Here is a 144,179-nt window from a genome sequence, read left to right on the forward strand (position 1 = left end):
TTTGGATGGACCCAATGTATTTATATATATATATATAAATATATGTATATATGTTATATTTTATATAATATATATAATATAATATGTATTATATATATAATATAATATATATATTATATGCATATATGTTGGTGGGCCACATCTACGTGGGACCCACCACAGCAATGTGTTTATGCATGCCGTCCAGCGTCTGGACGTTAGCAAACAGTTAAGTGTAAACTGGCATGGGCTGCACTAACGAGCTAGCCTAGAGGAGGGAGTGGTGGGCCACTCATGCAGGCCCCACCTTGATGTATATATGAAATCCAAGCCATCCATTTTGTTCCCCATCTCATTTTAGGCGTTGAGCCGAAAAATAAAGTTGATCCCCTTCCTTGGCGGGCCATACCATAGGAAACAAGTTTCCTACCTTTGATTTACTCCCTGATACTCCTGTATATTTGAAACAGCCCAATATTGGACTCTATGGGTTTGTATCGAGCCACAGGGGCTCATGGCTGGTGTGGATCTTACTGAAGCGGGCCCCACCTGGGAAAAATCGCAGAAAAACAATTTTCAAAAAAAAAAAACAACAAACATCAGCAGCAGCAACTGCTGCCACTGACAATAGGCGCAGGCAGCGCCTGCGCTGGGCGCTAGACGTCCTGACGGACGGGCGGGCTGGCTGGGCTCACAGGCCCAGTTGTGGGCCCACCTTGATGCGTTTCTCCCATCCACACCGTGCATTTGATGGGTCCCCACGGACCATCCATCCATACCAAAAATCAAACTTATACGGAACTCATGTGAGCCATACCATTTAAAATCATGTGAAGACATGCCAAAACATATAAAATCACTTGGTAGGGCCTACCTGAGTTTTGGATGTCGCTGAAACTCGGTATGGACCGTTAGTTAGGTAGGACTCACATAATGAGTGGGCTGGATTTGTGTACCATATTTCGGTGGGCCCCACATCCACCCCAAGGTCCAATGACCATATAAATAGGTTGGATGCCAAATAACGTCATGGTGGGCTCGTGCCCACGTGACCAGCCAACTGGTTGGCAGCAAATAAATATTTCAGTGGGCCCTACTCCCTGGCCCACATGACCTTATGTACAGGTTGGATGTAAACAAATATTACACGTGGGCCCAGGAGGGTGGAAATTAAATATTACAGCGGGTCCTACCCTGGGCCACATGACCTCATGAACAGTTGGTTGGAAAATAAACATTATGTTGGGCCCTAAGTTGGGCGGTAAATAAACATTATATTGGGCCTTAGGCTGGGTGGAAAATAAGCATTATGGTGGGCCCCACTTATGTAAGTATTGTAAACCACACCCTCCCTTAGTGTGGGCTCCATCATGATGCATATGTTTCATCCAACTGTCCAACTATTTTAGAGATGATTTAAGGCCCATTTCTGAGGCCCACCTTAATTTGTATAGGGCCCATATTATGAGGCCCATTGTGAAGCATATAAGAATCATGTGTTTAGGCCCAGCTTGATGTATTTGTGGCCTGCCCACTAAGGCCCACTTGAGATATTTGAGCCCATGGTTTGAGGCCCATTTGGTGTATTTGGGCCCTTGGGTCGAGGCTCCATAAGATTTATATAAAGTCCATTACAATGTGATTCTATCATGGTTCGTGCCTTGGGAACAATGTTGGTTTGACGTCCACATTGTAAGTACAATGTTGGTTAAATGTCCGCATTGTCGCTCTCCCTAAGGCCCATTAATAGGTCCATACCTGTAGTATATAGGCCGTCTAGGCCCATCTACATTTTGATCAAAGTCCGTCACCACATAATATGCAGATCCATGATTCATGATCATACGGATCATATGTATGCCTGATGTGAGGAGTGACCGATCATAGCATATGCCTTCGGGCGGACTGTTTATGGGATCCCTGATAGGCGAAGTTGCCCCATATAAGTGCATGGTATACGCAGGACTGTTGCATGACTGATAGTGTGATTCATGCACTTGCATTTGTGTGATTGTAGTTACTGTATGCCCTAGCGACATCAGGGCCATAGCCTCCACAGACACATCGTGGATGGCAGGATTGGATACCGAAAATATTTGGTTCTAGCATACGGGCACCATAGATGTCCCTGGGTGAAAATCCCTAAACCCGATGGTACCAGAGGATGACTCCAACGTAGAGACCGAGTGGATATATGAGCACATGAGGGCCGAATACCAGGAGGCCACGTCTCCCACTGTGTCGTGGTCGGTTGGAAAGGAGTGTGGCCTTACTCGCCAGAGGGTAGGGGGCAATACTAGGCTGAGTTTGATCAGCTCGCGAATGGGTCCGCTATCGACGTGTCGGATAGGTATTGGCAGACTATTGGCCAGGCGGATAGTGAGGTTTCTTACGCTCACTTGGACTGTGCGGCTAGGAGAGCGACAGTGCCATTTGGAGTGTATTGAACCCCAGTGATTATCCAGAATGAGAACTGTACTGATACATGATGAGGATTGGCATGCTTGAGTTGCATTTCGCATCGCATGGCCGTGTTATGGCCGATGACATTCATATATTGCACTGCATAGCCTTGGTACGGCTGATTGCATCCATGTACTCATCACCATGATTCCGCATTACTCTGACCTTGCATTTTGAGCATGCTTACATTGCGCACACACTTAACACCACCCTCTAAGCTTTCTATAAGCTTATGCACGATTGATGCGTGCAGGTGACCCCAGTACGCAGTCGCAGCCTTAGTCTCGTCGTATTGGAGCGTGTAGCCGAGCTTCTGGAGTCTTATTTCTTTCGTTGCATTGTATTTTTCCTTCCTGTCGCATTGTACTAAAAAGGTTTTGATCATAGTGGATTTTGTGGTGTTCTTGTGGTTATTGTTTGTGGGTTATGCTTTTATTATGCTCATTATGAATCAGACTGATGATTATAAATCCTCCTTGTAGTATCCCAGGATCGGAACCTGGTGAATGGGTGCCAGGATCCGATAATGGGGTTCTACGGAGGCTGTCGGCGCCGGATTCGGCGATCGGGAATTTTGTGAGCCCGGTTTCCGAGTTCGGGGCCTGACAGAAGTTGGTATCAGAGCATAACTCGGGAATAACCAAGAACAACATTATATGTCTGCTATGAATGATTAAGTCCTAAACTCGGATAGCCTAGCGATCTTTTATTACAGATCCTTAACGTGCGTGCCTTCGCGAGCCTTTAAGTTGATAGGCACCTTCGCTCTTTCCTGTAGGACATGGCGCACAGGAGAGTGACTCGATCGACTCCCGCACCACCACCGGATACTTCAGCTCCACCACCTGCGGCTCCCGCATTACCACCTATGACCCCTGCTCCGCCACCAGAGATTCCTACTGCCCAGCCTGAGGATGTCGCTCCTCTACCAGAGATTCATACCGCCCATCCTGAGGATGCTGCACCTCCACCAGAGATCGGTGCGGATCCGACCGTATCCGTGAGTGCTTCCTAGTTACAGCAGATGCTGCAGGCTGTGACGGCCGCACTTCAGGGGCAGAGCAGACACCAGGTTGTTTCACCGGCCCAGGCAGAGCAGGAGCACGCGAGTGCCCTACTTCTAGAGTTCCGACAGTTTGATCCTCCACGTTTTCAGGGCGAGCCAGATCCGACAGCAGCTGAGAGGTGGCGCTCCGATGTGGAGAAGATTTTTGATACCATGTCACGCACGACCGAGCAGCGAGTTCGGTTGGCAGTGTTTCTTTTTCAGGGCGAGGCCGAGCGCTGGTGGACCTCGGTTACCCGCGTCGCAGGACCTGACTACGTCTGGACATGGGATGATTTTATAGACTGATTCGAGGAGCAGTACTTCCCTGACCATATTCGACGTCAGAGGGCACTAGAGTTCGAGACTCTGGTGCAGGGGGACATGACCGTGGCACAGTACGCGGCTCGTTTCGTGGCGCTATCGAGGTTTGCGCCATATATGGTTGATGATGAGGGGCGGAAGGCCCGCCGTTTTGAGAGCGGCTTACGTTACGGTCTTCGAGGCCTTGTGATTGGGCACGAGCTCCCTACCTTCCAGGCAGTAGTGCGGAGGGCTCAGATCTACGAGACAGAGTGGGCTGACGCGCAGGCCGACAGAGACCAGAGGAGGGGTCAGAAGAGGTAGACCCCCTCCAGTAGCTCCCAGCAGCAGCGACGACCACAGAGGTATAGGAGCCACCCACCTGCTAGAGCACCAGCAGCCCCAGCAGCACCTCCAGCGCCACCCCAGCAGCCATTTACAGGGACTTGTTTTGGATGTGGTGGGACAGGGCATCGCTTGTCTGAGTGCCCTCGCCCTCATCTGCAGCAGTCGAGAGGATCACAGCAGCCTCATCTACAGCCACCGAGAGCACCACAGCAGCCTCCAGCACAGCAGCGACCTCAGCAGCATCCTCCAGCACAGCAGCGACCCCACCAGCAGCGACCATAACCACCTCAGCCGCCGAGACCCCAGCAGTAGCAGAGGCAGCAGTATAGGCCGCCACAGAGGCAGCAGCAGCACCAGGGACCTCAGAGGGGACAGACACCTCCCTAGCCAGCTCAGGCTAGGTTCTACGCGGCTCAACAGGACCCGCAGTCATCCGGAGGAGTCATTGAGGGTATACTTCCCGTCTCTTTATGCATCGCTCGAGTATTATTTGATTCTGGCGCTTCTCACTCATTCATGTCCGAGGGATTCTGCCAATCGACTAGATTGCCGACGGAGTCTACTAGTGAGGGATTGACCGTATCGACGCCCTTGGGGAAGACCACAGTATTAGGCCGTTTCTGTCCATCTTGCCCGATTCTTGCGGTGATATCTTTTTGCTCGCTGACTTGTTTGTGCTGCCGATGACAGATTTTGACGTTATCTTGGGCATGGATTGGCTTGCTGAGTACCACGCTATCTTGGACTGTTCTGCGAGGACAGTCACATTCTGCATACCAGGCTTGCCGCAGTTCCAGTTCATCGCCAGCCCAGAGGAGAGCTGTTATCTTGCTTGATGTCCTGCGCAGTCGAGGAGCCTATTGCCTTGTGTATTGATCAATGGTCGGTTGTCTGCGACTTCCCCGACGTGTTCCAGGAGATTCCGAGATTGCCTCCGCGCCGTCATATTGAGTTTCAGATTGACCTTGTGCCCAGTACCGCGCCTATCTCAAAGGCCCCGTACCGTATGGCACCGATGGAGTTGCGAGAGCTGTAGCGTCAGTTGGACGAGTTGCGTGAGTTGAAATTTATTCGTCCAAGCAGTTCGCCTTGGGGAGCGCCGGTACTCTTCGTCAGGAAGAAGGATGGCTTGTTGAGGCTCTGCGTAGATTACCGCGAGCTCAACCGGGTCACAATTAAGAACAAGTACCCGCTCCCGAGGATAGACGATTTATTTGATCAGCTGCAGGGTGCACAGTTCTTTTCAAAGATTAACCTGCGTTCCGGTTATCATCAGATTCGTGTCCGAGAGGAGGATATCTAGAAGACAGCTTTCAGGACGCGTTATGGTCATTTTGAGTTTCAGGTCATGTCCTTTGGACTGACCAATGCACCCGCGGTCTTCATGCAATTGATGAACGAGGTCTTTCGTCCATATCTCGATCAGTTTGTTGTAGTCTTCATCGACGACATTCTGATATATTCAAGGACCCGTGAGGACCATATGCAGCATCTAGAGATCGCCTTGCAGACCCTTCGTGCCTACCAGTTATATGCGAAGCTAGAGAAGTGTGAGTTCTGACAGGAGGAGGTGAGATTCCTCGGTCACGTGGTGACGAGGGAGGGTGTCGCAGTAGACCCCTCGAAGGTTGAGGCAGTGCGTCAGTGGGGTCAGCCCACGACTACGTCCGAGATCCGCAGTTTCCTTGGTTTAGCGGGATACTATCGGCGTTTCATTGAGGGCTTCTCCCGTATTGCAGCCCCGTTGACCAGGTTGACTCGGAAGGGCGCAGAGTTTATTTGGAGTGACGCCTGTGAGCGAGCATTTATGGAGCTGAAAGACCGCCTGACGTCCGCTCCTGTCCTCACTCTTCCCTCTGGGAGTGATGGATTCGTGGTATTTACTGATGCTTCGCGTATTGGATTGGGTGCTGTCTTGATGCAGCACGGCAGACCTGTAGCAATTGCGTCTCGTCAGCTCAAGGTTCATGAGCTGAACTACCCTACGCATGACTTAGAGCTGGCAGCAGTCGTCTTCGCACTGAAGGTGTAGAGACACTATCTCTATGGGGTTAGGTTCGAGCTCTTCTCTGACCACAAGAGCTTGAAGTATCTATTTTCTCAGTCTGAACTGAACATGAGACAGAGACGCTGGATGGAGCTTCTGAAAGATTATGATTTTGACCTCCAGTATCACCCAGGCAAGGCAAATGTGGTGGCGGATGCCCTCAACCGTCAGCCACGAGGCCTGGTGGCACATATGATGATTCAGGAGTGGAGGATGCTCGAGGACATAGCAGAGTACGACTTTGATTTTGGTCTGCGGTCTTCTATCGTTCAGTTATCGAGCCTGTCGATTCAACCCTCTCTTGTCGCAAGAGTGATCGAGGCTCAGCAGACAGATGAGTCGTTACAGGATTAGCGAGCAGAGGCAGCATCTGAGAGTCAGACAGATTGGCAGATTGGTGCTGATGGTGGACTTCGCTTCAGAGGCCGATTGTGTGTCCCGGATATTCCTGAGTTGCATAGAGATCTTATGACCGAGGCACATCGATCGCGATTTTCTATCCACCCTAGCTCGACAAAGATGTACCGTGATATGAGGAGGCAGTATTTTTGGGCGGAGATGAAGCGCCAGATTGCCAGTTTTGTAGCCGAGTGTGACACATGCCAGCGTGTCAAGGCCGATCATTAGAGACCCCCTGGTCTATTGCAGCCGTTGAGCATCCCGATGTGGAAGTGGGAGCACGTATCCACAGATTTTATTATGGGTTTGCCGAGGACTCAGCGCGGTCATGACGCTATCTGGGTTGTCGTAGACCGTCTGACGAAGTCGACACATTTTCTTGCGATTCGTGCGACTTGGCCTTTGGACCGGCTTGCGAGGTTATTCCTTGAGGAGATTGTGAGGCTGCACGGCGTACCAGTCTCGATCGTTTCTGACCAAGATCCGAGATTCACGTCTCAGTTTTGGAGGAGCTTTCAGAGGGCTATGGGTACTGATTTGCAGCTCAGTACCGCGTATCATCCACAGACTGATGGCCAGACCGAGAGGGTCAACCAGATCCTTGAGGACATGCTTCGGGCCTGCGTGATTGACTTCAGTGGTAACTGGGATGAGCATCTGCGATTGGCTCAGTTCGCATACAACAGCAGCTATCAGGCGACCATTGGCATGGCTCCTTTTAAGGCATTATATGGCAGACCGTGCAGATCTCCGAGTTGTTGGACCGAAGTTGGAGAGCGGCGTCTCCTGGGTCCCGAGCTTGTGCAGGAGACATCAGAGGTTATTGATATCATCAGGCAGAGGATGCGCACAGCCCAGAGCTGGCAGAAGAGTTTTGCTGATCGCCGGCATCGTCCCTTGGAGTTTGATGTAGGGGACCATGTGTATCTCAAGGTCTCGCCCATGAAGGGCGTAGTTCGATTTGGAGCGAAGGGCAAGCTTGCCCTGAGATTCATAGGGCCTTTTGAGATCACTGAGCGCATTGGCGCTATGGCCTATCGGCTCGCCTTACCATCTCAGTTGTCTGGCGTCCACAACGTTTTTCACGTCCCTATGCTGAGGAAGTGTGGGTCAGACATAGTTCCTATTATCGATTGGCAGCCGTTGGAGGTTCGTGAGGACGCTTCTTACATCGAGCAGCCAGTTCGTATCCTTGATCGGAAGGAGCAGGTCCTCCGAACCAAGGTCATTCCCTTGGTGAAGGTTCAGTGGGGTCACCATTCTGTGGATGAGGCATCTTGGGAGCGCGAGACTGAGATTCAAGAGCGCTATCCTTATCTCTTTGATGATTGATTGTATGTTGTATGTTGTATGTTGTCTCTGATATTTATATGGCGATGTCTTGCTTCCTCTTCTATTATGATTTATGTTTTCTTGTGATGATTGTTTAAATTTCGAGGACGAAATTTTTATTTGGAGGGGAGAGCTGTAAGACCTGTGTCCTAGTCCGTACTGTTCGGTTGGCTTCCGCGGTTCTTCAGGTCAAATTTCAGCAACCTTCGCACCGTATCCGGTGTTTGTGCACGATCCTAAGCCAGGTCCTGCGCACCGATGTCGGCTCGATCCGAAACTTATGTCTTAGCGACCGCGTCGTCGCCGCTGTTCCAACGCCGTGACTTGCGCACCGAACTGATACCCAGGCAAGAAGATGCCGGTCTGCGTTTATTCCGAAGAAACACCGCGCATTGCGGATTTCGAGGGAATCTCTACTATAAGTCCCATTAATCAATCATAAATGCAAGCCTTACCTCAAGTACATCAACCCATTCCTTCCTTTTTCAAAAGTCCACCCTCTTTCCACCTCACCACTCCTCTTTTTCTCATTTTCAACAACAACCATACCCCTTTTCAAAAATTTCAACCCAACCCATCACCCATCACTCCATCACCTTACCTCACCCATCCATATCTTCTTTCTCTCCCTCATTTCTCAAAATCTCCAAGCAACCCCAAGCCTCAAACGTCCAAGCTTCCTCTCCCTCTCAAGTGTGGCCCACCTTCCATCTTCCATCTACACCCTCTCATCTCTCATCCCCACCGTCAATCTTCCATCAACCTCCATCAAAAAGCAAGGCAAGGAGCATTTGAGGCCAAGGGAGCAAGGAGGAGGTTTAAAGGTGGGTGATTTATCATTATTTTAAATTTTAGGGCCCACTTGTTGGTGGGACCCATTTGGATGTATGTGATTTAATCAAGAGGGCCCATAGTGGCGGGGTTCCTCTATCTCACTGTATATCTCTCTTTATCTCTTTCTTTCTCTCTTTCTTTGTAATGGTGTGGATCCCACCAATATGTGCTACATCTACCCCGTCCATCTACATCAGACGGTGTGGCCCACTCTATTGCAGGTGATGATCCACACCATCCATTGTTTGGATGGACCCAATGTATTTATATATATAAATATATGTATATATGTTATATTTTATATAATATATATAATATAATATGTATTATATATATAATATAATATATATATTATATGCATATATGTTGGTGGGCCACATCTACGTGGGACCCACCACAGCAATGTGTTTATGCATGCCGTCCAGCGTCTGGACGTTAGCAAACAGTTAAGTGTAAACTGGCATGGGCTGCACTAACGAGCTAGCCTAGAGGAGGGAGTGGTGGGCCACTCATGCAGGCCCCACCTTGATGTATATATGAAATCCAAGCCGTCCATTTTGTTCCCCATCTCATTTTAGGCGTTGAGCCGAAAAATAAAGTTGATCCCCTTCCTTGGCGGGCCATACCATAGGAAACAAGTTTCCTACCTTTGATTTACTCCCTGATACTCCTGTATATTTGAAACAGCCCAATATTGGACTCTATGGGTTTGTATCGAGCCACAGGGGCTCATGGCTGGTGTGGATCTTACTGAAGCGGGCCCCACCTGGGAAAAACCGCAGAAAAACAATTTTCAAAAAAAAAAAACAACAAACATCAGCAGCAGCAACTGCTGCCACTGACGATAGGCGCAGGCAGCGCCTGCGCTGGGCGCTAGACGTCCTGACGGACGGGCGGGCTGGCTGGGCTCACGGGCCCAGTTGTGCGCCCACCTTGATGCGTTTCTCCCATCCACACCGTGCATTTGATGGGTCCCCACGGACCATCCGTCCATACCAAAAATCAAACTTATACGGAACTCATGTGAGCCACACCATTTAAAATCATGTGAAGACATGCCAAAACATATAAAATCACTTGGTAGGGCCTACCTGAGTTTTGGATGTCGCTGAAACTCGGTATGGACCGTTAGTTAGGTAGGACTCACATAATGAGTGGGCTGGATTTGTGTACCATATTTCGGTGGGCCCCACATCCACCCCAAGGTCCAATGACCTTATAAACAGGTTGGATGCCAAATAACGTCATGGTGGGCTCGTGCCCACGTGACCAGTCAACTGGTTGGCAGCAAATAAATATTTCAGTGGGCCCTACTCCCTGGCCCACATGACCTTATGTACAGGTTGGATGTAAACAAATATTACACGTGGGCCCAGGAGGGTGGAAATTAAATATTACAGCGGGTCCTACCCTGGTCCACATGACCTCATGAATAGTTGGTTGGAAAATAAACATTATGTTGGGCCCTAAGTTGGGCGGAAAATAAACATTATATTGGGCCTTAGGCTGGGTGGAAAATAAGCATTATGGTGGGCCCCACTTATGTAAGTGTTGTAAACCACACCCTCCCTTAGTGTGGGCTCCATCATGATGCATATGTTTCATCCAACTGTCCAACTATTTTAGAGATGATTTAAGGCCCATTTCTGAGGCCCACCTTAATTTGTATAGGGCCCATATTATGAGGCCCATTGTGAAGCATATAAGAATCATGTGTTTAGGCCCAACTTGATGTATTTGTGGCCTGCCCACTAAGGCCCACTTGAGATATTTGAGCCCATGGTTTGAGGCCCATTTGGTGTATTTGGGCCCTTGGGTCGAGGCTCCATAAGATTTATATAAAGTCCATTACAATGTGATTCTATCATGGTTCGTGCCTTGGGAACAATGTTGGTTTGACGTCCATATTGCAAGTACAATGTTGGTTAAATGTCCGCATTGTCGCTCTCCCTAAGGCCCATTAATAGGTCCATACCTGTAGTATATAGGCCGTCTAGGCCCATCTTCATTTTGATCAGAGCCCGTCACCACATAATATGCAGATCCATGATTCATGATCATACGCATCATATGTATGCCTGATGTGAGGAGTGACCGATCATAGCATATGCCTTCGGGCGGACTGTTTATGGGCTCCCTGATAGGCGAAGTTGCCCCATATAAGTGCATGGTACACGCAGGACTGTTGCATGACTGATAGTGTGATTCATGCACTTGCATTTGTATGATTGTAGTTACTGTATGCCCTAGCGACATCAGGGCTATAGTCTCCACAGACACATCGTGGATGGCAGGATTGGATACCGGAAATATTTGGTTCTAGCATACGGGCACCATAGATGTCCCTGGGTGAAAATCCCTAAACCCGATGGTACCAGAGGATGACTCCAACGTCGAGACCGGGTGGATATATGAGCGCATGAGGGCCGAATACCAGGAGGCCACGTCTCCTACTGTGTCGTGGTCGGTTGGAAAGGAGTGTGGCCTTACTCGCCAGAGGGTAGGGGGCAATACTAGGCTGAGTTTGATCAGCTCGCGAATGGGTTCGCTATCGACGTGCCAGATAGGTATTGGCAGACTATTGGCCAGGTGGATAGTGAGGTTTCTTACGCTCACTTGGACTGTGCGGCTAGGAGAGCGACAGTGCCATTTGGAGTGTATTGAACCCCGGTGATTATCCAGAATGAGAACTGTACTGATACATGATGAGGATTGGCATGCTTGAGTTGCATCTCGCATCGCATGGCCGTGTTATGGCCGATGGCATTCATATATTGCACTGCATAGCCTTGGTACGGCTGATTGCATTCATGTACTCATCACCATGATTCCGCATTACTCTGACCTTGCATTTTGAGTACGCTTACATTGCACACACACTTACACCACCCTCTAAGCTTTCTATAAGCTTCTGCACGATTGATGCGTGTAGGTGACCCCAGGACGCAGTCGCAGCCTTAGTCTCGCCGTATTGGAGCGTGCAGCCAAGCTTCTGGAGTCTTATTTCTTTCGTTGCATTGTATTTTTCCTTCCTGTCGCATTGTACTAAAAAGTTTTTGATCATAGTGGATTTTATGGTGTTCTTGTGGTTATTGTTTGTGGGTTATGCTTTTGTTATGCTCATTATGAATCAGACTGATGATTATAAATCCTCCTTGTGGTATCCCAGGATCGGAACCTGGTGAATGGGTGCTGGGATCCGATAATGGGGTTCTACGGAGGCTGTCGGCGCCGGATTCGGCGATCGAAAATTTTGTGAGCCCGGTTTCTGAGTTCGGGGCGTGACACTGGTTAAGAAAGGAAACAACTTTAATGGGATATTGGACATGTTTAAGAAAGTCCAAATCAACATTCTGTTGCTTGATGCTATCAAGCAAGTCCCTGCTTACGCTAAGTTTCTTAAAGATTTATGCACTCAAAAGCGTAAGATGAATGTTCATAAGAAGGTCTTCCTTGCAGAGCAACTCAGCTCCATGATTCAAAACAACACTCCTCCTAAATTTAGGGATCCAGGAGCTCCTACCAATTCTTGTGTCATAGGAGAGCATAAGGTTCAGAAAGCGTTGCTTGATTTAGGGGCCAGTGTTAATTTGTTACCATATTCGGTCTATGAGCAGCTAGGACTTGGTGAGTTGAAACCAAGTAAAATAACACTCCAACTAGCTGATAGATCTGTCAAGGTGCCCCGTGGTGTTGTTGAGGATGTGCTAATCCAGGTTGACAAGTTTTATTTTCCAGTGGATTTTATCATTCTAGATACTCAGCCTGTCCAGAATCCTACAAGTGAAATCCCGGTTATCTTAGGACGTCCATTCTTGGCCACATCCAATGCAATCATAAATTGCAGGAATGGAGTTATGAAGTTGTCCTTTGGTAACATGAAGATCAAGCTCAACGTTTTCAATGCTGGACAACAAATGTCAAACTCGGATGATATATTTGAAGTGAACATGATTGAGAGTCTAGTGCATGACTCTTTCCTTGAATCTTCCGATGACGCTCTTGAGACTTGTTTAGCACATTTTGGCGTAGATTTTGACATAGAAAGTTCCATCCAAGAAGTCAATGCATTGCTTGACTTTAATCCAGAAATGAATACAACAAAATGGAAAGCTAGAGTGGAACCTCTTCCACCTTCTGAGTCTAAACTGGTCCCATCTATTGAGAAACCACCCAAAGTCGACCTTAAGCAATTACCTGAAACTCTCAAGTATGCATTTTTAGGACCTTCTGAAACCCTGCCTGTCATCATAGCTGCTAACCTTGATAAAGAACAGGAGGATAAGTTGCTTAATGTTCTTAGAGAACATAAGGCAGCTATTGGGTGGACAATAGCGGACATAAAGGGAATAAGCCCCATGGTGTGTATGCATCGTATTCATCTTGAAGAAAATGCAAAAACATCACGAGAAATGCAAAGGAGGCTTAACCCTAACATGAAAGAGGTCGTTCGGGTTGAGGTGCTAAAATTGTTAGATGTTGGTATCATTTACCCCATTTCAGACAGCACATGGGTCAGTCCAGTTCAAGTTGTTCCTAAAAAGTCTAGGATTACGGTGAAAAAGAATGAGGATAATGAGTTAGTACCAGCGCGCATGACTACGGGTTGGCGAGTTTGTATTGATTACCGTAAACTAAACCTGGTCACAAGGAAGGATCACTTTCCTCTTCCTTTCATAGATCAGATGCTTAAGAGATTGGCAGGGCACAGCTATTATTGTTTCCTGGATGGTTATTCCAGGTATAATCAGATTCCCATTGCTCCCGAGGATCAAGAGAAAACCACATTTACATGTCCTTTTGGCACATATGCCTATCGACATATGCCATTTGGATTGTGTAATGCGCCTGCGACCTTCCAACGATGCATGATGAGTATTTTTTTAGACATGGTTGAGCGTTTTCTTGAGATTTTCATGGATGATTTTTCAATTTTCGGCTCTTCATTTTATGAATGTTTATACCATCTATCTCTTGTCTTGGAAAGATGTGAAAAAACGAACCTGGTATTAAATTGGGAAATGTGTCATTTTATGGTTCAAAAAGGGATTGTACTCGGGCATGTTATTTCAAGTAAAGGCATTGAAGTTGATAGAGCCAAGATTGATTTAATTTCTAGTCTTCCTCCACCCAGAACGGTTAAGGAGATTAGATCATTCTTAGGACATGTGGGATTCTACAGGAGATTCATTAAGGATTTTAGCAAAATTTCTCGACCCTTATGCAATTTACTAGCTAAAGATGTTGCTTTTGTCCTTAATGATGAATGTCGGCAAGCTTTTGATAAGTTGAAGCATTTACTGACTTCTGCTCCAATCATACAACCACCTGATTGGAGTTTACCTTTTGAGCTTATGTGTGATGCTTCGGATTATGTTGTTGGAGCCGTCCTAGGACAAAGATTGAACAAAATGCCTCATGTCATTTATTATGCTAGTAGGACTCTAAATGATGCACAACTCAACTACTCTACCACTGAAAAAGAATTGTTGGCGGTGGTATTTGCTCTAAACAAATTCAGGTCGTATCTCATAGGATCAAAGGTTATAGTGTTCTCAGATCATGCAGCATTGAAATATTTTCTTTCTAAAAAAGACGCTAAACCTCGATTGATTCGGTGGATTCTCTTGCTACAAGAATTCGATATTGAAATTCGGGATAAAAAGGGTTCCGAAAATGTGGTAGCCGACCATTTGTCTAGACTTGTCTTAGAGTCCATAGTGGATCCTTTACCACTGAATGAGTCTTTCCCTGATGAACAACTTCTAACTATTTCTCAATTACCTTGGTATGCGGACATTGTAAACTATCTTGTTACAGGTCAACTTCCTTCTCATTGGACTAAACAAGATAAATCCAAATTTCTTACTAAGGTTAAACATTTCTTTTGGGATGACCCATACTTATTCAAAATTTGTCCTGATCAGATTATTAGGAGATGTGTGCCTGAGAGTGAGTTTCATAGTATAATCTCCTTTTGTCATGATCATGCATGTGGTGGTCATTTTGGTTCAAAGAAAACAGCTGCGAAAGTCTTACAAAGTGGATTTTATTGGCCTACACTGTTTCGAGACACCCATGCCTTTTGTTCAACATGTGATAAATGCCAACCTACGGGTAATATTTTCCACAGGAACATGATGCCACTTACCAATATTCTCATTGTTAAAATATTTGATGTTTGGGGTATTGACTTCATGGGCCCATTTCCCTCGTCATTTGGTTATGTGTATATCCTTGTAGCCGTCGACTATGTCTCAAAGTGGATTGAAGCAGTGCCATGTAAAACGAATGATCACAGAGTTGCGGTCCGTTTCTTAAAAGAAAATATCTTTTCTCATTTTGGCACTCCTCGAGCAATTATAAGTGATGGGGGTACTCATTTTTGCAACAAACCGTTTGAATCTTTAATGAAAAAATATTCCATCACTCATAAAGTTGCAACGCCATATCATCCACAAACAAGTGGTCAAGTTGAGGTGTCAAATCGGGAGATTAAATAAATTTTAGAGAAAACGGTTTGCCCCGATCGTAAGGATTGGTCGCAACGGTTGAATGATGCCCTTTGGGTATATCGTACGGCTTTTAAAACTCTGATTGGAATGTCTCCGTACAGGCATGTCTTTGGGAAAGCCTGTCACTTACCTGTGGAATTAGAACATCATGCTTATTGGGCCATCAAAACTTTTAATTTTGATTTAAACAAGGCTGGATCACACCATAAACTTCAACTCAATGAGTTAGAGGAAATTCGAAATGAGGCATATGAGAATGCAAAAATTTATAAAGAGCAGACAAAAATCTTCCATGATAAATCAATTCTTCGCAAGACATTTGAACCGAACCAGAAAGTATTATTGTACAATTCCAGGCTACGCCTCTTTCCTAGAAAACTACGTTCGTGATGGTATGGTCCTTATCGAGTAGTAAAAATATTCCCTCATGGAGCAGTTGAGATTCAAAATTTAACAGACGGGAATATCTTCAAAGTAAATGGTCAACGGCTGAAACCGTATTGAGATGATTTGGTGAACAAAGATGTTGAGGAAATTTATTTGGCGGACCCAGGTTATCAAGATTGCTTAGTTCATGGTCCATTCTTGTCTGGCTGAAGACGTTAAACTTAGCGCTCCTGGGAGGCAACCCATCTTTTCATTCCATTTTATTTTCCTAGTTAGTTCAATGTTTGTGGGTAACATTACTGCAAACCCTCACAAGACTACAACTCGTCCACTAGGGGCAACCTAGGGGTTTAAAGGCTTGTTGCATATGCTAAATGCAATCGAGAGCACTTGCGAAAGTGGTATAGGTAGGATCTTCTTTTTGTGATGTTATTTTTGTTATTTTATTTTTGTTGATTTCTCTCTTGTGCTGACCCGCTCTTACACTGATATCTTTCCATCACTCCTCTTTTATTTTCGTTGTCCCATGTGCATTGCATGTTTATTTCTTTTACATTGAGGACAATGTAGATTTTAGGTTGGGGGTGGGCGATTAGATTACCTCATCAGTATTTTCTTGGTCTTGAGCACAAATTGTGAAAAATTTTAAATTTTTCTGGAATTTCTTATGTATTTGAAGTGATTGTGAAGAATAAGGGTGATTTTAACATTGCAAGGTACAGAATGTCGGTAATTTATAACTCTTGGATTCAGCCATCCGTTAGATTTCATAGTTAAGTTTGAATTGTTAACCCATGATTAGAACTTTTAAACATTGATTGAGTCATGATCTCACATATCACATCTCGGTTGCATATTAAGGTTCCGTTTCAACATTGAATGATTAACTTGGTAATCACTAAGCATGAAAGGAACCAGCCTGAAATTTTTAGCTTCGGTCTATAACTAAGAATTGAGAGAAAGTGTAAGTCATATAATCTTCACCATAGGTTTGCTCCCTATAGGTGTAGATTCGATTCCCTATGGTTGTCATTTGAAAAAGTTAGGCGACAAGTTTTCGCCATAGGTTTGCTCCCTATAGGTGAGGACTTGATTCCCCTCCTTGGCGTTACTATTCATAAAGAAAAGCAAAGGCTAGTAGAATGAAAAGTTAACCTATCAGGTAAGTGTTGGTTTCAGTTGTCATGCATTCCATTGTTAATTACTAATGATATCATGAAATTGACAATTGGATCTCTTAATGATAATAAGCCGAGATTACGCTATACACTCATGGAACTCAATGTTTAGAATATTCTAATTAATGGATTAATATTTTAAAATTGATTATGAAGTTTACCGTGAGCTTGATTCTAGAAAGAAAAATTCTGTGCACCATTCATGAATCTTAGAATTCTCGCGCCTCAACGATCTGCTCACAACTCACTCGAGTTCACAGGAATTGTCAAGTATTTCTGAAATTATTTTTCGCATGTTTTGCTTAGGACTAGCAAAATACTGGTTGGGGGTTGTGATGAGGGTCGAATATTACATATCAGACCCTAATTATTACCTGATTTTATGTATATGATAATGCTTAACGGAGTATTTTAATTATATTTTTGTTGCAGGATGAAATCAGGAGCGTTGATGGAAAAAGACTACTACAAGCATGGATTTGACACTCCGAAGTCACCAGAGCAAGGGACGCACTCCAGAGAACCAAGACTGAAGAATTTACATGCCAGGGATCCGAGGAAATCAAGCCGTTCACGTTAAAAAGGCCCGAAAATGGTCCAGAATGCAAGATCACATGGTTTCCACCATCCAATTGACTCGAAACTTCATACATGGCCTGGAGGCCATAAATAAACCGTACATATTAAATTTCAACCATTGGATATCTCGAGAAGTGGGCCAATGGACAGATCAGCCTATTAATCTCCAATTTTAGGCCCACCTACGATCTGGATATACTTCAAAATTGACCCAGACGGTTTAAATAAGATGAGAAGCAGGATGGATGGATTGGATTTCTCTAAAGAATCACAGTGGACCCCATATGTATAGTGTGTGTACATAGTGCACATGTGCACTGCCCATGCACCGAACGAACCTAAGTCGGTCAGCGCTGCTGACCCGACTTCCTTTTTTAAAAACAGCAGTTGTCGTTTCTGGCGCGGTGTAACGGACGGAAAGTCCGTTTTTACGGATCGTTGTGGGCCCCATCGGTAGCACGTACGTCTGATCCAAGCCGTTCATCGTGTAGAAGGGTTCAAGAGCTACAAAACCATGTTTACAGTTTGTGCCCATACGTGCACACGTGTGAGATACAGAGGCCACAAGTGGACTGTCTTGTGACATTCAAAATTGATTTTATTGTATTTCTTCTATGAGTCGCGTCAATGGATGTTCAAAACCATCCATATCTGACCGAAATTTCGTCGTGCATCCAATGGACGGGGTGGATTTCTCCGAAAATGCTTATGTGGGGCTCACCGAGCATCACAGCGCTGGACGTGCGAAGGCTTACGCACGTCTGTGAAAAGCCGACTTCCGGGCGGTTGTGGCCCACCATCTTTGATCAGATGGAAGATCTGATCCGTCCATCATATAGACCAACCAAAAACGTCCCAGGAGACGTTGATTTTATGGATAAAGTGCAAAGAATGAGGGAGTTATGTAGGTACAGAAGTTTGCTGTGAAAAGGGCTTTCGCTGCGCATACGACAGCTTTCCAAACCCGATTTTCTCCATTCCAGCCACTCCAGCAGCTATAAGAAGAGATGCAAAACGTAGACAAGGGGGAGGAGAGCCAGGGAATAGATCCAGAGAAGAGAAAGAGAAGAGAAAGAGAAGAAAAGAGAAGAGAAAGTGAAGAAAAGAGTTTAGAAGGATGTTTTCATTTCATCATTGTTATTTTTCTTACTTTTTAACTGATCACATGGATAGCTAAATCCTTAGCTAGGGCTGAGATGAAGCCTCCAACTTGAATGATCCTTGTTTGTTGATTTAATCCTAACTTGATTGATTTGTTTCTTTCTCTAGTGTACTTGACTGGAATTTTCGTACTTCTCTATGCTAAGAGCTCAACCAAAGTCTAGTTATGGATGTTGCTTGGAATATTATTCTAGGTGCTTGTGTCTGACCATGAACAGGTTCCTATAGAGGAAGAAACAGGAATCTACATCTCTCCATGCCTGACCATGGATGTAAAGATGTAATTCATATGCTTTAAGGAATTATACATTCTGTGTGCCTGACCAAGGACATAGAGTGCGCTTTATTTATTTTGATATCAATCTGAATTAGGATGAATCAATAGGTAGAACAAGGTCTATGATAATTAGGGGTGGATTCGAAAGTCCTAGTCTTCTCCTTAATTGAATTTTTCTCATTATTCTCGGTTATTTTTCCGTTGATTTTTATTTAGTTTACTCAATTACTATCTCAAATATTTGTTGGATTAGTTAAGAAGAGTCTTTAATTTTGAATTGTGACAACCAGTTCTCGTGGGAACGATCTCGTAATACGTACCATATCTACATCTGATTCGTATACTTGCGAGTTTAAAATCATTTAAATCAAGTTGGTTTAAATAAAACATTAATACGTTTTAATAAAGAAGAAGAATGGTACTGAAATTTATTTGTTCATATGTTTTCCACTATTTACTTTAAAAGATGTAACGAGCTCCCATGAGAGGGCGTTTGAAGATTAGTCAGATGCTTTTTACTCTAATAATAAATATAGTTGATTTTACTATCATAAATGTTTACCTTTGTGAATGTAACTAGATGTGATATAAATGAAAAAAAAAAGGCACGATTTTGAAACATCTAATTTTTACATTATTAACACCCAGAATTCTCGATCATGAGTATATATTCGGGCCACGAAAATTTGGGATGTTACACTCCATGCCTGAGATTGACACCATCGACTACATCTTCGCCTTGGGAGCCACAACTTCTCAGGTTAGGGAGCATTTTTGGTAGCCACTTCAGCATCCAGGGGCATTCCCCCTCTTCAGCTGTTGGAAGGGCCACACCATGGTGGGCCACCCCTTCTTTGTCGAGATCTATGTTCCTCATGAGGGGCCTTCTCCCTGTATTCATATTCTGGGAACTTTGGAATGCAAGGAATGCCGCCTGGTTTGACGGATCCATGACCAGAAGCGCTAGAATCATATTAAACATCCTCCACTGGATCTCCCTGATTGCCCCTTCCCTCCGATTGCCCAACTCTCCTCATTTATCCACTACAATCACCCTCAACGCCTTGGGAATTGTTAATCATGCGCCTACCTTGGCCAGGTGCCAGGTGGTCAAGTCAATTAAGCTCCTTCATGGTTTGATCAAAATCAACGTCGATGGGTCAGCGTTAGGCAATCCGGGTCCATCAGGAGGAGTGGAATTGGAAGGAATTCTTCCGATGACTTCCTCTTTGCATTTTTTACTGCTCATAGGTTTGGGTCCAATATGAGGGCAGAGATTAAAGCTATGTTGGATGGCCTAAAGGAGTGCGTGAGGTGGGGATTCACTAAGGTGGAGGTAGCGAGCAACTTAAAAGTTGTGGTCGCTGCCATCATAAACCATGCTTTGTTCTCATGGTCCATATGGTACTGGAAGGCGAGGATATGCGCTATCATGAGAAATATGGACATTCGAATCATGCACACTCATAGGGAGGGCAACTCGGTTGCAGACGCCCTGGCCCGTTTGGGGAGCGAGGGTCAACTGGACAGACGCTTCCAATCTTTGGGAGATCTCCCCACTCACATTGTGATGTTCCTAGATAGAGTGGGCCTAGGCAACCTAAGGGCAGCCTAATTACAACGCCCTTTTTAGTTCTTTCCGTCTTACGGTAGGCAGGCCCACTCCATTTTGTCGTTGGGCTTGCTTGAAAAATCTTATGATGTAAAGTGTTCAATTTCATTTTAATGAAATTTACATGGTTTTTTTTTTTTTAAAAAATTGTAAAGAAGCGGGCCAGCTCAACCCCTAGGGTGTTTAGCGCATGGAATTAGATGGTATTGAGTGAGATGGAACTTTAAATCTCTTCGTTTGAAAAATCGTCACTATTTGGTTCATCATGGGTTTCCAACATTAGATCTTGTGCATAGAGTAGGGAGGGTTAGGAAGGGCTTTTCGCAATTCAACCAAGATTTGTGAAATTCATAGGATTTGCGAAATCCAAAAGATTTTCTCCTAAAAGCATGAGATAGGAAGTTCTTAGAAGGGAGGTGGGGCCCACCTTGATATTTATGAGGAATCCACCCCATCTGTTTTACAAGATCATTTTAGGGTAAGTAACCAAAAATGAGGTAGATTTAAAACTCAAGTGGGCCATGCAAGAGAAAACAATGGGGATTAAGCGACCACCATTGAAACATTCGTATGGCCACAAAAGTTTTGTATCACGATAAATTTTTCTATGGTGTCTGTTCATCCCGGCAGGAATGAACTTATAAATGGTTGCAATGACATATAAACATCAAGGTGGAGCTCAGGAAGGTTTCAACAGTAAGAAATTCTTTCCCCACTCTTTCCTCTTGTATGGCCCACTTGAGTTTTGGATCTGCTTGAATTTTGGTAGCATGTCCTAAAATGATCTCACAAAACGGATGGTTGGGGTGGATTACTCACAAACATCAAGGTGGCCCCCACCTTATGTCTCATTGTAGTTTTCAAACATGATTTTCGAGATCGGTAGTTGTTTTCCATGTACAATCAAACACTACATGAATCAAAACATGTATTTAAGCCCTACATCCTACATGATCCAAACACCAAAGTGAATAGCTCACTCCCATGATATTAAGAGACAATCCAATGACAGGTGCATTTACTACAAAAAAACAATTCCATCCCACTTATTACCATCTAATTCCAACAAACTAACAGCACAGCCACACATACAAAATAATAATAATAATAATAATAATAATAATAATAATAATAATAATAATAACACTTCACCAAATTCATCCAAAGTCGATCACCTTAGCTGAGAACCTACACTACCTGATTGAGGCTAAGCTGAATTGGGTGAAACACCCACAGCTCATTCAAAAAACTAACCATAGAATCATCTGGGATCCAGCACAGCTCACCTAACCTTTAGCACCCCAAACAAGATCAGCTACAGCAAAAGCAATCCACCACAGAACTTCTAGCCATCTCTAGCTAATGATACAGTGCCTCACCAAATCGCCCTCAGCATCAAGGAGTGGGAAACTGGCAAGATAATAATCAAGATATTGTAAAAGATGTATCATCTTGTTACATTTATTTGAGGAATTGACAATAAGTTCTTTAACTCTTTGATGCAGTTGAGGACGTGAGCTCGAGCACCGTCTTCCTCAAGAGGATAACTATTCTGAATCCACGGAACTTCCCTGGACTCACAGAGACTTCTCGAATCCACGAGGAAAGAAAGCAGAAAATAGAAATAAATTCTAATAAATTCGAAATTGATTAATGAATGAATAAAAATGAGTTCACAACCCTTTAAATACGGGAACTAAACAATGGGAAAGAAATCAGAATCAGACTGCAACTAAAACTCCTAGAATTCGCGACTTACTATAAATAGTAAACTTACTATTTATATACGGTCGTGATGTCTACTAGTGCGCAAGGTTTTCAGCCAAAAATAGTAAGTGTCCTATTTGGCTTCACCAAACCGTTCTCCTAATTATTCTAAGCTCTTTTCACGTTGGGTGCAACTCCTAAAGCCTGACGGATGAAGAGTTATAATCAAACTAAAACTTACTATTTATAGTAAAAACAAAATTAAAACACGGAAACGACCGTTGATCCAGGGGTTTTTTGTAATTTCGGGCTGCATAACCTGGCCTAGCGGGGTTGGTTGGCTGAAGTAGCTCGTTCTACCCCAAAATCATATATTTTATGTTAGATAACTCATTCCGAATTGCGAGATACGCCCGATCTGAGGTTCGATGGTCCGGATCACTTCTGTCGTCGACCGGGCCTTTTCTGATCCATACTGGCCATGAAACTGTCCACAACCCACTCTACATTAGTCCCCTCCACTTCAAAAGAACTCGTCCTCGAGTTCTCATCCTGCGCTGGTTCATGATACTCGGTCAGGTCCGCGACGTTGAAAGTCCGTGAGATCGCCATGTCATCTGGAAGATCAACAACATAAGCGTTGTTATTGATCTTTCGGATGATTGGTACCGGTCCAATCTTTTTATTCTTTAACTTGTTATATGTTCCGGTCGAAAATCGTTCTTTGTGTAGATGGACCATTACTTAGTCGCCCACTTTGAACACTTTTTATCACCGATGCTTGTTCGCTTGCTCCTTGTACTTTTTGTTCAAGGCATGTAGCTTAGTTTGTACCTCCGCATGAATGCCCATGATCTTGTTAGCCATATGTTCTGCTGCAATGCTCATGCCTAGGAACTTGAGCAGAGGGACCAAGTCTAGTGTATGGCGAGGTACTCGTCCATAAATAACTTGGAACGAGAATTTTCCTATCGAGTGGTTCACCATGTTGTTGAATACAAACTCCGCTTGAGACAAAGCCAAATCTCATTGCTTCGATTTTTCTCCTGAAATACATCGAAGGAGGTTTCCCAACGTGCGATTCACAACCTCAGTTTGACCGTCAGTCTGTGGGTGGTAGGTGCTGCTGAACTGAAGTCGTGTATCGAATTGAGTACACAAAGTCTACCAAAAGTGGCTTATGAACTTTGTGTCACGGTCAGAAGTAATAGTCTTGGGAACCCTGTGTAGCCGCATAATTTCTCTGAAGAATAGATTCGCCACGTGTGTTGCATCGAGAGTCTTTTTGCATGGAATAAAGCGCGTCATCTTGGAGAAACAATCTACTATCACGAACACCGAATCCATGTCGCGTTGTGTTCGTGGAAGACTAAGCACGAAGTCCATAGATAAATCCTCCCAAGGGCTGTCATGCACGGGTAATGGGGTGTAAAGGCCTGTATTATGAGATTGCCCCTTGGAGGTCTGACAAATATAACAACGTTGGACTGCCTTTCCCACATCACGTACCAATTGCGGCCAGTAATACCAGTCTTCCACAAGAGCTCGCGTCTTGTCTCGCCAAAGGTGTCCACTGAGGCCACCTCCATGTAGCTCTTGGATTATCTGTTCCCTTAGCGAACTATTCGGAATGCACAGTTAATTTTCCTTGAAAAGGAACCCGTCTTGCATATGTAAGTCATTGGGGTGACCTTCTTGGCATCTAACCCATGCGTCCTTGAAGTCATTGTCATCACATATATGTCTTTGAGGTGGTTGAACCCGACAACCTCATTGCTTATAGTGACTAACAAAGTTGCACGGTGACTCAGTGCATCAGCTACTTTGTTCTGTTGCCCTGACTTGTGTTTTAGTATGAACGTGAATTCCTGCAAAAATGAGATCCATCTAGCATGCACACGGTTAATGTTAACTTGACTATTAATGAATTTGAGAGCTTAATGGTCCGTGTAAAGTATGAATTCCCTCTGAATCAAATAATGCCACCAGTGTCGCTGTGCCTGGACCACTGCGTATAACTCGATCTCATATGTAGACCACTTCTTGCGTGCATCGCTAAGTTTCTCACTGTAGAAGGCTATCGGCTTACCTTCTTGAGACAAAACTCCCTTGATTCTGACATATGAGGCATCACATTCGACTTCAAACACTTTGTTGAAGTTGGGAAGTACAAGAATCGAGGTCGTGGATAATCTGCGCTTGATTTTGGCAAAGCTTCTGTCGGCTTCGTCAGTCCACTGAAACTGCCCTTTCTTCATGCAATCTGTGATTGGTGGCATAATGGTACTAAAAATTTTCACAAACCGATGATAGAATGTCGCCAGTCCATGAAAACTTCACACTTCATGAATATTTGTAGGAACCGACCATTCTCTGATTGCCTTCACCTTTTCCTCATCCACCTGAATGCCCGTGGATGTTACGACAAAACCCAGAAACAATAGGCTATCAGTTATGAAGCTGCACTTTTTTAAATTGAGATACAATTTATTTTTAGTGAGCACTTGAAGGACCTTCTTAAGGTGTTCCATATGGGTGGTTTCGTCTTAACTTTATATCAAAATCTCATCGAAATAAACCACAACGAACTGCCCAGTGAAAGGTTTCAGAACTTGGTTCATCAATCTCATAAATGTGTTAGGCGCATTCGAAAGACCGAAGGGTATGACCATCCATTTATATAATCCTTCCTTGGTCTTAAAGGCCGTTTTCCACTCATCACCCAGCCGTATTCGAATCTGATGGTAGCCACTCCTTAGGTCCAATTTAGAGAATATTTTTGCACGCTCTAGCATGTCCAGCATATCGTCCGACCGTGGTATATGAAACCTTTATTTTATGGTGATTTTATTGATGGCTCGGATGTCGACACACATACGCCAACTCCCATCTTTCTTTGAAGTTAATAGAGCTGGTACAGCACATGGACTCATGCTTTCTCGAATAACACCCTTACGGATCAACTCCTATACTTGTCCCTGCAGAATCTCGCACTCATTCGGACTCATTTGATAATGAGGACGATTAGGTAAACTGGACCCAGGGACAAAGCCGATATGGTGTTGGATATCCCGTATGGGGGGTAACCCATTGGGAAGGTCATCGGGCCAGATTTCTTTGAATTCATGTAGCATGGGCCTTAGTCTTTTAGGGATGATGGTAGGCTCGAGTTCTTCCCCTTTTACAATTAATACATAATTTTGTCTTGTTTCTTTGTATTCTTATACGAAGTCCCATATGGTTAAGAGAAAACAACCATCCACTTTAGAAGTTTCAGGTGATCCCTCTGGATCCATAGGGGCCAATATGATCTTTTGGCCGTCCTTGACGAAGATATATATGTTATCTCGCCCTTTATGAGTGGCGTCACGGTCAGATTGCCAGGGCCGACCGAGTAGCATGTGACATGCTTCCATGTCAATCACATCGCATACTACTTTATCCTTATAATGTTTGCCAATTGAAAAGGATATGGTGTACCGTTCAGTTACCTTTGTTTCGTTAACCTTCTTGAGCCAACCGATTGTATATGGAGAGGGATGACGCTCCGTTTTCAATTGTAATTTTTTCACCATGACCTTGGAGACGATGTTCTTGCTGCTCCCGCTGTCAATGATCACGTCACAAACCTTTCGATTCACCATACACCTAGTGCGGAAGATGTTATGCCGTTGTGGATGCACTTCTTTTCTTGGCGCATATAATAGTCGCCTCACGAAGAGCGACTTGCCATGATTTTGCTGGACCCAACTTGAATCATCTGCCTCATCCTCGGTGGTATGCTCTTGTTTTTCAATATCTGGATATTCATGGCGATGTTTGCCACTTTTTGCTGAGGACCAGTATTTGATAGGTGGCCCGGTTGGCCACAACGATAGCAGTTGTCGGGCCTTGGCCGAGTATAGGGGTTCAGGATTCTACTTAGACCAGCAGCAGTCAGTACACTCCTTTGGACTCTAGCTTGTCTGCTTCCCTGATCTCGGCTATCAGACGTAGGGGGTTGAGTGCGTGCTCCTACGGGTTCTTTCCCCTTGGGCTGTGGAGTTCCCTTGGGCGGACCTGCCACAGAGATCCTTACAGTAGGATAGGTCCGTGTGTTAGGACGTTCAAGTTGCGCTTCTGCCCGAGTAGCCAACTTGATCGCATCATTTATCGTCCAGACGGACTGCATCTGGACCCGATCCTGGATAGCCATACACAATCCACCGTCGAATCGGGCAACTTGCTGTGATTCAGACTCCACTAAATCGTTACGCGCTGCCAAGCGATAAAATTCTTCTGTGTATTCTCTCACCGATCGACTACCCTGCTGACAATTTTAGTATTGTTGAAATAATACCTGATCGTAATCGCTAGGGAGGAATCGGGCACGAGGTAGCTGCTTCATCCGTTGCCAGGTGTGGATTGGTGCTTTTATCTGCCTGGTTCGCGTGAGTTGCAGTTGTTCCCACCAAGCTGAAGCTCCTCCTTTCAACTTGTAGGCCACAAGCTTGACCTTCTTTGCTTCAGGGATGTCCATATGTTCAAAAAATCGCTCAACTTTAGAAAGTCAATCGAGGAAATCCTCAATGTGTAGTTGGCCATTGAAGCTAGGAATATCAACTCGCATATTGAATTCTTGATCTGTTCGATCTACTTAATCGCTGCCTTGTTTGGGGTGTTTAAAGATTATGTTGTCGATTTCCTCCTCACTGGATTCCCCTCCTCAGGAATGACCCTTGGATGCACTACCAGTACTATCCTATGATCAGGGCGATTACGAGTTTTAGCAATTGGCGGTGGAGGATTACCACCAGGAACACGGAGTTGCCTTAGGTTTTCTGCCAAGAGATCCGCTATGCGGTCGATGGAAGCCTGCAACCCTTGCATGGCTTGCCAATTCTCTCGTTGCGTTACTTCGAAAGCTGCTACTGTTAAAGGTAAATTCCCTAAAGCACCCTCTATGAGATTATTGCCCGACCTGTCGTTAGAAGCCATCAATCCGAGGAGAAACCTCGCTTTGATACCAAACTGACACAGGGGAGGACGTGAGGTCGAGCACCATCTTCCTCAAGAGGATAACTATTCTGAATCCATGGAACTTCCCTGGACTCCTCAGAGAGACTTCTCGAATCCACGAGGAAAGAAAGCAGAAAATAGAAATAAATTCTAATAAATTCGAAATTGAATAATGAATGAATAAAAATGAGTTCACAACCCTTTAAATAGGGGAACCAAACAATGGGAAAGAAATCAGAATCAAACTACAACTAAAACTCCTAGAATTCGTAACTTACTATAAAGAGTAAACTTATTATTTATAGACGGTCGTGATGTCTACTAGTGCACAAGGTTTTCAGCCAAAAATAGTAAGTGTCCTATTTGGCATCACCAAACCGTTCTCCTAATTATTCTAAGCTCTTTTCATGTTGGGCGCAACTTCTAAAGCCCGACGGATGAAGAGTTATAGTCAAACTAAAACTTACTATTTATAGTAAAAACGAAATTAAAACAGGGAAACGATCGTCGATCCAGGAGTTTTTTGCAATTCCGGGCTGCATAACCCGGCGTAGCGGGGTTGGTTGGCTAAAGTAGCTCATTCTACCCCAAAATCATATATTTTATGTCAAATAACTCATTCCGGATTGCGAGATATGCCTGATCTAAGGTTCGATGGTCCGAATCACTTCTGTCGTCGACCGGGGCTTTTCTGATCCATCTTGGCCATGAAACTGTCCACGACCCACTCTACATCACTCTTCCAAAAGGACTTACCCTTTACTCAACCTTACAGTAATTTCTTCATCTCCCACATCCTTTACAGCATATTTTTTTGTTATGTGCACTCACCATTGCATGGTTTCCCTCATACGGTCAAATCTGTATAAACACTCGTTTGTTGTCCATTATGTATTTTGAGCACCCCAAATCATTGACCAATCTATCTTAGCACTCGTGCTATTTGTGCAAAGATTTAACGCCATATTTGCTTGAAAAGGACGTTTCCTATCATTCGTGATGACACAAGAGGTTAACATAATAGCACCATTCAATTGCTCTTATGAGGTCTGGTCAACATAATCTAATAGCGCCATTTCTATTCCCTTTAGCAACGGCCAATGAGTCGTCCCTCTCTGAGTCGCTTCCTCCAATGAATCCTCTGTAGCAGCATTGTTTTTTGAAAGGACTAATTTCACTTCATAGTTCCTTGCAAAGTGTATGGTGTACCTCTTCTCGCCAACAATGACAACCCTTTTTCTATAGTTGTTTGGTTGGCCACTTATCAACGATTTATTATCATCCATTTTTTAAGATTTTCAAGATAGCTGCCTTTCCTTGCCTATTTCGTCACATCAATAGTTTGAATAGCCAAACATGACACATGACCCAAGACCCAACAACATATAAAATTGGGATTTTGACTGTCTTGGCTTCGTTGGTCAAATTCTCGAAAGAGGTTCTACCTTCCAAATATTTTGAGGGTGGCCTTCTGACAAGCTTTGAAATTTTTTTCGAACAAAATGCACTTGTGCTTGTTTCACCAGTTGCACTATTTTTTAGTGAGTAAAAAGTTACATCATATTTAATGCATGCTAAGAGAAGTGATATGCACAGAAGCTTTTTGGCCATTGTCAAGGACCAATTCATGAGGCCCAAATTGATGTATGTGTATAATCTATGCCCATCCTTTTTACCGTGTCATTTTAGGGCCAGGGCCCAATTATTAGCCTAATTTAGAGCTTAAGTGGGCCACATAATAGAAAATAATGATGACAATAGTACCCATTATTGAAACTTTCTAAGCTCACTATGGTGTTTGTTAGAAGTGGTTACTACCCAAGTCAGGACTTTTAGGCCCACGACGGGCCGGTTGATAAGGTGGGCAGAACGGATCACCCCATTGTGGGCCTCAACTCCTATTATTTAATAATAATCAAGTTATTAATTATATCAACCTAACAACCATAACCCTTACTACATTACAACAACGACCCTTACCACATTACAACGACGACCCTTACTATGTTATATGGGTACGGGTCATAGTTGTCATGTTATATGGGTTGTGGTTGTAAAGTGGTAAGGGTCGAGGTTGTTATGTTATATGGGTCGTAGTTGTCATGTTATATAGGTATCATGGGTCATGGTTGTCATGTTATATGGGTCGTGGTTGTAAAGTAGTAAGGGTCGAGGTTATTATGTTATATGGGTCGCATTTGTCATGTTATATGGATTGTAGTTGTCATGTTATATGGGTCGTGGTTGTAAAGTGATAAGGGTCGAGGTTGTTATGTTATATGAGTTGTGGTTGTCATGGGTCATGGTTGTCATGTTATTTGGGTCGTGGTTATAAAGTGGTAAGGGTTGAGGTTGTCATGTTGTATTGGTCGTGGTTGTCATGTTATATAGGTTGTGGTTGTCATGAGTCGTAGTTATCATGTTATATGGGTCGTGGTTGATATGGGTTGTGGTTGTCATGGGTCGTTGTCATGTTATATGAGTCGTGGTTGTCATGTTATATGGGTCGAGGTTGTTACGTGACCTGTGGAGTTCGTGTTGTAACATAATAAAGATTGAGTTTTCATGATATAAGGGTAGTGTGTCCTATTGTGATTTATGTGTCAAATCCAATTTGTACATTGGATTTAGAATTTAATTTAACGTCATGGGCCAAAAAATGAGTTGCATCCAAAAAATTTATACCCCCGAAAAAGGTTTTCAATGGTAGGTTTTCAATTTCACTGCTTTCTATGGTGTGGTCCACATGAGACCTTGATATGCCTAATTTGTTGTTTCATTCCTTAAAATAAACATCATGGTGGACCTTTGGAAGATTTCAATGATGGGTGTCACTCTCCCCACTGCTTTCTGTGCTGTGGTCCACTCCTGCCTTGGATCTGCATGATTTTTTGGTTCGTAACCTAAAATGATCTCTTCAAATGTATGAACAGTGTGGATACAAAACATATATTATGTTGGGGCTCAACAAAACTTGGTGATGTCACTTCAACGAGTCTCGCTACTCAACTTGTCAGTAGCTAATCCGCTTTCCTCAGCTAGTTGTTTGAAATTCGAACGGGCTTCATGGATCCCGGATCGAAATAGATCAGTGTATTAGGGACGGACGCGGATTGCGTCTTACCCCCGTCTGTCTCCAGCTGGGAGCAGCCATGAGCTTTGAGTGGCCACTGTGATGTATGGATCTTGTTATGGGAAGATTAGAGACACCTTAGCTCTGAGGCCCATGGTTATTCAGAGCCAACTCGAGGTGCAAGAATAAGCTTGGAGTTATATGAACAGGCAAAGGCATGACATCCAACCCGACATTCCTTATGCCTTCAACCCGAGGCCAGGGAGCCCAACTCGGAGCTTGGAGCAATCCAGGGCTGAGGCAGTTGGCTCGGAGTAGTCCGAGGCCAAGGCAATCGGTTCAGGGCTCAGATCGAAATCTACTAATGAGGGGGACCATGACGTGTCCCACTACTGCACGACTAGTGATAGTTGCACAACCACCCACATCTACCTGTCCGCCAAATAACCGCCCATGCCAACTCATCTGCAGTCTGCAGTTAGTGGCTAACGGCGCGCCGAGTATCACAGACACACCCATCCCAGGTGAATGGTATAAATAGTCTCCATATGTGAGGAAACAGGTACGCAATATCTTGCACTCTCCTTCTATAATTGAACCTAGACCCAGATTCCCTTGACCTAACTTAAGCATCGGAGGGTCCCCCATTTAAGCCATGGTCTCCTTTGCTCACCATTTTTATGCAGGCTAGGGGCTCATAGGAGGTTGGAGCTCCGAGTGAAGAGTAGTACAAATTTTGATAGCAACTTACTAATGCATCGTTAACAAAATGTTCGCTAAACAAATCGATAACATGATGGTAGTTTACGTTGATGATATGATGGTCAATAGCACTAAGATGACAGATCATGCGGTTGACCTGGAGGAGATGTTCAGGATTTTGTAGAAGTATCAAATGAAATTGAACCAAAATAAGTATGCCTTCAGCATTAGCTCAGAAAAATTCATTGGCTTCCTATCAATCGAAGAGGAATCGAAGCAAACGCTAATAAGATTCGAGCACTTCTGGATATGAAGTCCCTAAGTACCACAAAGGAGATACGGAGCCTCACAGGGAGGGTAATAGCCTTTAATAGATTTGTCTCCAGAACCACATATAGATGTTTGCCGATGGGTAAATGGAAGGAATTGGCAGTAGGGAACCAATATTTGAGAAAGCCCTTAAAGACAGTGGTATCATTACAGAAGTGATTAGACATCACCTTGATTGCGTTCAAAAGATCACTTTTAATCAAAATATCAGAATGCTTCTTGATTATGGCCCGGCCCAGGCACCATAATAATTGCGAGAGGATAAAAAGCCGTGAGTTCGAAATTCTTCAGTGGCCCATTAAGAATTTCTTGTACGAAAGTGTTGTTGGACTGTCTCAAAAAAGTGGGTGGGGTATAAAGTATGCATGTTGTAATATGGTAATAGAAATCTCATGACAGAGATTCTGCCAGTCCTTTGCTTCGAGCCTTTCTCTAACAGAAAACCTTTCAGAATTTGTTGCTCCTTCATGGCCCAATTTGCAGTATAAAGTATACTATTGCGTGTTATTTGGTCTGTAGGCTTACTATGAAGAATTAAGAGATGCCGGCGTAGGTTCATTGGAATGGTGATCATTTTATCTTGAAGGGCTTGTTGAATTTAATTAATCATCTCCTGATGCACCTTTACACACTCCTAAGTATTTTAGAGGCACCTTTTATTAAACTCTTTTATCTTCTCTCAGAGTTGTTGCTCTTTATTTGTCGATTGTTTCTTCTTTGAAAATGAGGGAGGTGAAGTTGATTCTCTAGCAGGCGGCCAGAAGCTGTCTGTCCGAATATTTGTAGTAACTTTTTGCCAGTCCTCTTAGTCTGACCCTTGCCCTTTTCAAGGAGGTTTCTCTATGTCCCCCCATTATGATGGCTCTGTGAATGAGACTGCCTAGACTGGATATTCTATCAAAATTTTTTATCGTTGGAAGGACCACGTTCCTTGAAAAAGAGGGGCGCTTGGTTGTAATCTTCATTCTCTTACAGAGGTGATCTTCAACTTGAAAAGGATGCGAGCTCTCGGGAGTAGGGTGTTGTAAAGGGGTTGAATGCTCTTGAGAAGCACTGGAGGCTCTCTTACTTCTGGCCATTATAGTTTGGGAATTTTAGTAGAGTTTGTGTACTTGATGAAGTTTTTTATCGAGACAGGCTGTTGCGCGACACTCAAAGGGTGTCCATTACATGATTGCACAATGAAGATCTGCTACGTAGTTACGGAATGGAAAAGCATAATCCAGAGGTAGTCAAGTGCGGAATGGTTCGAATATAGGGAAATCCAACTTTTATAAGTCAGTGGGGACCCTAGAGGTGTTGTGCGGGACCCAATCGCACAACATGGATTACACGATCGTGCAATGAACCAAAATTAGAATTTTCGAGCGAAATTAAGAGTCGATCCTTAATTGATTCTATGGAAAATCGAAGAAGGATCGATGGAGCATCTGTTGGAGCTAAAAAAATGTGAAAACCATATGAAGGCGATCTTGTTGCGTGACCGCATAATAGAGATGAGTTATACAGCCGCCCAATGAATAAAGATGCCAGAAAGCTAGCTTGCGAGACATATCATTCAAAATGGGCATGTAGCCTATTGCAGGACTGCGTAATAGAAATAGGGTGCGCGACTACACAACATTATCAGGTTGTACAGATTTGGTTCTTCACACGTGTGGAAGCTTATAAATATCCCCTCCTCCTCTCATTTAATTTGTTCACAATTAAGGAGTACAAAAGAGGTTAGAGAAATTCTAAAGATTCTTTGAGATATTCTTCAGGTATCTTGCAGTGCGACATGAAGATAAGCATAAAAGAAGAATAATAATAAGAAGAAGAAGCCTTCAATGCAGAGGAGAGACCTATTGTGCGATCGGGCAACAATCATGTCCATATGTGTATATCAAGCATTTTGGTGGTATTCTTCTATAAGAGCCAGAATCTCCTACAAGTCGGTCTTTTGCACCTGTATTCCAAGTGTATTAGTGGGGAATAAGGGGTCTTCGAACCCACGCAACTCTTCTGTCGCAATGGACGGATGCTTCGCAAGCTGAAATGCTTTCGAAATCAATATTGAATTGTTTTCCTCTCTTCCAGTATATTGATTAAAATGTACTTTTTTTAATCAAGGGAAATATGAATGACGTAATATGAATTCAGAATTAATAAAATGAATAATGATGTTTGTTCTTCAGTTTTTCATTGTTAACATTGAATATAGATATTCCAACCCACGATACTTTGTTTCTTGTTGAAACACATGGTCTGTACAAGACTAAATATTTCACATGCAATGGATATTGTTAGAAGATACATGTCTAATCCCAGTAAACAACAATAGGAGGCAGTGAAATGTCTACTTCGATATATTTTAGGTATGTAGGACTACTGTTAGTGCACTGATTTGCGCATCATGTTTGTCAATCACGTGAGTCTTTACGTCATATAGTTAGTTAAGCCTTTGGAAGCTAAATACTGAAGACACAAGAAGATAAAAACATCAAGGAGAAAAGAATATGTAAAAGAGGTGCGTTAGTAACCCTAACCCTTGAACTAAAACAACTCTTAAACCTTTATATGATATCGGCTTAATAGGTAAACATTATTAATGATTCTTTAGCTTTAGGGACCTAATTAGAATATAATAAGTAGGGCTAGAAGATGTGCGAAGCTGCTGTGAAATCATATGCCCAAAATAAAAGATTTTAAGTGGTGCTTGATTCCATCGAGTAGACCTTAAGAGGTCTTTGATGGCATCAAATCTCCTCTATGACATCGAATGGAAAAATCAGATATGTCTAGTAAGAATAGATCATTTTATTTGATTTTCTCGGTGACATCGAAGGTTCCCTTCGATAGTATCCAAAACCACTCGATGACATCGAATAGGTAAATCAAATATGTTCAATAAGAGTTAAACATAATATTTGATTTTCTTGATGGCATCGAGGTACCCTTCAATGTCATCGAAGGTTACCTCAATGGAATCAAAGACTATTCGATGGTATCGACAAAGCTGTTATCTACCTTTTTTAAAAAAAAAATATTAGAACTCGAACTTCTTAAAAATGGCATTCAGTTCTTGACCATTTATATAGATTTTTGGTGCAATAGAAGCTTAGGTAAATCGATGATCATATCCCTCATCCCAAGCCTCTAAACCAATGAATTTTAAGTCATATTCCTTGAGATTAACACTCTAATGAAGATTCCAACCTTTACCTTAAAAATGTGCTTGAACTCCTCCATTTTCTAAAGATTAGACTCAACTTCTATAGGCATACCATTGTCTAAATCATATAAGTGAATCTCCTAGAAAATGAAACTTTCCATTAGTTGTACGAAATTCAACCGACCTTCCATCGCCTTGGTTACCTCAAATGAGTATTATATGTAAGGTGTTTGATCTTAGAGCTGAAGCCTTGACAAAATATCGACATTATGATCAGGGGAGCAAAGGGAAGATGATTGAAGTGCGGGAGAGTATCGATCAAGTAACCTGAGATGCCTCTACAAAAGATGCTCAATCTGATAAATAAGTTGTCAAGTGTAAGAGTCTATATATTCTCTTTCCTTGTGTAGAATTGAGGGTAAGATTTTGTGAGCCAAACTCGACTAGTTTCTTATGTAGGGGCTTGACTGTTGTGTAGGGCCTAAATCTAGGTTCTTGTGTAGGACTTTGGCTCTTGTGTAGGGCCTAAATCAAGTCCTTGTGTAGGCTACCAGACACGAGTGTGTACGTGTTACTCTTCGTGGGAGCCTCTGATGGGAATAAATGTAGGTCATTGGATTAGGACCATGATTGTCAGTTAGTATAAGGAAAATCAACTAAAGTTTATTACGGGAACATCCAATGGGAGTGTACGTCAGTAGTTTCTTATGTGGGAGTAAGGTTTGTGGCGAGCTTATGAAAAACTATATAAAGTCTCTTATGAGAGCTATTCCTTTTGTAATATTCTAAATGTTAGAGGTTAAATTGATTTAAAACCTTCAATAGTGAAAACTAATACACTCATGGGTTGAGTACATTCACCAGAAGTGGAGTAGGGAAACTAAACCACTATATATGCTTGTATTGGGAGTGTCATTAATTTGCGCCCTTGTATAATTATGCTTATATGATTGAATTTTTAATTATATGTATGGATGATTATATGAATGTTAGGAAGTGATAGTTAGCGCATCCCACAAACACATGTATACTATCTGTTTATAAGACTAGTTGCTTATTTTACATATTATTAGTAGTATATGTGATTAGACCATCTATTAGCTTGAAAGCCTTAAAGCTAATTGGTTGCTTAACTTAATTTACAAATTAACTTAAGTAGGCAATCGAGTTTAAAAGACAAATTTTCAATTAGCCCTAATTATCCCCCTCTAGGGCATAGCGTTTATTCTTTAGCTCTGCTAAGCTGTGGTGGCTCTTTCCACAACCAAAGTTGAGTATATGATGGTGATAAAAGTGTTCAAGGAAAGTGTTTGGTTGATAGGAATGATAAATCAGCTTAGGCTTCCTTAGGAGGCCATGTCAGTCAATTGTGATAGCGAAAGTGTGATGAATTTGGCTAAAAATTATGTTTATCACTTACGTATTAAAAATAATGATGTGTCATCATTTTATCTGATAGGTGCTTGAGAAAGGAGTCGTGCCTCTAAAGACGATCCACACAAGCATGAATCCGACTGACATGCTTACGAAGATGGTACCCATGGAGAAGTTCAAGCTTTGTACAACTTATTTAGGCTTGGCGAAGGCTTAATGAAAGACAGTGTGCACAAAAAGTGATAATGAAGCTATGATGGAAGGCAAATTAGAGATGGTGAAGGCTTACGAGTTATATACAATGAAGATTAAAGACATGGTGGAGATTGTTGTTGATGTCTTAAATTTGTCAGTAATAAAGGCTATTGATGCCATTGACAGATGCTCGATCCCATCGAGAAAATCTAAAAAATCTATGTTTGTTGCTAGATTATTTTAGAGATGCTACTTGATGGCATCGAAGGAGGCTTCAATGCCATTGATAGGACTTCGAAGGATGACGATGCCATTGAAGGTCCCATCGAACTTGCACGTAGAATTGCGCAAGTGCACGATTTGTTTTCTCTTCCGATTGTAATAGCATATATATCAGGTGTAATCGGGATTAGGGTAAAATTAAGGTGCATTAGGGCTTTCTAAAATGTTCCTAAGGGTTCAAGGGTATAACTAGGTTTTAAAGGTGATTTTACGCATATTCGAATTGGTAAGATTATCTCTTTTATAATTCTGCTTTCATAGTGCATTACTCGTTGCTTTGTCCCATGTTATTTTTTCTGAAAGGATTTTTCCACATAAAAGTCATATCTCTTGTTTTGGCTTATTTGTACGCTTGTGTGTAGTTTGCTTGATTCCGTTCTGTATACTTCCACACTTCCCAATATAGTTTATAATTCAAACTCACGTAGGTTCTTGTGTACGACAGTATTGCTAATGACACGTGTGAGTACGTGTGCAAGTCCCTGTGTAGACTATCAACATGGGTGTGTACATGGTAAGTCCTTGTGTAGGCCATCGACATGGGTGTGTATGTGGAAAGTCTTTGTGTGGGCCTTGGCATGGGTGAGTATGTGGGTAAATCCACGTGTAGGCCTCCAGTGAGAGTGTACACTTGTAAAAGTTAGAAGTGAACCAAATTTAAAACATCTGATAGTGAATACCAGTTCATTTAGGGAGAGCGTATATGTCAAGAGTAGAACAGGGAAACCAAACTATTATACATGCTTGTGTTTGTAATTGTAAATTATGTACATTCTTATTCATACTTATGTGTTTGATTAGACAAATCATATGAATGCTTGAATTGAATTATATATTAGACACTTAACTTGTTACATACACACAAGCTCACTCTCAATTATAAGCTAGTTGCCTAATTGGGAAATCTTTAATAGTTTCTGTGATCGGACGCACTATTGGCTTACAAGCCTTAGTGTTACATTACTTTGCTTAGTTTAATTGTCATATTAGTTTAAGTAGGGAATTAGATTTCAAAGTCACATAAATTTTATTTGGTCCTAATCACCCCCCATAGGACGTAGCCTTCATTCTATAACTTCGCCAAGCTTCTGCACACATATAGTATGTGAGCTCTTCATGTATAATTTCAATTACATTTGACTTCTCTCTCGCATCACAATTCTCTTCCCATTGATAATTTGAAATTTAATAGAAAATTGAAAGAGGTATATCAGTGATAAAATCATGTGGGACAAACCCACCAGTGGTTGGCAACAACCGGGCCCCATGGGCTCATATAATAAATGACACAAATCACTGCAACGTAATTTTCAAAGATAACAGGAATAACTTAACTCATGATCAGTACCTTGGTTGAACCAAAACAAGGACAGATTGGCTGGCACGTCCGTTTACAATGGAGCCCTCGTATCAACGGTCTGCATCCATGATTCCATTTAAGGAAACTAAATCTCCATGATACATTAGCGTACACGCTGAGTTAATTAAATGATAAGTGTGGCCCAAACTTTGGACGGATACAAGGGTTTTCAATTTTTTTAAGTGGAACCACGGTTCCTTAATCCTGACCATTGGTATAAATTCCACCACCATATAGATAGGGCATTGAAAAAAGAAGAAGAAAAGAAGTCATGTTATAAGATCCATCGACCAATATGCTAAGGACCTTTCTTGTATTTTTCTAATTGAATGTACGCTGGTTAGACGTTGAAAGGTCATAATCAGTTTCGTTGAGGATACGCTGAGGCATATGCCATCTAAAGTTAGACGGTACGGCAATCATCCCGAATACCAAAGTCGCTGCAGTAGTATGGAGGCAAGCACGATGTAAATGTTAAATCCACTCCATCTATCAGATTTTGTCCTTCATCTTAGGCCCTAAGGCCTATACTCGGCTACATTCACAACTCATTTGGGCCACACCATATGGAACAATAGGCATGCGATGCCAAACATGGAGCATTCATGTGTGGGGCCACGGTGGTCTGTATCCTTCAACAAACGTATTAATCAACTCATCAGGTTGAAGAGATGATGCAAAAATCAGCCTGATACAAACCTTCAGCGGGCCACATCGTGTGAACTTAGCATTGAAAGCTTACATTGTTCTCATTGGCGTGGCCCATATAAGTTTTTAATCAGTCTAATCTTCTATGTATATAGTCTAAATTATGTTTCTCACCTGATGGACAGAGCAGATTGTATACATGTATAACGTGGTAGACGGCCCATAGACCTTGGGTATTTTACACGCCGTGTAAAACCGGTGTTGTAAAGGATTCCAATCCAACCAAGGAAGGGGAAATTGAGTCGAGATTCATAGACTATTTTATCAATTATTGCCAGCTACGGACGTGGAAATGAACGTTCTTTTGGACCTGAGTTGACTAGTCAACATTCGGCAGTCCTCTTCTCTTCCGTGACATTTCGGTCCTATAAATTTCCGTAAGCCAACGGACAGAATCGATAGAGTAGTCTGCAAGAAAATCGATAGAGTAGTCTGCAAGAAAAAAAATGGTTCTGCTATTCTTGTTCTTGGTATTATTAGTAGGCTCAGGTAAGTTGTTTTTTTATGAAATGTTAAGACAACGATTTTTTTATTTTCTTTTATGCTATTGTGTCACTTTTTTATGACATCAATATATACTGTGTGAAGGGTGGACCATCTTTGTAGACACCCTGCCAAAGATGAAAAAATATTTTACAGGAACTGAGTTGAAATTCAAAATAAAATACCAGAATTATTTAGAAAACTCTTGGAAACGTTTAATCAGCCAATCAAAGAACTCTCTCATAATTTCTTGGAACAAAGCTAGTGAAAAAAAAAAAAAGAAAGAAAGAAAGAAAGAAAGAAGAGGAGAAAAAGCTGTCAACCAAAATCGAATTCCCACCGGCCACCAACTACCAATCAAGGACTTACCTACGCATAGCACTTTGACCACTTATATCACAAAAATATCTTGAAAAGTGTTCTTTGATCGTTGGGGGAATCGAATTTCTGTGATGTTTAAAGTCAGCCACTGTCAGCACGATAACTCCTAGCAACTGAAAGCAGTCTTGGGTGTCATGATCAGCCATTTAGGTAGTCAGAAGGAATTTGATTGTCATCACCTCGCCTATTAAGCATATCAATCACCATTTGTATGGAAGCAAAAGAAAGTTGAGAGAGAGCCAAGGAGAGGGGTTAGGCTAAGGGGCTGGGAACGCCAAGGAATAAAAGAAGAAAATGAGAGACAATAAATGAAAACAAGAAAGATTATCTTAGAATCTATGAGTATTATATGAATTGAGGATATTCGATCATTTCTTTCAATGAAGAGTTTTTGATTCTCACTTTTTCTATCACATTTCATTATCAAGCTGCATTTACTTTCCGCTAATTTCTTATTTACCATTTCCGTATTGTAGTTTTGATTACCGTTGAGTGACTGGTCTCCGTAACCATATATAGTTACGGCCTTTTTTCTTGCTTCTTTCCTTTGATGTCAGATGTGTTAAGCTAACTTTGAGGGCATTGCCAGTCCTTACTCTGATAAATGTTTCAAAGCTTTGTAAATTAAAAAATAAAAATACAAAATCTACTAAAGTAGAGATCGCATGATGGTATGAGTAGAAAAATGGTGTCTAACCCCTTCATTTTCTATTACTAAGGTCATTACTCGAAATTTTTGACCTCAGACTAAATATAAAGGTCACTCAATTTGAAAAGAATTGCTATTCCTCATCTTACAAGTGATTCTATGATGCCAAGTGATTGTTGATTCAGGATTTCATTGGCTAGTAATGACTCGAAGTCAAACATATATATATATATATATATATATATATATATATATATATATATATATATATATACACACACACACACACGCGCGCACACACCCCACACACTCACACTAGTGGAATTTCACCACCTATGGGTATTCGAACCCTTGACCGGGAGTTGAAACTCCGGAGAGTTTATCACCCGAGCAAGAGTACTAGACTCATAGTCAAACATATCATTTTCTTTGAGTCCTTACCACACCCTTTGTAAATTTAAAAAGCAAAAGTGAAGATGTGAGCACGCTGACCATGGAGAGCATTCACAGCATAACGATCACCTACGATGAAAACTAGAATTATACATTAACGGATGAAATCAACACTATAACTGATGTCTTGACTTAGTGCAAGTGTGTGGCCCACTTGAGGGGTGGATTGTTCCCTGTTTTTCTCCTAGTGATCTTCATGGTATATATGGTCCACATCATGGCTTAGATGCTTTATAGTGTCGTTAGAGTTGTCCATATATACCTGAACTCGTAGGTACCTGATGTCCTAATCAAAATTTAAAGGGTCCGGGTCCAATGTTTCAACTTGTCAAGTAATCAGTGTTAGAGAATTTATTTCCATTCATGGACTTTTGGCCCACTGGGTCCATGACCCATTGAACCGACACTTTGTAGGCTCATTCGCCACCTCCGTATTTTCTTTATAGAGAGTGGGGAGAGTGCTTTCTCTAACCCTAAAATTATGTTAATTGGATCCGATATGGTTTCAGCTTTTAGGACAAGGTTAAATTCGATTGCAATTGATATCTGGTTGCATGCATTAACTAGGACCTGGTCAAAATTGCATCAGACCAAGTCCAATTAGTTTTGATGGTTATATTATATATTTAATATATTACATTTATTCTGGCAATTGAATAAGGTTTTGATAGTCATATGCATTTAAAGGATCTCATTTACACAAAGCGTGCATGTATCAAAGTAGCACATGCGTGTGGTATACAAAACCATCCATCAAGAGGGCTTGACCATATAAAAATGATTTTATTTGGCTTAAACGAATTAGAAACCTAGATTTAAAGACCTTATACGTACGCATGGAAGGTATTCAAATCTAGTTGAATTCAGGTACGCGTCCCTAGTGGGGGTGGCTAACAGTGACTTGTGAACTGACAGTGGGGTTTACAAACAAGCTAACAAAAAAAAAAAAAAAAAGTATGCGTCCTTAAGAACGCTTAGAAACCTGGCAGCTGGGTAAGGCCACTACCATATGACCTGATGCATGGACTGCCCTAAACATTGGATGTTATATTAGCACATATTTTGCAAGGGTGTATGTGATCTTCTCTGTTGTGTGTGTGTATATCAAATCAGTTCTCATATAAATTTCGCGAGAACTTTTGACACGTGGCGTGGGTACAAAATTCCAACAATGTAGTACATTGGATGAGTCACCTCATCAAACACCAAAGGCTAAGTTTTTGGCTTGATTCAAAATTTTGGTGGGCCATAACAAAGTGAGAAGCAAATCAAGGGCATGGATCCTTACTCTTGCTCCGGTGGTAGACTCTCAGATTTTCAACACCGGGTCAAGGGTTCGAGTATCCATAGGTGGTGAAATCCCACTATAGCGTGACTGTGTGTGCGTGTGTGTGCGTGTTTTAAAAAAATAATAATAACAAGGGCATGGAGGTTTTAACTTTGCCATGACCCATCAGATTTTTTAACCAGGCTAAAACGTCACACTTAAAGGCTTTATAAGGTGACTCATCGGCACACACATCACGGTGGTGCCCACGCAACTCGACCTCATGGAAAGCTCCCATGAGGTCGACCTCATAGTACCATTTCCACACACACATATATATATCGTTTTAGAGCTCACTTTGCCTTGTCGGAACCCAGGATCATTTCAGCATGAGGCTACGGGGCCCCAAATGCAGATTTGGTTTGATGATTTTGAGCCGTCCATCTTCTCTATTCTGCCATACATGAGCCATTGCTGCAGTGACACTTCCTTTGGTCTCTCCCATTCCAGAACATGAATGGCTACCATCATAAGACCATCTCAGTATGTGGGTCCCAACGGAACAACACAAGCTGGTCATCTTGATTTGCCACACAGGCGAAATGAACTCATTTTCTTTCGTTTGTCATTACTAACTTCTTCTGTGAAACAATAGAGATTTACTGCGTTGCTTCTTTGGGGATCGACTGCGGATCTGTAAACTACGTTGACAGCAACGGCATAAGATGGTATTCCGACAATCTTTTTATCTACCCCGGCAACAACAGCCAAGTCCTCATAAACACTACGATCGCAAGCCAACAGATGAGTACGCTCCGGTTCTTCCCTGATCGGAACAAGAACTGCTACATCCTGCCTGTGTTTGCCTATCGGAAATGGCTCCTTCGGGCCGGTTTTTACTATGGGAATTATGACGGTCAGTCGAGGCCACCTACCTTTGATCTACAGTTTGATGGAAACCTGTGGGCCACCGTCACTACTTCCCTTGACGAGCCCAGTTTCTTCGAAGTGATCATGATACCCACGAGGGAAAACGTCAGCATCTGTTTGGCCCGCACGGTCGATGGTGGGGTCCCCTTCATCTCTTCTTTGGAAATTCTGGAACTTGGCATGAACATGTACGGCTGGATGCAGGGTAACCAGGTCTTATTCAAGGAATACAGATTGAACTTTGGAGCAACAGAAATGGTCAGGTGAGTGGTAATATCTTCAAATTTTAAGAGTGAACCCTATTAGGGGACCGCAGAAACACACAAAAATAAATAAAGTGAAGTAATTCAATCGCACCAAGCAAGCACAACGCAAACACCAAATTTAACATGAAAAAACCAGGGCACAAAATGGCAAAATACACTATAAAAGCATAAATCACATGAGATAGAGAGAATACCCAATTCGAACAAGCCTTGAATCTCCCTTATAAGCCTTTTGAAACTCTAGGAACGAATTAGAAAGCTTTAGATACATCTCAATCCCAATTATACTCCTATATATATATATATATATAGCATCTAGGAGAATCCCAATCAAAATCGAAAACGAATCTCATAAATACACAACTTTGCATGAATCTCATAAATACACAACTTTGCATAAATCTATGCATACTTTCGATGGCACCCTCGATTAGACTTTGATGACATCGACTAAACCAATGATGGCATCGAACTAATACCAAAACATTCAAGCGATCAAACATGAAAATCTAAATTTTACCAATGATATCGACCAAGCCTTTGATGGCATCGAAAAATGACGCATAAAGTGTCGAACAACTAATTTGATTTATTCCGGATATCGCCAATGGCATCGAGCCGACTTCGATGGCATTGAAACTATCATTGATAGATTTTTGAATTTATAGATTTAAGACTATCAACAATGTCCACCATGTCTTCAATCATCATCCTTCATAGCTTCTTTTCCTCTTTCTCTAATCCTACCTTGCATCATCGATCCACAATTGCTTCTCGTACATCCTCCGTTTTACTTTATGCTTTTGCTAAGCCCAAAAAAATTGCACAAAACCTGAACTTCTTTGCGGTAACCACCTTAGTGAGTATGTCCGTCGGATTCACGCTCCTGTAAATCTTCACTAAAGTAACGCTTCCTTCCTTAAGTACTTGTTGGATAAAATAGTGACGAACATCAATGTGTTTAGTACGTGAGTGATAAATAAAATTTTTAGCCAAATTGATAGCGCTTTCGCTGTCGTAATTAACCGGCATAGCCTCCTGCTAAAGTCTTAATTGATTTATCATCCCTCTCAACTGAACACCTTCCTTAAATATTTCCGTCACTGTCATATGCTCAGAATCAATTATCAAAAGAGCCACCATAGACTGAATGTTCAACATCCAACTAATTGTTTCACCCGCTAGTACAAACGAGTAACCTGAAGTCAATTTTCTGAAATCTATACTGCCTACGTAATCTGAATCCACATATCCAACTAACTTGGCCCCTATCTTCTCAAAAGTTAAGATATAGTCTTTTATACATCGAATGTATCAAAGTAGCCACTGCACCACTTTCTAGTTTTGTTTTCCTATGTTAGACATATATCTACTCACAACACCAACTAGCCATAAAATATCCGATTTTATACAGACCATGATATACATTAAACTGTTAACCACATTCGAATAAGGCACATGAGACATATCATACTTTTCCTCATTTAATTTAGGACATTATTTTGAGGAAAGCTTGAAGTGAGCCATGTGGGGAATGCTGAACTAACTATGCCTTGTCCATCTCATACTTGATTGATACCTTCTGAAGGTATCTTCGAGCAATCGAATAGGGCTTCGATATCATTGAGAATTGCATCCAATTAATCTAGCAACCAAACTTGATTTTCTGTAATTCTTTGATATCATTGAACTGTCATTGATTCATCGAGGACTGGCTTCGATGACATCGAACAACCTTCAATGACATAAACAGCGTGGATTTTTGCACTTTGTAATTTTGACTTTTTTCCTTCTCTACTTGGTTTCCTTGGATCTTAGGGTCTTGAAATCTTTAATCTTGGTCTCTTAAGATCCATTCTTTGCCTTGGTGATTCTTAAGCATTAAATCCAAGCTTTTAACATTATTTTCAATCCAAGCTCTAAAACTCACCTCGCAATAAAAACATGTATAAAATATACCCATGAAGTGTTATCGTGTTCATAAAACCAATATATAAATGGGAGGAAATATGCAATATTTGAAACATAACAATAATACTGCCCAAATCTCCTTATTGGCCCAAGGCATTCCTTATCCATTTATTCATCAAATTTGCAATTAACCACTGAATCATCAACTAGTTGTGGATTCGGTTAGTACATTCCATACCCTCTATCATAATTTTGATGTCATGAGCTCTGCTTTTATGCTTCATCTCTTCCCTAATTGTCCCCAGTATCTATCTTTATTTTACCATTTGTTGAAAAATTACTATAGACTTTAGTCAATAGATCTCATAAGTTAATCATCACCTAATTCTCCCTTACTTCATTTAGAGTGGAGAAATCTATAGTCGAGTAGAAAAAAGTAACAATCGAAGGTATTAAAAGTCAACAATACCTCAGTCAGCAGTTTCTCTTGTTCAAAGGAAGACATGATCAAAGAAGACGACATTAAATGCATCAATCGGATCCTTTTTCTAACACCAATAAGGGCAGTCGAACCTTCTCCTTTTACATTAATAATATTGATGTTAAAATCTAGTCGATCCCATTCCGTTTCTTGAGAGCCCATTGAGTACCTACAAGTGATTGGAGACAAGCAGACACTAGGGGCACCAATTATGGCTAGGGGCCCTCCAATGCCTAAGTCAGGGTAGGCTCACGGTAGGCATAATAGAATTGGGTTATTGTGCATACTTTTCTATTCAGTTAGGCCTCTATTTATAATCCTTTAGGATCACTTATGTGTTACAGTGAATCTGCTAGATAGACCCGTATCATAAAATGAATTTATCCCTGCAAGGACCGTATCCTAGACCGTACCATTTCGTAGGCTTCCGCGGTCCTCTTGGTCGAATTCCGGCAACCCTCGACCTATATCCGACGTTTACACGCGATCCTAGGCCGAGTCCTGCATATTGGAGTCGAGTCAACTCAAAACTTATACCCCGGCAATCGCGCTGTCGCCGCGGTTCCAACGTCGCGACTCGCGCATCGATCCGATACCTGGGCCAGGAGATGTGGGCTTGCGTTCATTCTGAAGAAACGCTGCGCGTTGCAAATTCTGAGAGAATCTCTACGACCCGTCACATCAATTAATCAAGTACACATCAAGTACACCACCCATGCCCCATGCCACCCCACCCCTCACAAGTCAACTCTCTCTCTCCCCACCCATTCCTCTTTTACCCAAAATTCAACCCAACCCATCCCTCTTCTTACACACCCATCACTTACCCCATCACTCACCCCATCACTCTCTTTCTCTTTCAATCTCTCTCTCTCTCATTTTAAAATTCATTTTCAAGCAACCCCCATGAGAGGTGGACATCCAAGCTCCCCAAGAGAGAAGCCATGTGTGGCCCACCTTCCTATCACCCAATCTCACTCTCCAAAATCAATCTCAACCGTTGAATCTTGTTCCCTCGAAGCTCTAGATGTGTTGGTGGAAAAAGGAAGAAGAAGATCCTACAGTGGGTGAGTTATGATTTGATTTTGATGATTTTAGGGCCCACTTATCGCGGGACCCATCTTGATGTATGTTTTGTATTTTGGAGGGGCCCATAGTGGTGAGGTCCCTCCCATTTTCGCCGCTTCTCTCTCTCTTATTTTCTCCCTTGTATGATGGTGTCCACACGTATGGACCCACTTAATCTGCACCGTCCATCTGTTGAGCTACTGGGCAGTAGCCTAGCAGCATATAGCAGCTTCAATCGACATTAGTATGCTGTGGGCTGGCTGATGTATGTGTTTTATACACACCTCCATTTATGTTATGTGGAACCCACCACCAATCGTGTATTTAATGTATGGGGTGGCCACGTGTACGTGGACCCCACCGGAAGCATGCATCCATCCATGCTGTCGTGGAACCCACCTTATATATGTGTTTCATACACACACCGTCCACCGTCCAGTCTCTAGACGGTGGAACCATTTAGTTCAACAGTGTTGCATTCACACTATTCATACTTTTTGCTTGATGTAGGATCCCACCTAGACTTATATTACATCTCTGTCGTCCATCCCATTTCCCATCTCATTTTAGGTGTTGAGCCAAAAATTGGAACCAATCCAAATCTCTGGTAGGCCACAACATCAAAAATATTTTTTTAATAAATGATAAATTGTTAGGATCCGCTGTAATGTTTTTGTGCGTCAAAACATACCCAATATTGGGCTTGTTAGACCTATCCCAAGCCCAGGAACCCGGTAGGCGGACTGGATCGCCCTAATGTGAGCCCCACATACAAAAATCCGTAGTATAACCAAAATTCAAAAAAAACAAAAAAAACAGAGGTGACTCTGGATGCTGTTGCTGTGTCACGCCCCAGACTCGGTAACCGGACTCACAAGGAACCCGATGGCCGGTTCTGGCCGCAACAGCCTCCGTAGTACCCCATTCTCGGCTCCTGAGGTAGGTTCCGATCCTGGGATCCTACAAGGAGGATTTTCATAACAATATAATCACTTCCAATGCGAGCATACCCAAGATCACAGCAAGTACATCTGAGAATAACAAAGGCACACATCACAAAATCCACTAAATATTTAAACTTTTACAATCATCCAAAAGGTCCAAAAGGACATACATGAGAATAAAAAGGAAAAGAGAGAAAAATCAGCAACACTGGAGTCCTCACTGCTCAACTCTACTCCATGCTCTGCTGCTACGGCGCCTACCTAGAGTCTCCTGCACGTATCAATCGTGCATAAGCTTATAGACGCTTAGAGGGTGGTGTAAGTGTGTGACAATGGTGCACAGAAGAATAGTAGGAGGTATAAGGAGAGAAGCATAATCAATGAACATATCACTAGTCTTACCAAGGCTTACCATGAATGCGATACAATAAGTAATGAATGCCATACCAAGGTAATGTATGAAAGGGGGGCTTGTACAGCCAATGCTAATGCAATGTAAGTAATGTCAGTGCTCATATCCAAACCATAAGTCAAGTACATTTTCAATCATAAGGAAATCACCGGGGTCCATTACACTGCTGAATGACTGCCGCTCTGCAGACCCCGCACAGTCAAACGAGCATAAGAGACCTCACTACCCGCCTGTGGACAACCAATCACCAACAAGGCCTGAAGGTAGCGGACCCATTTACGAGCTGGTCAGACTCAGCCTAGCAATGCCTCCTCACACCAGGCAGGTAAGGCCACACCCCTATCCAACCGACTACACGACAGTGGGAGTCGCGGCCTAACGGTATAAGGCCCTCGTGCGCTCATGTATTCCACCCGGTCACGGCGTTGGAGCAGATCCTTGGTACCATGGAAGTTTTGGGAATCTCACCCATGGGCATCCTACGCACCCAGTATGCTCAAGTAATATTTCCGGTGTCCACATATGCGGCCATCCACAAATGTCCCTGTGAAGGCAAGGCCCTGATGAAGCAAGGGCGGTATCCTCATGAAATGCGATGCCAATGCATGAGTCGCACACACAAATCATGCACAAGTTTCAGACACTCAATGTGCAAAAAGGGAAGAAACTCCATCCCTGAATGACCACTATACAATGCAATCAATTCATACAGATGATGCATATGGGTTGCAACGATGTAAGTGTGCTACCTGAGGAATATGAAATCGTCTGTCCCAAGGAGGGTCAAGACCTAGGCACATCGTCAGGTAATATAAGAAGAAGAGAAGTCCTCTAGTGGGAGCCCGGTACTTTGGGATGACCCACAAACTAAGAGAGTCAAAATCCTAAGGAGGAAAGTCCTAGCCAGGCCCAAGGTGGGCCTTTAACCACCTATAAGGGCCTCTATGGGCCTACCTTAGGGCCACCAAGGAGGACATCCAACCTCAACTGGGTCCCAAAAGGTAGCCTACTATATATGCAAAGAAAGGTCCAAGGCACAATCAACCCATGGCCTAGTGGGCCATACACTAAGCCCAAAAATAAAGGCAACCTGGTGGGCCCTTAAGCAAGGTTAGGGCCCAACCATAAGGGTCATAGGTTCATTCATTGTGGTAGGCCTAATGGGCAGCCCATTATCCCAACATATGGAAAATTCTTAAATTTTTAACACATGTAAGTTGGGCCTCACATCTCGGCCCAAGTATGGATTTATTATAGTGGGCAAACAAGGGCCCAACTACTTGAGTATTTAGCCCATAAGGCCCATTACAATGACATGGTAAATATAGGACCCAAGGGTTCAATGGGCCTATCAAAAGTTCCAGCCCAACCAAGGCTATAAGGCCCTTACTTAACTAAGAGACTAGCCCAAGAAGAATCCTATTTGGGATGGGCCTTTAATCATACACTAATTAAGCCCAAAAAATAAAAATTAAGATGATAAGATACTGACATAAATCCTCCTCAAATCTAGTGGGCCATATTGCCCCAAAGAACATCTATAGGCAATAGTTATTGGGCTCAATGCCAAATTCCAGCCCACCCAAATTTCTGGGTTGGTTGGAGTTCAGCATTAGAAGTATTTTTTTTAGTATAATTAATTCTGGATGGCTCACACACATCACTGTGGGCCCCACCAGATGAGAGAGGATATACAATACATGTATGAAATGGGCCAGACTGTTAGAATGCAAGCCCAGCAGTAGCCTAAGGCAGGGATGTCCCATGTGTAGGCAATCCTATGGGCCTGGGGTATATGGCCCAAAAATCCACCTAATGTGTTCTAATTGAATAAAAAGGGGGCAAGTATGATCAATCCCCTAAGGACCCTACATGGATGGGTGGTGGGACATTCAACACATCGAGGTGGGCCCACGAAGCAGGCTACATGCCCCAGCCTGGGCGTCCTTGCCTAGCAGACCACTTCCAGCCATACCACGGGCAACTCAAATGTATTTTGGATCTGAAATTTTACAAAGTGATACTTCCATAGGTGACCTACACCCCCACAAAATTTCAAGATTTTTGGACACTTATAAATATTTTAATTTATTTAAATAAAATAGACTGTCCAGAAAATCGGACTGACCTGGACGTCCCAACGTGGTGGGCTAGTCCGGCCCTTGCCACGGTGTACACAGAGGTCCATTGGCCCTGAAATTTGGTAAGTGGGTCTTAGAATGGGTGGAACATATCTCCACAAAATTTCAGAATTTTTAGACATATATAAATATTTTAATTTATTTAAAGAAATCAATCTGTCCTAAAAATCGGACTGATCTGGACACCGTATTGTAATGGGCCAGTCCAGCCACCACCATGGTGTGTACAGGTGTCCATTGGCCCCAAAATTTTGTAGGTGGGTCCTACCATAAGTGAACCACCTCTCTGTAAAATTTTATGATTTTTGGATACTCATAAATATTTTAATTAAATTAGGAATTTCAATCTGTCCAGGAAGGGATGTTGCTGTCCATGCATTGTTTACCCAATAAGGTGGGCCCAACCTTCATCCAAGAGGGGAAAAATGGAGGTTTAGTATTTTCTTCATAAAATAAAGTAAGGTGGGGTCCATAAAAGTGGCCCATCCTTCAGAGAAACCAAGCTGAAGTGTATGTTTTCCCTCCATACATGTGGGTTGGACAGCCCAACAAGGTGGACCGCCCACCCCTATGGGCCTCCTTTTTGGGTACCATATCATGGACCATCTGAGGTATGACCCATCACACCTCATGGTGGGGTCCACACCTTCTCATTACACTCCATACTTATAAAGAAAATAATGACAATCATGATCCAAAAATCCATGCCAAAGATTGAACATGACAATCCATGCAACAGTCCAAGTTTTTGGACAGCAATACATGGCTGGACACATCAGCTTATATCTCAATAATCCCAGCCATAAAAAGGGTGTGTAGCCTTCCTCAGTGGGCCCCACATAAGTCCAGATCACATACTAGAACTAGGACACTTGCATGCATTTGATTAAGGTGTCCGATGATCATGGAGTTAGGTGATAAGAGCATCTCACCTTGCTGGATTTTTATTTTTATTTATTTTGGGACATCCAAGGCCCACTATAAATGGGCCACACACACACTATCATCCATACATCAGAGAAAGAAAAGAAGGAAAGAGAGTAATCCGGCCATGGGGGTAGGGCCCCGCCACTAGTGGGCCCTCCCAAGAGTGAATCATACCCATACAACTACATTGATTTTACATGCAACATAAAATCACTACATGCATGATATATAATTGTTATGGATGGTTGGGATGCCATCCCAACATGATCCTTAGGGTCTAGATGACCTTAAGATGGAGTTGATTATAAAATACATCATGATGGGGTCCATGGAGAATGGCCCCATCATGGATCATGACATGCATGTAGGATGGGCCAAAGGGCCACATCCATGGGATCAAATGGGATCCCCACCATGGATTGGTGGGTCCCATATGATCCATCTAGAAAGAAAAAAGATCAAAGGGTAGAAAATAAGATCAATAATTATAATCACCCACCTTGAATCTTCAAGCTACCACCAACACTAGGTACTCCAAGCTCCAAGCTTAAAGGTTCAATGGTCAAGATGAATTTGTGGTGGCTAGATGGAGGAAGAAAGGAAGGGGAAGTTGCTGGAAATTGGGAGAGGGAGGGCTGGAAATTCTTCCATGGAAGAGGAAAATGAGAGAATGAAGGAGGAGAGAGAGGAAGGGAAGGTTGTAGGGGAGTCATCATTACTCTCCCTCCTTGGTTAGAGAAAGAAATCATAACCTATGGTGATACAAACAATGCTTGCTAGGGTAGGTTAGGTGTGGGTAGTGTTTAGGATGGGTAGTGTTTATTCCATGGGAATTATAGTGTGTGTGGGTGGTGTGCATGGGAACTTGTGCCTGAGAGTGGTCCATATGCTTTTGTACAAAAAGTGGGCCACATGATGAAATGCTCACAACTTTTGATCTATAAGTCGGATGAATGCACAAGACACGTCGTTGGAATCGCAACGACGATGCGGTCACAATGGTATAGGTCTCAACTCGATCCGAGTCGGGTCTTCATGACTAGGCTCACGGATGACCGCAAACACTATCCAAGGGTCACGGGTCGCCGGGATTCGACCGGTAGGACCGCGGGATCAAGATGGACGGAATGCATACTCACACACACACATGCACACATGCGAACTCGGGTCGGGTCTCACATGCTGTCAGCGTCCAGCGGACGTTGACGTAAGCAGCGTCCTAGCTTAAGACGGGCAGGGAGAGAGGGCCCTACCTCGAACCCCCACCGTGATGCATGTGGAGCATCCACACCGTCCATTTGATGGGTCCCTTTTATTTATGGGTGCCTCCAAAAATCAGTCGTAAATAGAACTCAGGGGACCCACACCATCTACAATCTTATGAAGACATGCTAAGCATATAAAAGCAATTGCTGGGGCTCATATGAGATCTGGATGTACCTAAAACTTGGTCTGACTCTTTAACCAAGTGGGATACACATAATGGATGGGTTGGATTTGTGAACCACAGCTTGGTGGGCCCAACAAATGAATATGAGTGCTTTAATGGAGGGTAACCACTTACCTGTGTGTACAGTGTGGCCCACACAAGCCACTGGTTACTTGATTTTAAGTCCCAAGCCCCACCATGATGTGTGTATCATACCCACACAGTTAAACTATTTTGAGCCATGGGCCCCATTGCATTGTATGGCCCACCTTAGATGCATGTGTTGTACACACACCGTCCCTCTATGGGACCCACCAAAATGCATGCGTGATATATCCACGTTGTCCATCTACTAGGGACGGCAGGCCCCTTTGACACGGGTGATATATATATATATATATATATATATATATATATATATATATATATATATATATATATATATATATATATATATATATATCCAGCCGTCCATCTATTTCACATGGGGAGTGGACCCCACCTTAATATATGTATTGCATATTGTACCGTCCATTTCTGGACAGTACCATGTAGGCCGACCTTGATGTACATGCTGTAAATCCAGCCGTCCACCTGTTTTACCAATGGGACCCACCCTTGATGTATTTATTCTATATCCATGCTGTTTATCAGGTGGACCACACTGCAACCAGTGAGGGATTGAATGTCTACCATTGAAACCCCTTTTGGGAGTGCGAAAGTTTTGGACCAGAATGAAATTTGTTCTTCCTCTTGATTCAGGTTTCTGTGACCGTATGAGCAGGTTTGGATGGAAAATAAACATTGTGGTGCGCCCTAGTACTCTAACGGTGATAAATCATTATCATCACTGTTATTTCCCATTATGATCCATTTGGGTAGCACTCTAAAATGATCTCTAAATAAAGATGTATGGTGTAGATAGCCCACCTAGAACTGTGGGCCCGATTTGATGTATTTGGGGCCCATTTGATGAGGCCCGATGTTATGTATTTGGGTCCATTTGGTAAGGCCCGATGTAACATATGAGGCCCTTGTATGAGGCCCAATTTGTTGTATTTGCGACCCATTTGAGTGAGGCCCATTGTGATGTGTATTTGGCCCATATCGTGCAACCCATTGTGATATGTATTAAGCCTGTTGGCGTGGCCCATTTGATACATATGAGACCTATGCACAGGGCCCACTTGTTGTGTATTTGAAGACATATATTTCGACCCTTGAATGGGGCCCGACTTAATTTATTTGTGGCCCATTGTGATATATTTTCTGTCCATACGATGAGGCCCATTATGTTGTGTATGAGGCCCTTGTGAGAGGCCAAGGGCCCACTATATGTCCGGCCCTATGAAGGCCACTCCTTGGGAGCAATGTTGGTTAGACGTCCACATTGATGGGCAATGATGGTTGGATGTCCACATTGTGACTTTCCCTTAGGCCTTGCTAGGCTCATTCTTGTCGAGGCAGATTTTGATTGTCGAGGCCGATTATTAAGGCCAATCCTAATTGTCGAGGCCGATTGTCGAGGCCGATTCCGATTTATCGAGGCCGATTTTGATTGTCGAGGCCGAGTATCGAGGCCGATTTTGAGTGTCAATTTTGATTGCCAAGGCCGATTGTCGAGACCTATATGATGTATATGCGACCTGTAATTGAGGCCCATTGTGATGTATTCATGGCCCATGGATAAGGTCCCTTGTAATGTATTCATGGCCTATGGGCAAGGCCCATTGTGATATGTATTAGGCTCATGTGCATGGCCCATTTGATGTATTCAAGACCCATGTGCAGGGCCCACATGTCATGTATTTGAGGCCCATGAGCAGGGCCCACCGGTTGTGTATATGTGGCCCTTGAGTAAGGTCTATTGTATTATATATTAGATCTTTGTGCGAGGCCTTGGGCCCATTATATGTTTGACTCTATGTGGGTCATTCCTTGGGAGCAATGTTGGTTAAATGTCTATATTGTTGAGGCCGATTGTTGTTGCCGGTTATTAATACTGATTATGAGTATGTGATAGCATAGCATGATGATACATGCCCATACGCATCATCTGCATGCTTATTATGAGATGTGATTGACCATTGCATATGTCATTGGGCAGGATGATATGAGACCCCTGATAGGCGGAGGTTATCTCACATGGCGCACGACATGCGCAGGATTAATGCATGACTAAATTGTATGACTCATGCATCTTGCATTGTGTTGTGATTGTTGTACGCCCTAGCGACATCAGGGCCGTAGCCTCCACAGGCATATCATAGATGGCCAGATGAGACACTAGAAATATGTTATTAGCATCGAGCTGTCATAAATGGCCCTGGATGAAAATCCCTAAACCCTCTTGGTACTAGAGGATGCCCCCAAAGTCAAGACCAAGTAGATATATATGAGCGCATGAGGGTCGTATACCAGTAGGCCGTGTCTCCCACTGTGTCGTGGTCGGTTAGGAGGGGGTGTAGCCTTACTCGCCTGAGGGAGTAGGCAATGCTAGGCTGAATCTGACCAGCTTGAGGAATGGGTCCCCTATCGATGAGCCGGACCCAATATTGGTAAGCAGATAGTGAGGTCTCTTTCACTTACCCAGTTGTGCGCTTAATGGGGCAACAAGCTGGTTTAGACTGTAATAAACCCCGGTGATGATCCCAGAGATGAATAGTACTAATATGTGGACTTATTGAGCAGGAGTTGCATACTCATTCATTCATTCATTCACTATCCACTCAGGCTGGTGGTACGCAACTATTTGTTATGTGTATATTCGCAATGACCAAGATTTCAGTTGGGGCGCGCGACTAACCTAAGATCAGGAGTTTACCACAATGAGTCTGACTATCCAAATTTAAGTATAGGACTAGTTTGGATAGAAGTCCCTTGTGATGGACCCCATAACATGCGATACTACGTACTATCATCCCGACTTCACACCCCAGCATGGTCATTCCATTCGCACCGCATATTGCATTACATCCGCTGCATATGGCATTTTGGGTTACTGTGTTTCTGCATTTATATGATCTAAATACGGCTGACGTTATTCGTGATACTCATCAGGAATTGTATATTGCATTGTATCCTTGACATCTGATATTTGGCTCTTTATAACTCCTTATTTGCATAGTTGATCTATATTGCGTATTCTGATATTGATTGACTCATGAACTTGTCAGTATTTCCACTTACTTTGATATCGTATGATTCATGATCTTACCAGTATTTCTGATATTGTATGATTATGGCATTGGATTGAATACTTGACACTTACCTTGTGCACACACTTACACCACCCTCTAAGTTTTCTATAAGCTTATGCACGATAGATGCGTGCAGGTAATGTTATGTTACAATAGCGTGGAGCTTGGAGCATGTAGCTGACTTCTGGAACTTTGATTTTGACATATGTATTTTCCTTTCAACATTGTATTCAAATGTTTATATTAGTTGATATGTGATGGTGATGTTGCTTTTGTGATTTGGGTAAACTTGTGGTTATGCTTCTCACGAGATAAATGTACATTAAAAAACCCTCGCAAGATCCCAAGATCGAAACCTAGCATATGGGCGCTAGGAGCCGAGAATGGGGTACTACAGAGGCTGTCGGCACCGGATTTGGCGATCAGGATTCCTGTGAATCCGATTTCCAAGTTTGGGGCGTGACAGTCCCCGGATACATCGCGCCTCGCTCGGCTTGATCTTCAGCTGAGATCTCACTAGGAAATCATACCCATATACGGTGGGTTGTGGGTGGTATCCGAGACCAAGGTTACTAGTCGAGGTTGACCATCAAGGTTATCTACCGAGGCCAATCTCCTGAGCTGTCAAGTGAGACCAAGGTTGACAATCGAGGTCGAGATCTGTGGTCGCCACTCTGGTTAGTCATGGAGGCCGAGTTCAATGTTTGAGGTCGGGTCAGTAGTCCGATCCTTCTCGAGGAGCTTCCTCCAATAATCACCTACCACGCCCCAAGTATCAAATTGGTCTAGTTTTATCCATAACAAATAAGATTAGTCGAGCTAGCCTCACTTGAACCAAAGCGTTGAATGACTACAGCTACAGGTTCAGTCAAAGTTGTTTTTAGTGCTTCATCCATCCAAGCATCTATTGTGCCTCCGGCCGACTATTCTGAAGATTTCAGAGCTTGGACCTCTTTCAGCCCCTCTTCCAACATCTCTTACTCATTCTAGTTAGTCGACTTCGAAAACTTCAGGTATTTCTTTTTCAGCCGAATGTATTACAGTTTTCAAAAAATATTATAAAACCAAGTTTTGTCTGGGTATTCCTTTTTCACAACTCTTAAGAGATAAAAGAGGCACATAAAGGGCATAGAATGCTGACTTCAATATAGCCTTTAATAAATGTCGAAGAGAAAAAGAAAGATTGAATGATCCCAATATCCATTTTAATCATTTTCTCAAATCATATTGGCTCAATCCTCCTCCTTTCCCTTGTTCTAACCGAGCTCTAGCTTTGGTCATTGATCCCACCAAAATTTTAAAGAATTTTCACCATCATTGTTTGGTCTGATTTAAGTGGATGTTGTTTATATTATTATTATTATTATTATTATTATTATTATTATTATTTTGTATTTTCATATTCCAATATTTCTTCTAATTCCATTCTTTTCTTTTTCATAGTGACCAAGGAGTTCATAGCCTCCTCTACATTGTTTCCTCAGGTCGAGACATTAATCTTAGTTACTCTAGTCTAGACAAGTTAGTCTCCTATATAAAGACTGGATGTTTTGAACTCTAAAGAGACTATTAGTGACATTCGTCGACCAGAAAGCTAGGCAAAAAGTCACACTCAGGAAGAGGTAATAGCGTATCATCCTATGGAGTCTTTCATTCTCCTTTTATAGTCTATGACTTCGTCACTCGTTCGTGATTAGGGTTAGGGAGTTGTAGAGTCAGTTGTGCCAATACTGTAAGATTCATCTAGGGCGGCCATTTTTCATGTGATTCTAGCTTCTTCCATTTAATCTGCTTCATCCTTAGAACTGACTGAGCAGATAGATCCTATCCCTATTAACATTTGTAGGGTAGTCATCGCGTACTAAGCAGGAGAAATAAAAGAGGAATTCTCTCGCCCAATTGAAACTTCCCATGATCGATTTGTACTCATAAAGATCCCTACATCCAATGTTCCTGTTGTATTAACCATACCAATTGATACTTCTAGTGCCCTCTCTCCATCACCTGAGGATACCCATCCTATAGAAGATATTTTGTCCTCCTTCGAATAAGCCTTCGTCAATGATAACTTGGTGGCTAAGTCCCCAATGCCTTCACCGGAACTCCAGCAATTTCAAGAGGAATTATTAGTTCTCATTCACTTCATGGTTTCTAACATCATTTCTTCAAGATCAAATAATAGACTTAATCATCTTATCTATCACTACCAAACTCTCTCGGTCTAACAAATCCTCATCGACTAGGATGCATGTACTCTATGAATTTTTTAATCTAATTCATGAATATGAGGATGCAGTTATGGCGGTTGATAAATTTTAGTATGAGTATATGGTCATGTCCCTCAAAATGATCAAGATCACAACTACTAGGGAACATCTTTCCACCATCTATGACAAACTGAAGGAGTCAGACTCAACTTTAACTAACTTGAAGGCTCAAATCTTAGTGATAAAGGATAAGCTAGAGGTGTTAAAAGAAGAAGAAACATCTTTTACCAAGATCAAATGTGGTCAGAAAGATAAAGTCAATACATTGAGTGTCTTCATACAAGAGCATATTCCATTGATTAGCGAGATGGTATGCTTGGCCATTAAGAGTAGAACTGCTCTTTATCGACAAAAAGCTAGGCGATCGATGCTATATATTAGAGATAATTGTCACTTTTTCTTCCTTTGAGTACTAATTGCTATATATTTGTCTACCTCATCAACTAATTTATGGTCAGCCTATAATTCTCTATTTTTAATGCAATCAGCCATAGTACCTTCTTCTTTAACAATGCCTATGATACTTTTTTTTTTCTTCTGCAATTCTTAAAAGGAATAACCATCTCGATAACGTGGCACAATCATGTAAAGTCATGTGCTTGCTCATTCCATCTTTGTTAGGAACATTTCATGACATTAATGGACACTTCCATCGTCATGATGCTTCGACTTCAAGAATGCTAGGATTCCCTGAGCCTTATATAAAGGAATCAATGGTTCTTTCTCCACTATGTATTCAAATCTTTCTTACTTTTAAATTTAAAACTTTTGTTTTTTATCATGGCTACTACACCCTTTTTTCCCATCGATCGGACTCAAGCTTTCTTGAGGGAATTTCTTTCTCTCGAGATTGATTCTTTTGCTCATTCATCTCTCTAATTTGACATTTACCCATTTTTCTATGAGTTTCCTAACATTGAGAAAAATGATGTTCCATTAAAAGAACTTCTGGATGCTCCAGCCAAGCTCCAACGGATCGGCAATGCTTATTTTATTGTCGAAAAGGACCATAAAATATTGGACTCTCATGCAAATGAGTATGCTGTCATTCATAAGGATTCAAACATATTCTATAGCCAATATAATGCACCTGGTATAATCGCATGCATTGGACTAGAACATTTCAATAAGGCGATGTTACAAACCCTCTAAGTTTAATATAAAGAGATCGATGATGATCTTTAAGATAATGAGCGTCTTTACCCAAGGAGGGATTCAGACCACTCACATATTCTTCTGAATTTCATTAACTTTCAACTTGATATTTATCAAGCTCAGTTACATGAAATTAGTGAACAGAAGAAAGAAACAGAGCAAAAGGCAAACATAATCGATCGTCGTATCGACCAGGTTATGCGCTTCCTCAACCATATTTTAAAGAGTGGAGAAACCTTAAAAACTTAAAGGCAAATGGCCGAACTCTTCAGAGAACATGCCTTTAAAAGGTTTAAAGAAATGAATACAACTTACGACTAAATTGCATCTTGACCAGGCTTCCTGTTTTTTCCTTTTCTCTGTATTTATTTTATATATATATATATATATATATATATATATATATATATATATATATAGAGAGAGAGAGAGAGAGAGAGAGAGAGTGTGTGTGTGTGTCATGCTCACCTGCGCACCCATGCACATGCACACTTTTGCACACATGTCATGGGCATCTAATCCGAATAGTTCATGTGATGCGAATCCCACGAAACCCCAAGGGATAAATTTTCACCCTGATCTAAAATTCTAGTGGGCTATAGCAAAGAGAAATGCAAATCAACAAAGGAAATTGTTTTCATTTTTCACAGTCCACTAAAGTTTTAGATCAAAGTAAAAATTGGGGCTGGGGGGTTTCATGAGGTGCTTCTTCACGTGGACTGTTTAGATTTTGGAGTCACATTACATATGATGAGTTCTAAAAAAAAGTTTGCACGAGTTCCATGTGAACTGGTGCACAGCTGAGCATTTGGCTATATATATATATATAATCGGTCTAAGAAACACTTTGTCTACTCTTATTAGCTTAATAATAAAATTTATGTTTCCTTACATATGTCTCTAATTCTCGGCCACTTTTAGCCTATTATACATAAACTGTGATTAATCTAGCCATTATTTGGCTTGATCTTTCCATAGCTCAACAGATTTGAATGATAAGCTTTTAAAAATTGACCATTGCTAGGTTTTTGCAACCTTTTCTCACATATCATGAAGAATATAAGCACCTTCATTGAAAACCTTTACCACTATAAATAGTTATCCCAAGTGGGTAACCATTGGCGAAAAGCAACATCATTGGCTCTTAGAGGTAATATTACCTTTCGAGTCATATTGCATTATTTAAAAGCTTTCTTTTTCACATTCTTGTTATAAGCTCGGGCTATCCTGCCTTTCTTTGACACAATAGAGTCTAAGCTTACAACCGTATTTCATCTAAATTCTCGAGTTCGTCCAACATAGCTTTTGTAAGCTCAGCTAATGTAAGATTAACTTCATAAGCTACCCTTAACAATGGCACAATTATCTTAAAAGGTAATACCGCATTGTATTCATATGTAAGCATGAATTAGCTCATCCTTGTGCTTGTTTGAGATGAATTTCAATAAATTTAAAGGGCCTCGGAAAACTTAATATGTCATTCTTTGGGTTTTTCATTGATCATCTTGCGTAAAATATTTTAAGTTTATTACTACCCTCAATTTGGCTATTGGCCTGAGCATTGTAAGGTGATGAATGTAATAACTTAATTTTATATTAATTGGCCATTATTTTAACTTCCTTAGATGAGAAATTTGTGCCTTGGTCCATGGTAATCAATTCGGGAATCCCGAATCGGTGGATTAGATGGATTTCAATGAATTCAATAATTTCTTGATGACCAGTTCCTATCATGGGCTTTCATTTTACTTATTTAGTGAATTAATTGATAGCCACAATGATAAAACTATGACCTTATGATGGATAAGGATAAAGTTTAACTATTAAATAAATGCCTCATCCTTAAAATGACCAAAGTTTAACAATAGGATGCAACTTGGTCACTGGTACAAGTTATATCGAATCATGTTTCTAACATCCTTCACATACTCTAAAATATTGAATACGGTCAATTGTTATTCTCTCCGCTAGAAATATCCATAGCACTTGAGTCTAAGCCTTATTTTCCTCCGAAGTTTATGTGCTCCACAGATTTCCTCATGTGCTTCGCCAATAGGTAACATGGAATCGTTCCCACCTAAACATCACATAACACACCATAATCTCCCCTTCAGTATAATTCATTATTGATTAAAACGTAATTTATAGTCGTTCCCTTATTATGCCAGCTAGTTTTGGTATAGGGAAACTGCAGAAAGGTTTATGATTGGTACCCTCCAATCATTGTCGCTCACTTTGATTTGGCAAATTTCTTCAGTCGATTCCCTTTAGAAAACTGAAGGCAAGGACTTCCTCCGAACACCTATTATTCTGTTATTTTAACCCTAAACACTCTAAAGTCCTGTTGCCAATTGTGGCATTTTATTGACATCAAATATTATTTTCCCGAGTTATATGTCTTAACTTTATCGAATTTGTTCAACAACTAAGTCGCTAAAATATAAGACAGTTACAAAGTAGTACTAGTTCACTTGAATAATCCAATCAATTAGTTTATTACAAATTATGAATCACCTATTACTAATATATTATTGTCTTCTAATTCTGTTAACATTTCTAAATCGATTATCAATGCCTCGTATTTAGCTTTATTATTAGTATAATTGAACTCGAGCTGGAACACAAATTCTTGTTTCCTTCCAATTGGGTCAACTAGGATGATTTCTTCTCTTAATTCTCTAAGGGCTGCAACTCAAAAACATAAACGGGTCGTGGCTATATATATATATATATATATATATATATATATATATATATATATATATATATGTATATATGTATGTATGTTCAATACCTTCGGATGAAGTTGATTTCTAATATCCGAATGGTGATCAGCTAAAAAATTTGCTATGGTTGGCCCTTATATTGCCCTTTGTGGCACATACATTAGATCCAACTCAGACAGTGGTAGAACCCATTTGGCAATTCATTATTTTAGAATTGACTGATTAAACATATATTTAACTAAATCATTTATTGAAATTACATTGAATGACTTGATCAATAAATAATGATGTAATTTTGTGACCGTAAAGTACAATAATAGACATAAATTTTTATATATTAAAATACCGCCTCTCGGTATCCAATAATGTTTAACTAAGAAAATAAACCTCTCGTTCCTTTTTTGTGTTCAATATCTTATGCTAACGTAGCGCCAACCGATTCTGCATAAGTTGCGACATACAACTTCAATGGTTGACTTTTGACCGGTAGCATCAACAATCCTAACTTACTCAAATATTTTTTTTTTTTTCAAAAGCTGACTGATGTTCTGCTTACCACCTGAACTTGTCTCCTTGTTTTAGCTTCAACAATGAGAAAAATACGTTAATTCTTACTAGACAAATAGAGATGAATCGATGCATAAAATTGACTTTGTCGAAAAACCTTTATAGCTTAGCTTTGTTTCTCGGCAGTTGAACTTCCATTATTGCTCAAGCTTTGTACTGATTAAATTTGATCCCTCATTTATGTACCATAAATCTTAAAAAGTTTTCAGCTGAAACATCAAAAGAAAATTTAAGAAAGTTCATTTCAACTTATGAATCCTCTTTCTTTTGAATGATCTTTGTAAGTGAGTGAAGTGCTTAGCTAAATCAGCCGATTTAACTATTAAATCATCAATATAAATTTCCATAAAACGGCCAATCTTGTCATGAAAAATGGCATTCATAGCTCGTTGATAAGTAGCTCTTGCATTTTTAGTTCAAACAATATTATGACCCAAAAAAAAAAGTTTTCAACTGTCCATGACATCTAAAAGCTTTTTGGGACATCTTCAGTTACAATGCTTATTTGGTTACATCCTGAGTGGTCATTTATAAAAGAAATCATTTGATATCCTATAGCTCGGTCGATCATTTTTTCTTCATGGGCATGGGATACTCATCTCTTAGTGAGGCTCGATTTAAATTCCTAAAATCAATATAGACTCTAAGTTTATCATTTTTGTCAATAACCGATACTACATTTGAAATCAAATAAGCATATTTTATGGGTATGATGAACATTACTTTTAAAAACTGTTTAATCTCTTCATTTATCTTTCAAGTGAATTTGGCTATTATCTACCTAGGCAGCTATTTATGTGGTTGATAGTCATCTTTTATAGGTAACTTATGTTCAACCATGTTTTACTTTATTCCAAACAACTCATGATAGACACATACAAAATAATCACCTAACTCTTTGAATAACTTAGTAAGTTTGACATATATCTATGAGTCTAACAATTCACTGATAAAAGTAGATTTGTCATGTTGCCGTATTCCCAAATTCAATTCAACTTAAAGATATTGGATCTGAGCTTGAGAATCATCCAATTTTCCTAGAGCTTATTTGAAATCACTCAAATCAATACCATCTTTAGCTATTTAATCAATTGGTACTACTATTTCAACCATATTAGCAAAGCATCCATTATCCTATCTTTGTAGAGTCTCCTCAAGCTACCTTAATCTAATTGCGAATGAGACCTTGAACAATATCTGAGTCATCATGGGATTTCTTATATGGTATAAGTTATAATTGCACAAAAGGGAATTATAGCATTGACAACTCATCATCCGATAGTATATATCTTAGTAGCGATATCCTGTATGATGTTATATACGTTGATTTTAGCATCTCGTCTTGTAAAACGTATTGGTCCAATCTCGTTTTCATAGAAATAAGCTTTGACCGCATTGGACATGACTAAAAATAATTTATAATCGGCCAAAAGAAATTCTACTTTTTCTTGATTATAGAAAATCACATATTGATGCAGTGATTATGAAATACATGAGAAACAATGAATCTAGCCTTTTCCCAATAGAGCATTATAATTTGAAGAAGTGTTGACCACAAAGAAAGCGGTTAGCACCTTCTTGGTTTTCATCATTAATTTGATAAATACAACACCATGTACTTATGTCACTCCTCCAGTGAAATTATTGACCATCACCTCGGTCGATATCATATCATCCTAAGTCTTTCTCAACTTGACCATTATCTTAACTGGAAGGATATTTACGACTGCACCATTATTGACCAAAACACTGGTGTTTAGGCAACCTTCAAGTGTACAAAAATATATAATAGCTTCCGATATTGGATCATGATACGAATCGGTCTTTCAATTATTTATCTTTTTATAAGGTGATTTTGGTTTGGCCGAAATGATGACACATTTTTTGTGTTTGTAGTGTTATTTTTGTATTAAAAAAGTTCATATTATGTATATTATTTTTTTAATAATTAAAATAAAAAAAACAAGTTAACACCCGTTCAAACTTGGTTCTGTTAGACTTGACTCAGCTCAAATATTTGGACTAAACCAAATAAAGCTCAAGCTTCTATTATCCAGATGAAACCAAACTCAAACAATGGAGATAGGCTTGAAGCTCGGCTCTTTTAAAACTCAAAAAAAGGGTGTCACGTACACAAGCCAAACCAATCTTATGTCAAACTCTGCTGGGCTCGGCTCGTGTACAGCTACTGCAGGGCGCCTATTACTGAAAATGTCTCTCTCACAGCACATAAATCCGTGACAATTCATCGATTATACACAGTTTACACTAATACTAACTAGGACCGTCAAAATAGAAACGAATGGTGACATTTATATGATTTTTGACTACGTGAACGCATACTGGACGGATGGATTGGCATATACTACGCCATGGGTAACGTGGATAAACAGCCAAACCTAGATAACTGTTTCTCGAGAAACGACCAATGCCTTACAAATTACATTTTGCAGGTACCCAGATGATGAATACGACCGTTTCTGGGACCCAGCCATTCCGACTGGTTATAAAACGGTTACTGCAGATTATCCATCCCTTAATCAATCCGTTGATGATGATCCACCTCTGACTGTGATCAAAACTGCGATAGAAGCCCCATCTCCATCGGATAAGATCATCCTATCGTTCCCAGTCCCACAGCAACGGTCCATATATGTCACACTCTATTTCACAGAAGTTCGTAAGTTTGGGCCTGATCAGAATAGAACATTTGAGGTATACTTAACTGGTAAGTACTACTCTCTAGTTCTTTCTCCCCGCTACCAGATATGCAATGAGATCAGCTGGAATGCAGATGGATGGTTCAATCAGACCTTCGGATGGTTCAATGTGACCCTTTCTCCCTTGAATGATTCAAATTTGCCTCCGATCATCAGCGCCATGGAGCTGTTCACTGTGAAAGAATATCAGCTAGAAAGCACATCCCAAGATGATTGTAAGTTACACACGCGTCTAAATGTCATCGAATGCACACTCACCACATGCCAGCATGCCAAAAATATCAAATATACAAGCAATCCATCATGTGGACCTCACCGTTTAAGTACTGCTGCCAAAATATAAAGGTGGCCCACTTAGTAGGTGTGCCAAGAAATCAGAAAACTTTGGACGATTTTTCACAGCCGGATTTTCTTTTTAGTTAACTGTGGCTCACCTGATTAGTGAACCGAGATGATTTTTGGCATAGCGAGTCTACTGAGTGGTGCCTTTCTGATCCACGGCTTAGATATTTCATCTGTTTGCCAAGCTGGCATACGTGTGGTGTGTGCATTAGCTGACTTGTACACTTCTGTTAGCTTAGCAAAGCTCGAAAATATATGAATTAATGTAAGAGGTTTACTAGCCCTGAGCACATTTACGTGTATCACTACTGCCAACCCAGCACGTGACAGATATCTGAGCCGTACATAACGGGGCCTACTTATCTTGCGGACAAGACTTGTACGTTGAATGTGGGCCATTATCAACTTTTGTAAGACACCACTTTGTTTTTTATCGCATGGCAGCTGACTTATGATTGGACCGTCATGATTTGCACCATGCAGTCTTAACCATAGGGCCTACCTTATGCATGGCTCAGATGTCCCAAAATCCTGCTTGGCATATGTGCTGTGTGACGGTGTGTGCGGATAGGGTGTGTGTGGGGTTAGCAAACCACGCGTAGTCAAAAGTCAAAATCATAAATATGCAATGCAATACACACGTGTGCATAGCCTAGGTTCTCCATACACCAACAATATAACACGTGTGAAGAATACCGAAGCCATCCATCTGGTGGAACCAACTACTGAGATGAGGGTGAACTCAACGGGGGATTAGCGGCAAGTCGAGAAGTGCTGCCCTAACCAACCTTTCGGTGGAGACGGACCCAGTTTTTCACATTAGCATGCCTCAATTAGGCCATAAATTGCTTTTTTCCATTTTAGTGTAGTCTATCGTGACATTTATAAAAAAATTATACCTATCTTTCTATTTTTATAGCTCATGGTAAGACATGAGCTCAAAAAACCAGACAGATCCAAAGCTCAAGCAAGCCACACCGTAGGAAAAAGTTGTTAGGGAAGTGCCTACCATTGAAAACTTCCCCAGGTCCTCCATGATGTTTTTATTTAGTCAAAACTTTTCATAAGGTAATTCCCATTGGGATGAAATGAAAATAGAAATATATTATCAGACCCAAAACTTTGGTAGCCCTATGAAGGGCAATCAATACATGCTCTTTCCTACCTTGTAGCTCACTAAACTTTTAGATATGCCTCATTTTTTGGCCTCATGTCATAACATCAACTGGAAAAACGAATGAATGGGGGTGGATTTCTCATAATTGTCATAGTGGCCATTAATGTGTATATTCTATGTAAGCCGTTAAAACATAAAAATGCTAATTTGATCCAAAACTTTTGTGCCCACCAATATTATATTTCTATGTTGGGCAATTTTTTTTATTTTTTATTTTTTTAATTTATTGTTTAAATTTTAAATTTGGATACTCTTTGCATTCTTAAAGGCAAATGTACAAATATTTTGGGTGGGCCCCACAAAAAAGGCAGAGGCCCCATCTATCATGAAACACACCTAAGTGTCTACAAATAGACCAACCAAAAAGTGCTAACTGTCCATTCTGACGGCACTTAGCCCAACCCTATTGAGGAAAAGGGGACCACGCGCTAGAGGGGGGAGATCCGCCGGTTAGAGGTAAACTATCGTCTTGAGTTTTGGATTTGCCTCGTTTTTTCCTCATGTTACTTGATGAGTTGGTGGAGGGACGTGGATTGCCAGCAACCCCCAGGAAGTTTTTGATTTCAAAAGTTAGGTGAGGCCATGGTGGAGAAATCCTTTCCATTCGTCTGCTTTTCTAGCTCATGATAGGACATGAGTTTAAAAATGAGGCAAATCCAAAACTCAAGTAGACCACACCAAATAAGAAGTGGGGATAGATATGCCTATTGCTGAAACCTTCCCAATGTCTACCAAGATATTTATATTCCATCCAAACTGTTCGTAAGGTCATTCCCACTGGAATGAACCGAAAGCACAATAATATTATCATGATCCCAGACTAATGTGGCCCATGAATGTTTCAACTATGGGCGTTGAATCCCCCCTCTCATGTGGTGTGGCCCATTTAAGTTTTAGATATGTCTCATTTTTAGGCTCATGTCTTAGCACAAGCTGAAAAATGGATGGATGGGATGGATTTCTCACTAACATTACGATGGGTTTCACCTAACTTTCGACTGCGAGAACTTCGTGGGATCAAGAATCCCATGTAATCAACGTCCTTAGGCGACCATCCTTTGTATATAATGGAATGCTATGATATGACCATCATAGTATGTGAAAGGGTTAGTGCTTTTTTCTTCTTCTTCCTTTTGGAAACGAGTTTGGAAAGCAGGATCTCACCGCAAATATCCACACATGATAATGAATTACACAATGTTGCATCCAAAAATTATCTAAACCCTTAAACCAGACATATCCTTCTTCATGTAAGCCATATAGTTGTTGGAAAATATCTTTAGAAGGTAAATTTTTTGTTGGCATTGACAAAGCAAAGAATACCGATTAAACAAAATGAAAAAAGGAAGAGTTTATTGCATTAGGCAATGGATCCTCTGTCAAATATCTGCATTAATTATACAGCGGAACACACACCGCAGATTAAACAAAAAATGGGAAAAAGTGGGCTTGGGAGCAGTAAGGGAATAAGTGTTTGGTGGCCAGTGCGGCCTGGCTTAGGTCCCTTGATCCAATTTTTATTTTTGCCGCTATTTCTCCTTATGATAGGTTCCATTAGACAATTAAGACAGTCTACTATGCAATATGCAGGGCATAAAATGTGCTTTTAAACAACTTCAGGGGTTAGGTAAATTAGACTATATGATTGCATATATATTTCTCATTCCCACATACAATTATGTGCAAGTTGAAAATGTTTAGTTCATTAGGATGTTTCTCAATGAAGAAGGTTATTGCACTATTATCTGTGGTTTTGTGATAGTAGATAAGGTAATCTTCTGAGATTTGGATGTTTTATTTATTTTTAATGTTTATCTATTTAGTTCTCTCTCTTCTATTTATTATTATTATTATCAGTAAAATAAACAAGTTACAATTTTTAGAATGTAGTCTCTTATAGTTCAACATGGTATCACAGCGGTACCAATCCCTTGTGTCATTTTATCTGTCTGCCAGCCATCACCCAATGAGACCTCTACTAGTGCATAATTATCTACATGCCACCCATCAACCACCACTTGTGGCAACCGTCTTTGAGCCATTGATATGCCCCTACAAAACCCACAGCCCAGCATCTCTACATCCATAAATTTACTCGTTTTCATCCACGTACCTTTTTTTCTTTTTTTTTGTACACATGGGCCCTCCCTTTTGATCAAAATTTTCTTCTTTTTTTTCAAACGGAGGGCCTTGCCCTGAATCTTTGTTAAATGAGAACAGATGATGTACAACCTACACTTTCGGGTGACCACTATAAAAAACCGGCCTCACCCATCATATAAGCTAACCTAAAGAAACCTAAAATGATAAAGGAACTGAGAATGAAACAGGGCATGTCACACAGCCGACACGCAATCCAACTCCAAGGAGCCTATCCAGACTCCTCTGCTCACTTCCACCCCTCCTGCAAATGCTAGGACCCACCTAAATAAGATTTTTCCTGCTGGATGTCTTTGTTGTCCACTAGAGATGTGTGCTTCACTATCCAACATCATTAATATTATTCAACAGCGTCATGCCTACTCAAACAAAATTTATTATCCCAATCAGATTTGTGCGAACTCCTCCCAATTCTCCCGCAGAAGATCTCGGTTCTGCTTTGGAAGGCCATCAAAAGTGCGATCCCGGTGGAGGATGTGACTCAGACCAAGGGGATCCATTTGGCTTCTCAATGCGTCTATTGTGACGGAATCACTGCTGAGGGGCCTGCGTCGGAATCGATTGATCATCTTTTCATCACTAGCCCAAGGGCGAGAACGCTGTGGATCCTGTTTGGGACCATCTTTGGTTTGGGCTCATTAGGGGGTTCCATGGTGATTAATAAGTTGTCCTGGTGGTGGAACAGCCCCTCTCCTCGGGGCTAGGCTGGTCATATCTTCAAGCTAATTCCAGGGTTCATAATCTGGGAACTGTGGAGAGGTAGAAACCAAAGGAAGTTCGATGGCCTCAGCCCATCCATCCTATCTCAAGTGGCTAGGATCAAAGGCTGGGTCCAGGTCACTTCAGATGAGTGGGCCCTAGTCTCGTCAGCTAGATCGCAGAACAGGGCCCTAGAGCAGTTGGGTTTGCGGCCCGTTGGATCTCGCGCCCACACTGCATGTCTGCGTGTGGTCAAATGGAGCAAGCCGCCTTCGGGTTGGGTGAAGCTGAATGTGTAAGGGTCGGCGAGAAGAAACCCGGGCTTGGTGGGTGGAGGTGGTATTTGTAGAGACAATCAAGGCAAGTTCCTCTTTGGCTTCGTCGAAGGGTACGGAACTGCGTCTAACACTCGAGCTGAGTTAAGGGCGATTCACGATGGCCTTCAACTCTGTTTGAGTAGAGGCTTCCACAAAGTTGTCATCGAGTCAGACTCGCTAATGGTGATTAATTTCCTTACCCACAAGTCTATCCCATGCTGGAGGTGGATGTATTGGATAGGTAGAATCAATGGTTTGAAGGATTCCGCCGAGGTGATTTTCCAGCACACGTTCAGAGAGGGGAACAAGCCGGTAGATAGGATGGCCAAAATGGGGAGTGCATCTCAAGCTTCCTCTTTCTCCAGTGATTTTGGATCCATTCCTAGAGAAATGAAGGGGCTCATCTTCTTGGATAAAGTGGGGCTGGGCAAACTCGGGAGTTAGTTTAGATTGGGAGTGTTCTTGTATAGTTTCTTCTCTTTCACGATAGGCTGCCCCTGGTTCTTTTTGTCTTTAGAGGTGGCCCGAAATACTGGTTGTATCTTTCCCATCATGATATAAAATTTCGTTTCCAAAAAAAAAAAAACAACAAACTCCTCCCAATTCTCCCAATTCCCAATCCCACCGCTATCTCCATCTCTATCGGTACTTCTGCATTCCTTCATTGCCCTGCCTTCTTTGCCTTTGCATGCACATTCACAACACCACCTCAATCATCCACCATCATCGAATCAATTGTATATAAATTTAGTTATTTCCAGTGTGGCAGCCTATCTTCGACATCAACCACGGAACTTTTTTAGCCAAGCGACACTGGTTAATGATCCCAACCTGATTCCTGAACCTCCACATCTTCATTACCTTACTGAAGAAGGCCTAGAAGTTTGAATTCTAATTCTGCAAAGGGTTGGTTCTACCCTGCGATGTGGGTTTTTTTTTCTAAAGGGGTGTTGAAGGTTCTCGAGGAATACAAGGAGGGATTTCATTGGTTTGGGTTGGAAGAGGTTTTGAAGTTGTTTTCTAAGCTTGGTTTTTATTCTTCTAAGGAGGGGAAGGGCACTTTCCATTGATTCATTCCTCTGTTACAGAAAGCCAGGGTTTGATGGTGGGTGGTGAGGTTTTGATTAGTTTTTTTTTTTTTTTTTCATATGACAATTTTAGAATTTTAGGTTTTGTTCATCACCTCTTCCGTATACCTATTGATATATGTATCTTTCCCTTACCAGAGACTTTTCACAAGACGTCTTTTGTTTGTGTAGGGAGTTTGGACTGGACTTGTTATTATGTCAAGCATTTGAACTGGACCTATCACCTTAGCCGTATGGCCAGACCTATTTTTTCATTTGTTGTTAGAACATCAAATGATTTATATCCTATCATTGAAAGTGCTAATGATTTATATCCTAAAGTCATCAAATTGCATGCTCATCTCATGTTATTTATTGTTCTGTTGCCATGTTATTGTTGAATTTTTCTTTTGCTTTTGAATAAATATTCACTACGAGTAACTTGAGTTTGAAGAGAGAGATTAAATCAGATTATGATAATCTTCTTATATTAGAATATTTCATTTTTATTTTTTTTGTTTACATCTCTACAAATCTCTACATATCTCTCATTGATCTCTCTTATCTCTTATATATTATTGTTATTGTCAATTAGATAAACAAATTATAATTTCTTCAATGTAGTTTCTTGATATTTAACACATTTTAAAGAAATTTTTCTGAGAACAGTACCGGTGTATGTATGACCAAAGGGTGTTCATCTGTTGACTCCACCATGAACATGCCTCATCCAAATATTCATCTCTATTATTGTGTTTCAATTATAAAAAATGTGTTTTGATTAATGTATTTCTTTCTAGTGAATGGGTTAGAAAGTTTCAGTTATCAATCGATGCGCCTGTATAAGTGGACCGGAGATCCATGCTTGCCATCAAATTCAACTTGGGAATGGTTGAGTTGCAATGACAAGGATCCCCCACGAGTTACGGCTATGTAATATCTCCAAGCCATATTTATCAACTTTTTTCTTTTTATCCATTCTACTTTTGTGGTGAATCATTCGTGTTTGGTTTACATAACATAATCACTTTTCTTTCTTTTTGTCTATTAGCTATCTCTCTGGATATAACCTTATGGGTTATCTTCAAAACTTCAGCCAAATGGAAGCCCTTGAAATTATGTAAGTTTATTTTAACAGATAAATGCATGTACATATGTATCTTTATATATATACTGGTGTAAACCACACCAGCAATGCATATGGAAAAAAGGAATGGCTGGAAATTTTTGGCTGATTGTCCATCATTGTCTAGGCTGTAAGGGCGTGTTTGGCTGGATGAATCCCATGGGATTAGGAGGGATGGAATTGTAAAATCCCAGGATATGCCAAACGAGCCAAACAGACCCGATGAACTTGTCCCGGGATATAGCAAACCCATGGATCTTAAACCAGTCCACTGACATCACCATCATTACCTTAAAATTGATCCCATCCCTCCTAATCCTGTTCAATCGCGCCTTGGGCGTGTTTGGTTGGACAGGTTGGAAGGGATTGGAAGGTAAAATCCCGGGATATGCTGGGCGTGCCAAACAGACTCAGTGAACTTGTCCCAGGATATAGCAATCCCATGGATCTTAAACCAATCCACTGACACCACCATCATTACCTTAAAATCCATCTCATCCCTCCTAATCCTTCTTAATCCGCCCAGCCAAACAGGCCCTAAGCCACCTAATTAATCTATCAACAAATTTTGAGCATCTTCATTTCAAAGTGGGTTGACCATGCTAGATGAGTTGGATGCCATCCACCATGACAGCCCCCAAACGAATCTAGTTGCACATTCTCTTCAGCTACAGCTGTTTGTGGACGAGACTGTCTTTGCTATAAAACATCACAATATATTTCTGATTTTCCATAGGGATTATAGTTATTGGGTGTGGCATAATTCTTCAAAGATCCATATCATTACCCTCAACATGGATGGGGGATATTGGGGAAAAAAATCTGGATTTAAATATTTTAAGCATTTGATCATTAAAATATTTTCTATTGAATATGGCCATCTATTTTAACCATTGTTTTGTCGGCTATTTAGATAGAAGATTTTGTAGATGTTTTTTATATCACCCATCCACAGTGAGTCCCATTGGATCGATACATGGTTTCAAATGGAGAGAGAGAGAGAGAGAGTGTGTGTGTGTGTGTGTGAAGTTCAATAATTTGATTTTGTTTGTAGAGATTTGCACAACAACAACCTTCGAGGGCCTATACCTGACTTCCTTGGAGAATTTCCAAACCTGCGAGTGCTGTAAGTTACAGTCAATTTTACTTGAACATCAGTTCAAAGGATAGTCTCCTGTTTAATTTTCAAACCATTTAAAAAATGGTAGTGATCTACGAATGTACACGTGGCATTGTCGTAAGGTAACGCGAACTGTCAAATTGCTGACCCAACTGTAGCTGGTGCATGATTGAAAATTTCCACTAAAAGGATATTATCAGTACCCGTGGTATTTTCTTATGAATTTGGACTACTATCTTATGATTTTAACCATCCATATGATAATCATTAATTGGATGGTTAGGACTGCTTGATCAGTGTGATTTCAGAGATGCTACATCTGTAAATTTTGATCGTCTGCATAGCTCTACATCAATGCCACGTGAGGGAGATGAATCATTAACATTTTTAAAATGATGCAAAACTATCACAGGAATCTACCCTAAAGTTGAAATGCCTCTCTGAGCTGAGTTCATCTTATCTTATTTTATTTTCTTATTTTCTTATTTTCCTTTTTTTTTCTTCTTCTTCTTCTTTTTTTTTTTTTTTTGGCAGGAACTTAGCCAACAATAATTTTGAAGGCAGCATACCGAAGTCGATTCTAAACAACGATAGAATATCCTTCAAGTAAGGCTTCAATCACCAACTTGTGCACCAACGTCTTCCTCCTTTGATAGCCAGTGGTCCGCTGTTCCGTGCACATTCAAATTTGACTCCTTCCAACTTTTGGAACTGTAGGCAGGAAATGTGCATATGGATTCCCACCCACAGTCAATGGACGAAGAGATAACCCGGAGTCATATAGTACATAATCCCCCGTTTACCAGTCAACATATGCAATCATTTCGGGTCACTGCCCAAATATTATTTACATGCACAACAGGTCTCTCAAAAATAGTATTAATCACCTAACCATATGTAGATTAATAGATTAAGATATAGCAGATGTGTCTCAAGTATTGTCAGAATGTCTTAAATCTGACATTGTTTGGGCTGCTCGACCGGTCGAGTGCCTGGCTCGACTAGTTGAGGGTCCACTCGACTGGTCGAGGGCCGCTCGACTCGAAGTCTAGCGAGCACAGGTTTTGCGTGTCCGGGCCGCTCGACTGGTCGAGAGTCCCTCGACCGGTCGAGGCATCGGCTCGACCAGTCGAGGTTACGCAGATCTTGCGTGGACTGCGTAAATTTGATACGGTTTTCAGACTTTTCCGGACTAGGTGCGTAAGTAGAGTTTCCTAAAATATAAATATGGGTCCCTATGATTATTCTAAAGTATTCTAAGGCTTTCTAAAAGTTTTCCAATGGTTCCTAAAAGGGTTTTCGGGTTATCAAAGGGTGTAGCAAGGTTGAGATTCGAGGTTGTTCGAATTGGGTAAGTCCTCTCTCTTGTAATTTTTATTTCATAGTGGATTTCTGTCGCTTTGTGCTATAGTTTTTTCCCGCAAGGGTTTTCGTCGTTAAATTTTTGTGTTCTCTCGTGAATGCTTGACGTTATTGGATTGTTATCCCAAATCTAGATCTGTATGATTCCACAGTATAAATCCCCAACAAGTGGTATCGGAGCAATCGTTGGGGCACAGATCTGAATCTGCAGGATTAGTAATATAAAAAATGGCAAGTTTGATATTGAGAAGTACTTAGGCAAAAATAATTTTGAGTTATGAAAGATTAAGATGATTAACCTGTTAACCAAGCAAGGCGAGATTACGGCTCTTGAGGAGCGAAAATCTACCATGAAAGATGATGAATGAGAAAACCTTGATAGTAATGCTTTAGCCTCTATTCGTTTATGTCTCACGGATGAGGTTCTCTATAATGTTTTGAGGGAGAAAATTGCGACTAATTTGTATGTGAAGTAGGGAACATCTATGCAAAGAAGTCCTCTAAAAATCACATACACTTGAAGCTACAGTGTTATACCTTCAAGATGGCAGAGGGTGGAGATCTAGAAGCCCATATCAGCAACTTTAATAAATTAATGTGCGAATTACTGGATATGGAGGAAGTGGTCAAAGATGAGGAACAAGCATGTATATTGTTGAATTCTCTTCATGCATCATATGAGTCTTTCAGGGACACGATGTGCACAGCAAATAAAACCCTACGTGTTAACACCGTTATCTCAGCCCTTTAAGGAAATGCTATGAGAAAGCTAAACTGCGACATTGGGTCATCTTCTGATGCACTGATTACAAGGGGCAGAGATTCTGAGTAGGTACAGGATCTTCAAGACCTATATCCAAATCCAAGGACAAGGGTAAAGAAAAATTAAATTGTTGGAATTGTGGGTTGTCTGGACACAGGAAGAAGAATTGTAGAAATTCTAAAATGAAGAAAGAAAATTCAGCGGTTTCTTCCAAGGAAACCAATGTGGTCACATCTGATGAAGAATCAAGTGGTGGTGATGTTCTGTTTGTTTCCAGATTGGTCATTTACTTGAAAATCATAAAGATGAGTGGATACTTGACACAGGAACATCTTATCACATGACTCCTCACCAGAGTTAGTTTACCAGTTATAAGGAATGCGATGGTGGACAGGTTTTTATGGGCAATGACAATGCCTGTAAGGTTGTGGCTATTGGTACGGTGAGCATCAAGATGTTTGATGGGATGGAGCGTACCTTGACAGACGTCAGTCACGTTCCTGATATGAAGAAAGTCTGATTTCTCTCGGTGCACTCGAAGCTATAGGGTGCAAGTTCACCAGTATTGATGGTGTCTTTAAAGTTTCAAAAGGGGCACTCGTGGTTATGAAAGTGCAGAGGCACAGAAACCTTTACAGGTTGATTGGGAGCACTTCAGTAGGTGGAGCAACAGCAGCTATTGCCGACTCCATGTCTCTACGTATGTGGCATGCTCGTCTGGGCAACATCAGCGAGCGGGGCATGAAGGTACTTTCTTATTGATGTTTGATTCCAGCTTTTAAAAATTTTGATTTAGATATATGCGAGCATTGTATATATGGTAAACAATCTAGATTGTCTTTTAAATCTAGAAAATATGTTTGTAAGGGAGTGCTTGATTATGTGCACTATGATGTATGGGGGTCATCGCCAGAAGTTTTCATTGGGGGGTCGTCATGGTTTGTTTCATTCATTGACGACTACTCCAGAAAAATTTGGGTTTATTTCATGAAATGTTAATTCGAAGATTTCACCATATTCAAACAATGGAAGGCAATGATAGAAAAACAGTCAGGGTGAAAAATAAAAGTTTTTAGGACTGACAATGGTGGAGAATTTACTTCCACTGAGTTTAATAAGTATTGCAAGGATGAAGGGATCATCAGGCATAAAACAGTGTGCCACACGCCCGAGCAAAACGGTGTAGCTGAGCGAATGAATTGGACTCTCCTTGAGAGGACCAGATGCATGTTAAGTAATGCTGCGTTGGGCAAGGACCTATGGACAGAGGCCATTAACATAGATTGTTATTTGGTGAACTGATCTCTTTCAATGACAATTGAATGTAAAATCCCAGAAGAAGTATGAAGTGGTCAGAAAATCGACTAATCAGATATACGCATATTTGGTTGTGGAGCTTACTCTCATGTACCATCAGTTGAGAGAGATAAGCTAGACCATAGAGCCAAAAAGTACATCTTTGTTGGCTATGACATTGGTGTGAAAGGTTACAGGTTATTCGACAAGATCACACGCAAGGTCATCACTAGCCGTGACGTCAGATTCAATGAAAGCTCTCTATTCTGCAAGAATGATCAAGAGGAGCAAAAGGAACCAGAAAGGTTGATCATAGACGTCTAGATTGACTCAGATGATACTCAGTTAAAGACAGATGCGCAGACAGAAGTACAGGATTTGGTAGAGTAGGCACCTGTGAGAAGGAACCCACCGCGTGATTGCAGGTTACCGGCAATATACAGGGACGACTCTAATATTACAGATGTCCTCATTACAGATGAGGGGGGCCCGTCTATTATTCAGAAGCCACTTGATGAGCCTGATGCAGAAAAGTGAAAGGCAGCTATGGACGATAAGATAGACTTGTTGCACAAAAATCACACATGCGAGCTGGTGGAGCTTCCTGTAGGCCGAAAAGCGATCAGATGCAAGTGGTTATTCAAAAGGAAAAGGGATAGATACAAAGTAAAATTGGTAGCGAAGGGTTATGCTCAGAGAGAAGGAATCGACTTCACAGAGATATTCGCACCGGTGGTTAAGTAAGTATCTATCATATTCATGTTGGCACTAGTTGCCCAATATGATCTCGAGCTGGAATAGATGGATGTGAAGACTACATTCGTACACGAGGAATTGGAAGAGCAGATCTACATGAAGCAACTAGAGGGCTACGAAGTTAAAGGGGTAGAGAAAAAAGTTTGCAGGTTAATGAGGTCGTTATACGGCCTGAAACAATCGCCTAGGCAGTGGTATAAAAAATTTGATCCTTTCATGGTGAGTCAGAAATTTACTCGGAGTGAATACAATCACTGTGTCTATTACAAGACACTGATTGATGAAAAATTCATCATCCTAGTACTGTATGTTGATGATATGTTGATTGCCTGTCATGATATGTCTGAAATCAACGTACTAAAGACTCAGTTATCAGGGACATTCGAGATGAAAGATCTGGAGGCTGCAAAGAGGGTTCTTGGCATAAATATTCATAGAGACAGGAAGAATAACAGACTTTGGTTATTACAGGTAGAATACCTTAAAAAGGTATTGATTAAGTATGGGATGGACCAAGCAAAGCAGGTGAGCGTTCCCCACGTGGCTCACTTCAAGCTTTCCTCAGAATAATGTCCTAAATCAAATGAGGAAAAGTAAATTATGTCTCATGTGCCTTATTTGAATGTGGTTGGTAGTTTAATGTATGTCATGGTTTGTACAAGACCAGATATTTCACAGGCAGTCGGTGTTGTGAGCAGATACATGTCAAACCTCGGCAAGCAACATTGGAAAGTGGTGAAATGACTACTTTAATACATTCGAGGTATGAAATACTACATCTTAACTTTTGAGAAGACAAGAACAAAGTTGGTAGGGTATGGTGATTCTGACTACACAGGCAATGTGGATTCCGGAAAGTCTACTTCAAAATACTCATTTGTACTAGCGGGTGAAGCAATCAGTTGGATGTCGAAGCTTTAGTTTGTGGTGGCTCTTTCCACGACCAAAGCAGAATATATGGCAGTGACGGAAGCGTTTAAAGGTGTTTGACTCAGAGGCATGATAAATCAGTTGGGACTTCAGTAGGAGGTCGTGCCGGTTAACTGTGATAGTGAGAGTGCTATCAATTTAGCTAAAAATTCTATTTATCACTCACGTACTAAACATATTGATGTTCATCACCACTTTATCCGACAGGTGCTTGAGGAAGGAGGCGTAACACTAGAGAAGATTCACACCATCATGAATCCAGCAGATATGCTCACTAAGGTCGTTCCTAAAGAGAAGTTCAAGTTCTGTGCAACTTCTCTAGGCTTAGCGATGGCGTAAAAGAAGGATGGAGTGTGCACAAGAAGCATTAATTGAAGCTATGATGTGATGCAGAGATAAGAGAAGAGGTCAAGGAGCTACCCGATTAAAGATTGAAGACATGGCAGAGATTGTTGTCAGAATGTCTTAAATCTAACATTTTCTAGGCTGCTCGACCGATTGAGGGTCCACTCGACTAGTTGAGGGCCACTCAACTCGAAGTCCAGCAAGCACAGGTTTTGGGTGTCTGGGCCGCTTGACCAATCGAGGTTACGCAAATCCTGTGTGGACTCAAAGTCCAGCAAGCACAGGTTTTCTAGACTGGGTGCATAAGTGGAGTTTCCTATACTATAAATAGAGGTCCCTATGGCTATTTTAAAGTATTCTAAGGCCTTCTAAAAGTTTTTCAAGAGTTCCTAAAAGGGTTTTAGGGTTATCAAAGGGTGTAGCAAGGGTGAGATTCAAGGTTGTTCGAATCGGGTAAGTCCTCTCTCTTGTAATTTCTATTTCATAGTGGATTTCTGTCGCTTTATACCGTGGTTTTTTCCTACAAAGGTTTTCCATGTTAAATCTTTGTGTTCTCTTATGAATGCATGACGTTATTGGATTGCTATCCTAGATCTAGATCTGTGTGATTCCGCAGCACAAATCTCCAACATCAAGTACAAATGACATATTGACGCAGGGATGAATGTGATGAGGTCGATCACTGTCTTCATCAAGGATAACTACTCCGAATCCACGGAGCTTCTCTGGACTGCTCACAGGGACTTCTCAAATCCACGAGGAAAGAAAGCAAGAAAATAGAAATAAATTCCAATAAATTCAAATTTTAATTGATTAATGAATGAAATAAATGAGTTCATAACCCTTTAAATAGGGGTACCAAGTAATGGGAGAGAAATCAAAATTAAATTATAACTAAAACTCCTAGAATTCGCAACTTACTATTTATAGACGGTCGTGATGTCTACTAGTGCGCAAGGTTTTCAGCCAAAAATAGTAAGTGTCCTATTTGGCTTCACCAAGCTGTTCTCTAAATTATTTTAAGCAATTTTCATGTTGGACACAACTCCTAAAGCCCAACAGATGAAGAGTTATAATCAAACTAAAACTTCTTATTTGTAGTAAAAACGAAATTAAAATAGGGAAACGATTGTCAATCTGGGGGTATTTCGCAAATCTGGCATGCGTAACTCGGCATAGCAGGGTTGGCTGGCTAGAGTAGCTCGTTCTACCCCAAAATTTTACACCTAATAACTCATTTCGGATTGTGAGATACGCCCGATCTAATGTTTAAGGGTCCGGATCACTTCTGTCGTCGACCGGGCCTTTTCTTATCCATTTTGGCCATGAAACTGTCCGCGACCCGCTCTACATCAGTCCCCTATACTTCAAAAGAACTCGTCCTCGAGTTCTCGTCCTGATCTGGTTCATGATACTCGGTCAGGTCCGCAACATTAAAAGTCCATGAGATCACCATGTCATTTGGAAGATCAATAACATAAGCATTGTCATTGATCTTTTGAATGATTGGGGCAGGTCCAATCTTCTTATTCTTCAAATTGTTGTACGTCCCGGTCGAAAATCTCTTTTTACACAGATGAACTATAACGCGGCTACCCACCTCAAACACTTTTTGTCGCCGATGCTTGTCCGCTTGTTCCTTGTACTTCTCGTTCGAGGCATGTAGCTTAGTCTGCACTTCCTCGTGAATGCCCATGATCCTGTCTGCCATATATTCTGTTGCAATGCTCATGCCTGGGAGCTTGTGCAGAGGGACCAAGTCAAGCATGTGGCGAGGCACTAATCCGTAGATAATCTAAAATGTTGATTTCCCTGACGAGCGGTTCACTATGTTGTTGAATGCAAACTCTGCTTGAGACAAGACCAAATCTCACTGCTTCAGTTTCCCAACGTGCGATTCACAACCACGGTCTGCCCATCAATCTGTGGGTGGTAGGCACTGTTAAATTGAAGTCGTGTATCGAATCGAGTCCACAAAGTCAGCCAAAAGTGGCTAATAAACTTTGTATCACGTTTAGAAGTAATGGTCTTGGGAACCCGGTGTAGCCGTACGACCTCCCTGAAGAATAGATTCGCCACGTGTGTTACATTAAGGGTCTTCTTGTATGGAATAAAGTGTATCATCTTAGAGAAACAATATACTACCACGAATACCGAATCCATGCTGTGTTGTGTTCGTGGGAGACCAAGCACAAAGTCTATAGATAAATCCTCCCAAGGACCGTCAAGCACAGGTAATGGGGTGTAGAGGCCCGTATTCTGAGATTGTCCTTTAGAGGTCTGACAAACATGATAACGTTGTACTGCTTTTCTCACATCACATACCAATTGTGGCCAGTAATACCACTTCGCATCTTGTATCACCCAAGGTGTCAACCGAGGCCACCTCCATGTAGCTCCTAAATAATTTTCTTTCTCAGAGAACTTTGGGGGATGCACAATTGATTCCTTTTAAAGAGGAAACCGTCTTATATATGAATGTCACTGAGGTGACCTTCTTGGCACTTCACCCAACAATCTTTAAAGTCCTCATCCTCGACATACAGCTCCTTGAGACAGTCGAAGCCGACCACCTTGTTGCTCATCGTAACAAGTAGTGATGCACGACGACTAAGTGCATCGGCCACCTTATTCTGCTATCCTGAATTGTGCTTCAAAATGAACGTGAATTCCTGTAAAAATGCAACCCATCTAGGATGCATACGATTCACGTTAATCTGGTTATTAATAAACTTTAATGCTTGGTTGTCAGTGTATAGAACAAACTCTCTTTGAATCAGATAATGTCGTCAATGTCGCAGTGCCTGAACAACTGCGTACAACTTAAGCTAATACGTCGACCACTTCTTTTGGGCATCGCTGAGCTTCTCATTATAAAAGGCTACCAGCCTACTTTCCTGTGATAATACTCCTCCAATTCTAATGTATGAAGTGTCACACTCTACTTCAAACAACTTATCGAAATTAGGAAACACCAAGTCTAGTGTTGTGGACAAACAGTTCTTGATCTCAAGAAAGCTCTTGTCAGCTTCATCGGTCCACTGAAACGGTCTTTTTTTCATACGATCTACAATAGGCGCTACTATTGTACTAAAATTTCACACGAATCGATAATAGAAGGTCGTCAATCCGTGAAAACTCCTCACCTCATGAATGTTTGTTGGATCGACCATTCCCTAATGGCTCGCATCTTTTCATCGTCCACATGGATGGTCCTGGACGTTACAACAAATCCTAGGAACAATAGGCTGTCCGTTAAAAATTACACTTCTTCAAGTTGAGGTACAACTTGTTAATATGTAGGATTTGCAACACCTGCCGAAATGTTTCCTGTGCTCCGTCTCATTCTGGCTATATACTAGTATGTCATCAAAATATACTACCACAAATCGGCCAGTAAACGGTTTTAGAACTTAATTCATCAAACGTATAAAAGTACTTGGTGCATTCGATAGGCAGAAGGGCATGACCAGCCACTTATACAACCCTTTCTTGGTCTTGAATGTCGTTTTCCACTCATCAACGGGTCGGATACGAATCTGATAGTTCCCTCTCCTTAAGTCTAGTTTAAAGAACACCTTGGTCCCTTCTAGCATATCAAGCATGTCATCTAACCGTGGTATTAGAAACAGATATTTTATGGTAATTTTGTTGATTGCTTGGCTCTCAATACACATGCGCCAACTTTTATCCTTTTTTTGCGTTAATAATGCTTGTTCGACACATGAGCTCATGCTCTCTCTCTCTCTCTCAAGAGACCCTTACGGATCAATTCCTTCACTTGCCCCTGAAGTATCTCACACTTCTTTAGATTCATCCAATAATGAGGGTAGTTGGGCACGCTAGCCTCAGGGATGAGGTCTATGTGATATTGGACGTCCCTCATAAGGGGCAATCCATCAGGTAAATCTTCAGGCCAAACTTCTTTGAATTCGTTTAGCAATAGTTTTAAACTTGGAGGAATGTTTGAGGGTTTTGATTCCTCACCCTTCACTACTACGGCGTATACTTGTCAGTTTCCTTAGATTCTTCCATGAAATCCCGAATGGTCAGGAGGGAACTCTCCTACACTTTAGAGGCTTTAGGGTGATTCTCTGGTGCCATAGGGGTAAAGATTATTTTTCGACTATCATTGACAAATATGTAGATATTGTCTCGTCCTTGATGGGTCGCAACACGGTCTGACTATCAGGGTTGACCGAGTAACATATGGCATACTTCTATGTCAACCACGTCACAAAGTATTTAATCTTTATAATTTTTACCAATTGAAAATGAGATAGTGTATTGTTCAGTTACCTTAGTCTCGTTCACCTTTTTTATCCAGCCAATTGAGTACAAGGAAGGATGTTTTGTCATTTGTAGTTGCAACTTGTCTACCATCACACTTGAGACGATGTTCTCACTACTACACTATCTATAATCACATCACAGACCTTTCCATTGACAGTGCACCGCGTACAGAATATATTGTCTCGCTTTGGATGTAATTCCTTCCATATGGTATATAATAATCGCCTCATAACTAGAGACTCACCATGATCCTCGCTCGTCAATTCATCATTATCTGTTATTTTCTCAGTGGCTTGTTCATGTTCATCAAAGCCAGGGTCTTCTTCTACGACCTCACATTCAGTGCCCCCTTCATTTATGATTAAGTGTGTCATGGGACGTTGAGGACAGTTGTTTGATGAGTGGCCCGGTTGGCCAAGCGGTAACAATTGTTCAACCTTAGCCAAACATAATGATTTAGAATCCTACTCGGGCCCGCTCTTGTGGGTATTGCACGTTGGGGTCTAGATGAGCTGCACCCCGTATCACAGCTTACGGTTGGAGGAGGTTGATGACGTTCTCCTATTGGTTCTTTTCCTCGTGCCAGCATTGGATCCTGTGTGATACTCATCATGGGGGGTCGAGTTGAAGGATAAAGTCGAGTAAGAACCCTCGCAAGTTACATTTCTGCCGTACCTACCAATTGAAGTGCTTTATCCACAGTCCCGACTAGGTAAATCTGAACTCGGTCCTGAATTGTCGGTTGTAACCCACTTATAAATCGTGCCACCTTTTGTGACTCAGATTCTGACAGATCGTTTCGGGTTACCAACCGTTGGAATTCTTCAGTGTAATCTGTGACAGTTCGATTTTCGTGTCGGTAATTGTGGTATAACTGGAATAATATCTATTCGTAATCACTAGGGAGAAATTATGATTGAAGAAGACGTCTCATCTGTGGCCATGATGAGATGGGCACCTTGTTCTGGTGTGCTCGTGAGAGTTGTAATTGCTCCCACCATCTAAAAGCATCAGATTTTAATTTAAATGCTACCAATTTTACCTTCTTATGATCTGGCACGTCTATATAACAAAAATATCTCTCTACTTCGGCTAGCCAATAGAGGAAATCTTCTATGCGTAATAAACCATTAAAACTAGGAAGTTCAGTCTTACCTCGATAGTCTCTTTTAGCACGATCTAAATGATTACCTCTATGTACTAGTTGTTGAGCAAAACTTTCATTATTGTTCTCGTCACTAGAACTTGAATTATCTGATGTAACCCCATAGTTTGCCACTGATAATGCTCTACGAAAATCAGAGTTGTGTCATACAGCAACCACGGGTGGTGGAGCAACCATAGGTGGTAGAGCACCACCTAGGGCTCGGGGTAGAAGTATCGCATCTGCAAGACGGTCGAGGGTTGCTTGCAGCCCTTGCATGGTCAACTGACTCTTTCTCAGTGGAAAGCTTACATTCTTTCCACAAGATCACAAATCCCTATATCACCGTCCATAGGATTTTGAATTATACCTTCATTGTTTGCCATCAGCTCGAGGAGAATCCTCGCTCTGAGACCAATTGACGCAGAGATGAATGTGATGACATTGATCACCGTCTTCCTCAAGGATAACTACTCTGAATCCACGGAGCTTCTCTAGACTCCTCATAGAGACTTCTCGAATCCATGAGAAAAGAAAGCAAGAAAATAAAAATAAATTCCAATAAATTTGAAATTTATTTGATTAATGAATGAAATAAATGAGTTCACAACCCTTTAAATAGGGGTTCCAAGTAATGGGAGAGAAATCAAAAGCAAACTATAACTAAAACTCCTATAATTCGCAACTTAATATAAATAGTAAACTTACTATTTATAGACGATCGTGATGTCTACTAGTGTGCAAGGTTTTCGGCCAAAATTAGTAAGTGTCCTATTTGGCTTCACAAAGCTGTTTTCCTAATTATTCTAAGCAATTTTCATGTTGGACACAACTCCTAAAGCCCAATGGAAGAAGAGTTATAATCAAACTAAAACTTACTATTTATAGTAAAAATGGAATTAAAATAGGGAAACGACCATCGATTCGGAGGCATTTCACAAATCCGGCTTGCTTAACCGGACGTAGCGGGGTTGATTGGCTAAAGTAGCTCGTTCTACCCCAAAATCATATATTTTATGCCTAATAACTCATTCCGGATTGTGAGATACTCCCGATATAAGGTCCGACGGTCCGAATCACTTCTGTCGTCGACCAGGCCTTTTCTTATCCATCTTGGCCACAAAACTATCTGCGACCCGCCCTACATCACATATGAGTCATGCAAATGGTGGCCCTTGCCATAAAGGTTATAGACAAACATGGAAACAATGGATAGTTGAAATACGACTTTCCACCCATCCACAGCCTTTCCATTTCCATGAGTTTGGCCACATGTCCATCAAAATAATAGATTTATTCTTACCTCTACCTTTATAGAATCGCTTTTGGCATTCATTTTTCTTCTTTCCAAAAGCCTATATCACACTTACGTCTCCTCCATAGGTGGTGTTGAAGAGTAGACCAATGTATTTTTAGGTGGTTTCATAGACTATTATAACAAAATATGGTATTATTAATACGAATAGATAAGGGAGAAGTGAATTTGCCCTAATTTCTCACTTAACATCAACTCACATGGTATCAAAGATAGATTAAAACCTTAGCTCCCTTTCTCCCATTTTTTGGCACCGTCCACCTATGGCTAGCATTAATCTAAACTCAAACAGATCTTCTTCTTCTCCGATTGCCACCATATGGGGCAGTATAATTATCTATGATAGCCTCATCCCCAACTCATTGCAAGATTGTAACTTTGTCTTTCCTCTCACCTGCTGCAATCAGAGATGGAACCCTCAAATCATATCCTCCCTCTCCATCACCGCGTCGAGACACTGACCTTGTAACCTTGCCACAATCTAGCAACCCACCTCAACCTTGGTCTATATGTTCCCCAGCCCCGTCGGACCAGATCCTTCATGGTGACTTAGCTGGAGCAACCACCTAGTTTTCTTCCTCAGGAGGAGACTAGGAGAATATGTAGACTTTGAAAAGTAATTTACGGTTTAAGACAGTCATTAAGGGTGTGGTTTGATGAGTTTAGTAATGTCCTACTAACTTATGGCTTCTATTGAAGTAAGGTTGATCTCTTAGTTTTCATGAACTATAATGATAAGGGTATGATAGCATTGATTGTATATGTCGATGATATTGTTATTACACGGAGTGACACATTTAGCATCTTATAACTAAAAAATCATCTCCAAAAGCATTTTCAAACCACATACCAAGTGCTACTTCATTGTTTTTTGGCATTGAAGTTGGTAGATCAAAGTCAAGTATTAATCTTTTCTCAAAGAAAGTATGTTCTTGATTTGGTGAATGAGACCGGTATGCTTGGATGTAGACCTGTTGATACGCCCATAGAGACTAGTGAGAAGCTATTGGATGATTAAGGAGAATTATTTAATGAGCCGGGTAGATATAAAAGGATGTTTAGTAACTTGATATATATCTTACGGTCACTCGAATGGATATTACATTTGCAGCCAGTATTATAAGTAGACACATGCATCAACCAAGAGTTCCACATTGGGAAGTAGTTCTCAAAATTCTTAGATATCTCCATAAAGCATCTGACAGGGGGATCTTTTACCGAGCTAATGATTACCTTCAGGTAGAGGCATTTTCAAATGCTGATTGGTATATTCCATCATTAGATAGGCAGTCTACTTTCAGATACTGTACTTTTGTTGGGGATAATTTGATTACTCAGAAGTATAAGAAGCAAAATATGGTGGTTCATTTCAGTGCATCAACAGAGTGTAGAGCCATATGTCATGCAATTTGTGAATTGTTACCGCTCAAATCTTTATTACAAGAACTCCAGTTGTTTTGAGGTGGGCCTATGATGGTTTATTGCGATGATCAAGCAAGGACCCATATCCAGTCTTCCATGAGAGGACTAAGCATATAAAAGTTGATGCAAATTCATACAAGAGAAGATCCCTTCCAAGTAGATTGCCATAACTTATATTCAGTCCAAATCATATATTGCAAATATCCTCACTAAGGCCTCATCGTGTGCACGATTTTCTCCACTATGTTCCAAGCTAGGTATGACAAATATCTATGCTTGAGCGGGAGTGTTAAAGTGAAAATCATTGTATTTTTAGGTCGTCCTCTAAACTATTATAACAAAATATGGTATTATTAATATAAATAAATAAGAGAGAATGGAATTAGCCCTAATCTATCGCTTAACATCAATTCACAGGTAGAAAGTTCTTTTGAACACTCGTACCATCAAACCATTTATAGATTAGATTAAGATATATATAACCGTTGATCTCAAGTACATGTGACATCTGAGTCATGCAAAAGGTGGGCCTTACCATCAAGGTCAATGAAGAATAATATAGAAAATATGGATGGTTAAAATAAGACCTCCCATCAATCAGCAACCCTTCCTTTTCTATGGATCTGACCACGTGTTTATGAAAGTAAAACATTGCTCGTTACCTCCACCTTTTTTGAATCACTCTTCACTTCACACCTTCTCATGTAGCATTTTCTTTTGAACACACGTGTACCATCAAACATGATTCATAGATTTTCTGAGATGATCGCTGCTAGAGTACTATTTTTCATCTTGACGCTAATTCTTTCCATTTGATGACAGTAATTCCTTCACTTATTTAGAAAGCTTTGGCACAGAGTCCTTAACTCACCTATTCAACTAAAATTCATCCGTTAAAAAAATGGCTTCTTAGTACTACTGGCTTGTTCACGAACGTGTTTAAACAATTCAAAGCATCTTTTGCTGATTTCAATTCTCTTACATAGGATTCAATTCTCTTACGTAGGAAAGTATCTCCATTCAACATGAAATTTGGGCTGCGCATATAGCCTTTCTATTGTTCTTTCCCCATTTTGCAAGTTTCTACAGGCGACTATATCCAAAAAGCCTTGACCCAACAAGTAGCTTCTTAGCACACTTTCCTATTTATATAGTTCTTCACTGTAGAACTTTGGGAACAACTGCACTTAATGTTGATGTGATCGAGCTCACCAACACTGACGAAAATTGCAGTGGAGAATTAACAGAAGGTGAAAGCATAAAAAATTCAAAATCACAATCACACTTACCTACTGTGGAGAAGAGATGGGTGTTAGGTGTATGTGCGGTAATATAAAGAGAAAAGTGGAGAGAGAGGACTAGTAGTGTATTCCAATGGCTTAAGAAAAAAGAAAAGAAAACTCCCGATTCATGCTTTCTTATATAAGCATAGTAATCTAATTGAATCTATTTAACTAACTACTATCATATGCAACTAGCCTAAACCAAATAAAACTCAAACATTCCACCATATAGATTCCATGGGGCAAAAGTAGACCGGTTCCCTCATTGGGTGAGCCTAAAAAAAATGGTGGTTAAAAAATAACCAACAGACCATATTCAACATGGATGTGTGCCCACCACATGGTCGTCAGCCAACCTAACTTTTGGGCCAGCTAACCTATGTGGTGAGGCCCACCAATTGAGTGTGGCTTCTTTCTCCCACGACTAAATGCATATTAGTGGCTTCTCATTCTCACGATTGAATGCATATTATATAGATCTAATATTTATTTTGCGACATCTATAACATCAAACTCCCTTCTGATTTCTTAGTGCAAGTGGAAACCCGGATCTGAAATTTCCAAAGAAGAAGAAGAACATTGGTCTTATAGTGGGCCTCACCATCGGAATGCTGATTGTCGTTGTGGTTCTTTGCCTCATAGTCACAGCATTTCTCCGTCGATCAAGGAAAAGAAGAGAACAAGAAGCAGCAAGAGGAGAACCTCGTCACCTTCAAGTACTCAATGATCATGAGGACTCAGAGGTGGGCCAATACGGGCAACTAGCCAAATAGAATACCATAAGCTGCTCAGCCCTTCTGCCCCACCATGTGATAATTTAGACTGTTCGTCTGTAAGGTCCCACCATGAATGGGCCACATGGAAAATATCTTGCTCATTATTTTTATGGATCGTATGACATAATTTAGAAAAAAAAAATCGTCCAGGAAAGCAATTTCTGACTTTAGGCTCCTAATGGTTAGGAGCTCCAATCAGTGAGAATTTTCATTGTGGACCATATGTGGTGGAGCCTTTTAAAAGAACGGTATGATCATAATGTGGTGGGATAGAAGGGCGGAGCCTTTATATGTACGTAGTAAGTATAATGCCATACGCTTACGCTTAGATGATGAAACCATTTCATCAATGTGATACTATGTCGTTAAGTTCTCTATGTATATTTGAGGCCACACGTATGGGATTCCAGCTGTTAATCCGATCGACCCTACTGTTGATGGCCAAAAGAAGCTCACAGACCTGATAATCTCAGCAAACTATTGGTAGACTTTTGATGATTAGAATGGATTGTGAGGAAAATTGCAAGCATCGGTGGCAATGGACCGAGTTCTAGCCAGGTCAGGCTAGGACTAGAACTGGCCCCCTACTTGACATGACATGGCTAGATCCAAAATTTTATGAAATCCCCATTCCTCACTTGAATGTTGTCGCAGGGAGGGATGTGATGAGTCGATCACTGTCTTCCCCAGGCGATAACTACTCTGAATTTACAAAGTTCTCTGGACTTATCACAGAGCTTCCTCGAATCCACAAGGGATAAAAGTAGGAATAATTTCTAATAAATTCAAAATAACTTGATTGATCATAAAAAATAAAATTACAATTATTTAAATAAAGAACTCAAACCAAGGATGAAGTTTTAGACTTAGACTCCAACTTAAACACCCTAAAAATGTGACTTACTATAAATAGTAAACTTACTATTTACAGACGACCTCTATTCCTACTAGACTTTGTGATTTTCGGCCAAAAATTGTAAGTGTCCAATTTAGTCCAACCATGTCATTCTCCTAACTTTTCTAAGCCCTTTTCATTCTAAGCACGGCTTCTACAACTCAGAGGATCAAAAGTTATGCTAGAACTAAAACTTACTATTTATAGTAAAAACAAAACTAAACATGACTTTTGACCGTCAATCCGATGGAATCTCGCAAATCCAGCATGTGTAACCTAACTTAGTGGGGTTGGTTGGCTTAAGTAGATCATCCTACCTCAAAATCATATATAATATGTCGAAAAACTCATCCCATTTTGCGAGATACAACTGATTTAAAGTTCTAATGGTTCAGATTATTTCTGCCTCCGATCGGGCCTTCTTTGGTCCATCCTTTCCAAGAAAGTGTCCACGACCCACTCTACATCAAATGTTTATAAACTATCCGTTGATCAAATGAGCTGCACATGCACAAAGAAATAGACATTTTGTATTATTATTACCAACAAAACTAGCAGTCTACATACAAGATGGATGGGTTACCCACCGTGAGATTGAAATGACATTTATAAGATATGGCACCTACATATAAAGTTAGATCAGGCAGTACTAAGTTGGGCTTAAAATGATTGAGCTACCGGAAGGGGAAATTGATTGGGCCTTGAATACAAGGGCCAAGCTAGTTAGCCCAAGCCAGGTCAGGCACATCAGGTCAATCGGGCTACTTACTCATTGTGATGCTGATCCCAACTAAAAAAATAAAATAATAATAATAATAATAATAATAATAATAAAAATAAAAATAATAAATAAATAAATAAAATGTTCAAGCAAGTGGTAGAGAGAAGAAAAAAAAAAGATGATTCCTTGATAAGAAATGGAGGTGACAATATACTATATATGCCTTGGGGAATCACTCACCCAAATATAAGAGAGAACTAAGTCATTCTCTAAGACGATCTAAAGATCTCATAAACAAAAAGAAAAATACAGCTTTGTCTTTTCTCCTCTTACAAAAATATATTTATAGAAAGAAGGGAGATTATCATTAGAGAGAGAGAGAGAGAGAGAGAGAGAGAGAGAGAGTGTGTAGATGAGGGTGGGGGGTAACCGTTGGCCTCACTTCCAAGGCAACTACATTAGTCTCTAGTCATCAAAAGAACTCGTTCCCAAGTTTAACTTTTAGATCCTCTCACATAATTTTTTGTGAAGATTTTCCAACTCATCTTAATTAATTCAATTATCTTTAGATCGGGCATTAAGTGAAAAGGCGGAAGGCTGTCGAATTTTTGAAAATTCAACGGATATGGATGCAGGGGTCAAAAACTGCTGTCAAATTTTTTCAAGTCGAAAACCAAATTCAACGGCCCTAAACAATCTGATTATTTTCATTGGTTCAAAGGTTCTAATAAAACAGTTAGAACAATTAAATTTACAGTATGACAACTACAGGATATGAAAGAACACACAATTCCTTACTGCTCTCACATCTACTAATATCATGACAAAAACTCCGTGTATCACAACAAGTAGTGACGTTGACGTAAGCAATAAAATTAAGTCACTAAGGTTATAACGGAAAAGATCATAATAATATAGTTCAATCTACACACCATTTTATTTATTTATTTATTTATAACAAGCAATAAAATTTATTAAAAAAGAATCAAAGAAAAATTTGACTTGTTCGGAATGTGTATCTTTTACAAAAGCAGCCTGATCTACTAACCTGATCTACTAACCTTCTTTGTTTGTGAAGGTGGGTTTCTTTTCCTGCCTTTAGGTGGCCCTCTTAAATCTTAGCAACTTTTCAATTCTCTCTCTAAAAAATAAAAAATAAAAATTGTAACTTGTTATTAAGACATAGACTAGTACTATAACTAGTTAGTAGTGAGGGTTTGAGTTTAATTTATTTTTATTTTTTTTAAACAAACTCTCCGTAACCAATGAGAGAGCAGCCTACATACTTATCATTGTGATAAGATCGGGTTATTGTACTTCATCTTTCTCTTTTACTAAGGGCCTGTTTGATTTTTCCACTCAACTATAATTACCATATAAATGGGTAATAATTATTTTCTTAGGTAATTACATCTTTCCCAATGCACATGTGACAACTTACTTTTTTAACACTTAAATTGAGAAATTTACAAAATCAATGTGGACCCATCATGCTATATAACATCCTGAATTTTTATGACCAGAGTTTATACTCATGCTCGAGAAAACTGGGTGTTAATAATTGAATAGATTGGATGCTTTAAAAATTGCACCATGTTTTTTTTTTCATTTAAATCACATCCAATTACATTCATGAAGGTAACCGTTTGCGAGAATAAAATTGACTATATTTAAAAAGAACTTAACAAATTATCAAATACCCTTTCAATGGGAGCTTATTACATAATCAAGTTGCAGCGGAAACATAAATAAAGCTAAATTATAAAATTATTTTCTTATTTATTCAATATAATCTTCCATAGAAAGGTGTTCCTTTGGGTCTTCAATCTATACATCACCTGCATCATCTGTACGGTTGGAGAGGGTCAACGCCCTACTCATAGTGATAGTTATTCCTTTAAAGTTTACAATAATTAAATTAATTAACAAGGATATCGAAAGGACACCGATACTTCTCGTATTCCACATATGCGAGGGTATCAATATGTGCAACATTCTATATGGCATGTATTCCTAGCAAAATATATGTGATCCATCACACTCAGCAATCATGATCACAATGTAAAAGGTAGTTTAATACATTTGACTCGGCCCAATTCTCATATTATGGAGATTCGTCGGCGTGTCCCACGTCAGCGTGGATTTATGCGAACATCTCAAGGCGGCGCAACAATGCGATTAAGGGATTTTCGTGATAGGATGTGTTTATGGAGCGACTATTTACGACATCCAATCCCAAGAAGTGATGTAACACGCATGGCGATTTGTTTACATCGATTGTACATCATGTCAACCATATACGGAATTATGTGTTGACTAAGAGGGCCGCTACTCGTAACGCATTACGTCCACGAATTTATGATGATTACCTGGGGTGGGATGCCCCACATGATACTTGCATGCAAGATAATAAAATGATGTAAATTTCTATGGTGTTGATTCATAAGGAGATTATAAATAAATAAATAAATTTGAAATGGGGAAAAGATGTGTAACCAATTAAATTGCAAAGTTTAAAGGAAAGTTCTTCACCTTTTTACATTGAAGCGCCCTCTCATGTTGTTAAAACTTAGTGCATGCACTTTAAATTCAACTTCTACTATATATTACACAAGTTATATGATTAGGGTTTAATCCAAGATTTCATCTTTCATCCATGTGTAAGTTAAACTAATTATTAGTCAAATTAAAAACTTAATATAAATCGCTATGTAAATGGTTAACTTACCTTGATCAACACCTAAGTCTCAACTTGAAAACGTGTTTAGTGCTACTATATCCCTGAGTTAACTTGGTCGCAATCTACCCATGCTTTGGAACTTTTCGGTTGATTGAAGGTTTGGATGGTAACGTTGATTGAAATCTATCTCCTATAGAATATTACAGGAGTGATCAAGCAAACTGACTAACCTCCGAAGTTTGTAGGGCTAACTCAGATCTAAACTCGATCTTGTGATTTGATGAATCACCGCAAAACGCAGGGCATCCCTCGCATTTATTCTTCTCCTTCTTCTTCTTAGAAAGTTGGGCAAAAAATCTTCACAGCCAGCCCGAACCCAACTCTTACTGGAGGTTGGTCGGAATGGATTCTTGCTGGACTTCGGGGGTTTGGGCGTTGTTCACAACGCCCGGTCCTTCTTTCTCTCTCTCTCTTTGTTGCTTCTTTCTCTCTTTCTAACGTTTTGTTGTGCTAGGAAACACATAAAGGAAGTGCTTATATAGAGATTTTGGACAAGGTTTTGTGTCGGAGAGGGTTTCCAACTCCAATTACATCGGTTTCCAACTCCAGTTACGTGGCCGTACGAAGCTTCTTGCGCACGGCTAGATGTTCAATCATCCACGTCACAATGTGGTCCCGTTCTTTCCCTCCCGATTACAAAAGTCATTTGCTGAGAATGTGGGCCACTTTGTGGTTGGTTAAGATCCAAAAATGATGGTCAGATGGCTTCCTACAGCTGCTACTTCTTGGCGAAGAAGATAGCTGACATCGATGGCAGATTTGCATGAGCACCTCCTCTCCACATTCTGGTTTCACTGGAAGGTTCGGATTGGTTGTTGGAAGCTACAGGGTGCTTCAGATTGAAGCTTCAAGGTCGTTTGCTTAGTGGGTTTCCCATCCCACTGAATGATGGTTTTTATTTCGCACGCTGCTGCAACTGGAGTCCACAAGGTTCACTAGTGCGGTCATGTGTGGATCTCTTACCTCCTCTGAATTTTCCAAATTGGATCAGGATCCTCCAGAGTGGGATGTGGACGGTGCAGATTGCGTCAAAGTCGAGAGTTCTTGGTGGAAAAACTTCTTGCGAGAGCAAGATTCTCAGACGTGTTACAGCAAGCGAAGAAGTGCCGACCCTGTTTCGCTTGTTGGATCAAGTGGGGTCTACTTGTGATGACGTAAAGGGAAATCCACTCCCTTCATTAGCTCCCTTACGTCGTGTTGACCCAGGATCCAAAATGTGAGCCAGATTCAAACTTCGGGCGAACCACACGATCTGTCAAGCTGTGAGATGATGCGTCGGAGGTCAGTTCGGTTTACACGTAACTTGAATGCAGGAATTTGTTATTGCTTTGGTTTCGGACGCCAGGGACGTAGCTGGCTTGGAATCCACAGACGGATCCCCTATCTTATTATGAAAATCCATTCCGTTCATTAGTTGCTTCGACTCGTGTTGACTCTCGAGTCCAAATATGAAGTCGATCTGATCTTTAGGTGGGCCACACGTTATAAAACAATAGGGAGCATCATCCTTCATTAAAATTTTCTACAACAAAGCACCTAAGATGTCATGCACATGACATCCATTATTTACGAACTTGCCCTTTTTCCTCGTCCTACCTTCTGTCATCCATAACATTTGGATGCACTTCCGAATGTTGTGATATTTTCTGCCCTCCTTTCGGTCTAGAGTGGACCCGATCTTTCCGGATAGCCAACATGATCTTTCAAGGACTAACTCACTCCATAATTCAAAATAATATTTGTATATATATAATTGATAGGTTACTAGGTAGTTTGAATATATAACCTAAGATTTTCATGATGATCGGTTTACCATGATATTTGTGTGGCTCGTTTGGTAGATCCAAACATGATTGATGGTCAAATGACTTGTTAAAAATAAGGGAACTTGATGGTTAATACTCTTACCATGTATGTAGGTGGATGTACAGTTAATTTTGTAAATGGATGAACCCAAGTGGATTTTTGGAGCGATCAAGGGGTAAAACATGTATACCGTTCGATTCGAGTAGTTTGTTGATATATGTAAGTTCCGCATATTGTAGTTCAAATGGTGAGTTAAACATATTCATATGGGGTAAACAATATGAACGGATCAAAATCTCAATCTAATATGTGTATGGACGGATGTGGAGATTAGATAGTTAGTTTAGTATGATCGGGTGGTTCAAAATTAAAGTGGACGGTCAGATGTCTCTATCTAATAGTGAACATTTGATTGAGCAATTTGTTATGATAGAGAGATAAGAATACTTAGTTATATGGTAATCCTATGTCAAAATCAATGATCAGATGGCTTGATCTATGAACGGAGATTATTCCCAATGGTCAGATTCGTGTTGGATAATAAATGTAAGGTTATGATAGCTAAATTGGTATTGTATGGTGGGGTATGGTTTGGGTTCCAATAACCAAGCAGAATTCAGAGCAATTTGGGATGGGGTGACCCATTGCCTTTCGTTAGGCCTATCTCGGATTGTGGTGAAATCTGATTCCAAATTGGTTATCGATATTCTCAATCTTTCTTCCAAGCCGTCGTGAATTTGGACAGCTATCCTTCATCCACACCCTTCAGGAAGGCAATGGTCCTGGATGGCCTAGCACACATCGGGAGTGAGTCCCAAGTCTCGTGTAAGACCCGTATCCTAGTCCATACTGTTCCGTAGGCTTCCACGGTCCTCCCGATCGAATTCCGGCAAACCTCTGAAAAGGCCTAGTTATGTCCTAGAGGGGGGAGGGGGGGGGTGTGAATAGGACTATGCCAAATTAAAACTTTAACAACGGAATATAAATGAATTAAGGAAAGATAACACTTTAAATAAATCATAATACGGAAATCTAAAGCAACCTCAAATAGAGAGATTGATACTAATGTTATTCTAAGGACAACCTTGCACCATAAAAACCAAGAGTTTATGGCAGGAAAACCTTAGTAGAATAATTTGAATATCAAAAACTCAAACTGAAAGGAAATAAAGGAAATAGTAAGAAATAAATTCTAAACTATTACAACATTCCCAAAAATGCTTGAAATGTAAATATTACAACATTCACATCCACACACACATCCCACAAATTTGAATGATAAAAGAAATAGAAATTAAACAAACATTCAAATCACAAGACACAAAGAATTATAGTGGTTCGCCTATGTGTTCACCAACTGTTAAACAACAGCCACACAGCTTGCTACTCCATTCATAATATCCTCACACGGGGGATATTAGCATTCACTATGAAAATAGGTTTCTCAGGTTCACCTAAAACCCTCACACTTGTGTCTTTCAAATGGGCTTACATAATTCAAAAACCCTAACCTCTAAGTTTTCTAGCTCTCCTCAGATAACCAACACAATGAGATTTTTCTGACTTAATCTCAAAAGAAACCAAAATAAGAAAATTTACGATAATGTAAAATACCTGAATTTCTCCTTTTGTAGCAGCCCAAAAGAACCAATCGGAGTAGAAGTTCGAATATAAAAGTTCAATGTCCAATACTCACTTTGAAATGGTTCTAAGTTCTAATTGATTTTAAATTAAATTAAGTTGGGCTAGCTCTATTTGATTTTGATTGCAAGAAATGGAATATCCTAATTCCTCTTTCAAATTAGATTGGAATGTAAAAACAAAATCAAATAAGAAAATCTAACAAAAGAGAATATTAAATATGCACAATGTAGCTTAAAAAGAATACAAACTTATCTCTTAGAGTGATGCTTTGATTTTACTTGAATTCGATATGAAACTCTAAAATTCGTGCTCTATTTATAGTTGCAGAAATCGCATCTACGACTGGTCCTGAGGACACTACGACTGGTCGTAGGACGAACTGCATTTTGAAATTTTGAGCGCGATCGGATAAAACCATTCCACGACTGGTCGTAGGCCTTGCACGACCGGTCGTGACACCTCCACGACTGGTCGTGACCATCCTACGACTGGTCGTGAGGCACCAGGTTTGTTCGCTGTAGTTTGAGTCGTAGATCCTGGACTGGTCGTAGGACGAGTCGTGCACTGTTCACACGACCGGTCGAACAGAGTCCAGGACTAGTCATAGCTCAACCAAAAAATTTTAAAAATTTATAACAAACTTAGGACTGGTCTTGAAATTTCTTAGACTGGTCGAGGCAGTTTTAGGACTAGTCGAACAAGGTCCAGGACTAGTCTTAGAACAGACCAAACACTTATAAAATGATTCAATTGACTTATGTATACAAAATGACTTACCCTAAGGTCAATCTAAGGTCATTCATACCTTAAATGTGAAGTATGGACATTGAATCTTCATTTCTTCAGATGATGGTTGACCTTTGAAGATTATGAAGCTTTGAGATCTCTACATGATGTAGCTTGAACTTGAGATCTTCTAAAGCTTGGATTTGTCGTTCTTGAGTTGTACTTGATCTTGAGTTGAACATTATCTTGAGTCTTGAACAAGCACTCGTCTTTTCGATGTAGCTTTAAAAACTCTGAACATTGAAGCTTACAGAAGTGGACAAAGTACTTGACCTTGCATTTCTTGAAGTAGATCACCGTTCTTAACTTGAAGCATTGTGATACAGTGTCTTGAACATGTAAATCAACATGCTACACAAGACACAGATTGTGTTTTTGGCACCACAAAATTTTACAACTAAAGGAGCAGAAAACCATAGCACTTACAATCTCCCCCTTTGTCAAATTTGTGACAAAACACACTCCAATCAAAATAAAAGAAGCACAACATACTCAATAAAGAATCATGCATCAGTCATATATAAGAGAACCAGTTACAGCCTGGTTAAAGAATCATGCACCAGTTATTATTAACTAGCACAAATTCAAACTCCTCCTTACTTACTCCCCCTGAGTAGCACACATAATTATGCTACTCTACTCCCCCTCAATCCATATCCATAAGTATTCAATCCAACTTAATATACTCCCCCTTTTTGTCACAATATGACAAAGGAAGCAAAGAATAAATGAAAGAGGAAGACCAATAAGAGAATAATAAAGGAGTTAAATAGGTAAAAGATATAAAAGCAAATTCAAAGTGCACATATCATAAACCAGTATAATCCAAAGTAAGTCTAGCACACTGAAAGAAACCAAAGTAGTATAGGAGTTATTACAGACCATATGATAAAAACACCTAATCAGATCCTGAAGAAGGAGCAGTATGGTAGGATCAAGTTGATGAAGGCCCTTGTTTAAGCGCCTAAGATACTTGCGCATATATTTAAATTGTAAATCATGGGCAACATTTATGCTCTCTACCTTCTCCTTAAGTGCATGAAGATGAGCATCAAAATCAGATGGCTCATAGTCAGGATCATTAGTTGAATCTGATTCAATTTCATCAAAGATGTCATCCATATTAATATCATTAGGAGGAAGATCACCAGCCTCATCTGCATTCCCTGCTTTAGCTCTACCACCACCAACATCCACTTGGCCAGGAGCCAATTCCAATTTCATCTTGTTTATATTAAAGTTGTTGAAAATAAGATGATGTATAGGAGCCTCTCCAATAGGCATATCAACTAGCATGTGAGTAGCTAACACAGTTATAAGATAGGCAAATAGAATATCACTGTCCTGGATGGAGACAAAACTGAATGATGGAATGACATATTAAAGAAGGCAAACAGACATTTACACCAGTGATGACAGAATGCAAAACCCGAACCATAAAGGAAGTCAGTTCTGTTTTATTACCAGAACGCGGATATAGATTTGAAATAAAGATTCTGTGGAGAACCCTGTATTTAGGTAACAAGTACTTTGAGGGGAGCGCATTCCCTTTATGAGTCCATTGCACATCCATATTGCATAGTGCTCTAATGAGCATACGTTTTTTTGATTTTAAGGGTTTCTTAACTAGAGTATGAATAGAAATACCCTCGTCATTAAGCGGTATGTCCATTAGATCCGAAATCAAATGATGGTCTATTTCAAATGGACCTTCTCTAACATCAATTTTAAAAGTTAAATTCTCAGTCGAAAAGTCAGAAATGCATGCAAACATGGATTGAGCAATAGATTGGTATGTAGCCCACCCCAATGTAAGATGTTAGCCCATCTTACAGCTTAGAGAAGAGGAAGGATACCAAAAGGAGCGATGTGGTCAAGATCAACAGGTCGTTCAATAATGATATTGCGCATTCACAAATCCCGCACATGTGAGGGATCATCCCCGGGTGACCGAAGATGGCGCCGAGAGATAGGAGTTAATCTAAGAGATGATGAACCACGGGAAGTTTTCTTTTTACCTCTAGCATCCATTTGCAACTAAGATTATAAAGAATCAAGAGATTACAAAGGCTGTAGAGTGGGGTTTGGCTAGAACAGATTTTTCAAAAGAAAATCCTAAAATTGCAATGAATCACAAAATAAATTACTCCAAGAGTGAAAATGAAGTAATATTGACTAGAATCTACAAGAAAAATGCAAATGACGCACTAACCTTGAAGTTCTAGGAAGGTGGGTATGACTGGTCGGGGATCGGCTCATTGGAGAGGAAATAGGAAATGAGGAAGATGAGTTTTTTCCAAATTTTAAAAGGTATACGTGCTACACAACTGGTCTTGGGTCGTCCTCGACCAGTCGTGCCATGACTGGTCGAGCACGTCCACGACTGGTCGTGTACCATCAAAAACATGCATTTTTCATAAAAATTTAAAATTTAAACCAATAAATTATCAAATATATATATATACACAGTATATACAAATATACATGAATATTCAAATTCAATTGCACATACCATGATCAAATTTCAATTTATTAAACCTGCTTTTGTTGAGCGGCTTAGTAAAAATGTCAGCAAGTTGATTCTCGGTCGGAATATAATCCAAAGATATTAATTTTTCTTCCACTAATTCACGAATGTAATGATACCTAATGTCAACGTGCTTGGTATATGAATGCTGAATTGGATTTTTAGAAATATTTATTGCACTGGAATTATCACAATATAAAACCATTGACTCCTGTGCAATTCCATAATCGCTTAACATTCTATTCATCCAAACAAACTAAGTACATGCATTTCCAGCTGCGATGTATTCAGCCTTAGCAGTTGAGAGTGATACAGAACTTTGCTTCTTACTAAACCAAAAAACTAAACAATTTTCGATATAGAAACAACCACCACTGGTTGATTTCCTATCATCGATATTACCAGCCCAAGCAGCATCAGTGTACCCAACCAACTGAACACTAGTATCATATGGATAACAGAGACCCAAATTAACAGTACTTGCGACATATCGAATAATCCGCCTAACAACAGTTAGATGTGACTCTTTAGGGTTAGATTGATATCTAGCGCAAATACCAACACTAAAAACAATATCAGGTCTACTCGCAGTTAAATAAAGTAAACTACCAATCTACTACTATATAATTTAGGATCTACATTTTTACTTGTAAAATCTTTTGAGAGTCTTAATGTTGTACTCATAGGAGTAACAAAATTCTTGCCATTCTCAAATCCGAACTTTTTAATCAAGTTCAGAGCATATTTGGTCTGAGAAATAAAAATACCATCAGGTTGTTGTTTTACTTGCAACCCTAGGAAATAATTCAATTCCCCAACCATGCTCATTTCGAACTTAGATTTCATTAAATCTGCAAACTCAACAATCATGTTAGTACAGGTAGATCCATAAATAATATCATCAACATAGATTTGTACCATTAAGATATCATCGTTATGTTTTTAACAAAAAGAGTCTTATCAACACTTCCCATTTGAAATTTATGACTTAGTAAAAACTTAGTCAACTTTTCGTACCATGCCCTGGGAGCTTGTTTCAATCCGTAGAGAGCCTTTTTAAGGTGGTAGACATGATCAATGTTCTTAGGGTTTTCAAAACCTATTGGTTGTTCAACATAAACTTCTTTATGCAGATCGCCATTTAAGAAGGCACTCTTTACATCCATTTGATGAATTTTGATTTTTCTAAAGCAAGAAATGGATATGATTGATTCAAGACGAGCTACTGGGGTAAAGGTTTCATCATAATCGATGCCTTCAATTTGAGTGTACCCTTGTACAACCAGTATAGCCTTATTTCGAATTATATTACCAAGTTCATCAGACTTATTTTTGAAAATTCACTTAGTTCCGATAATATGTTTATCTTTAGGTCTAGGAACAAAATATTAAACATCATTTCTCATAAATTGGTTAAGCTCTTCTTGCATCGCTACTATCCAGTTTTCGTCAGTAAGAGCTTCTTTTACGTTAACCGGTTCTATTTGGATTGTAAAACACACGTAATTACATATATCTTCTAGTTGTCTACTAGTGTGCACACCACTGAGAGGGTTTCTAAGAATTTGAGTGGTTGGATGATCTTTAACAGTCCTCAGTTCTGAATTATTTTAACTTGATGAAGTATCTGGTTTGTCAAATAAAAGAACTTCATCATTATCTGAACTTGGGGCAGGTGTATTTAAGTGATTGTCAATGACCACATTGATGGACTCTTGAATCATACCGGTCCTCTTATTCAGTACTCGATATGCTCAACTGTTTAAATAATATCCTAAAAAGATACTTTAATCACTTTTAGTGTCGAACTTACCCAGATTTTCACGGTCACGTAAAATTAGCACTTGCTGCCAAAAAATCGAAAGTATTTTACAGTAGTCTTCTTATGAAACCATAATTCATAAGCATTTTTATTATAAGTTTTACTTGTATAAACCTGGTTGATTGTATAGCATGCAGTATTTACAGCTTCAGCCCAAAGATTTTTAGGGAGCTTCATACTATTCAACATTACATTTGCCATTTCTTGAAGTACTCTATTTTTTCTTTTAACAATTCCATTTTCTTGTGGTGTTTTAGGTGCAGAGAATTCATGTGATATTCCTTGATCGCAACAGAATTTCTCAAAACTGCTATTTTCGAATTCTGATCCATGATCACTATGGATCTTACTAACTTGAGAACCTTTTTCAGTTTAGATCTGTTTGAGAATCCTTTTTACTTCATCAAGGGTTTTTTATTTATCCCTTAAGAAGGCTACCCAAGTGAATCTAGTATAATCATCCACGACTTCCAGTGTATATTTTCTGCCACCTCGACTCTCCGTCCTAGTAGGTCCTATAAGATCCATATGGAGAAGCTCAAGTGGTTTTGATGTGGCATTGGAGTTCACCTTTTTGTGAGTGCTCCTAGTTTGCTTGCCAATCTGGCATTCACCACATATCTTGTCTACTTTTTGTAGTTTAGGTAGACCTCTCATTAGTTCTCTTTTGCTCAATCTATACAGATTGCGGTAGTGTACATGTCCAAGGTGTTTATGCCATAATTCAGTCTCATCGGTATGGACCATGTAACACGATTAAATAGATGAGATAGAATCACTTACGATGTAGCAGTTTTCAGAAGTTCTACGACCAGTTAATATTACTGAACCATTTTTATTTAAAATTTCACACCCTAGGTTAGAAAATTTAACACTGATTTTTATTGCATATTTGAGAAATGCTTAACAAGTTATGTTTTAAACCTTCAACGTACAGAACATTCTCAAATAAGGGGAGGTTAGAAAGTTGAACCGTACCTTGGCCAATAATCCTGCAGTTACTACCATCACTAAATGTGACTGAACCATCAGTCATGTCTTTAAGAGTGGTGAACAGACCTTTATCACCAGTCATGTGCCTGGAGCATCCATTGTCTAGGTACCACTTTGAATGGCTTAAAGCTTTGAAAGCATTGTGGGCAACCAAGCAAGTAACCTTCGGAACCCATTTCATAACTATTTTGGGTTTAGGAGTATAATTGGTCTTCTTATGTTTGTAGTTGTTGTAAGAATGACCCATTGAGTTAGATTTTAAGAGCTCCTTAAGTAAATCAAATATTTTCTCAGCCAAAGGGTTATGATTACCTTTAGGTTTGAAAGATTAAAAAGTTTTAGTATTTTTAGAAAACATTTGATTAGAACTTTTCTCTTTTGAGTTTAAGGACTCTCCTTTTACAAACTTAAGAGAAGTATTCTTCTGTTTAGGAGGAACACTTTTATCGTAGCCCAAACCAGATAGGTCGCCACATTTTCTTGATCTAGACAAAAGTTTTTCTAATTTTGTATCACCTTGGGTATACCTCCATGTATCCTTTAAACTCAAAAGTGAAGAGATTTCAAGTTTAAGTTTTTCATTTTCAGATTTTAGATTTTCAATTAGGGAAGTTTTGAAATCTAAATCGCATTTTGATTTTTCAAAACAATCTAAAATGTGGGATTTTTCTAAAACCAGTGAATCAAAAGTTTCTTTAAGTTTTAAAAACTTTTCTTTTTGAAGTTTTAGTTTTACGGCAATTTTACAACTTTCCTTGTATAGGGCATTGTAAGCATCTTGAAGATCTTCTTCATTTTCATGATCACTATTCAGATTTTCTTCACTAGTTGAATCATCATGATCTAAAAAAGTGAACTTGATTAGAGTCATAAGGGCTTTAACTTCATTGCCTGACTCGGTTTCAAAATCTTCTGATTCAAAAGAGGCTTCAGTGTCAAAAGATTCATCCCAAGTAACCAACATTCCTTTCTTTTTAGGTTTGTCCTTTCTAGGACACTTGTTTGCTAAATGCCCATATTCTTGGTAGTTGTAACATTAACTATCTTTTAAAGATTTTCAAGTTTTAGATTTAGATTTAGAACTTTTCTTATCATTTGATTTTTAAAAATCAACAATCCTTTTACTTTTGAAAATCTTGTAAAACTTTTCCACTAAAAGGGTCATATCATCTTTAGAATTTTCAAAATCAGAATTTTCTTGAGAAATACATTTATAAGATTTAAGGGCAATAGATTTACCTTTAGGAGCTTTAAAATTTAACTCATAGGTTTATAAAGACCCAACTAGTTTTTCTACCCTCATATTGTCCGTATCACGAAGTTCCTGGATCGTGGTAACCTTTGAGTTGAATCGTTCAGGTAGTGAGCGTAGTATCTTTACACACACTTTACTTTATGGGATTTTATTGCCAAAACCCCACATAGAGTTCACAATCTCATTTAATCTTGTATAAAAGTCCATGAACATCTCATTTTCCTCCATCTTTATTTCCTCAAATTTGGTTATGAGGAGTTGGACTTTAGATTTCTTGACAATTGATGTTTCCTTGTGTGTTATCTCTAAAATATCCCAAGCTTACTTTGCAGTATTGGATATAATTCTTTTGAATTCATCCGGTGATAGTGCGCAAGTGATTGCATTTAGTGCTTTTGCATTGGCACTACTCTTACTTTTCTGAAGTGTGGTCCAAGAAAAATAAGGTGAGACTTTCATTGATTTGGATCCATCGATACCAGTTACTTCAATGGTAGGAGGGGTCTATTTAGTCACTGTGGATTACCACATGCTCTCATCCATGGATTTAAGGAAAATCCTCATCCTGGCTTTCCAATAGGCATAATTGGAACCATCAAATGCTGGAGGCCTAGTGACTGAAAGGCTATCAAAATTTGACATCTTATAAATAGCTTAGAACGATTAGCTTAGCAAATAAATCCAAAAATATAACAATTAAAACGAGCTATTAGGCTCTGATACCACTTGAAAAGGCCTAACTATATGTCCTAGAGGGGGGATGAATAGGACTATGCCAAATTAAAACTTTAACAGCGGAATATAAATGAATTAAGGAAAGATAGCACTTTAAACAAATCACAATACGGAAATGTAAAGCAACCTCAAATAGAGAGATTGATACCAATGTTATTCTAAGGACAACCTTGCACCATAAAAACCAAGGGTTTATGGTAGGAAAACCTTACTAGAACAATTTGACTATCAAAAACTCAAACTGAAAGGAAATAAAGGAAATAGCAAGAAATAAATTCTAAACTATTACAATATTCCCCACAATGCTTGGAATGTAAATATTACAACATTCACATCCACACATACATCCCACAAATTTGAATGATAAAAGAAATAGAAATTAAACAAACATTCAAATCACAAGACACAACGAATTATAGTGGTTCATCTGTGTGTTCACCAACTGTTAAACAACAGTCACACAGCTTGTTACTCCACTCCTAATATCCTCACACAGGGAATATTAGTGTTCACTATGAAAATAAGTTTCTCAGGTTCACCTAAAACCCTCACAATTGTGTCTTTCAAATGGGCTTATACAATTCAAAAACCCCAACCCCTGAGATTTCTGGCTCTCCTCAGATAACCAACATAATGAGATTTTTCTGGCTTAATCTCAAAAGAAACCAAAATAAGGAAATTTACAATAATTTTAAATACCTGAATTTCTCCTTTTCTAGCAGCCCGGAAGAACCAATCGGAGTAAAATTTCGAATATAGAAGTTCAATATCCAATATTCACTTTGAAATGGTTCTAAGTTCTAATTGATTTTAAATTAAATCAAGTTGGGCTAGCTCTATTTGATTTTGATTCCAAGAAGTGGAATATCCTAATTCCTCTTTCAAATTAAATTGGAATGCAGAAACAAAATCAAATAAGAAAAGTTAACAAAAGAGAATATTAAATATGCACAATGTAGCTTAAAAAGAATACAAACTTATCTCTCAGAGTGATTCTTTGATTTTACTTGAATTCGATATGAAACTCTGCAATTCGTACTCTAATTATAGTTGAAGAAATTGCATTTATGACTGGTCCTGAGGACACTATGACTGGTCGTAGGACGAACTGCATTTTGAAATTTTGAGCGCGATTGGATAAAACCATTCCACGACTGGTCGTAGGCCTTGTACGAGCGGTCGTGACACCTCCACGACTGGTCGTGACCATCCTACAATTGGTCGTGAGGCACCAGGTTTGTTTGTTGTAGTTTGAGTCGTAGGTCGTGAATGAATCATGCACTGTTCACATGACCAGTAGAGCAGAGTCCAGGACTGGTCGTAGCTCCATTGAAAAATTCTAAAAATTTGCAACAAACTTAGGACAGGTCTTAGAATTTCTTGGACTGGTCAAGGTAGTTCTAGGACTAGTCGAATAAGGTCCAGGACTAGTCTTAGAATAGACCATACATCTATAAAATGATTCAATTTGAATTATGTATACAAAATGACCTACCCTAAGGTCAATCTAAGGTCATTCATACCTTAAATGTGAAGTATGGACATTGAATCTTCATTTCTTCAGATGATGGTTGACCTTTGAAGATTATGAAGCTTTGAGATCTCTACATGATGTAGCTTGAACTTGAGATCTTCTAAAGCTTGGATTTGTCGTTCTTGAGTTGTACTTGATCTTGAGTTGAACATTATCTTGAGTCTTGAACAAGCACTCGTCTTTTCGATGTAGCTTTAAAAACTCTGAACATTGAAGCTTACAAAAGTGGACAAAGTACTTGACCTTGCATTTCTTGAAGTAGATCACCATTCTTAACTTGAAGCATTGTGATGCAGTGTCTTGAACATATAAATCAACATGTTACACAAGACACAGATTGTATTTTTGGCACCACAAAATTTGACAACTAAATGAGGAGGAAACCATAGCACTTACAACCTCGACCTGTATCCAACGTTTGCGCACGATCCTAAGTCGAGTCCTGCATATTGAATTCGGCTCGACCCGAATCTTGTACCCTAACGACTGCGCCGTCACTGTGGTTCCAACGCCGAGACTTGGTTACCGAACCGATATCCGGGTCAGGAGATATGGGCCCGTGTTCATTCCGAAGAAACGCTGCACGTTGCGAATTTCAAGGGAATCTCTATAATATGTCCCATCAATCAATCAATCAATCAGTCAAGTTAAGTCAAGTACACACCATACCTCAAGTACAACAACCCATCCCTTCGTTTTCCACAAGTCAACTCTCTCTCTCCCCTACCCATCCCTCTTTTACAAAAATTCAAACATACCCATACCTCTCCATCCCCTTTCCTTACAATACCCATCTCTTATCAATCTATCACCTCTCCCTCTCTCACTTCTCAAACTCATTTTTCAAGCCACAAAAATTCCAAATGTCTAACCCTTCCAAGAGCAAGCCAAGTGTGGCCCACTTCTCTACCACCCAATCTCTTATCCCCACCTTCAAAACTCCATCATCCACTATCAAAAGTTAAACATAGGAGCTAAGGAGGCTAAGGGAGCAAGGAGGAGGCCAATAGGTGGGTGATCCACCGTTGATTTCAATTTTAAGGCCACTTGTTGTGGGACCCACAATGATGTATGCAATGTAACGAGGGGCCCATAGTGGCGGGGTCCCTCTATCTCACCACCTCTCTCTCTCTCTCTCTCTCTTTCATTTGTTTTGTGTGTGATGATGTGATTGTGTGGCCTACTCGGATGACCCCACCTTGATGTATGTCTTATCCAAACCATCCAAGCCATGTGAGCCCTACCTTAATGGAGATGGGAAAAACAAAAATATCAGATTGATCTAGGTGGGCCACGTCCACGTGGGACCCAACTTGAATGTGTGTTGTATTCAAACCGTCCAGCGTCAAGGGACGCTGGGCCACTCATACAGGCCGCACCTTGATGTATATATTTAATCCAAGTCGTTCATACCATTCCCTATAGCATTTTAGGCGTTGGGCCGAAAAATGAAGCCAATCCTACTATCTGGCGGGCCATAGCATAGAAAATAGTGTTTTTAGCGTCGAAATCCACCCTGATGTTTCTGTACCCCAAAATATGTCAAATATTGGGCTTGATGGGTCTATCTTAGGCCATAAAAACCAATGGCTGGGTCGGATTCCCGTGATGCGGGCCCCACCTAGGAAATACCTTGGAAAAATAATATATATATATATATATATATAATAAGCAGCAACGCCCTGCTGTTGGTGACCGTCAGAGGACGTGCAGCGCAGAACGCTGTTGCGCATGGCATGAAGAGGCAGGGATCGTTAGGTCCCGGCTGTGGGCCCCACCATGATGTGTACTGCACATCAACACCATGATGGGTCCCCTTTACATATGGGGTGCCCCCAAATATCAGCCGTGTACACAGCTCAGATGGCCCATGTCACAAGATATAGTGAGGATGGAACGTTTGCCATTAAAATCCTTTTTGGATTCCAAAAGCTTTGGATCATTTTGAAATTTGTCTTTCCTCTTCATCCGGGTCTGTGTGACCTTCTCAACAGATTAGGTGGAAAATAAACATTATGGTGGGCCCCACGTGGGACCCACTGACGTTGTGAGTGAGACGGCTAGTGTACCTCACTCCAGCTACCTAGCTGCTGTAGTGGTGTCACCGAGTTCTGTGGGACCCACCATGATGCATGTATTGCATCCAAACCGTCCAACCATTTTGAAAGCTCATTTTAAGGCTTGAGATAAAAAATAAGATAGATCTAGTACCACATGGACCACACTATAGAAACAGTGAGATTGAACATCTACCATTGAAACCCTTGGATTCCAGAAGTTTTGGACTAATAAGGGATTTGTTTTTCCTCTTAATTCAGGTCTATGTGACCTTATGATCAGATTGGATGGATCATAAATGTTATGGTGGGCCTTGAGAATTTTAATGGTGGAAATCATTACCACTACTTATATTTGGGTGTGGCCCATTTGATATACATGGGGCCCATTGGTGTAGCCCATTTGATATACACATGGCCCATGTGATGCGGCCCACTTGCCATATGAGGGCCCATTGTGATGTATTCAAGGCCCATGGGTTATGACCCTTGCAATGTACATAAGGCCCATTGATACGGCCCACTTGATGAATATAAAGCCCATGTGATGCGGCCCATTTGATGTATTTAAGGCTCAATGAGATGTATTTAGGTCCATTGCAATGTGTGATTTCACCGTGGTGTATATAATGATGTTTATAACGGGTCGTGCCCTGGGAGCAATGATGGTTTGACGTCCATTTTGTAAGGATAATGTTGGTTAAATGTTCGCAATATGACTCTCCTTAGGGCCCATTGATAGGCCCATACTTATAGTGTGTAAGTCGTCTAGGCCCATCTTCGTTATGAACAGAGTCCATCACCATATAACATGTTTAGTATAATTCCATGATTCATGCTCATATGCATCATATGTATGCTTGATATGAGGAGTGGCTGATCATAGCATATGCCTTCGGACAGATTGTTTATGGGCTCCCTGATAGGCGGAGTTGCCCTACATGAGCGCGCGGTACATGCAAGATTTGCTACATGACTAGTAGTGTGATTCATGCACTTCGCATTTGTATGATATAATTACTGTACGTCCTTGTGACATCGGGGCTATGGCCTCCACAGGCACATTGTGGATGGCAGGATCGGACACAGAAAATACTTTTCTAGCATCGGAGCGCCATAGATGTCCCTAGGTGAAAATTCCTAAACCCGATGGTAGCAGAGGATGACTCCAACGTCGAGACCGAGTGGATACATGAGCGCGCGAGGGCCGTATACTAGTAGGCCGAGTCTCCCACTGTGTCATGGTCGGTTGAAAAGGGGTGTGACCTTACTCGCCTTAGTGAGGGGGCAATTTCTAGGTTGAGTTTGATCAGCTTGAGGAATGGGTCCGCTATCGATGAGCCGGGCCTAATATTGGCAGCCGGATAGTAAGGTCTCCTCCACTCTCCCAGTTGTATGTTCGGATAGGGGCAGCAAGCTGGCTAGAGTGTACTAGACCCCAGTGATTATCCAGAATGAGAACCGTACTGATATTTGATGAGTTGTATGAGGATTTGGATAAGGATTGACATGCTTGAGTTGCATCTCGCATCACATGGTCTTGATATAATCGATAACATTTATATTTTGCACCGCATAGTCTTGGTACGGCTGATTGCATTCATGTACCCATCAGCATGATTCCGCATTACTTTGGCATTACATTCTAAACACGTTCATACTACGCACACACTTACACCACCCTCTAAGCTTTCTATAAGCTTATACACTATTAATGCGTGCAGGTGACGCCAGGAAACAGTCATAACCTCGCCGCAGTTGGAGTGTGCAGTCGAGCTTCTAGAGTTTCTGTTATTTTCATTATCTTGTATTTCCCTTTCATACGCATTGTACTCAAAGTTTTTGATTATAGTGGATTTTGTGATGGTATTCTTGTGGTTATTGTTCGTGGGTTATGCTTATAGTTATGCTCATTACGAATCAAATCATGTTTGAAATCGTCTTTGTAGGATCCCAGGATCGGAACCCGGTGTCTGGGTGCCGAGAGCCGAGAATGTGGTACTATAGAGGCAGTCAGCACCGGATTCGGCGATTGAGAATTTTGTGAGCTCGGTTTCTGAGTTTGGGGTGTGAAAGAAGTTGGTATTAGAGCATAACTTGGGAATAACCGATAACAACATCACATGTTTGTTATGAGTTTAAGACGATTAGGTTCCGAGCACGTAACCTTCCGATTTAGTTCCCTAAAGTGCGTGCCTTCGAAAATTCTCAAGGTTGATTGGAGTCCTTATTCTTTCCTATAGGACATGCCGCCGAGGAGGGCGACTCGAGCGAATACCGCTCCACCACCTGAGGCTCTCGCTTTGCCACCTACGACTCCTGTTCCACCCCATGAGATCCATGTTCTCCAACCTGAGGATGTCGTTTCTCCACCTGAGGCCGATGCGGATCCGACCATACCAGTGAGTGCTTCTCAGTTACATCAGATGTTGCAGGCTGTGAAGTCTGCACTTCAGGGACAGAGTAGGCTCCCAGTTGTTTCGCCAACCTAAGCAAAGCAGGAGCGCGTGAGCGCCCTTCTTCGAGAGTTCAGACAGCTCGATCCTCCGCGTTTCCAGGGCAAGTCAAATCCAATTGCAGTCGAGATGGCGCTCTGATGTGGAAAAGATTTTTGATACTATGGCGTGTACGACCCGGCAGCGGGTCCGGTTGGCAGTATTTCTTCTCCAGGGTGAGGCGGAGCACTGGTGGACCTCCTTTACTCGTGTTACAAGGCCAGATTTCGTATGGACATGGGAGGATTTTGTGGACCGATTCAACCAGCAGTACTTTCCCGACCACATTCGTCAGCAGCAAGCATTAGAGTTTGAGACCTTGGTTCAGGGAGATATGTCTGTGGCACAGTACGCGGCCCGTTTTGTGGCGATATCGAGGTTCGCAACATATTTAGTTGATGATGATGGGTAGAAGGCCCGCCGTTTAGAGAACGACTTACGTTATGGTCTTCGAAGCTGTGTTATTGGGCATGAGTTCCCGACTTTTCAGGCAGTAGTTCGGATGGCTCAGATTTACGAGACAGAGTGTGCCAGCACATAGAGTGATCGAGATCAGAGGAGAGGTCGGAAGAGGTAGGCCTCCTCTAGTAGTTCCAAGCAGCATCGACGACCGCAGAGACACAGGAGCCACCCATCCGCTAGAGCACCAGTAGCACCATCGGTACCTCCGACAGCACCACCTCAGCAGAAGCTTTCTGATACTTGCTATGGATGCGATGGGATAGGACACCGTAGGTGGGAGTGCCCCTGACCTTAGCAGTAGCAGCCGAGAGCACCACAACAGCCTCCGCAGCAGCAGCGACAGTAGATCCCACCACCAAGGCCCCCTCAACAACAGCATCAGCACCAGCCTCCGAGACCACAGCAGCAGAGGTAACAGTTTCGAGGACCTCAGCGACATCAGCAGCAATAGCATCCTCCGAGGGGACACGCACCTCCCCAGCCAGCTCAGACTAGATTTTATATGGCTCAACAGGACCCGTAGTCATCCAAAGGCGTCGTTGAGGGTATACTTCCAGTCTCTGCATGCATCACCTAAGAACTATTTAATTTCGGTGCTTCGCACTCATTCATATCTAAAGATTTTTGCTAATCGACTGGATTACCGATAGAGTCTGCTAGTGAGGGATTGACTGTATCGACGCCCTTGGGAAAGACCACAGTATTGGGCGATTTCTGTTCATCTTGCACCGTGTTTGTGGGAGAGATTTTCTTGTCCGCCGACTTGTACGTGCTACCAATGTCAGATTTTGACGTTATCTTGGGCATGGATTGGCTTGCCGAGTATTACGCCATCTTAGACTGTTCCGCGAGGACAGTTATGTTTTGCATACCAGGTTAGCCACAGTTTTAGTTCGTCGCCGAGCCCAGAGGAGAGCCGTTATCTTGTTTGATGTCCAGCGCCATTGAGGAGCCTGTCGCCGCTTGTATCAATCAGTTGCAGATTGTCTGTGATTTCCCCGACGTGTTCTAGGTGATTCCGGGATTCCCGCCGCGCCTATTTCGAAGGCTTCGTACCGTTAGCACCAATGGAGTTGCGTGAGCTCCAACGACAGTTAGACGAGTTGCATGAGTTGGGATTCATTCATTGAAGTAATTCTCCGTGAGGAGCACCGGTACTCTTCGTCAGGAAGAAGGATGGCTCGTTGAGGCTCTACGTGGATTACGGCGAGCTCAACCAGGTTACGATCAAGAACAAGTATCCGCTTCCGATGATAGATGACTTATTTGATCAGCTGTAGAGTGCACAGTTCTTTTCGAAGATTGACCTGCGTTCCGGTTATCATCAGATTCGGGTCCAAGAGGAGGACATCCTGAAGACGGCTTTCAGGATACGTCATAGTCATTTTGAGTTTCAGATCATGTCCTTCGGACTGACCAATGCACTCGCAGTATTCATGCAGTTGATGAACAAGGTCTTCTGTCCGTATCTCGATCAGTTTGTTGTGGTATTCATCGACGACATTCTGATATATTCGAGGACCCGTGAGGAGCATGGGCAGCATTTGGAGATCGCATTGTAGACCCTTTGTGCCCACCAGTTGTATGCGAAGTTGGAGAAGTGTGAATTTTGGCAGGAGGAGGTGAAGTTCCTCGATCATGTGGTGACGAGGGAGGATGTCGCAGTAGACCCCTCGAAGGTTGAGGCAGTGCGTCAATGGGGTCAGTCCATGACTGCATCCGAGATCCGTAATTTTCTTAGTTTAGCGGGATACTATTGACGTTTCATTGAGAGCTTCTCCCGTATTGCAGCCCCGCTGACCAGGTTAACTTGGAAGGGTGCAAATTTTATTTGGACTGACGCATGTGAGCAGGCATTCATGGAGCTGAAAGATCGTCTGACATCCGCTCCTGTCCTTACTCTTTCCTCTGGGAGTGATGGATTTGTTGTATTTACCGATGCCTCACATATTAGTTTAGGTGTTATCCTAATGCAGCACGGCAGGCCAGTAGCCTTTGCGTCTCGTCAGTTCAAGGTCCATGAGCTAAACTACCCTACGCACGATTTGGAGCTGGCAGCAGTCGTCTTTGCACTGAAGGTGTGGAGACACTATCTCTATGGGGTCAGGTTCGAGCTCTTCTCCGACCACAAGAGTTTGAAGTATCTATTCTCTTAGTCCGAGCTGAACATGAGGCAGAGGCATTGGATGGAACTCCTGAATAACTATAATTTTGATCTCCGGTACCACCCAGGTAAGGCGAACGTGGTGGCGGATGCCCTCAGCCGTCAGTTAAAAGTCCTGGAGGCACACATGATGATTCAAGAATGGAGGATGCTTAAGGATATAGCAGAGTATGACTTCGATTTTGGTTTGCAGTCTTCTATCATTCAGCTATCGAGCCTGTCGATTCAACCCTCTCTTGTTGCTAGGGTGATCGAGGCTCAGCAGGAAGACGAGTCATTCAGAGGTAGCATCTGAGAGTTAGACAGATTGGCAAATTGGTTCTGATGGTGGACTTTGCTTCAGAGGCCGATTGTGTGTCCTGGATATTCCTGAGTTGTGCTCCCATGTGATAGAGTTTACAGTTTACGGGATATATATTGTAGAAAGCATGTTGATCGTTGGTTGAAAGTATGAGCTAGTATAAGCAAGGATTGTCTAAAAGGAGAAGGGATCGCATGACTCGACCCAGATGATTCAGTCTTTGGGAAACTACATGAAGTGTTAAACGACGGGCATTCTCAGGTAAAAGGCCACATTGGTCGACAAGTAAGGATGGATGAGGATCTACCTAGATTTCCTTCAAATGCAATGAGCGCACGTCTTCTTCGATTGGTAAACCACAACTCTTAAGATAGCAAAATAGATTTGGTACAAATGGCACGAGCCATGATCATTAGGGTAATCGAGGTTTAAGGTGAAGATTTTCCAAGTACACCATATAAATCAGAGATATACATAAGAGATTAAAGACATTCCTGATGGCTTTAAAACATATCTTACATTGTGATGAAAATGGGTAGCTTAAAGAGAATGTTAAATTTCTCATCTATTCATTGTGTAGAGCCCTTGTGTGAGACTTCGGAGCATCTCATCCACATCAGTGTTTTTTATTTTTTTAGAGGAAGTCTTATCAATAAGCCACCTATGAAAGCTAGCTTGGCTACTTGTTAGAGATTTAAGGTGGCAACGTAAGAATTCTATAAGGTGGGCCTTATTGATCAACGGTCTAGATTGTCCTAAGTGTTGAATAGTGTGATCGGGTGTACTAGTGAACCCTAATAAGTTGTGATGCATCTAAAATCGAGTAAGGAATAGTATGTTAGAACTGTGATACACAGACAATGTTCTAATGGGACTAGAATTGCCAAATTCATGTGGAGCATTAGGGAGAGGAATTTTGATGGGTTCCAAACTATTCAACCCTCTAAAACTATAAAAACATGGCTGAGTCCCCAATCCAACATCAATAGAGGCTAGAATTCTCATCAGAGCTTCTCTAAGGGTGTAAGGAAAGGAAGATTGTGGCATCTGGCCTACAGTAATGGTGTCTCAACAAGGTACGTTATCTAGTTCTTCTAATCTCCTGATGCATAACACCGTCCTTGCAATTCCATATAAAGTTTACAGTTAGTATAGAAGACATTATGCATTAGGTATGGAGAAGCAGTTAGGGATTTTGATCCCCAAATCAGAAAAATTAGGGATTTCGGATTTTGATCCCAAAATTTATATATATATATATATATATATATATATTTAGGGATTTCAGATTTCGATTCCCGAATCGAAAATCATAGATTTTGATTTCCAAATCGAAAATTGGGGATTTCGATTCCTAAATCTAGCAATTCAGGTTTCAATTCCCAAATTCAATAATTAGGATCTTGGAATCAATTCAACAAGAATTGGGGCCTTGTGGTGCACTATTTTCAAGTCCAACAATGGATTCCAGCGATAACCCTATACAACACCCACACGACTTGCGTCCCAATTAGGTAATGCTTAGATTAGAAACATCTTCATCGTATTTCGACAACAAAAAAGGGGAAAGAGTTTAGCACGCTTACCTATCACTATCGGGATAGGCAGCCGTGAATCTTCAATTTAATGGCTGTAAGAGTTGATCGGTAGCCATCAGACCTCCAATCGGCAACCATGGATGCTCTGACTTAGTGGTTGACAACTATTGGCTATGGTGGAACGATGATTGCATCTGTCTAGGAATCCTAGATGGCTAGATCTATATATAACCAGACTCAGACCACCACTGGCATCGTCTATAGTTGTTGCCCTTTCGAAACCCTATTTAGCACCGCTGTATCTGTAGTCAATCGCCGGCCGTGCATCTCCATCACCGAAGCCATGGATTCCGACCATCCTTCTTCTATAACATCTCAAACACCAAGACCCTAAGGATTAATATCGGCTTCAATGGGTGTTAGGGGTGCTAGAGTCCGGCATGTGGTCTCATCGGCGACGCCTTTTCTTGGTAGAGGCAGAGAGTTGGTCGTAGAGTGCTTCCTTTGGGTGAAATAGGGCAGAGCCCTTGTTAAATTCGTGGGGCCCAAATTGCCATAATGCATGGGCTCTTGATCGGGCCCAACGTCTGTCCTTTTGTTGGTGGGCCACATCGTAGGGGCCGTGAGAACTAGTGCCTACTAGTTGTAAGTCTAAGTGTATGGGGCTTGGACCCATTGATGTTTGCCAGTGGGCCTCCATTCATTTATCGTTTGTGGATGGGTTATCTCCATAATGTTATTTTCGGCCATTAAAACCTTAGATGTACACCATCCATTATATGCATTGTGGGTGCCCCATTTGGACCATAAATCTTGTGAATGTTGACGACCAGATCTAGGATGTTCATTGATGGTGTTCAGATCATATAGAAAATGGTTCTGATTAAGCTCAGTTGTAGGCCCATTATCCATCATTTAGGAGTTGATATGGACCGATGGAGTGAGGAGATTGAAACTTAATCGTCTACTTTTCTTTAAAGTTCTTCAATTTTCAAACAATCAATACTAATCACCTTTTGGGCTAAATCAAACTAATTCATCGTTAATCCATTAAGGGCAAGATTAAAATTGAAATCTTAAGTCTGTACTTGTAAGATTGAATTCGGTTGTGTTACCCACCATAGTAACCTCAATCAGAAAAAAAATTTACGAGTTCAGACTTGTGATATTGAAATTCAGTGTATGAATTGCATACAGTTGCATTTACATTTATGACCAATGTGAATGGTAATGAAAATACAAACAATTATCGTTTGGTAGGGGTATAAAAAGGATGGAATAAATAGCGCTGGTATAATGTAAACATGAAAGACTCATCCTACCCGTAGGCGTTGAGTGTATCAAATTTACAGAATTGGCATCGCTTAGCTTCATGTTCGAAAAAGTCACATGTTATGACTATCTTCCGGTGAGTAATAATGACGCAACCAATTCTCACCAAGATCGGATGGTTGGGCCCATCTTCATCGGGATAGTTCAATTGAATTGACAAAACTTTGCCCAATATTTAGTTTTAGAGATAATTGTGAGGAGGATCAATCTGACACCATTTAAGGTCGTGCAAGGTACAAGACAAGCTGCGTCATGTTGCGTCATGTATGAAACATGGAGGTTAGGGCTGGGACTAGGTGGGTAGGGATTGTAGAGCTATGTCTATGAAATAATGAGCTCATAGTTGTCTCCATGTGGATAGAACATGGTTGTATAAATGCAATAGGATAATGAGGTCAGTGTGACATAGGAGCCGAAATGGATATTATGAGAGTGAGCGTGAGGTGTGGGTGAGAGCAACACTAACAATGCTTTCTCGGGGGGTGACATTGATATGTGTTCCATTGGGAGATTGGCGGCAAGTGTCATGCCGAAAGCCTGCTGGGCACCCCAGCTGTGAGTTGACGTCCCTCTTTACTTATACGAGAGTAGTAGCTGAAAGTTCAGCTGAAAGTTTCAAAGATATTTCTTTTGAATCAATCAAATGAAGGCCCCTGAGAGGTATTTATAGAAATTGAAATAGGTGACCACACGGGAGGCCACAGTGGTGCTACGTCAGGGGTCTGGTACAGAGGTGACACGGCTAAGCCATCACCGAGTGACACTGCGCTACCACAATGGTTGTGGAAGCAGTGTTGCGATAGCACGGACGTTAAGGCTTCACCTCCAAGGCATCGTGATGCCACTGCTAAGCTGCCACTGGGCCTGCGCTGTGCAATTGCAAGGCCACGGCAGTGCAGACATTAAGGCATCTCTAGTTGGCACTGTGTCAATGTCAAGGCTCCACCACGGGATGCTGCAGGCCATGGGCCATGGCTAAGTGGTCATCAGCCGGCATTCCGCTACTACAGGGCCACCGTGGGGCTGGCATTGGGTTTCCTCTAAGTGGCACTGTGTTGTTGTGGCCCCACAGTGGTGTCGGCGTCGAGGTTGTATCATCGGGGTGCCATCAGGCCACAACTAAGCCACCATGGAGAGGCACTGCGCTACCTCAGGGCCATGGTCGTGTTAGTGTCAGTGGCCACCGGGGCATTATGGTGACGTTGGGTCTTTGTTGGATCACTGCTGTGTTTACACCGTGGTACTTTTATGGGGTCAGCATTCATTTGATAATGGGCTGACCATGCTAGATGAGTTGGATGCCACACACCATGATATTCCCTACATGTATGTAGTGGCACGTTCTCTTTAACCAGTTTTGTGGATGAGATATCTTTGCTATAAAATATCCCCATATATTTCTGATTTCTCATGAGGACTACAGCTATTATATCAGGCATAACACTGAATTATCCATATCATTACCCTCAATATGAATGGGCAATATTAGGAATAGAAACTAGATTAGTAAAATATTTTCTATTGAATATGACCATCTAATATAACCATTGTTTTATGGGCCATTGATAGAAGAATTTGGCCTCTTTTTTTCTCGTGTGTGCGCATATCACCCAACCAAGATTGGCCCCAACAGATAAATGGTTTTGAATGCAAGAATGGAGAGAGAGAGAGAGAGAGAGAGAGAGAGAGAGAGAGAGAGAGAGAGAGTACAGGCATATGAAATTCAATAATTTGATTTGATTTTTCTCGCAGAGATTTTCACGACAACAGCATTCAAGGGCCCATTCCTGACTTCCTAGGCGAATTTTCCAACCTGAGAGAGCTGTAAGTTATAGCCAATTCTACTTGAACATAAGATTAAGGACTATTCTCCTATGTTAATTCCCAAACTACTAAAAAAATAGTGGTGATCTACGAATGTACACATAGCATAGTTGTAAAGTAACCCAAACTGTCAAATTGGTGACCCACCAATAGATGGTACATAACCCAAAAATTACATAACTCACTGTCTTACTTTTAACTATCCATTTAATAACCATTAATTGGATGGTTAGAATTGCTTGATCAGTGTGATTTCAGAGATGCTACATCTGTAATGAGAACCACAATTTAGATGGTCTGCATAACTCTACATCAATGCCACGTGTGAAGGAGATGAATCACTAACATTTCTTAAATAATGGATAACTAGCATAGGAATCTACCCTGAAGTTTAATGCCTCTCTCTTAGCTGTTCAATTTTATTTTTTTCTCTCTTTTATTTATTTATTTATTTTTTTCTTTTTGTTTTTTGTATGGCAGGAACTTGGCCGACAATAACTTCGAAGGCAACATTCCGAAGTCTCTTCAAAACAACCGTAGAATATCCTTCGACGTTGGGTCTTTTTTTTCTCTTTTTCTGAAAGATTAGAGTACACTACCTATAACTTTGGTAATACCAAAATTAGCTGAACAGAACATTTGAATGGGCACTACAAAAGAAGCTGGGCCTAACTTATTATATTGACCCTATACAAAACCAAGATACAAGAAAAACGAAGCCATGCTCGAATCCATCCAATGCACAGTGCCACATCCAACAGACCTAAGCAGCCAAAAGATAAATAAATAAATAAAACCGACAGTGGACAGCATCCCAAAAAACAAACGACGGCCGAAGCCACTCCTGCGTCGCCATACCAGCCTCTTAAGCTTCAGCTCCCAACAGAGAGATCAGCTCTAAAGACCAGCTAGTTGGAAATCCGCATGGCAAAAATTCCTGCAAACACTTCTAGCCGACTGCAACACTTCCACCATCAAATTCAGGTGCAGCTTGAATGCAGGCTTCAACTAGCTGCAGCGAATATCTGCGTTTTTATTTTTATTTTGACACAACCCGACCATCTTAATACAAACATACACAAGGCCGGACAAAAATGGCAAGACCACCAAAAGCCAAAACCAGAATAAACAGAAAAACCAGCCTCTCCAGCCAAAAATACAATCATGCCAAGCTTCCAGCCAAACCAGCAGACCAAATAGGGAAAAGAAAGCCTCTGAACCAGCGTGTGCGAAGGATCCTCTACACATGAACATACCCTACTGAGAAAGAACACCTGCACACGCCAGCAGCATTGAGACCCCCAAAATCTGCATTGAAGCTGCACCTGCTGAACCCTGAGTCAACCCCAAACTCGTGTATGCAGACCACCAAAATCTGCATTGAAGCATTGAGTCAATCACTAACTCGTGTATACAACATCTACCTTTGATTGCCAGCGATCAGGTTCCCTCTTCACTTTCAAAATTGATTCCTTCCAACTATGGAAATCTGGACAGGAAATTTGAATAGGAATTCCTGCGCAATATGGAGTTTGAAAAACTATTTAAATAAAATAAATTTAAATTGAGAAAAAGAGAAAACTTATCGGTTTATAGAAGTCGAGGCGTGACGTGAGTCACTCGGCTTGAAATCGAATTTGCTCCCCTTGGACAGCGTCCCAAGTGCAACAGGTTTCCAAAGTAATCGACCTCCAGGATACAACGACTATGACCCGGTCCCAGCGGTGCACTCACTATACACGGGCTCGAACCACTTGCAGTTTAATCGAAAAGTGCTGAGTTGACTCGGTTCTGGACCGTCTCTAAAATTGCTTGGTTTAAAGACGCTTTAGAGACGACCATAAACCGTCTCTAAAATTTTAGACGGCCCCTGACCGTCCTTAATATTGTCTTAAAAATTTAAACGTCCATAAATCATTTAAGACGGTCGCTAACCGTCTTATATATAGTCATCTGAGACGGTCATTAGCCGTCTTATTAGAGACGGTCCTTAGCCGTCTTATATCCGTGCCAAAGACCGTCTCTGTTAGAGACCGTCAAAGACCGTCTTTATTAGAGACTGTTAAGGACCGTCTCTATTAGAGACAGTCAAAGACTGTCTCTAATCTCTGATACTTTCTACTGCTCAAGTAAAAAATTAAGAAACTCAAAAAAATTATGAATTTTGAAAAAAATTATTTTTGAAGCTTAGAAAAATAATTAACAATGTTTAAGAAAAATTTAAATTTTGAAAAAAAAAAAACTGTAATTTTATAAAAATCTAGATTTTGAAAAAAAAAATTAAAAACTTTGAATAATGTTGATAATTTTGAAAAAAAAAATCGATAAGAAAATGATATTTTAAAAAAGAAAATTTTAAAAAATAAAAAAAATTGTGAAAAAATTGACAAATTGTAAAAAAATATATTTTTTAAAAAAGAAAACTAGATTTTGTATTTTGACAAGAAAAATTAAAAAGTTATATAACGAAAGTGAGATTTAAAAAATGATATTTTGAAAGAAATTTTAAAAAATTAAACAAAATTGTGAAAAATTGACAAATTGTAAAAAAATATATATTTTAAAAAAGAAAACTAGATTTTGTATTTTGACAAGAAAAATTAAAAAGTTAAATAACAAAAGTGAGATTTAAAAAATGATATTTTGAAAAAGAAAATTTAAAAAATAAAACAAAATTGTGAAAAAATTGGCAAATTGTAAAAAAATATATATATTAAAAAAGAAAACTAGATTTTGTATTTTGACAAGAAAAATTAAAAAGTTATATAACCAAAGTGAGATTTAAAAAATGATATTTTGAAAAAAAAAATTTTAAAAATTAAACAAAACTGTGAAAAAAAATTGACAAATTGTAAAAAAATATATTTTTTTTAAAAAAGAAACCTAAATGTTGTAAAAAAAATGTTAAATTTATTTATAATAAAAATGATATTTAGTTAAAAGAGTTAAAAAATATATACATTTTGAAAAAAAAATGTTAAATTTATTTATGAAAAATAAAATTACTAAATTATTAGGCACATCCACTAATTGAACCTTTAATCATTTTTGGACAATCTAATCAGTTGAAATTGAAGAGTAAATAACTCCAGATGTTTAAATCAAATTTCACTGAAATTGTTGGTCAATCTTGTATGCCCAATATCTTTCTCATATATATGTAGCCTGATTGAGGCGAGTAACTAGTCTAATTGAGAATTGATTAGTAAAATAGAGTGAATGGACTAGACATGTAAAATGGGTCAAATATTCTGGTTAAAATTGTGACCCAACTTACTGAACTTATTGACCTTGTGAGAACCTAAGAATTGATGTTAGTAAGTTTTGTAGGGCCCATCATGATGTGTGTTGAACATCAACACCGTGAATTTGATGTGTCCCATTTATAGTTATGAGATATCTCAAAAATCATCAGTAAACGAAACTCGAGTGGGCCATACCATTTAAAACTATGTGAAGACATCCTAAAAAATATAAAAGCACTTGGTGGGGCCCACATGAGTTTTGGATGCGGTTGAAACTTGGTTTGACCCCTCATCCAAGTGGGACACACATAACAAGTAGGTTGGATATGTGAATCACATTTAGGCAGGCCTAATATATGATTATGAATGTTTTAAGGAAACCTTTCTCCACTATGTTTAAGTGAATTACTCGTTACCTTTATCAGAGTAAACTTTGTGGGGTTCATCGTTATTTATTTATTTTATCTACTCCATTCATCCATGTTAACAGATAATTTGAGGTCTAAAGAACAAACAGGAAGCATATCCTAAGCTCAAGTAGACCACACCACAAGAAATAGTGTGATTGAACCTCTACCATTTAAAATTTCTTGGAGGCCGTAGGAGTTTTGGATCAAGCTGATGTTTGTGTTTTCTATTCATTTATATATTTTTGATATTATGAACAACCTTTAACTGTTTTTGGACAATCTGATCAGTTCGGACATGAAGAGTAAATAACTTTAGATGTTTAAATCAAAATTCACTCAAATTATTGATCAATCTTGTTTGCCCAATATCTTTCTCATACGAAGTATGATCGAGGCGAGTAACCGTTTTTAGATGTTGGTCGGTGCTCTATGGGTCCCACCATGATGTATGTGTTTCATCCATGCTATCCATCCATTTTTACAAATCATATTAGGGCCAAATACTAAAAATGAGAGGGATATAAATCTTAGGTGGACCACACCACATGAAAACAATAGTGATTGGATATCCACCATTAAAACCCTCCTAAGGCCCACTGTACCTTTTATTTGACATCCTATCTGTTGATTAGGTCCCATTCTGCTTTGTTTCCTAGAAGTTTGAGAGAGGTGTGAGGTCAAATGCCAATATAATATTGTTGACTCTAATCATTCATCAAAAAAGATGTCGACTGCATGTCTTGAGAAAAACTTCTGTCAAAATTTGAAGATACCAACATTATCAAGGCCTCTTTGCCGGTGCCTTTTTTTTTTTAATAGCCGATTGCTGCCTCCGGCATGTTTTAGATACATGATGCTCTAGATATTGTTCCCCTTTGGTTGGATCCTTGGTTTCATTCCATGGACCAGTTTTGTAGCTTTGTACCATGATTCACTTGGTTTAGGGAAATCTTCTATTAAACAATGGAGAATACCACTAGTTGAGTTCCGATTTGGTTGTTATACTTGGTTGTTTTTCTTTTTTACCCTTTTGGTAATATGTTCTTTGATACTTTGTGTAGGTCCATGCTTGCCATGAGCTACAAAATGCCCAGTTCTCCTTCAAATGCATGTTCCTATATCACTGATCTAATCTTTTAGTGTGTGTGTGTGTATTTGAAATAATTGAGTTGCATTATTGAGGATTCTTGAGTAGCATTCCTAATCATAAAATTTCAATTGTTTTTGCTTGATTGGTATGCAAGTACGTTATCATGACTTCCGCTTGATAGGGTAGGGCTTGTAAAGCTGCAATTCTCTTGATCCTTTGATGTTTGATTTTTTGGGGATCCAAGTGTTGCGGTTGTGCATAGAGGTATGTTTTTTTTTATTATATAGCTTTGTATTGAGGGGTTAGGGCCATCCCCTATCTAGGTGTATCTATTTTGTTTCATGAAATATACACAGCAGTGGCAGTGTTGTATTATTATTTATTATCATGACTCCCTTATAAAAATTGAATGTGAATTTTTTTTTAGGTGCTGATGCCTCAAAAATTTTGAATCATAGGTATGAGTTCAAAAGCAACCATGGAGAATGGGTCATCACAGTGAAACCCAATTTAGGTCTTGGAATATCTGAACGAGTTCCAAATTTGTACATTAGTTCCAAATTTGTTAATGCTACTAGTGCTGCTTGTCTTTTGGTCAGATAAAATATGTTTATGTCTACATAACACTGCTTGTTTCATTCTGTGCTTTTCCCAACATTTTCACATAAAAAATCATTTGTGCTGTATCCACAGCTACATGGAGTCAGACCCTGTAAAAATTGCAGCAGAAGGTGTAGAACGGTTTAAGAAGGAAAATTGTGATCTGATAATTGTAGACACAAGTGGACACCACAAACAGGAAGCGGCTCTGTTTGAAGAAATGCACCAAGTGTCTGAAGCAACGGTATTTATTTTCTTATCCTAAAGGTTTATCACTCTAATTCATTTATGTTGGTTGCCAACATGCTGCTTATATCTAATTTAAGTTCCTTGATGTTGTAGAAACCAGATCTTGTTATATTCGTTATGGATAGCAGTATTGGCCAAGCAGCATTTGACCAAGCTCAAGCTTTTAAACAAAGTGCCGCGGTTGGTGCTGTGATTGTTACTAAAATGGATGGCCATGCAAAAGGAGGCGGTGCACTTAGCGCGTTAAGTGTTGTTTTGAAATCCACTACACATATGGGCCCCACATTGATGCATGCGTTTATCCCTAAGGTACTAGATAGTCTTCTACTTGCAGTACTGGCACTAAAAGACACCAAAGTACACAAACAAGGTAAGAAAGACAGGGCAATACTTAAACAGAAATAGGTAGCTTTGTTAATACAGATGAGTAAATAGAAAGTACGTATAGTGAGTAAGGGGCTTGGAATTGTTAGGCAGGAATGGTCCATTAGGTAAGAGTGTCACTTAGTGAGCACACCTCTCCATGTATCAACATGAGTATATGCATCAGATTAGATGTGTTGATGCATTGAAATGGATGATCAGTCTTAATGGGACAATCATTCTCCTTATTAGTGTCTCAAGATTTACTGGCAAGCTTTGTAGGCCATGCAGTTGCACAGATTGCTTAACTTGGTAGACATGATTAATGTGTCAGTTATGCATTGATGTGTATTGTGTTTATATTGTTAGTTAAAGTTGTAACAAACTTATGGTATGCATTAATGTGTATTGTGTTTATGTTGTAAGTTAAAGTTATAACAAACTTATGGTATGTAAGCTATGCAATTACAACTTTTTTCTCCTTTGAATTGTAACAAACTGTATCGGTTACATTTTTCTCTGTTATACAGATTGTGGCTATCAAAGATATAATATCACCTCCTTATTGGGAAACATTTAATGATGTGTATAGGTAAATTCATTTTTTCTTATTCCTTATATTGTTTCCCAGTTATATTTGTGTTGGTTTTAGAGTAAAGGTAGCGAATAGAAATTGTTGGTCGATTGTGCCTTGTAGACAAAGGGATGAGTAACCTAAACCTAAATCTAAAACCTAAATGTATTCTCAAATCCCTAAACCTAAACCTACACCTAATCCTAATCTCAACTCCCTAACCTAAACCTAAACCTAAACTTGAAAACTCAAACCTAAACCCAATCCCGAACCCGAACCCAATTTCCTAAACCTAAACCTTAACCTATTCTCAATTTCCTAAACCTTGACCTATAACCTAACCTAAACCTATAACCTAAACATAAACCTAAGCCTAAAACCTAAAACCTAAAACCTAAACCTAAAACTGAAATGTATTTTCAAATCCTTAATCCTAAACCTACACCTAATCCTAATCTCAACTCCCTAACCTAAACTTGAAAACCCAAACCTAAACCCGATCTCGAATTCGAACTCGATTTCCTAAACCTTAACCTATTCTCAATTCCCTAAAGCTATAACCTATATACTATAACCTATAACTAAAACCTAAACCTTAACCTAAGCCTATAACCTAAACTTAAACCTTAACCTAAACCTAAACCAAAACCTATAACCTAAACCTTAACCTATAACCCATAACCTAAACTTACAACCTATAACCTAACCTTAAACTTAACCTAAACCTATAACCTATAACCTAAACCTAAATCTAAAACTTAAATGTATTCTCAAATTCCTAAACCTAGACTTACACGTAATCCTAATCTCAACTCCCTAACCTAAACCTAAACTTGAAAACCCAAATATAAACTCGATCCCGAACCTGAACCAGAATTTCCTAAACCTAAACCTTAACCTATTCTCAATTCCCTATACCTATAGCTTATAACCTAAACCTAAACCTTAACCTAAACCTAAACCTAAACATATAACCTATAACCTAAACCTAAACCTATAACATTTAATGATGTGCACAAGTAAATTCATTTTTTCTTATTCCTTATATTGTTTCCCAGTTATATTTCAAATGTATCGGTTGCATTTTTCTCTGTTATACAGGTTATGGCTATCAAAGCTATAAATCACCTCCTTATAGGGAAACATTTAATGATGTGTACAGGTAAATTCAATTTTTCTTATTCCTTATATTATTTCTCAGTTATATTTGTGTTGGTTTCAGAGTACAGGTAGCAATAAAAAGCGTTGGTCGATTGTGGCGTATAGACAAAGGGATGAGTAACCAACAATATGAATATGGGAGGCCTTCCCCAGGTATCAAGATATTTTTAGATATAATTATATTGTTTTTAAATGTATTCACTCGAAATTGATGGAGTAGACCCGGATGTGTGTCGGAGCTATTCGGATGTTGAGTGGGTGTCCTTGGAAGGTGGGAACCGTTGTTATGACCATGATAAAGCTGTCCATTTCCTATGGACAACATTGAAGTGGCCTAACCATTTGGACAGGCCATGTTTATGTTTTTACTCGAAATTGATGGAGCAGACCCGGATGTGCGTCGGAGCTATCCGGATGTTGAGCGGGGGTCCCTGGAAGGTAGAAACTATTGTTATGACTATGATGAAGCTATTCATTTCCTATGGACAGCATGAAAGGGCCTGGCCAATTGGAGCAGGCCATGTTTATATCTGTATTTGCAGGGACCACACCCTTAACCTATAACCTAAACCTATTCTCGAATCCCAAAACCTATAACTACAACCTAAACCTATAACCTAAACTCAATTTCCTATACTTTAACCTACAACCTAACCTAAACCTATACTTATAACCTAAACCTATTCTCAAATCCCAAAACTTATAACCTAAACAATAACCTAAACCTATAACCTATAACTTATAACTTGAACCTATAACCTAAACTCAATTCCCTAAACCAGTGACTTTCAGCAACGAAATAAATTTTCGTCGCTAAAAGAGTACCTTTAGAGACGAGACTTTTAGCGATGAAAGTTTTCGTAGCTAAAAATCGTGGACGAGACTTTTAGCGACGAAAATATTCGTCGCTATAGGCTCAAAACATTTTTTGGACGATTACTTTTAGCTACGAAACTTTTCGTAGCTAAAAATCGTGTATGGGACTTTTAGCGACGAAACAGTTCGTCGCTAAAAGTAATTTCCCGCTTTTTAAAAAAATTTCAACTAAGAGTTAAATCAGAAATTTGCTTTTAGCGACGATTACTTTCGTTGCTAAAAGTATTGTATATTCCGGCCCAGACTTTTAGCAACGAACCAAAACCGTCGCTAATAATTTTTCGCCAAAAGGAATTTCTAGAACAGTTTTAGCGACGAATATTTTCGCCGCTAAAAATGAAAAGTCTGCTTTTAGCAACGAAACTTTCGTCGCTAAAAGTGTCTGTATTTCGGTTTGAAAATGCTGGCCCTGACTTTTAGCAACGAAAAGTTGCGTCGCTAAAAGTAATTTCCCGCTTTTTAAAAATTTTTCCCTCTAAGAGTTTTAGCAACGAATATTTTCGTCGCTAAAAGAGTTGTGTATTTCGGTTTGAAAATGCTGGCCCTGACTTTTAGCAACGAAAAGTTGCGTCGCTAAAAGTAATTTCCCGCTTTTTAAAAATTTTTCCCTCTAAGAGTTTTAGCAACGAATATTTTCGTCGCAAAAAAACAGAAATTTACTTTTAGCGATGAAAATTGTCGTCGCTAAAAGTGTTATGAATTCCCCCCCGTCTACTTTTGGCCCTGACTTTTAACGACAAACCAAAACCGTCGCTAATAATATTTTTAGCGATAAAAATATTCGTCGCTAAAAGTAATGTTGCTTTTGAAGAAAAAATAGGAAATTTGAAATTTTTGAAAAAAAAATTATAATATGAGAAATTTTTTGAGATTTTTAAAATAAAAATTCTAAATTTGTATTTTAATTTTTTTTAAATATTTTATAATAAAAATGATATTTTATTAAAAGAGTAAAAAAATATACATTTTGGAAAAAATGTTATTTTTAAATGTAAATTGAAATTTATCTGTGAAAAATAAAATTACTAAATTATTAGGGAGATCCACTAATTGAACCTTTAATCAACTCTTTTTGGACAATTTAATCAGTTAAGATTGAACAGTAAATAACTTCAGATGTTTAAATCAAATTCACCAATTTCTCCCAAATTGGATCACTTGTCCTCAAATTTTGAAATCAAACGTTCAAATCCTTGATTTTGTTGGAAAAACATGAAGAATCAAGCATTTCTCACCTATTGGCACTAATTGAATTTATATTTTTATTTTTTGAAATATATTATAATAAAACATCATAGTGATCCATGCGTTTGCCATATCCCGGGACAAATTCATCGGGTTTGTTTGGCTTATTTGGCATATCATGGGATTTTACCATCCCATCCCTCCTAATCCCTCTTAATCTGCTTGGCCAAACAGGCCCTGAATGTATTTGGTCTATCCATGTCATCCATCCGTTTTTCTGTCTAATTTAAGGAGTTGAGCCCAAAAGATCAAGTGGATCATATCACTGGAAACAATGGGGATAATAATTTCCACCGTAAAAACCTTTCTAGGCCCCACAGTGATGTTTATTTGTCATCCAACCTAGTTCATAAGATCATACAGACATAGATGAAGTTAAAACACAAATATAAGCTTGATCCAAAACTTCTAGGGCTCCCAAGAAATTTTCAAATGTAGATGTTCAATTCAATTGTATCCTGTTGTGTGGTCCTTATGAACATTGGATATGCCTCATTTTTAGTCTCAATCTGAAAATTTATCCGTTAAAATTAACGGATGGAGAGGATAAAATACATAAATTATGGTGGACCTCACAGAGTTTACTCGTAGTGAGTTACTCACTATGCAATCCACTTCAATGGTAATAAGCTATATGGGCCCATAGAAGAGTTCAAAAATCAGGCAGATCTAAAATTCAAGTGGGCCACACGTCAGACAAAACAGCCGGGATGGAACATCCACCATTGGAAACTTGGTAGGACATCAGGATGATATTTGTGCCCATGGTTTTATTCGTGTGGTGATAACCTTATTAACGGTTGAGATGGTGTATAAATATCATAATGGGTTCTAGGAAGTCTCAATGGTGGACGTTTCCATTCTCAGTATTTCACTCGGAGTGGCCTAGCTTAGTTTTGAATCTGCTCGATTTTTAGACCCTGTCCCATTACGAGCTTGAGAAAATCATGAACAAAGTGGTTTTGTTACTGCATTTCTGTGGGCCCACATAACTTCTGGTCACAAGAACTTCCCATGATGCATTTCGTCATCCATCCCTTGGCATGCATTTTGCAGTGAGGATTTTGACAACTCACGGTGCCCCTTATCAGCATACATTGTTGGGGTGGGTTTTCAATCCGTTTTGCTTCCTAAACTATGATCTCCCCTGTTTTTGTTATAATCATGCCATAGATGCTATGGTAGCAATGCTTCATTGTTGATCCTAACCTATCATGCTTGGATTCGAATATGAGCCATTTGATCTTTAGTTCTCAATGTTCTAAATTTTCTATCCTAGACAATCATTAGTTCAGTGAATGCTTCTTAGTATAGACTAGAATATGAATAGTTTATTTCATCATCTAAGATGTATTTCGAGTTCTAAACCCATCCTCGATGGCTATGGTATGGTGGGCACCATTCTCTATCAAAACCTTTATAGCGACTGACGCAGGTATGGACGTGATGAGGTCGATCACTATCTTCCTCAAAGTGGATAATTATTCCAATTCCACGGAGCTTTTCTATATTCTTCATAAAGATTCCTCGAATCCACGAGAAAAAATAGAAATAAATTCTAGTAAATTCAAAAATAGCTTAATTGATGATAAAAAAAAATGGAATTACATGCGTTTTTAATTGTCACTTGCACAAATGTGATTCTTTACAATTATAAGCAAACCATGATAATCCTAACAAATGGATGAATCGAAATGTTGATTGGACCTATTTTTACGTAAATGATCTTGACCGTCCATTTTTAATTCCATTTACCGAATGGTCAAATTTACTAAATCAGTGTGATATTTTCATGGTAGTTCTTGAAATATGGATTAGACCTGATGAACCGTATTGATCAATGGTTTGGACCGTCTAGGTTCTGTATAAAAATGGGAGCACTATAACTAATTGTGTTCGTAGGCACCAGAGCATTTCTAAATAAATAAATAAAAGAGTCCTTGTGGAGCAACAACATTCATGGGAGATGTGTTGGTGTTCCCTCACATAAAATTTTTAAAATAAAAAAAATTAAAAAAATTAGGGCTTGATACCAAAAATGAGAGGGATATAAATCTCAAGTGGACCACACCACATGATAACAATAGTGATTGGATATCCACCATTAAAACCCTCCTAAGGTCCATTGTACTTTTTATTTGACATTAAATCTATTGATTAGGTCATACATGCCCAGATGAAGGGGAAAAAAAATATCAGATTGATCCAAAACTGTATATGGCCCCCAAAAGTAACTTAATGGTCCACGCTCATTCAACACTGTTTCCTATAATGTGGTCCAGTTGAGATTGGGATATACCTCGTTTTTTGTCTCATACCATAAAATGATATGGAAAAAAAGATGGACGGCAGGGATGAAACACATAAAACATCGTGGGGCCCACACAACACCGACCACCAGCCACGAGCTTGGTGTCAGCGCGAGAGTGAGCAGAAATGTCCACTCTCCTCTCTCGGTCTCTCACTCTCTGTCTCCTGTCTCGCGCGCCCTCTCTCGGTCTCTCACTCTCTCTGACTCCTGTCTCGCGCGCCCTCTCTCTCTCTCTCTCTCGGTCCCTCTCTCAACCGCGCCCTCTCTCTCTCTGTCTCTCTGTCGCTCTCTCTGTCTCTCTCGGTGCTCTCTCTCTCGCGCATCCTCTCTCTCTCTGTCTCTCTCGGTGGATCGGTGGACCGTGATCGGGTATCTCTCTCTCTCTCTCTCTCTCTCTCTCTCTCTCTCTCTCTGACCGTTCTCACGGTTGACGGAAATCCCTAATTCTAGATTTGGGATTCGAAATCCCTAATTTCTGGATTTGGGATTCGGAATCCCTAATTTGCCTGTATGGGATTCGGATTTGAGGATTCAGAATCGAAAATCCCTGATTTTTTGATTTTTTGGGGATTCATATCTGAAAATCCCTAATTAACAGATTTGGGGATTTTTTGGGGATTCATATCTGATTTTTTGTTGAATGCAATGGGGAATGTTCTGTTATAACTCAGAGTACAAGTAATGTTGTTGTTTTATTTTGATTTAAAATCTGGTTTCAATTTTAGATTTATATGTAATAGTGTATTACATTGTGTTTTTGGATTTTCGGTAATTGGCATTTTTTTTATACGAGGTTTGCCATCTCGTGCACAATATGAAAGGCGGATGTTGATGCAGCAGCAGTTAAAATAGCCATGGCTGGAGCTGGGTGTGAAAATGGTAGTAAAGTGGAACAGTAAGAAATGGCCTTCATATTGATATATTTAACATTGTTGCTTTGTGGAATAAAACTGCAAATCCTATATAAAAGAGAGGATATGTGGCTATTAGAGTCTTTTTTCTTCACTTTGAAACTGGACTTTATGGAGGATGCGTTTTTTAAGGTTTCATTAGATTGGTCTTGGTCTAATCTTTCAATCATTCTCTAACTGTTAAAAGGAAATAAATTTCCATCTAGAGTTGGTTACGAGTGTAGTTTTCTATGTAACTGTTAAAAGGAAATCAATTTCCCCCTCTCTTTTGGTGACTCAAACAGAAGAAGCCATCTCATAATTGAGGTTTTGTTATAACCTGTGTTGTTTTCTAAGTGCACATGTTTTCATTAGTATATTTATATTTTTACCAATCTGTATTTTCTTTTAAGCTTTAATTTCTCAGTATCTTATGCAGGTTGCTTCAGATCATTATGGTTATTCTGTTATTGTATTTGGTGAACTCATGGAATTCCATGAAACTGATTGAATGGAAGGAGCTTCTGTTGTTCATACAAGTCATGTTTCTAATTTTTTGGATGAATTGGGTGTGTGAAATTGCATGGAACTGATCAAATGAACATGGAACAATGAATGGCCTAGATGTTTAAACCACATCTCGTTGGGTCCGCTGTACAAAAAAAAAAAAGAAAAAAAGGTTTCAATGGATGTGCATCCACTCTTAACCATTGTTTATGTTGTTGCTCACCTAAGTTGTGGATTGGCCTCATTTTCAAGCCCATGGCTCACCATGAAAGGGTATATCTAATTCATGGGATAGGTGTCTTCAAATTTTGAGGATGTGTTGCAAGAAGAAAACCTTTACTTGATTACTGAGGTAAGTTGCTGATTTTTTTTTTTTATTTTTCTGTTGATGAAGTATATTAAACAGCATGATTTAGGTCTTCATCAAGTTGCTGATACAGTTACATTTGTTGCCAGGCTATTATCATTTTGCAGAAATATTTTAGACCAATGAAATTTTAATATGACTGAAATGGACGGACAGCTGAAGGAAGCTGGTTGTCTTCATTTTCATTTTCTAAAATTTTGTTTGTCTTTTGCTTTTTGAACATGCATAGAATCCTACAAGGAATTGGGAAAATACAGACCAATCTTAGACTTCTAAGTGACATTCTATTTGGTTGTAAACAGGGGCACCTTCTGTGATTTGAAGCTTCATCTCATCATCAATAATGCCAAGTTTTCTTTTTTAAGTCACTAGATAAAACCCAAGATTTCTGCACCCATATTCACTCTACAACCGTCATTACTGTCTGACTGTTGCACCCTTCGTGTATTCCAGATCATATAAATGATGGGCCACATTCAAATATTGCATCAATATAGCCTATCTAATGAGTATATTGTTGTAATTTTCTCCCCAAGTGATCTTTGAAATATGAACCACGTTTTTCACAGCTCATATGTTTAGACTGAGATGATAAATTGTAGGAAAATAAAGATGGTGTATGCAAACATTTCTTGTATGTCAGTCCCTCGGGAGGACATGTTGCGAGGGAAGGTGGATTACCCTTGTGAGCTGACTTGGCATGATTTGATTGAGTCGCGTGTTGATGATAGAAATGGAAGAGTGGATTAGATGTGCCTTGGCCTCATCTAAGATGGTGCAACCCTTACCTTGAGGCCCACTTTGATGAATGTATTCATGATGCCCATCTATTTTGCTAGGTCATTTTAGCTTATGAGCTCATAAATGAAGTAGATTAAAATCTAAGGTGGACCACACTATAAGAAATAGTTGTGATTTAATATTGGACCATTAAAAACTTCCCAAGGCACACTGTAATGTTTATTTCTCTACCATTAAAAACTTCATAAGGCTTATCATAATGTTTATTTTCTATCTAATTTGTTAATATGGTCACAAAAATCCAGATGGAGGAAAAAAAACTAATATCAACTTCATCCAAAACTTTTGTGGCCTCCTTAGAAGTTTTTAATGGTCAATCACACCACTGTTTCCTATTATATGGTCCACCTAATATTTAAATTTATTTCATTTTCTGGGCTCATGCATTAAACTAATATGAAACAATGGATATGGACAAAATAGAGCATGGGATTGCCTGGTGATCAAGTCACCAATGATAACTTTGGGTGACTTGACCGGACCTGACGTGAAAGGATTTGATTTGCCACATGTTTAGCTGAGTATGTATTTGATCGAGCTTATCTTTATGGCACGGTTAGACAACTTGTTTGTCATGGACAATCCCATCCATCATTCCATTTGATTCATGGCCATTAAGGTAGCATTGGAAAGAAATCAGCCATTTTTAAATAAAATGAGCGAAAAAACGTGGCAAATCCAAATCGAAAGTGAACCATACATCATGAAACGGTGGTTATTGAATGCTTGGAGGCCGTAAACGTTTTGAATTTTAAATCTTGGTAGACATGGGCATTTGAGTGACTGACACAAGTATTTAAAACTTGGTTTGTTCATGTTTTGATTTTCTAAACATTGTTACTATGTGATTGTGGAAAGGGAATTGCTAACTGTAATTAAGGAGAATTCCAGTGAAAGTTTGTTTGCTTTTATGATTCCTATTCTTACTTCCTCATTTATGAATAGTGTGAAAGATATTTGGATGATGTTTCAAATTGTAGCATGAGTATGTTTGTACGCTTCAATATTACAAAGAGTTTCCATAATGTTTGACTTGTATTAGCGATTTGGATGTAAGATGCCTATTCAAAGTTGAGGCAATCATTAAGAGTGTAGGCTCAGGGTTCCACAATGCTTACATGGATGCATGATATAATCTGCTTATCAGGTGCAAGCCACTATATGGGTTGCCTTGTGTAAAATTCACGGCAGTGCACTGATCTGATGGGCCACACATGTACATTAAATGCTTATTGTCCATTTCTTTTGCTTATGTTTGTCTGCCAGATTTGTGACTGACTTGATTCTTGGACCCATCCATTTCTTTTGGATATTGTCTCCAACTTGAAAATCAGAACTGCCTAAATTTTGCACAAGAAGATTTAATCAATCTGGCACATCTAATAGAATTGTGGAAAGCTGGGATCTCACACGCATCTTTCATATTAGCATGTGCAGCTATATGTGGACGGGCATGGCTCCAACTTGAAAAGCAGAACTGCCGAGATGCTCACAAGGTGTGGTATAGGACATCTTTTGTTGTACGATTATGACACAATCTAGTTAGCTAACATGAATCGGCTCATCTTTCTTCTAGACCAGGCATGCATTATTCCACATCCTGTCAATTTTCTCCGTTTGGATGTATTGTGCTTGAGGGCACAATAGTTTAACTATAACTTGCATGAGTAGTGAACCCTTGGAACAATTTGCGATTTGTAATAATGGAAGATATATGAACACATCTAACACTGAAAATCATTTTGATGGAGAATCTACTTGTATGACCCTTAACATCTATGCATCTTATTTCTCCTCCATCTCAAGGTGGCATGACCAAGACAGACGCTCAGACCCTTTCAGAAATTAATCCCGATGTTGTGCTTGAGGTAAGAATTCAACTAGGAATGTATTTATGTGGAAATTATTCGTTTAAGGTCCTTGACTTGATTGTTTCAGATCTTTGCATATTGCTTGATGGTCATGTGTTGTTTATGCAGTCACAGGTCCCATGATCATGGTAGGATGTGTGCTTATGCTATTAATTGTGTTCCTATATAATGCGCATGCGTGGTTAGTTTCATGTGGATGCAGTGTCGCAATACTGAAGAATGTAGTGTAGTACCCATGGAAGGATCTTGGGAAGCAATCTTTAAGTGCTTACATTTAATAAAATGCACATTTAAGTTATTGATTATTGTGCTTACCGAAACACTAAAGATTTAAACTGAAGATACAATGGTAGTTCAACACCATTTAGCTATCAAATTGGCATTTAGCAAATAAAATGGCTAGAGGCCCGAAATCAATGAGCAATATCAGATTGTCAAGATCGCAGAATCAAGTGTGGATTTGGGCTACATTCAACAATGGGGCCTCAATTTGTTATTTTGTATGCTCTTTGTTTTTTTTAAAGGGTAATTTGTATTGTTTGGGGTTGCCAACTTGCCATGCATTTATGCCATATGGTGGATGAGAACCAGAGATTAAGAATTGTGCACTATTTGAATTCTAGCTCATGTTTTAATGGTAGCTACATTTTAGACAACAAATGCTACAAATGTCACACATTTGCTTGCTAAATGGGACTCAACAAATTTTATTTATTTTTACTTTTATTTGTAAATTATTCATTTTTAAATGGAAAGGGTGAACTTGTGAACACATGGTAGTGACGTAGCATTAGCTAGCAGCTAGAGCCAGAATAGATTTTGGCATGAGTGTGGGAATGCTGAACGAGTGGCACAATTGGTGATATGTACCATATGCATATACTGTTTAATTTTCCCAGAAAACTGAAGCAAAACCTGCTCAATCTTAATTCTTTGCTAGGAATGAACTATCTATACCAAGTTTCAATTTTTATTTTTATTTTTTGTCTCACTTTATATCTTTGTACAGACTGGATAAAAACCAGAAAACTGAGTTGAAATGGATAACGTCCAATATGGAAGCCTAAAATTGAACCCTTATTGCATTTTTATCACTCTAGGCTACCTAGCCTTGAGAAATTCTAGAAATTCTATACTCCCATAAGTTCTGATTCAAAAACAGGCAGAAGACAGGTGGAGTTAGTATGTCCATCTCATCTTTCAATCCAAATTGCATTTTTTTTTCATATTTCAGAAATAGGAAAATACTTGTTCTTTGGGTGTCTTTTCTAATACTTCAGGTGCTTTCTTGTACTAGCCAAGAAATCAAGTGCATGAAGATTCAAGTACTAGAAATCAAGTGATGCTAGCAATGATCTTCAGATTTTCAATGCTGAGAACTTACAGAGCAACAATAAAATCTACTACAGGTTTGTTTTCACAACCAAATTTAGGTGGATGCCCTTTTTTGTTGGTGGATTGGTGGTGGCCTTTTTCACCAAGTTGGTGTCTACTTTGAGGCTAAATCATTTTTTGAGTTTTGCAATACTGAGTAATGTGAGAAAACCTGAAGTTTCTGACATAAGTTTCTGATGTAGAGTTTGAGAACCAAAAATGTTAGAAATATGAAGAAATTCTATGTCCACATTAAGATGTTTCTTGTTACTTGATTTTTGCAGGTTCATATGTATGTAGATTCTCTTAGGAAAAGGTTATAACTCGGTATCAGGTAACACCATTTTAAGCCAGGTTTTTTTTTTCTTGCCAAACACACAAGGAACCCATCAGAACATGAACTCAATCCTCGTGTACTGTAGCATTGGACAACCACATGCATTATGACTCATCAGATGTATAGTTCTGGATTCACCATCCATAAAAACATGTGTACAGTTGAGTGGGAATGAACCATCCATAAACCATGTGTGCAGTTGAGTGGGAATGAAAGGGACTAATTAAGTCTTGCAATAATGTGAAGGTTCATGTAACTTAAACTTTGCAATCTATTCTTGGCTGTCATTGTCATAAGGCCATAAGATCGAAACATTTTAGCCCTATCTATTAGTTATTGCATGTTAAGGGTGTCTTCATGTGCAAATTTCTACACTTTGTTGTAATTTCTCCATTTCTCTGTGTGCCGTCTTCATTGTAACTTAGTTGCACTGGTCCTTTGCAATACTATTGTTTGGTTTTTGGCTTTTTGCTAATCCTTTGCTTTTGAGATGACTCAACATTGGGGAGATAAATGGACCCTCATTGAAACTATAATGATAATTTGGTTTAAAAATCTCAACCATTTATTTTTATAAGCCGGCTTATTGTCATTTGGTCATGTTTCTATTCTTAATAACTTCTTTCAACTCTTTGTGATGTGATAAGATTGTTTGTGTTTGGATGAATGTACTTTTATGTTTGGATGGCTAGTTTGGGTTTATATGGATGTGAATGTGAATATGATGAAATATATTATATATCAGGTGTATATAATATTCCAGCAATTTTGGGTTGGAAGGAGTGAGAGACTTTTACCTACGAACATTTTCGTAGGTAAAAGTTTTGTGCGTCGCACTTTTAGCAACGAAACTTTTCGTCGCTAAAAGTTCGACCAATTTCATCGAATATAGAAAATTTTCGCTGTTAAGTTTTTTTAACGACGAAAATTTTCGTCGCTAAAAGTGGAACGAATATTTCGAAAACTTTTGCTGCTAAAAGTTTTGTAAAGTTTTTTTTAGATATTTATGGCAGCGAAAAGTTTCGCTGTTAAAATACTTGTAAAATTGTTTTAGCGACGAAAATTTTCGTCGCTAAAAGCTGAACTTATATTTTTGGCAGCAAAAATTTTCGCTGCTAAAAGTCTTGTACAGTTTTTTTAGTGACGAAAATTTTTGTCGCTAAAAGTTTAAGGTATAATTTTGGTAGCGAAAATTTTCGCTGCTAAAAGTCTTGTGATATTTTTTTAGCGACTAAAAGTGGAACGTATATTTTTGGCAGCGAAAATTTTCGCTACTAAAAGTCTTGTGATGTTTTTTTAGCGACGAAAATTTTCGTCGTTAAAAATATTGCCTTTGGCGACGATTTGAATTTTTTGCCGATAAAACCCTTCTACCTCGGTGTTTTAGCGACGAATTTAGCGACGAACATTTTCGTCACTAAAAGTTTTTAGCTACGAAAATTCGACTTTTAGCGACGAAAAGTTTCGTTGCTAAAAGTAAGATTTCTTGTAGTGACTATACCTTATAACCTGAACCTATAACCTAAACTCAATTCCCTAAACCTTAACCTATAACCTAACCTAAACCTATACTTATAACCTAAACCTATTCTCAAATTCCAAAACCTATAACCTAAACCTATAACCTATAACCTATAACCTGAACCTATAACCTAAACTCAATTCCCTAAACCTTAACCTATAACCTAACCTAAACCTATACTTATAACCTAAACCTATTCTCAAATCCCAAAACCTATAACTATAACCTAAACCTTAACCAAAAACCTATAACCTAACCTAAACCTAAACCTATAACCTTAACCTTAACATATAACCTTAACCTAAACGTAAACCTAAACCTAAACCTATAACCTAAACCTATTCTCAAATCCCTAAACCTAAACCTAAACCTTAATGTATTCTCAAATCCCTAAACCTAACCCTACACCTAATCCTAATCTCAACTGCCTAACCTAAACCTAAACCTAAACCTAAACTTGAAAAACCAAACCTAAACCCAATCCCGAACCCGAACCCAATTTTCTAAACCTAAACCTTATCCTATAACCTAACCTAAACCTATACTTATAACCTAAACCTATTCTCAAATCCCAAAACCTATAACTATAACCTAAACCTTAACCAAAAACCTATAACCTAACCTAAACCTAAACATATAACCTTAACCTAAACCTAAACCTATAACCTTAACCTTAACATATAACCTTAACCTAAACCTATAACCTAAACCTATTCTCAAATCCCTAAACCTAAACCTAAACCTAAACCTAAACCTATTCTCAAATCCCTAAACCTAAACCTAAACCTTAATGTATTCTCAAATCCCTAAACCTAAACCTACACCTAATCCTAATCTCAACTCCCTAACCTAAACCTAAACCTAAACTTGAAAACCCAAACCTAAACCTTAACTTATAACCTATAACCTAAACTTATAACTTATAACGTAACCTTAACCTAAACCTAAAACCTAAGCGTAAACCTATAACCTAAACCTATAACCTAAAACCTAAACCTAAACCTAAAACCTAAATATATTCTCAAATCCCTAAACCTAAACCTACACCTAATCCTAATCTCAACTCCCTAACCTAAACCTAAACCTAAACTTGAAAACCCAAACCTAAACCCGATCCTGAACCTGAACCCGATTTCCTAAACCTAAACCTTAACCTATTCTCAATTCCCTAAACCTTAACCTATAACCTAACCTAAACCTAAATCTATAACCTGCACTTATAACCTAAACCTAAACCTAAAACCTAAGTGTATTCTCAAATCCTTCAACCTAAACCTACACCTAATCCTAATCTCAACTCCCTAACCTAAACCTAATTGAAAACCCAAACCTAAACCCGATCCCGGACCCGAACCCGATTTCCTAAACCTAAACCGTAACCTATTCTCAATTCTTTAAACCTATAGCTTATAACCTAAACCTAAGCGTAAACCTAAACCTAAACCTAAACCTGTAACTTATAACCTAAACCTAAACCTAAAACCTCAATGTATTCTTAAATTCCTAAACCTAAACCTACACCTAATCCTAATCTCAACTCCCTAACCTAAACCTAAACTTAAACTTGAAAACCCAAACCTAAACCCGATTTCCTAAACCTAAACCTTAACCTCAATTCCCTAAACCTATAGCTTATAACCTAAACCTTAACCCAAAACCTAAACTAAAACCTATAACTTAAACCTAAACCTAAAACCTAAATGTATTCTCAAATCCCTAAACCTAAACCTACACCTAATCCTAATCTCAACTCCCTAACTTAAACCTTTACCTAAACTTCAAAACCCAAACCTAAACCCGATCCCGAACCCGAACCCGATTTCTTAAACCTAAACCTTAACCTATTCTCAATTCCCTAAACCTATATCTTATAATCCAAACCTAAGCCTAAACCCAAACCTTAACCTAAACCTGTAACTTATAACCTAAACCTAAACCTAAAACCTAAATGTATTCTAAAATCCTTAAACCTAAACCTACACATAATCCTAATCTCAACTCCCTAACCTAAACCTAAACCTAAACTTGAAAATCCAAACCTAAACCCGATCCCGAACCCGAACCCGATTTCGTAAACCTAAACCTTGACCTATTCTCAACTCCATAAACCTATATCTTATAACCTAAACCTTAACCTAAACCTGTAACCTATAACCTAAACCAAAACCTAAAACCTAAGTGTATTCTCAAATCCCTAAACCTAAACCTACACCTAATCCTAATCTCAACTCCCTAACCTAAACCTAAACCTAAACTTGAAAACCAAAACTTAAACCCGATCCTGAACCCGAACCTGATTTTCTAAACCTAAACCTTAACCTATTCTCAATTCCCTAAACTTATAGCTTATAACCTAAACTAAAACCTAAACCTAAACCTAAACCTAAACCTATAACCTATGACCTATAACCTAAACCTACACCTAAAACCTAAATGTATTCTCAAATCCCTAAACCTAAACCTACACCTAATCCTAATCTCAACTCCCTAACCTAAACCTAAACCTAAACTTGAAAACCCAAACCTAAACCCAATCCCAAACCCAAACCCGATTTCCTAAACCTAAACCTTAACCTATTCTCAATTCCCTAAACCTATAGCTTATAACCTAAACCTAAACCTAAACCTAAACCTAAACCTAAAACCTAAATGTATTCTCAAATCCCTAAACCTAAACCTACACCTAATCCTAATCTCAACTCCCTAACCTAAACCTAAACCTAAACTTGAAAACCAAAACTTAAACCCGATCCCGAACCCGATTTTCTAAACCTAAACCTTAACCTATTCTCAATTCCCTAAACCTATAGCTTATAACCTAAACCGAAACCTAAACCTAAACCTATAACCTATAACCTAAACATAAACCTAAAACCTAAATGTATTCTCAAATCCCTAAACCTAAACCTACACCTAATCCTAATCTCAACTCCCTAACCTAAACCTAAACCTAAACTTGAAAACCCAAACCTAAACCCGATCCCAAACCCGAACCCGATTTCTTAAACCTAAACCTTAACCTATTCTCAATTCCCTAAACCTATAGCTTATAACCTAAACCTTAACCTAAACCTAAACCTAAACCTATAACCTATAACCTAAACCTAAACCTAAAACCTAATGTATTCTCAAATCCCTAAACCTAAACCTACACCTAATCCTAATCTCAACTCCCTAACCTAAACCTAAACCTAAACTTGAAAACTCAAACATAAACCCGATCCCGAACCCGAACCCGATTTCCTAAACCTAAACCTTAACCTATTCTCAATTCCCTAAACCTATAGCTTATAACCTAAACCTAAACCTATAACCTATAACCTAAACCTAAACCTAAAACCTAAATGTATTCTCAAATCCCTAAACCTAAACCTACACTTAATCATAATCTCAACTCCCTAACCTAAACCTAAACCTAAACTTGAAAACTCAAACCTAAACCCGATCCCGAACCCAAACCCGATTTCCTAAACCTAAACATTAACCTATTCTCAATTCCCTAAACCTATAGCTTATAACCTAAACCTAAACCTAAACCTAAACCTAAACCTAAACCTTAACCTAAACCTAAACCTAAACCTATAACCTATAACCTAAACCTAAACCTAAAACCTAAATGTATTCTCAAATCCCTAAACCTAAACCTACACCTAATCCTAATCTCAACTCCCTAACCTAAACCTAAACCTAAACTTGAAAACCCAAACCTAAACCCGATTCCTTAAACCTTAACCTATTCTCAATTCCCTAAACCTAAACCTTAATATATTCTCAATTCCCTAAACCTTAACCTATAACCTAACCTTAACCTAAACCTAAACCTAAACCTATTACCTGCACTTATAACTTAAACCTAAGCCTAAAATAAACCTAAAACCGAAATGTATTCTCAAATCCTTAAACCTAAACCTATACCTAATCCTAATCTCAACTCCCTAACCTAAACTTAAACCTAAACTTGAAAACCCAAAACTAAACCCGATCCCGATCCCGGACTTGATTTCTAAAACCTAAACCTAAACCTTAACCTATTCTCAATTCCCTAAAGCTATAACCTATATATTATAACCTAAGCCTATAACCTAAACCTAAACCTAAACCTTAACCTAAACCTAAACATTGACCTAAACCTAAACTAAAACCTATAACCTAAACTTTAACCTATAACCTAAAAACTAATCCTAAACCTAAACCTAAGCCTATAACCTAAAACCTAAAACCTAACCATAAACCTAAAACCTAAATGTATTCTCAAATCCCTAAACCTAGACCTACACCTAATCCTAATCTCAACTCCCTAACCTAAACCTAAACCTAAACTTGAAAACTCAAACCTAAAACCGATCCCGAACCTGAACCCAATTGCTGTAATAATATAGCCCAATCACATAGCAAGAAACAAGAATGTATCTCTTTTTACACATGCCCCTTTTTACAAAGCTTTAATTTTTGTTGTTGTTTCTATTAACTTGAATTGAAACACTTTTTTGCATTATTTGCTTACAATAGTTTTATTTTAAAAAAGCGCCCACTTTTTTGGAAGAAGTTTATGCAATTCTTCATGATTCTGAATTATAATGTTTTGTTGGTTTATTTTTTTAAGTGGGTCTTTAGAAATGTTTCTTTTCTTTTTCCTTTATATATATATATATATATATATATATATATATATATATATATATATATATATATTTATGATGTTAAACTTATATGTATTTATGCGTAGATGAATGTAATGTGGATAAGATTGTTTGTGTTTGGATGGATTTAGTTTATGTTTGGATGAATGTAGTTTATGTTGGATTTACGTAGTTTGGCTTTAGATGGATGTGAATGTGAATATGATGACATATATTATATAACAGGTGTATATCAGGAAGAATACGATGAAATATATTGTAATAGGTGTATATTGACCCTTTCAGCTTTGAAGGCTCATAAAGGACGGTCTATGAGTCCTTTTTAAGGATGGTCTATGGCCGTCCTTTGAAGGCTCATTAGAGAGTCCATGACAGTCCTTTTTAAGGACGGTCCATGACCGTCCTTTTAAAAGACGGTCCATGGCCGTCCTTTGAAGGCCCATAAGAGACGGTCCATGACAGTCCTTTTAAAGGACGGTCCATGGCCTTTCAAGGCTCATCAAAGACGGTCCATGACCATCCTTTTTTTATCAATAAGAATGACGGTTTTCGACCGTCCTTTAAGTAATACGACACGTCAAAATTTGACGGCCCATGCGACGGTCCATGACCGTCCTTTTTGGTTATTTGAAACGGTGATGCACTCACTGTACACGAGCTCGAACCACTTTGTAGTCTTAACCCGAACTAGAAAACACTTAAACTGTACTTTTAATATAAAACAAACTTTTTCTTACTTTTTTAAAACAGATGAGAGAAAGTCTATTTATAGACTTTGTGAAGACACCCTTTCACAAAGGGTTGTGACTATTGGGTTTAAACCCAAGTGGTGCGACCCTTAAGCTTCAAAAGACACAACTTTTCAAAATAAAAATTGAAAGGATATAACATTTCAGTGAAAAGACACATCCGTAGGGCACATGCGCACCTATGGCCACAGCCATGGTCCGTCCCAACGGATATTTTGAAATACTAAATTATTTTAAAATAATTTAAAATAGAACAATCCCCCACATGTTTTAAAATTTTGACAGTTCGGGTTAAGATGGAAGAGTTGTGCAATGGTGCCGGTGTCACCATAGACTTGAACCGACATTAGAGTAAACATGACAGGTCTACAGGAATCAGGTGACACCATAGTCTTGAACCTGATTCCTCTTGATGTAGATCCCAAGTACATGTCACTCACACAACTTTTCCACTACAAGTGATTCTGCGGTTCGGTGAGTTTCGACCATACACCATTACCTGGATTTCATGAGTGCTATAGAGAATTCGCCTAGATTCTCATAAGAAGCGACATCCACCTCCACACCTATATAGGTGAATTCCATCAAGTGTACGCAGCAATCGAATACACCACCAAATATATGGCTGTGAATTCATTAAGAGTTCAAAAACTCATCATTCTTCATTGCTGCTCACACTGTACACCATAGAAGGGGCTCATTTACATCAGTGCAATCATCAATCTCGTGTCTTGTTGTTTACCCATTAAACCTATCTAATAGGATCTCTACTCGTATAGGTTGGGTTGCCAATACTGGTAGCTCATATATTAGGCGCAGCCCCAATCCCTTCAATGTATCATTAACTAATCTTTTAGATAGTCACTTAGTCAAAGGATTTATGACCCGTAAGCCTTTTGCCTCCACCCGTCTTTGCTCCGTCAAGCTTTCTTCTCATATGAGTTTGGCCATGTC

General features: G+C 39.9%; 2 protein-coding genes across 3 annotated transcripts; both read left to right on the forward strand.

Moving 5' to 3' along the window:
* The first annotated feature begins 36,238 nt into the window (after positions 1-36,238).
* LOC131254171 (uncharacterized protein At1g24485-like) lies at positions 36,239-64,776 on the forward strand. The gene is made up of 4 exons (XM_058255173.1): positions 36,239-36,329; positions 42,231-42,768; positions 64,453-64,679; positions 64,766-64,776. The coding sequence occupies exons 1-4, from the start codon at positions 36,239-36,241 to the stop codon at positions 64,774-64,776; spliced, it is 867 nt and encodes a 288-aa protein (XP_058111156.1).
* Positions 64,777-70,350: 5,574 nt separating this feature from the next.
* Positions 70,351-88,755, forward strand: LOC131253071 (receptor-like protein kinase At3g21340). 2 transcript variants are annotated; one of them, XM_058253897.1, is made up of 5 exons: positions 70,351-71,414; positions 71,533-71,601; positions 72,662-72,733; positions 73,262-73,333; positions 88,169-88,755. In XM_058253897.1, the coding sequence occupies exons 1-5, from the start codon at positions 71,266-71,268 to the stop codon at positions 88,407-88,409; spliced, it is 603 nt and encodes a 200-aa protein (XP_058109880.1). In that variant the 5' UTR covers positions 70,351-71,265; the 3' UTR covers positions 88,410-88,755. The 2 variants fall into 2 exon arrangements, with proteins under 2 accessions (XP_058109880.1, XP_058109881.1); XM_058253898.1 differs by having other exon boundaries at positions 88,279-88,755.
* The last annotated feature ends 55,424 nt before the right edge of the window (positions 88,756-144,179 follow it).

Source organism: Magnolia sinica, chromosome 8 (genome assembly GCF_029962835.1).
Source record: "Magnolia sinica isolate HGM2019 chromosome 8, MsV1, whole genome shotgun sequence".
NCBI classification, from domain to species: domain Eukaryota; kingdom Viridiplantae; phylum Streptophyta; class Magnoliopsida; order Magnoliales; family Magnoliaceae; genus Magnolia; species Magnolia sinica.

Bases quoted from the DNA above. Each gene is read 5' to 3' on its own strand.
- LOC131254171 (XM_058255173.1), top strand. From the start codon at position 36,239: ATGCTACTTGATGGCATCGAAGGAGGCTTCAATGCCATTGATAGGACT. The intron at 36,330-42,230 runs GTAGAATTGCGC...GTGAAACAATAG, and splicing joins AGGTCCCATCGAACTTGCAC to AGATTTACTGCGTTGCTTCT. The intron at 42,769-64,452 runs GTGAGTGGTAAT...TACATTTTGCAG, and splicing joins GGAGCAACAGAAATGGTCAG to GTACCCAGATGATGAATACG.
- LOC131253071 (XM_058253897.1), top strand. From the start codon at position 71,266: ATGTATTTCTTTCTAGTGAATGGGTTAGAAAGTTTCAGTTATCAATCG. The intron at 71,415-71,532 runs GTAATATCTCCA...TTTGTCTATTAG, and splicing joins CCCCCACGAGTTACGGCTAT to CTATCTCTCTGGATATAACC. The intron at 72,734-73,261 runs GTAAGTTACAGT...TTTTTTTGGCAG, and splicing joins TTTCCAAACCTGCGAGTGCT to GAACTTAGCCAACAATAATT.